General features: G+C 42.4%; 6 protein-coding genes across 18 annotated transcripts in view; 2 read left to right on the top strand and 4 right to left on the bottom strand.

The window, feature by feature from the left end:
• Nucleotides 1-11,682: 11,682 nt before the first annotated feature.
• Nucleotides 11,683-69,866, bottom strand: SLC20A2 (solute carrier family 20 member 2). Of its 7 annotated transcripts, none has more exons than XM_027893323.1 (12): nt 51,045-51,170; nt 50,879-50,962; nt 44,676-45,226; nt 39,225-39,365; nt 37,903-37,988; nt 35,921-36,017; nt 33,953-34,069; nt 33,019-33,222; nt 31,043-31,631; nt 19,807-19,992; nt 19,011-19,095; nt 11,683-13,389 (listed from the first exon to the last, which is right to left on the bottom strand). In XM_027893323.1, exons 3-12 carry the CDS (start codon nt 44,962-44,964, stop codon nt 13,225-13,227), a joined length of 1,959 nt encoding a protein of 652 aa, XP_027749124.1. In that variant the 5' UTR covers nt 44,965-45,226; nt 50,879-50,962; nt 51,045-51,170; the 3' UTR covers nt 11,683-13,224. The 7 variants fall into 7 exon arrangements, 6 of the variants coding, with proteins under 6 accessions (XP_027749124.1, XP_027749125.1, XP_027749123.1 ...); XR_003572320.1 differs by lacking the exon at nt 50,879-50,962 and adding an exon at nt 18,428-18,512 and having other exon boundaries at nt 13,282-13,389; nt 51,045-51,173; XM_027893328.1 differs by lacking the exon at nt 50,879-50,962 and adding an exon at nt 18,461-18,512 and having other exon boundaries at nt 13,284-13,389; nt 51,045-51,173.
• SMIM19 (small integral membrane protein 19) lies at nt 58,281-73,032 on the bottom strand. 2 transcript variants are annotated; one of them, XM_027893330.1, is made up of 3 exons: nt 72,843-73,032; nt 72,580-72,704; nt 58,281-59,816 (listed from the first exon to the last, which is right to left on the bottom strand). In XM_027893330.1, exons 1-3 carry the CDS (start codon nt 73,007-73,009, stop codon nt 59,764-59,766), a joined length of 345 nt encoding a protein of 114 aa, XP_027749131.1. In that variant the 5' UTR covers nt 73,010-73,032; the 3' UTR covers nt 58,281-59,763. The 2 variants fall into 2 exon arrangements, with proteins under 2 accessions (XP_027749131.1, XP_027749130.1); XM_027893329.1 differs by lacking the exon at nt 58,281-59,816 and adding an exon at nt 70,558-71,466.
• Nucleotides 73,033-79,302: 6,270 nt separating this feature from the next.
• On the bottom strand, nt 79,303-83,621 carry POMK (protein-O-mannose kinase). The gene is made up of 2 exons (XM_027893356.1): nt 83,042-83,621; nt 79,303-82,513 (listed from the first exon to the last, which is right to left on the bottom strand). The coding sequence occupies exons 1-2, from the start codon at nt 83,327-83,329 to the stop codon at nt 81,740-81,742; spliced, it is 1,062 nt and encodes a 353-aa protein (XP_027749157.1). The 5' UTR covers nt 83,330-83,621; the 3' UTR covers nt 79,303-81,739.
• Nucleotides 83,622-83,682: 61 nt separating this feature from the next.
• HGSNAT (heparan-alpha-glucosaminide N-acetyltransferase) lies at nt 83,683-96,036 on the top strand. The gene is made up of 17 exons (XM_027893320.1): nt 83,683-83,937; nt 84,211-84,350; nt 84,856-84,977; nt 85,930-85,999; nt 86,655-86,724; nt 87,831-87,937; nt 88,409-88,485; nt 89,117-89,147; nt 89,988-90,148; nt 90,527-90,636; nt 91,345-91,466; nt 91,828-91,954; nt 92,106-92,192; nt 93,347-93,424; nt 93,545-93,615; nt 93,738-93,850; nt 94,873-96,036. Exons 1-17 carry the CDS (start codon nt 83,683-83,685, stop codon nt 95,052-95,054), a joined length of 1,923 nt encoding a protein of 640 aa, XP_027749121.1. The 3' UTR covers nt 95,055-96,036.
• A 94-nt stretch (nt 96,037-96,130) lies between these two features.
• On the bottom strand, nt 96,131-116,525 carry INTS10 (integrator complex subunit 10). 4 transcript variants are annotated; one of them, XM_027893305.1, is made up of 18 exons: nt 116,360-116,525; nt 115,436-115,503; nt 115,068-115,171; nt 113,921-114,060; nt 113,351-113,432; nt 112,917-113,057; nt 112,350-112,521; nt 111,736-111,905; nt 108,036-108,169; nt 107,111-107,267; nt 106,389-106,471; nt 105,366-105,518; nt 104,135-104,243; nt 103,717-103,796; nt 103,092-103,254; nt 102,443-102,536; nt 98,415-98,492; nt 96,131-96,516 (listed from the first exon to the last, which is right to left on the bottom strand). In XM_027893305.1, exons 1-18 carry the CDS (start codon nt 116,486-116,488, stop codon nt 96,360-96,362), a joined length of 2,214 nt encoding a protein of 737 aa, XP_027749106.1. In that variant the 5' UTR covers nt 116,489-116,525; the 3' UTR covers nt 96,131-96,359. The 4 variants fall into 4 exon arrangements, with proteins under 4 accessions (XP_027749106.1, XP_027749107.1, XP_027749108.1 ...); XM_027893306.1 differs by having other exon boundaries at nt 107,111-107,264; XM_027893307.1 differs by lacking the exon at nt 98,415-98,492 and having other exon boundaries at nt 96,137-96,516.
• A 6,497-nt stretch (nt 116,526-123,022) lies between these two features.
• The window catches only part of CSGALNACT1 (chondroitin sulfate N-acetylgalactosaminyltransferase 1), a 44,654-nt gene continuing 43,742 nt past the window's right edge, over nt 123,023-123,934 (top strand). For 2 of the 3 annotated variants that reach the window (XM_027893338.1, XM_027893337.1), the window contains exons 1-2: nt 123,023-123,142; nt 123,550-123,690. The gene's annotated coding sequence lies outside the window, so the exon portion shown is untranslated. The remainder of the gene's footprint in view (nt 123,143-123,549; nt 123,691-123,934) is intronic. The other variant, XM_027893340.1, reaches the window with a different exon arrangement.

The raw sequence follows: 123,934 nt of genomic DNA, 5'->3' as shown, positions 1-123,934 counted from the left end.
GATTCTATGATACTGTGTATCATTCACAGAGATTATCTAACCACATCTTTGCTCCAACTTTGGTTGATTTAACTGAAAGATTCATTTCTGAGATAACACAGTTTATATTTGCTTAATACTATTCTCTGTTTCCAGATATCTGATTTATCCAGCTTGGAGGCAGGAGTAATAGTCCTGCAGAATAACCAAGCTGATATGGTCTGTGTTAGCCCCATTGCAGTGGAAGAAAGAAAGGAGTTAAGCGATTAGGCTCTAAAATTATTGCCTAATTCTGCCCTCTTGCATTTGATTTGCTCAATAAACTGTACATTGTAGCAATGTGCCCCCAGCACCCTGGGCTGGACACTCAATTACTTGTGACCATAAAAGCTGATAATCTCATGGCCAATGATGTGAGCAACACTTCCCTTTCCAGTGTTAACAGAAATTGCTCAACAGTTACAGCACCTTCCTCCCCTTCCACGTGCAGTTCAGCAGCACAAAGATGTCTTTCACAAGAGTCATGGCAGGAGGGAAACATTTTCAGCTCTGGCTAACAATTTAGAGCTAACCCAAGCCACCAGGAAAACCACAACTGCCATCACCTCAAAGGATTACTGTAGGCTTCTGCATTTGGACTAAATTACTCAAACCCAGTCAGTAAGGCAGTAATCCACAAAGCAACTGTCACAGGTGGCATTATTTGATGTATGTCATCATCCAGCAAGCCAAAAAATAGAGGCTTAGGGAAAAACACGGAGCCTGAATTCAGCTTTAAAGGAGGGGTAGCCCAAAGATTACAACTTTGGTTAAATTTTTCATATAACTTGGATTAATTCTTCCTTGCCTCTGTTGAAGACTTCATCTCCCCTTTTGTAAAGGTGAAAGGAAGGAAGGCATAAATAAAACAGGCCATTTAAGGGAACAGCAAAGCTAAGTGGGATGACATTGCCTCTTCGGAGTGCAGAGTTCCCTGGAAAACATACCACAGCAGTGCAGACCTGTGCTTAAGCCTGCTGGTAGGTGTGGTTAAAAAGTGTATGCATGCTCTGTTTAAAAACATATGCATACTGTCTTTGTGGCTGAAGAGAACAAATTGAAAAGATGTAATTTAAGAAATTTACATCCAAATATCAAACTTACCAGATAAGTTATCAGATGTCAGCATAGGATCAGTGGTCTCCCACGTGGCAGAGTTCATTACCACAAAGGCAGCATGTGGTATTATTTAATTTCCTTAGCTTACACCTAAGGACATGAAAAAGGGAAGAGGGTTGAAAACAGTAATTTTCTGGGGGAGACACGGAGTGATTGTGTTTGGTGGCTGAGATTTGTCTGAGATCGGGGGAGTCAGCGGGAGAGCTGGGAACTGAGCATGGCCCTATGGAGGCCCAGTCTCACTCTTCGCCATAATAGTTTCCCACCTCTCACTTTTGCCAAGAGGCCCACACTCCAGGCACTCATTTCAGAATCTGAAAATATCAGTAACCATTTGAACTCAGCTCAGTAACAGATTATTTGCCTTAGTTCCAGTAAGAAAAGCAAATTTTTCCACTGGTGTGGATTTTTCCTGACAATCCCATTAGAAACACCTGCTTGGGCTGCTGAGCCTGCTGGGCACACAAAGCCTGAACTCTGCCTGCCTGGGCAGCTGCCATCGGCAGGATGCCAGGAGATCTGCAGAAAGGTGGTCACTAGCATCCAACAGCACTTACATCCCAAGCAGTCCTCTCTTTCAGGTTGTTCAGTGGGAGTACCTAGAAATTATATTCAAGTGTTTTAGTGCACTAATGGAGAAATCATTATCTTTCACATGGGAGCCTCATGCAAATACACAGTCCTTGCTCAAAAAAAAAAAAAACCAAGCTTGAATTTCAAGATCCGCTATTAGGTAAAGCCATACACCCTCAAAGCACCAGCCAGTGGGATGTGACTGAAATAAATGAAGAAATGGTGCTGGGGAATATAGCATGAAGTAAAAAGAAGTCTGCCACAACCAACTGAAGAAACAGGTAATCTCTACTGCCTGATTAAATACAGCAGAAGTTCATTTGTCACACTTTTGTGCTTCGTTAAAAAGTCAATACAACTGTGGCTGCAGCACTGTGCATTGCACCATGTAACCTTTACAGGGAAGTCCAGATGCTGTGATAGAAATAGCACAGAGACCTTTCCAGAAGCTTGGGGGCTTCACCTAATTTGACATTTCTTCCTATAAAGGTGAAACTACTTGACACCATCTTTGTGAATCACAGCTGCCATCGCTGCTGCCTCCCAGCGAATGCTACGAAAGAGACAGCTGAGTAATGAGTGCGGCTGGGAGGATTTCTTTTTTGCTTTCAAAGTGAATCAGGCAGGACAAAAATTAAACACACCCTGAAATTTGCATTTCTATGGCTGTTTTGAAATGAGACACATGTTGCCAAGCCATTTCTAACAGATTACTTATTTCTTAGTGTTTGCTATTTAGTAACTGGAAAGGGCATCAAGTAATTTCCTGTTCCATGGAAAAATCTTTACCTCATTTCAAAGTTGTTCATAAAAATCCCAGGAATAAAAAACATATTTGTCCAAGCTCATATTTCATAAGGGCTGGTTTGGGGATTTTTTTTTTTTTCCAAAATACACTTTTCTGGCAGGGTTGTGCTGCTCAGTGACCTGTCTGTGTGGTACCTCGGTGCTGCAGGGAGGGAGGCAACACACTGCTTAAAGCCAGAGACTCCCAGTGGAGGGCAAGTGCCCTGACATGGCAGTGACCCACGAGTCTGGCACCAGCACTTAACCACCAGCCTCTGTGATTCCAATCTAACCTGCAGCAGAGAGGCCAAAAGAGAGGGAAGCTCCCCACTGAGTGCATGGGGATAGCTCCACCTAATTTCAAAACTTTTCACTATTTATACATATCAGCAAACAAAGAAATAAATGTTCATTGGCTATAAATTACATAATTCTCTTCATGAATTAGTATTCTTCTATTGGTTATCGATTTCTTGCTTCTTATGCTAATTAGCCCACATTTTCAGTTATTTTTGTTGTCTTTTTCCCAGATAGGGAAGATTTCAGTGCAGAATTGTCTTTGTTAGTTTTTTCTTTATCTCAGGGTTCTGCAAAATGCCTTTGTCTACCATAAATGCTGCATTCCTTGTGTCCAGTTTCAGCAATGTGTCTCTCTCACAGGCTTTGTTAACCTCCTTCTAGGTGTGAGATCACTGAAGCATATCAAAGTTGATTACAGTTGTTTTAGCAAAACTTAATAGTTTCAGGATTTTTTCCAAACAGTGTTCCCACAATAGCAGTTTATGACAAAAACTTGTTAAATGCTGGCTAGAGTGGCATATGACAGAGTGGAAAATTACACTGCTTATGATTAATTAAAATAATTGGAAAGGTTAATTAAAGCTTTTAATTAGAAAAGTTATTAGGAAAGTTATGCCATTTACTAAGCACTATACAGTACAAAACTAAGCATTTACAAATGCCGGGATCAAACAGTATTGTGCTATGGTTAAAAGAATTTTCCAGTATCTTCCCCCACTGCTGAATAAACTCCTTTTTAAAGAAATATAATTTGTTCAGTAACGTCAGGATGGGCTTTTTGCCTCCCTGGACCCTCCCCAGGAAAAGCCGGGGGGCGTCTGGACTGAGCCCAAACACAAGGAGCTGGGGCTCTGCTGCCAGCCCAGGAACAGCAGTGTGGTCCTGGTTCCAGGCCCCAGAGCACTGGGCTCTGTCTATTATTTCTGAGCACAACAACACAGGACTTGATCTCCTGTGTTCCAAGCCCCAGATTTGACCAAATGAATGTTTGGTGCCCCAAAAATGCAGCACTTTGTGCCTGTTTCTACATCCTCAAACCACAGGATTTAGCCTCAGTTTCTTGGCCTTTGAGTTGGTCAAATGAGCCTAGTTCCAAGCCCCCAAAAAACACATATCTGGGTGTCTCTTTCCAAGCCCAGCTATGCAGGACTTCAGTGGTGGTTTTCAAGCAGTAAAACACAGAGCTTCATCTCAGTTTTCAAAACCTTAAACTGCCCACAGGAGCCTAGTTTCAAATTCCCAAAACACAGGACTTCATTTTGGTTTTCAACCCCCCCCCCCCAATACAGTTCTTAACTGCTTCCAAGCCCTAAACCTGTTCAGTTTGGAAGCTGGAGAAGCCTTACACGTTGCAATAAAAAGCCTGAAAGGCTGATGAAAGGAAACGGTAAATTCAATTAAAACCTCATCTAAGCCAACTTCATCATTTTTAAAGCAGTGAAGAGAGGTGGGCAGTGTCCATCCTGCTCTGCTCTGGCACTGGGATTTCTGTTTCCTGCCTCCAACACTGCCTTCAGCTTCGATGACCCTTATTTGACGCAGCTCGATTTGCAGCAAACATCAGACTGACTAGTACATCTGTCTGTTCAGGCCCAAACATCACATTATCCACACTGGGGAGAATGGAAAAGCCCATTTAAGGCTTGCTTTTTAAAGAGGAAAGGACAAAGTCACCATTTCAAAGCACAGCCTCTGCTTTTCACGTGTTACTTTTTTCCAAGCCTCCAGATCGTGCCTTCACATACCAGCAGGTTTCCTTTTCTAACAACATTGGAAGCAAGGAGAGAGTAGCAGCAATTATAATAACAAATACTTTCAGACGTGCATTTATTTTTAATGAACAGATTGCTTCTTCCCTCCCTCCTTTCCTTGCTTTCCCATGTAAATGGTACACATGTCCTACTAAATCACCTTCCATTCTTCGCCATTGTCTTCCAATTAACTTTTCCCTGCCACTTGCACTTCCTTGGCAATTTAGAAAGTCTGCTGGCATGCACTATGTTTTACTTTGTTTTATGATACTAATACAAAAATGCCATTGTTTTTTTCCCCAGTCTTCTGGACTGCATATTACACACCATACAAATATGGTCCCTCACAGTGTTTGCAAAGCCTCATTTTTCCTCTAGCCATTCAACTCTTGGAAGCAACGCTCCTCTATTTGACATAGAGTGTATTGCCATGTCCTCCCCCCCCTGTGCTTTTGTCTCTCATTCCATATAAATACTCATGATAGAGAATAAAACATGTGGCTGTTTCAGCATCCCAGTATTACAGATACTCCCCAGGGAGTAAATGAGGGATCCCTTTATGCTCCTGTGAGGTTTTTGCCAGGAGAGGTTGGCTGTTGGTAAGAACACAAATACAGACATATCTCAAGCTGACATATCTGACCACGGAGAGCTGTACTGAGTGCAAGTCTCCACAATTAGTGAAAAACAGGAAAGCTGGATGTTTCACAGAGCTTTGGACAGCAAGAATGAGCTGCTTTGGGGAGAAGTTTAGGAAATAAAAAATTGTGGTCCTGGTTCAAACAGCTCTGTGCTGCTCACCATGGGTGCCTTACCAGCTCTTGAAGCATGTTTCCCTCGTACACACTCAAGTTACCTGGATGTAGCAGTTAAGCATTTCCTCATAGTAACTTCGGGTTTGATGCATTCAGGTTTGAGATACTGAGGGAGGTTGGTGATGGAAGCGGTGTAGGTCCCTCAGAAATCCCTGGCAAGGATTAGTTCTGTCAGGTGGTAATTTGATCCTTTGGCAGACTCTAAAAAGGTTAAACTTTTATATAAGCCTGTTCCAAAAGCCTCAAAGCCTGCTGAATTCATAGGCATTTGCCCCTGTATCTACATGCCCAATAACCCCAGCCATGGAGCTCTTTCCCACGTAGTGTTATGGTGGCATATCAGTAGTTGTCACTTGTTATTGACAGATAAAAAGGTGGCATTTTAGGGGACACTCAGTATCCTCTAATAGGCTTAAGCTAGAGCATCAGGTGTTTTGTCAGGTTCTTTCATTCTGTACCACCTGATGGCACACTTGCATTAGCACAGTACAGGCTGACGGCAGGACAAATCAACAAGCACATCATGTCCAAGGTTGTTCCACTTAAGTTTCTTCTGCATCATAAATGTACCTGCTTAATTGATTAAAGGTATGTAACATGGAATATTGAGTAGGAATAAACAGGGCATACAAAAGAATTACACCAAGAAAGCCCTGTATTTTGCAATTTTTCATCCCAGATAGTACCTGGATAATTCATTACTTTTTCATTTTTTCAGGAAGTTTGATAAGAAATTTGCCATTGCCTTATTGAGACTTTCTTCCAAGGATGAAAATTTTCCTTGCCCATTATTTTCTCTGTCAGAATGTTTGTAGCAGATTTGTCTATCGCATGTGTTACTAAACTGTAAATGGAAATGAATTTATGTCCTCTAAGTAATATAATTATCATCCAACTTCATATCAAAGCCCATTCTCCAGTGAGCTATAAGAGTATGAAGTGTTATCAAGGAATAGCTTGGGTTGGAAGGGACCTTAAAGATCATCTAAGTTGTCACATTTGCCGCTTATCTCTAGATGGTTATAAATATAACAGTGAATGCTGCAGATGGTGACAGACCACAGGTGGAAACAACTTGCTGGTCCACTGGATTTTATGACTCCGTGAAGAATGTATTAAAACATGTATTAGCTCTTTACATGCAGAATGATAATGGAAAATGTAAACAGCCAAGACCTGAACTTGAACGTTTCAGAGTGGGCGCTTCTGCAGTGTCGTAGGTAGGTAGCACCTGAGAGGTTTTGAAGCATTTCTCCATTACCCACTGAATTGCTTTGTAAGTGATAATGGTAGCTTCAGCAAAAATAGCTGCTAAACAAAGTCAGCAATAAAGCCCTACAGCCCTTTTCTCAGTTAAATTAAGTGGAAATTTAGTCTTTGAGTACTACTTCTGAACCTGGCTGAACAGAGTAAGAGCCACCACCTCGGTGGGTTGGAGGATAGTGAGGGCAGGAGAAAGACTGCTTGCTTGGCTCTGTGACTGCTGTCTGTATGTCTGCACCTGAAAAGTCAGAGGCCACCTCTGCCCTAGAGCTAATGTTGGCATGAGAATAAAAGTAACATATTGGAAGTTGAATGAATCTACTCTAATAGAGGCCACCTAAGCTGGTGAATTTTGAGGAAGGCCATTAGCATCTCTGTAGCCATCGTTTCTCTTCTGGTTTTGCATCAGCAGCCTCTGCCTCTGCCATTGTTTGTTTGTCTCAGCTGCAACCTCTTGATCCCTGAAGGCTATTTTGGTATTGTTAGTATGTCCTTTCCACCTCATTTATTTCTACCCTTTCTGTTTATCTTGGTACTGTGCTTTTTATGAACACCATCTGCAAACTTCTCACATTTGTGAACAGGTCTTACAAATTAGAACTGTTTGTCTCTATGCATTCCTGTGTGAAGGGGAACTGGAGTAATTTATTGTAACAAAGGAAGTATCTTTACGCTCATTTTTTGATGTAAACTACCCAAAATGAAAGAGTGAAGTAAACAAGCACAACGTCTTTGTCATAAACATTCAATGAATTCAGGAGATTTTCTTCAAATTATATCTAAGAGCATTTACTTAGGCATTTATAAAGGACAGGGAACTCTGCCTTAATGAAGATTATTTGTGATAAAGATGGGATAGGAAGGAGAGGTTTTTATGTAAGAAAGAAGCCTGCAAATTGATAAAGCCTATTAACCTCTTTCTGCAGTGCTGAGCAACAATAACCCAAGTAAGTAGAAAGATTTTTGCCAACCTTACTTAACATAGCTCTTGAACTGCAGTCTCAAAGATTCTGGACATAGATTTCTGTATCCAAATTGTTTACAGTGCTTAGAAAAAAAGTATCTGAAACTTTGGAAAGCAGGCAAACGCAGCACATGGCTGTGACCTAAGAAATCTGGGTGCATTCACCTTTGTCTACCACTCAAAGCTTGTTCACAGAACTGAATTTGTGCCTTTCTCCCCATGAAGTGACCAAGCTCTTCATGGTCCTTGGTATCCATGGTCCTCGGTATCCATGGTCCTCAAGGCCCTTTCTCCCTTTCGTAATTTCTTGTGCCAGTTCCCCATTGCTTTTGGTGTATTTTGAGCAGCACTTGACCCCAGTACTCTGACAGGCACTTTATCAGTGTAACAAAGCATCTCTGGCCTTGTGGGAAACAGAAGTAGTCGTCTGTCAGGAAGCAGTCAGGACTTACTACAGGTTGTCATGCAAAGCCAGAGGCTGAGAAGAGAGAACTTGTCAGCTTTACCTTGATAAGCCCGTGAGTGTGAAAGACATGCCACATGCAATTTCCATTACAGAGATCACCAGGATGCCACGAGAAGCGAGACTGAGTGGAAGAGTCAGGCATGCAAAAAATTATTCAGACCAGAAACCTTGGGCTGTTCCAGGTATGCCTGTTTTCCACAGGAATCAAAGGGATTCTCAGAATTGTCTTATCAAATCGAGAGAAGAACATCCATTACGAGTACATCAAGACAGCAAGGTAACATTTGCAGATTAATCTTCCTAGTTAGTGGAGTCAGCTTTCAGAGACAGAGAACCTCAGATTACAATGAGAGATCAGGAACAAGGATCCTATTCCTTAGCAGCAACTCAAATTCTGTAAGCTGCATGAGCCGCTCGCAGTATGGGAACTGGCAGGCACTGTGCAGTCCTGTGGGTTCAGGGGCTGGCTGTAGCTTTGCAATGAAGAGGACTGGCCATCAGCTGGACACCTATCACTCCTCTTCCTCTTTCTGAAGCACAGCAATGCATAATTGTTTACAGAAAATACGTGCACTGCAGCACCGTTGCCAAGCAGGAGCACATGTCACATCCTTGAATTTAGGGTTTATCGGATGAGAAGCCAACTTTCTGAATTTGGATATTTGGTGTCAGCTGGGACAGATGCAAGGAGCCATGCAACTCAGGCATTGTTTATGCTTGGTTTCCAGGCACCAACTTTGGTTTAAAGCTGATTATATTTAAGGAAGGAAATGAGCTTTTGTTGTTTGCATTCACTCTCTCACAAAAAAAGCTTCTGCACCTTAAAGCTGGTAAAAGCACAGCATATTTGTACAAGTTATAAACACTGTTTCACTTAGGAAAAATAATGCCCTTTTGAAAACTGCAATTAGTTGAACAAGTGACGCAATATGCATATAAAATCTATCAGACCAATGCTGCCTCTGGACAGAGTGTGTGCTCATCAATACAGTGCTAAAATAGCATCACTCCAGAAGTTCAGCAGCCTAGTTTTAAGAACTCAAGTCAAATAATAGTTACTTTTGCAAGTCAAGTAGAAAAAAGTCTGCTTGTGTCAATCAGTATGAAAATGTCATTTAATTCCATGCAACAATAAGAAATCTTTCTCCTAAGATCTCAGAAATCAGAATCCCGGACAGAGCACAGTTTGTGTTTTTGTTACATATAGTTCCTTTCTGTTCTGCTTTACTGCTTAGAAAATGAAGGCTTACAAACATTCACAATGGTAATAAAATCTTACTCCAGTCCAGACTTCTTTTTGGCAGCCAGGAGGTGGAATCAATGCTCCATCAGATCCATTAGCCCATATCATTAATGTAACTAAAGCAAGCTACACATAAGGAAGAACATGAAGCCAGAGGTACTTAAACTTTAAAACAAAAAAAAAACAAACCCACACTAAAAAAAGCCTGAAACCAAAACAAACCTATTTTTCTCATCAGTTGCCTTCTCTAGAGAAGCAACAGCGCAAGACACTCATTCAAGCAGTCTTCTTCCCTCCAAAAATACATATCTGTCCAAGTCCTTTCCACCATCATCTTGCAGTCCAGGGGCACCCAGGTCCCCAAGTTTGGGCTAGGAGCTCTCACAAAACAACCCAGGTTTCTCCACCACAAACTAAGGGCCTTGTGCCTTTGGGTTGCCCTGCCCCACACATTTCCCAGCTGCATTTTCTGAGCACTCACACCACTCATGGCCCTGCAAAGAGCATTCAGTGACCAACACCAGAACAAGCCTCCGTACCTGTGGCACGGGCAGACCTCCTGCCCCAAGGGGTGCTCAGCCAGTCTGACCAGTCACTAACACACAGGACACTTACCTTGGAAGTGGGACACCAGCAGCAGGGTGCTGGAAGAACAGCACTGCCCAGCTGGGGAGGACAAGCCAGGATGCACAGGTTTACTACGGCACAGCAGCTTCAGCAGCACGGGGCACAGTACCAAGCAGCATAAGCAGAGCAGAGCTGGTGGCAATAAGTCCCAGAATCAGCCCAGCAACCATTAGACATGCAAAGACAAAGCAAGTCTCAAGGCAAGCTAAGGAATCTGGCAGTGGGGTGAAGGCTGGAGGTCCCAGGAGAGGTTGATGAGTGTAATTAGAGCCTATTAACACCTTCACACACTGCCAACTGGCTCTCCTCAGGCTGATTTGAGTCAAGGATTTTACCATTTGTCCATGAGCTACTTTGTAGACACTTTGTTTTCTGAAATTCAGGCCCACATTTCCTCAGCTAAAAGCGTGTTTACTTGTAATGAATATTTTCATCAGGCTTCCGTTTCTCTTGCCTTCTGACCTGTTTCTTATGCTTACCTTTGCTGCAGCCCCCAGCAGCCTGTGCACACTTCTCCCCAGCCACAGCAAGGTCTGCCTGATGACAACCATGAAATCCCGTGTCCTGCCCAGGAGGGCTGCAGCCCTCATGACCATGAATCCTGGTGGGAAGACCTCTGCCAGGGGATGGGGCAGCCCTGTGAGGTGCAAAGCATCCCATGCCCCTGTCAAGATTCATCAGCATCTGCTTGGCTAAACAAAGCTCCGCTCTTGGACCCCACTGAGCCCCCACACTGCTGAAAAAACATAAACTCCTCACCATTTCTTGAGCTGAAAATAGACCTGACCATATTTTGATTTCTGCCTGAGCCCAGGGCATTTTAACTCTGCCTCCCCTGCACTGATTCTGCTTCTCTGGGGTGGCAAAGGACACCTACCTCCATGGTGTGGAGAAAGTCACTTTGGGTTTTCCCTCATCTCCCTCCAGATTAAAGGTTACTGTATCTGGGGCAGGCAGGGATATTTTGGAGATGCCTCCTTGCCAGCCGCTTCCCTCATAACACTTTTATTTTTAAATGTGTGTGTTGACAGACACCCAGCTGCATGTGCTGGGGGATTATCACATACCCCCAGAGCTGGCACAGCCCTCCACATGCTGTCCCTGTCTGGCAGGGCTGCAGCTGGGTCCCTGCCGCTGCAGGAAGAGAAGTGTGGTTTGTCTCTGTAGATAAAACAAGGTGGCAAAAGCTGCTGGGCCACTGGGCAGGCAAGTGTTTATGCAAGTGCTGAGATACGGCGAGTCCTTCCACCCTTCTCCACAGGTCCCAAATTGCCTGCATGCACTTACTGGCTACTCTGGTCACTCAGCCGCTGCCCACCAGTCCCACCCCATCTGCCAGCACTATTTATACCCAAGCTCTAGGGTTTCAGAGGGGTTGGAAACCGAGCACCACAGTGCCACGGTAATAGGGATGCTTATAGAGGCCCAGAAAGGAGGGTTAGAGTTAGGGAAGCAGCTGGAGGCAGTGAGTGCCCAGGGAATGCTTCCAAAGCAGCCCCTGAGCCCCCAGACCTTGCCGGGGAGACGCCTGTGAGCCAAGACTGGGCAGAGCAAGGGCTGGGCACTGGGGCCGCCCAGACAGCAGGAAGAAAAGGGGGGTTTTGTCAGTGTCAGTGCCACACAGAGCGTGGTTTAATCCCCACTGACCACAGCAGACAAAGAACAAGAGTCAGCGGATGCCAAGGAGTGGGTTTTGACTGCCTGGGGAGCCTTCCCATTTCGGCTGAGTAACACTTGAAAAACGCAAGAGGCAATTATAGGGGCTGTTTATCTTTTTATTATAAATTTAGTATGAATGACCAATGGAAAAGTCACAATGGAGTACCAAGAACATTTTATCAAAATTTTAGCAGCATTTAAACAGTAACAGATTCCCAGCCTCCTCCAGGCACCCCTTGCCCTTTGCCTCCCACCCACAAAACAGTAACCTTCACTCAAATGTGCTTTCCAAAGGCACACAGGGGACGCAGCTAGACATTTTCCCCCGAGCTGCCATGAAAAAAATCGCATCCCAAATGCTGGTTACCATACAACCTCCATGCACGCAGGGCCAGGCTCCCATCCCCTCCTTGCTGTCGGCAGCACAGCAAGAGGCTGGCTGGCTGTGGCACTGGATGGGACTTGCCATGGGGGAGGCAGCACCTGCTCACATCCTCCCCGTGTTTCTCACACTATGCCCTGCACGGATCAGCACTCCCGTGGGCGCCCACTACCTCCAACCACAAAACCAGGGCTAGGCCCGTTTCCTACCCGCTGCTGCCCTTCGCTTCTGTGCACGGGGGTGCCGTGCACGCCACGGTCCCGCTCCTGTACCTGAGAGTGTGTGCTCGTGGCTGGATGGACAGAGAAAGGGGAGACTGACGGTCTGCTCTCCCGCAGGAATTGATAGCAGGGCAACTGGGAGCTGAGACTTGGAAGGGGAAAGGTAGAAGGTGAGCAGTGAGATACTGAAGTATCAGCCCACAAAATGAAGTCAGTCTACTATCAGCTAAGGTGGAGAACCATGGTCTGCCTACTAAGTCACAAGAGCTAACTTTTTTGTGTGCGCTTCTTTTTTTTTTTTTTTTTTAAGTTACATTAAGACATGAACAGTACTATCCCAGCCTCACTGGCTGGAGCTTGGTGATAATGCTGAATTAGAGGTTGGGAAACACAACACACGCTCACACGCGTAGACAACAACATAATATTGGCAAGCTATTCCCCTGCTTCTTTGGTACTTCCTAAACTTTCTTATCCAAAATATATAAGGGAAATGCACCATTTAAAAGTTACCGTTGTAAGTATTTACACAGCCATAACCATCACGCTATGATACACAAAGATCAATATGATATGAACAAAGTTATTTTATGAAAAGCACTTCTGCACATTTTATTTTGTTCCAGTATCTTAATAGCTTTAAAAAATTCATGTGTTATGCAGTCCTGTACCTCGCTTCTTATATCAAATGGACAAGAAACATTTCCTAATCCATACTCTTCTTCAAAAGATTAAAAAATAGCCACCAAAATGATACACTATGTACAAATTTTACTAAATATTAAATTCTAGGTAATTATTTTCACCCCACTGATAATATAACTTAGGTATTGTTACCTACTATATGCATATATATTTCTGTAATATATAAGAAATGGCACCACATCACCATGTCACCAATATGACACATTGTTATGTACAGTAGATAAGAAGTTAGATATGGAAGATGGATCCTCTCCGACTGCTTCTTTCATGGGAACGCTTCTCCCCTCGGTAGTAGCTTGGCCATTTCCCCTTTTCCCAGCAGAGGAAGCTCTTCAGATGTAAGGCAAGATCCCGTACCTCAGCAGCGCCATCACCCCAGCACTGAACAAGCCAGCCACTGGCACAGTCACAAACCACGCCAGGAAGATGTTGCGGAAAAGGCGCCAGTCGACAGCTTTCTTGGAGCGGATCCAGCCAACGGCCACCACGGAGCCAACCTTGGAGGTGTGGGGAGGAGAGAGGGAGACAAGGTGTGAGGGGTAGGTCTGAGCGCCTGTAACATGCCCAGGGCCACACCAATGCCAGTCAGCTGATACCAAGCGATGCTCTGAGATAAAGGAGCCCCTGGGAATGACAGTGGCTGTTTGGCTGTGGTGGCAGGGGGTGACACTTCCAGGGTGCTTTAACCTTTACTTTTCAACTATCTATTTTTCCTGAGTCTTGGGGTCGGCCAAAGGCAGATAAATATGTTTGTAGGTTTTTCTCTGCCCTGCTAACTCCTGCACTGGCCATCAGTGGAACTGAGGCAGCCCTCCACCTGACTCAATCCATAGGGCAGAGGGCAAGTTTCCACCGAATCTGGCCAGATTGCAATTTAAATTATGAAAATACCAGGAAAGTTGTTTTTGGGGCTCCGCTAGAGAGCGTCGTATGGGGCAGGTCAGGAGAACGAGTATGGCTCCTGTCCCGCCTGCCTGCCCTCTTGCTGGTTTGGGATGTCCTTGCCTGTTCATCCAGCAGCTGCAGAACCTCTGCAGCTTACAGCCCGGCAGACAGAGCCGACTCAAAACAGCACATCTGTATTTCAGTACCATGGGCTATAAACAGGAGAGCAACGGCAAGGTAAGCAACTGAGCCCACCCTGTGACAGCAATGGTGACTTGGCAGGGGGCAGACAGACAGTGCAAGGTTAGATGCAGTACATCAAAATCATCAGCCCAAGCCCTCTGAGGAAAACCAGCCCTTACGGACCAGCTAGCCAAGCAAAGCCTCTAGAGCTAAAATCCTCCCTGCAGACAAAAACATCCATGATGCTTTCAGGCACACAAACTGCACAGACACCAAGGGGATGGTGGGGAAGTGGATGAACCACCAAAATACTCTTCAAAGGCATAGCTACCAGGGCAGTGGGGTTTTGTAGACAAAACACACAGCAGCATGGGCAAAGCTGCAACCTTTTCTTCCTTTGACTGTGTTTTCAGTTCATAAGGTCAGGTATAAACCCAGCATATTAGTTCTTAAGGAAAAAACTGGGCTGAAAAAAAAATTTTTTTCCGTGAAAAATTATACAGAAACTTCAGAAACTCTCTATTTTCTTTCTGCCCTGGAAGTGGCTTTCCATGCTGTTAGCAAAAACATGTGCAAGTCTATTCAAAGTGCATAGTAAAGCAACAAGAAATGTGGAAGAAATATCCTGTTTTGAAGGTAAGGAAACTCCAAGACACAGCTGAGCATGTGCTCCCTGAAGTGCCATCTCTGCCTACCCACTTATTTTCTTAATGGGAGTATCAGTCCCTGCCTATAGATCAAGAGATGGGCTGCTCCCCATGCACAGAGCCAGCAAAATGATAAATGCTGGGAGGACAGGGAATCAGGGAAAGACGGGATGGGAGATATCAAATCCACATCTTTTGTTAACAAAAGTTAGTTAGCTTCTAACTATTGCTTAATGTTTCTTCTTGGAGAACAGTTATTTGTGGAAGACCCTGTAACTCTAGGGTGCCTGAGATGGAACAAGGGAAAACTGAATCTGATTATCTATGACCAATAAGGCCTCTGTCTAAAGCTTGATCCAATAAGGCAATCGTTTGGATAATATTTCATCTGAATACTGCTTGGGTGGATAATATGCTATTCTGTGTTTAGGAGGTGCCCAGTGAAGAGGAACCCCACACTTCTGACTATATCAAAGAATTAATTCAAGGAAACAGCGTTTGGTTTTCCAGCAGCTCAGCTGTGAGGCTCAGCTTTCCATTTTGCATGTCCTTAGCATCCATCTGTCATGCTTGCAACAAGAAGCATTGCTTATTGAGCAAGCCTGTAGTCTACATACGCTAGTCTCCGAGTCCTTCCTGAAATTTAAAAGGTATCAGCAATGATGGCATTGGCAATCTGTTTCAAACATTGTTAAAGTTTAGTTTATTAATAGTGATTTTGATGGACTAGAGGTTAGGAGAGTAACTAAAACTTGGGTGTAGGCACACTACACCGCCTGCAGAATTTCAGATGATATCTACTTTGAGATTGGTTTGAAACCAGTGCAGTTTGCCTTCAGTATGCTCTGCTTAAAGCATTACAGAAATGCTTTTGGCTCTTGTTCCTGTGCAATGGTGTATCATAAGAACACACAGAACATGGTAATTCAATCATAGCAGCACAGAGAATATTTCTCAAAACCCCAAAATCATAATAGCAAAACGAGGCTGACAGTATGACCTCAGCAAAGTCACTTTTGTAACTCCTGCACTGCAATTTTATCTGTACATGAACACAATCTGTTACAGCTGAGAAATGTCTATTTATTTCTACATCTCAAATCTTAGAATAAATAACAGGTCCTATGTGTAACATTCCATGTGATCATTTGCCTACCTGGGCAATAGAAGGGCCAGGTATGCATTCACACCACACCAGCTTTTTGGTGCTAAATCCCAAGGGATGTTGAACTGGTGCAGACAGAGCAATGTGGCTACCACGTTCAGACTCACAAATTCCTTTGGAGGCTCATAAGATTAGGTCTTCCCTTCAGGCTTCCTTGACTTGGAGGCTTTCAGAGGGATTTTCTTCTCCCCTTTGACTGATGGCAAACATGAAGGTGCAGTTTGGGCTCTCAGCAGGCACTGAGCATGAAAAAGCTGCTTGGCTGTAGATTTAGGACAGGCACATCAAGCAGTGACTACCTCATGTAGATCAAACCCTCTGATTTAGGACCAAAGGCATCTCCTGTTCTAAGAGGGACTGACGAATCTTTCTCAGAAGCTAATGTTTCTCTTCCTGCTACCAACCTCCATTTTGCCACAACATCTGCTCCAAGACTTGAAAACTGCTGCTCAGAGCTTTCCTTCATACTTGGTCTCCATTTTTCGTTACAGACTATTGTTTCACCTCAAAAAGGTCTCAGTCCACCTCAGTTGTTTCATGCTGCTCCTTCTTTGCCATCGATTTATCTAGTTACTGCATGTTCAATTGACTGAAACCCCTTGGTAGGGCTCCCACTTTAGCAAATTCTATTTTGCAGTGGAGCAAAAACAAATATTGGGGAAAGGAATAATTTCCACTCCCTGATGCTTAAGGCTCAATATCAGGCAAACCTCGAACCCCCTTTCTTTTTGATTTGTAGGGCAAAATAATTTTTCTGCTGATTTTTAAGACAGCACTTTTGACTCAGTGCCTGACAGCACTTTCAGAGAGGCATTTTTACATGGAGCAAATGATATATAACAGTCCTTTTATTCCTTCCCTAGGCCCTCAAAGAAAACAAGGAATTAATCTGTTACAAGTGTTTGCTTTATCTTGTGTTGATCACTTAGGATCTTTCAACTCAGGATCTCATTTTGCTGAAACACTGAGTCAGTTACGATGACCTGACATCCTGGAACAGCCTAATCCTATTGCAAAGTGGATCTTCCCATTAAGAATGACCCACCTAGTGAGATACAGCAAACTACAGGGAGCAGACACGGACTAACCGCATCAATTGCTTTGATGAAAGTGTTTTTAAAGAAGAACTATTTTGCTCTACAGTTAGAAAAGCCCAAGCTTTTAACTGCATTGAGTAAATGAATACCTCCTCATGCCACCCCCTCATTAGCTTATGGCTTCCAAGACATTTTCTTTTTAAATTCAGCTTATTTGTCTGCACCAAAGTGCTTCTTCTCTTTTACAACAGTTGGCTAGAAGTGCTTCAGGCACACAACTGGGATAATCAAAGCTGTATTATTCTCCCTGGCAAATTCTTCATCATGCATTTGATATACCACTCAGCTTAAAGGGAGGTGGTTTCAGGCTAGCACTTTTAGAAGTGGATCACGTTGTTATTATTTTTCCCCTCCCTGCTTGATTCAGAGGAACCAGAGTTCGGTCAATGCCAGGAAATCTGAACAGCCTTTCAGAGCAGCTCAGTCTTGGCTGCTTCTCAAAGAAGCACCAGGGCAGAAGAAAGAAATGATTTTGCAATAGAGGAAGGCTTTCTGAAGAAATGGTTTTCACTAGAAAAGGCCAAATGAACCAACTTGGGGCATTTTGCAGGATGTGTGGATTTCATTGACTCTTTCACTGGAAACCAGGTCAATGTCACAGGCAAGGATGCCAGGCTTCTTGCCAGTCTGCCTGCCACGCCGTGGAGCAGTTAGCCCCGGAAACCTGCCTGCCCCAGACTCAGCCAGGGCTGGAAGGGCTCCAAGGTTTCCAGGGTGCAGCAGTGAATCCTACAGGATCTGTCTTTTTTTAGGGCTTGGTCTTGGTGGCATACCACGTGGACTTTGCCACTCTGGGGTCTCTGATTTTGGAGGGGCTTCCCCACATCCTGCCAGAGGGTGAGAGAAACAAACAACTCTGAGTGTCCAGAACTTGGCAGTCATGGGGAAGCAAAGGAATGAAAGATGGGATATTTGATTTGAGAATTTCTCAGGGAATAATTTTTAAATTCCCATTATGTTCTTCCAGCAGTGTGAATGTGCACATACTCCCTATGTCTACAAGCAATGTAAATGTCTTTTCACACAGCCTATCGTATGACACAGTGAAATTCTGCTCATTACCCAGCTGATATCTATACTTTGAAGTGGTCTTTTTTAGGAAAAAACAAGAAAGCCAAAAACCTTGTTCAAAGAACTAATTATAAGGGCCAGATTCTGTATTATAATGCACAAAAGTGAGGACAAGTTGGTTTAAAAGAAGAGAGACATTAAAATATTAGCTTAACGATGTAGCAGTGTTTTTCATACAGGTGGCTCTAAAGTACATGTAACTGGGTTCACACAAAATACAAATCTATGTTATTTTAATATGTCTATATTAGTTCAGTACAATCATGTAAGGGTGAAAAACGGTCCAGACTTTTGTGCAATTAGCTATAATGCTGACTTTGCTTTTAGCCGTAGCAGCTTTAAAAGTGAACCTCGTTATTTTGCGATCACATTCTGCACGGTGCACTACATAGTGAAGGCAATCTGCAACAATTGGTATCTCTTGTGTTTTGTTATGGTTTGTCCTAGTGATGTGATTTACTGATAGGATCACTGCAAACCCCAATACCTTGCAATGGGTGGAGCTTATTGGAATACCCACATTTGAGGCTACAAGTACCGTTAGCGCACACATTACTTCAATGCAAAATCCACTGTGAAGAAATAAAAAAAAAGACAGATGGAAAACCTGTAGTAAAAGAGTTATATGCAGGAAATCCCATGCCATGCACTTATCAAGAAAGTGAAGTATAAATGATGAATGGTGCGCAGCCTCTGAACAAGGGAGAAATGTTACCCGACCAGGTTCAAATGGCACCGTCAGAGGAAACCAGGTTCTTCCTTGCAATCATTTGCTTTAAAATTGATGCCATGTTTTTGTAAGTGCTGTTTTTCTTTACCAACAGCTATGGAGTTCACACTATGTCCAATTCCAGTGATTTTACCGTGACAACTCCAAAGCATTTTTTTGGAAGCCTGATTATTTTACAATGTCGCTGGCACGACTGAGATGCGCCGACGCACCTCTGCCTAACCATCCTCTGTCAGCGGCTGTTTTCCCCTTGCCATGCCATTATCCCTGGCTCGAGTGGCACAATTTTAAGATGAACAGTCCAGACTGCCTTGACTGCAGTCGCTGGGCAAAGGCATACCTTGCAGTGTGTAGTACTGACAGGAAGTCCAACATTGGAAGCTACCACAACTGTGAACGCCGAAGCCAACTCAATAGTGAATCCACTGCAGGAAGCATAAGAAAACACTTCACAATCACTCTTTGCATCAGCTTGGACTGATACCATGCAGCGTGCCAAAGTCTTACCCGTTTCTTCTTTCGACTGTCTTATCTCCAAGTGATTTTTGTCATACAAATAAGTTAAGAGAACAAGGAAGGGTTGAATAATGGGAACGGCACAGGCTAGTCATCTGCAGTAACCTGGCTGCACGGCTCATTGCGTCAGGGACTTTTACTCCTCAACGCTGCAGTGAATCATGCCTAATTAGTAATTCGGTTAAGCACCAGCAGAGGTCGAGTATGCATTAAGGATGAAAATTACTGTAATAAATACATATGGTTTTAATAGTCAGAAGCGCACTGGGAAAGCCACTGTAATCTTGCCATTTCCAAATGCACCTTCTGCCATATTAATTAGGTCATCAGCAGAAGACTGTTCACACAGACCTCTATGCCTCAAACACACTCAGTATTAGTTTACAGGGTTATCTTTTTTCCCTTTCACTCTTTCTTTTTCTCATTCTTTCTTTCTCTCCTCTTCCTTTTATTTCTTTCAAAGTTTTTAGAAGGATGGAGAAGTCAAAGCAAGGTTATCATTAAAATCAAAGCACAGCAGATCCAGCAAACTTCATTACAAACAAAATACTGGAGCAGCAATTCCTCAGACTGGTTCACACACCAAGTTCAAACAGCCGTAATGACACCTGTGGACCTACCTTGATGGTGTGATTGGAGTGAGGTCTTTACCCATGGTCTGGATAACTCTTCTACCCCAGACCCAGAGACCCACGCAGATCCCAACACCTCCATAAAACAGCAGCCAGATGGGAGTCGACGCTTCTTGCATTACACCACCTTGCTCGTAGATAAGCCAGAGAGCGACGAGGGGACCGATTGCATTGCTGGAGAAACAGAAGTACATCACCCGAGTTATAAAAATGCAGATAATTGCCTTGAAAGAAGTCTCTTATTTTCTGCATTATTTTAATTCACCGTGCATGCAGCGCTGCTCTGACTTGACCCAACAGGCAACACCCTTCCTCGCTTGGAAAGGCTAAGGCAGGCGACTCTCATCATGTTGCTTTTTCAGTTGTCACTTCATCACTGATAACTAGGGCGAATCCTGAAAGGAATTCCTCTTTTACAAATTGTTTCCTGAAATGTCAGTCAGGAGCACCTCATTATGTCTGTTCTGTGACAAAAATCATTATTTTCAGTGCTGCACTGAAACTATCTCAAAACTTACCAGTTCAAGAGCTTTCCATCTTTAAAATTCAAGTACCAAATTAGCTCTTTTTGTCAAAATAGAGAAAACGATGACTAAAATTACCACTACAGACAAGAATATAGAAATATAATCTAGTTTGACAGCCAGTAAAGTTTGGGATATGATCAGAGTGCAGCCAGGAAGGTGACTTAGGCCTCTTCAAACATGTCGTAGAGCTGGACTGGATCAGAGAGGACCCTTTGGTGACACAGATCTGGCATAAGGTCTTTTTTACTACTCTGCTGCTGCTATCTAGAAAAACACTGAAAGTCAGCCACACTGAAGTCCCCACTTCTAATGTGGGCCATCTGAAGTTGGTGACTGGAGTCTCCAGTGCCTGGAGTCATACTTTTGACATTGTTTATTCTAAAAAAGCATGAGAGTTAGAAGAAAAACTTGAAAGCTGGTACCCAGTTACTTTAGAGGCTAAAGTACTAAAATGCAGATAAGAATTTCAACAACCCTTTTTTGTTCAGCTTTTTTACTAAACTGAGTAGCTGCTTGCCTGGCTGAGCAGCATTTATCCGCTCCAAAAAAGCATATTTAGTGAAGCAGCACTACATTTATGTCTAAATAATCATGAAAAGAGCAGAGCAAACCTGACCGATGTCACTCAAAACACCTGAAAACCATCAGGAAGCACCGCTCCTTGTAAATCAATAAGGAAAGCAGGTCACAGTGAGTACTGCAGGCAGGACCGATGGCCATGCTCGCCCTGGAGCCAGGACCAGCTAAATTTAGTTCCTGGTTCCACTCCAAAACACACAGATGGAGTAAGGGCCAGTTTTAATGTCAAATGTTATGCAAACCAAGCCATCGTATCTGCCAGTTAATAATTTACTTGAATCCCATCTTTACCAAATACAAGGCGCTAGGGGCTGAGTGGTGATTGCCAAGAGATGAGGGTCCTCAGCATTGCAAAGCTCGGCACATCTAAGCAATACAAGACCTTCCTTCTTTCGTCTGATCCTTGGGAAATTCAGCTCTGAACCCTTGGAAGTGGTCCTGGAGCATAGTAACTAGGAAGGACTTTTCCCTTGTAAACACACATAACAACAATCAAGCTGCAAGGAAAATGAAAATATTTAAAAATGTTCTTTGATATAACAAAGAATGAATAATTCTTACAGATTTTGAGGAAGTTACTGAAAATAAATTAGTGGGCTACCATGGATGATAAAATCCAGAGGGTTTGAATACTCTGGGTAATACAGTGAAGAGCTAAATACACTTTAAATAAAGAGTGATTTCCATGAGCAAAAATACTTTAAAATTCTGATCTGTTACTGTGTCTGAGCAAGCATTTGATTTGTCAACTTTTTGCGAGAATGGAATCACAGTATGTAAAAAGTCCTTAGGGCCTAAATGCAAGAATTATTTTTCCTCCAAAGAAGAAGAGATTCTTGATCAAAACATTTCTAATATTTTTGAGCTGACCTGTAACTTCTTCTCTGGTGTTTTCAGGTGTGGATTAAGTTACTTGCACATTTAAATATCTTCTTGTGCACAGAAAAACAAAGGTAATGCAATGGACCTTCAACTGACGGGTACAGAAGGATGGATAAAGGCAAATAATAAAACACTGATCAGATGAATAAAGGGAAAACTGATCATCCCTTTTTTTACTGTGCTGTATGACATGGAAACAACCTCCCTGTTGAAAATAACAGGCACATTTGGAGCAAGCTCAGGCACTGATTCCTGACTGTTGTAAAGAGATTATGGATGGATATTTGTAAGTCCCAATGTAAATGGAAAGACAGAAAAGGCTTCAAAAACTGCAGCAGCAAACTATGCTCTTCTGTATCAAAATCCGGTTTTAATTATTTGCAAATGCTACACCTCTGTGAATCTAACTAAGCTTAATCTTTGAAGAAAAGGTTATTTTCTTATTTGTGGCAATGAAGAACAAGGCAAAACTCTGCTGGCTTATGCTCAGCCTCAGAGGATCTGAGTGGCTGATTCTGCCCAATAGATCAGAAGAGGTTACACTGATGCCCACAGAAGCAGCATTTCCGATACCTTCCCTGTAAGACAGTGAAAGCAGAAGAGCACTGGATCCATATATGTTTGGAAAGGCAAAAAGGTAAATAACCTCATTTCCATTTGTGGGTATCTGCATCACTGGTTATCTTTACCAGAAGGATATCTCTCCCTACAAATCATGTTCAATCTGACTTAAATGTTCACCTCCTAGGGACTGTGACATCTCCCAGCCTGAGCATCTGAAAGTGGCTACCAACAGCCACCAAAACCTCTCCAATCTAGCACCATCACGGCTCTCCAAGGGGCTCCTTCAGCTTCTAGATTTGTTCAGCAGGTCCAATCCCAGGGGCCTGTGGTATCACTGCTTCCTATGCCAGTGGAGAACAGCTCTAGAGGAAGCCGTCAGGCCTGTTCCACCACAAAACTGCCAAAAGCTCACAATGAATGGGTCTGAGTCAGGCACTGCAAAGACCACGATCTTGGTTCTGCACAGAAATAGGAGGCAAGCAGTCCCAACAGGACAATAAGAGTGAGTAAGAGAGAAACAACACACATTATAAAAAAAAAAAAAAAAAAGCACTGTTAGATAAGAGGTTTGCTTTGAGACCTTCTGCAGTTAAAGATGTCTCCTACAGCTTAGTGACTAACCAGGTGAACCACAAAGATGCTGGCTAGACTGGGATGTGGCTTTCACAGTATTTCCCACCAGTTCTATCTCATTTGACTCAAGACATAACTAGCAAGAAAGCAGACCTCAAATCTTCCATGCATTCGGCTAAGACTCAATTCACAAGTCTATTTTCAAGTGACTTTCTCTTATTCTCCCACGTAGGTTTTTACTTGCCTTAAGTAACTCTCCTTTGTGCTGGAGCTCCAAGTCTTATTCATGGTAGTTTAGAGGAGAAAAAAAAAAAAGCCTGAGATGGTCAGCCAGGGGCTCTGAACCCCTATCCATATCTATGTATACGTAAAACTGCTCTTAGGTTCCTGTGAAATGAAGTGCTTTAGAGTATGTTGCTGTATTATTTAGCTGTTGGATTTAAAAAGCAACACGAGCTGCTCCTGCCATGGTATTTCTTTAATTTTGTATGCCTAATACACACTTTTCCACTGAGCACAAAAGGATGGCCACTGCAAGCTAATTTTAGGATGAATTTATGAAACGTTATGGCGTAAGAAACCTACCTCCTGAGTCTACCTGTTGTAAAGTGTGCTTTCCACATCCAGCACTTTTCACCATCTCTGCTGGCCTCCACCAGCCGCGGTCACTCGCAGGGCACGGGACTTTGCAGCAGGGGCGGTGCATACAGGGGCTGACTGCCTTCCCCAGAGGTGCAATGCAGGATTAAATGCCATCTATAGTAATACTTGTACTTGCAGACGCGTGTCACAGTGGTTCAGCAAAGTGCTGCTTGGTGTTTCTGAAGTGCTGCCTGACCCCTATGATGATTTCTCTCTCTCGACTAACGTGAATTGGCACAACTTCTCTTCTTCTGCTCGCTTGTGCCAGTTGAGAATCTGTCACGCACCATTTATAAAACTGTTGTGAAAGATAGCATTTGACAGTGAATCTGAACTATAAATAAAGTTGGCTTCTCCTCTCCCCTGTGAGACAGATAGTATTACCAACAAAAAAAAAAAAAAATCCACACCCCACATTCAGCTATCATGAGACAGGCTTAGAAATGACAGTTTCCCATGCACGCACAAACACAAGTAGAAATTTTTAGGTACCTTTGGGTCACAAGTCCAAGCCCTTCTCTGGAGGAACAAGACTAAAACTTTTTTTAAAATTTTATTTTTATAAAAAAATTAGGGCTTTTTTTTCCCAGTAAGGGAAGGATGCCATCAGCTGAATGCTCTGTTGCCAAATCCCATCAAACTTGTCAAAATATTTTACGAAGTAGCAACATTGCTGCTACCTCGCTATTATCTGGGGGGGAAAAGTGAGCTGCTCAAAAAGAAAATCTAACTGTATTTGAAATCTACTCTCTGAATATGCTTTGTTAATCATCTACAGACTCCTTGATGACCATGCTTTGATGCTCTGCTACCTGAAAAAGGAGATTGTCCTTTAGCCACTTTTTCTAGTGGAGTGAAATAACCTTTTGAACTTTTTTTGAAAAGTACATTTTCACCAATTAAAACTGAATGACGACCAAAACAGCCGTTTAAGAAATCAGTATTAGGTGTCCAATATTACAAACAAAATTGCAAAATCTCCAGCCTTTTATCAATTTCTCAAGCCAGGATTTCACAAACTTTCCACTGGGAAAATCAGTGGGACGGATATTTCTGAATAGGCTGTAGTTACGCCATGAGACATCACCCAGTTGAGTAGGGGTGCAAGTAAGATATGCCTGTATGTAGCAAGAGAAAGAAAATACATCCTGAACTCCAGACATCTCAGATTATCAAGAGAATTTAATCCTAGCTCCAATAACCAGACAGTTCTGAAATAGTGCACATACCATAGCACAGGAAAAGTGTGCCACAGAAGTGCCCCTAGGAAGTGCAGGCTTTGGGCGCGTTAATGAGTCAGGGAGGATACATTTTTAATCCTGCAGCTCATTTCTGTGCAACCCAAATACTGCCCCTGAAACCCCAACTCCCTGGATCCTGGAGGGTTGGGTTCATCCACCCTCACACCCACCAGCATCAGCTTTTTGCCTGGCAAACCCACTCATGGGCCCTGCCCACAGCAGGATGGAGAGGGATTCCTGTGTCCACTAAAGCCCCGTTTCTTGCTGCTCTCCTCTGTCTTGCACAACAATAATGCCATGTACCTGCACAATTAAGGACTCAAGTGAAGATTTATATCTACCTGAGACACAGGCTGGACTCACAGGATGGACTTCTCTTAAAAAGGGAAGAAATCAGCTATCAGGCTGCTTTCACTAATCATAATTGACAGATTAGCTTCCTAAATATTCTAAGTGATCTCGACTGCAGCTCTCAAGGAGGAAATAAAAAATACTCAATTTGTAATCCAGTCTTATTATAGCTCCTTTAGACTCCTTATTTAGCCAGAAGGCTGAATCCCACTAAGCTGTGTGCAGTGAGATACTGGCAAGGTTCCAGCTCTTCCCTTCTTTAATCCCATTGCATTTACTTTAGGAACAGGGGAAAAAGGTGAATCCTATTGCTGTTTGTGTGCTCTGACCTAAAACTCCAGTGAAGTCTGTACAGAGGTGAGAGGAGTTTCCTCTGCCTGTATTTTGAGCAAGTAGGTATTTCCTAGTTTCACTCAAACTGCTTTGCTTAAACAATTAATTCCCTGGCTGGTAGCAGTTCAGCTTCCCTAAAACCAGTCAGACAACGTGTAGAAATACTTTAAATGTAGAAATGTTTAAAAAATACTAAACATTTTTTAACTATAGTTCTGAAATAGTTTTAAATCCCGTGGTCAGTAATGCAGTCTGTATCATTTAGCTTATGAGAGCCATTCTTTGTCAAATTTATGCCATAAATCTGTAAGGTATGGCCTGCAAACTCTAACACGAATGACCCCTTTATCCTAGTATCTAAGCATGAATACGCAAGGGTAGTCCTGAAGTCCTCCAAGTGAAATTTAATTAGAGCAGACACATTCAAACCATTTATGCAGCAGGAACTCAGGAAAACTGAGATCCCCCCCGTGCAACGTCTGCACGCAGGTTTCTCCTCCCTACAGCACATACCAGGCAAACCTCAGCACCGCCTGCACCTTGGCACGCACAGACAGGAGTGGGTGGCACAGGCCACGGTCACCGTGTTCAGCTGGAGCATCCTCCTGCCACCCTCACAGTGATAAATCAACCTTCCTCCACAGCCGGAATCCAAGAGCACAGGTAGATGCCTGCTCACACAAGTGAGGGCACGCAGCTCCTTCTGACATCCCCGGGGTTTCTCCCGTGACAGCAAGAATGATGGCCCGAGGGAGGGTGGGAGGGGACAGAAGAGGCTACCCATTTATAGGGGAAAGAATCTGTACGAGAAAAGGCTAAACACGTGCACGGACAGGTGTTCAGGAGCACAAGGCACAGGCTTTTTTCAGAGCATAAACAGCAGATTTTAATCAACAAACCTCACACTGACCTACAGCATCTTTCTGTGGGTCATCCTTTTGCAACCCATTTGATTGCAAAAAAAAAATCCTTATTCAAGGAATAACAAGCTAAAGAGATCGACTGAGTCAACAAAAGCGTCTTCCCATTTGCTAGGATGGGGCTGTGGGTCCAACGCACTGTTTGCTCATCGCTTTCTCATTCCCAACCCAGTAGCAAAGCAGCCACAGCCACTGCTGTGCTGAGCACCAGAGACAGCTATGGGGGTTAGCAGCCCTCTCCAGCCATGTCCAAAACAGCCTGCCTAACTGCCCTTGTTTTTGAGAACAAGTCAATTCAGACATACTTCCAGACTTTGAAACACAGCATAAACCCTACAATTTCAGCAACTCTCCTGTTATTTGTCATTATACAGGTAGGCTGCTGTGTCTGCAGTGCTGAGCCCCGGGCCATCACAATTCCTGCTGAACTAGCCTATATTAGAAAAACAAGCTCAGTCCAACTCAACCATAGGTGCATATAATCCCCGCCGGGCCAGCAAAGCCCAGCCTCCCGTCCTCTCTGGAAAGCTGGCTCTGAACAAGCATTTAGGAAGCTGGCAGTTCTCCTTGTGTCACGCTCCTGGCCCAGGTCTTTTTTCCATCCTGGCCTTTTTATTTTCCCATTGCCCTTGCAATGACCTGACATGCTCCCTTTGTGCTCGGGTGCTGAGCCAGTGAACCTGCTCACTTGGCACCTCTAATTAAGTTAAACAAAAACATTTTCTTCAGCAGTTCTGTCCCAACACATTTAGTCGGGATTTTAAATTCTTTAGATTTCATTCAGTCCATGTGCATGATGGTGTCACAAGGCTCTCGGCCCGGCTCAGCTAGTCCCAGCCCTGGAAGAGCTCCAGCACCCTTGACACAGCGCATATGAGCTTGGTGGCAGGGGGGCACGAGGGATGGTCTGAACAAAACAGTCACCCAAATAAGGAGTCACCATGACTCCCCGTTTCTTTTAACACACAGCTGCCCCGGCCAGGATCCCTGCTGATGTCAGCCTAAACATGAGCCCTGACTGCTACAAACATCAGTTCCTACAGCAAAGCTGGCTGGTATCATTACGATGTTAAAAAGCACCATCTTGGAAGAAACTGGGGTCTAACTCCCCCATGAGTTAGTTATGAGTTAGTTCTGCAGCTGAGGGCAAAATACTTATTTAACTCTTACAGGTCCATGGGCAATCCTGGACAATGAAACAAGAGAGATGTCCATGTGATGTTTCGTTCGGTAAAGTGCTGTCCAAACTATATGGGGCACTTCTGATCCATGAAGTTTTTCTGAGCTCCATCACAGTTTCAGTCTGTACTGTATGCCTCATGCTTAAATATACTCTAAAACAGGTCATTTGTTTGCCTCGCAAGTACCTGCAGTTTTTAAGTTTCATATTAGCTTCCTATTTTTCTCTCTTTGCTCCTCTTATTTGCTCCTGTCCCTTCAAGGAATACCAAAAAACAGCCTGATGGAAAATAAATGGAAAACATGGCACAAGAGTAAGTTCCAGGAGAGCAAAAGAAAATGTAGGAGACAAGTCCAAAGAAAAAGACGTGGACAGTGGAGGTGCTGCCCTAAATATGAGTGAGGAGCTTTAAATGCAGAGGAAAGCTGGATTTTAGTAACAGGATTCAAGGATGAGGAAGAAAAATAGAGAAGCAGCAACTAGAATGAGCAGAAGGGAAGCAAACAAAGGAGGGAGATGAAAAGAGAGCAGCCATCAGTGGATGGACTGCCAGGGCTTACTTTCTTACAGAAGTGTGAACAGAAAGCCGTGCTCCTAGCTAGATTCTAGTGCCTTATTTTTAAAACAATGTGTTGCCTTTCAAGCTCTGCAGACCTTCATGCAACATGTGGAGGAGCCAAGAGCCCAGTAAGAAGTCTTCTGCTCTGCTAGACGAAGACTGGAAAAATGTCTCTGCTACACAATCCACTGGATAGATATCTGCATCCCCTGAGTGCTTTATCTGCTATATCTTTTAGGCATAGAAAGGGGTCTTTAACTTTTATTGTTCAGCTGGAACTCAGAACAGTCACAAAGGATGTGTTCCTATCTAGTTCTACACCCATGACCATCTTCTTGCTTTTCTACCAGCTTTGACAAAATGAAGCCAACTTGTTCTTTAGTTTTGCAGTATATGAACTCAGGTTAAGAAGAGTTTTTTGAATAAATACCATTTAATAAAAACACATGTTTCCTGGCAAAATTGGTAGGATTACCAGCAGGAGTAGAGATCTGAAAAATACTAAAAAAATATGGATTTTCAGGAAAGGATACTGCCAAGGTAACAAGGCAGTCCAATTACAAAATTCTAGGGGAATTAGGCTGTAAGATGCAACAAAGAATAATGCACAGAGTCTGAACTTTGTTCTTCATCCTGGCCAGCTCCTGCCAACATCAAATCTGATTTCTGAACTGACTGCATCCTTACAGATCACTTCTACCAAACTCTGCTACCCCTGCCTCCTACAGAACAGGCAAGTGATGCTTTCATAAAGGTGTGAGTCCTTCAGGAGTATGTATAAGCATCACCTGCAGGGAATAAAGGAGCTGGGGCACCTACTGAGGTAGTCTGTGAACTTTCTGCAATGGTATTTCCCAGGGTACATTACAAGAAATATCATTGGTGTTTGTCCTTATTCCTATGTTCCCTTCAGCACGTGCTACTAGCCCCCACGGGTCTTTGCTCTTGGCCAGCGTGCTCAGAGCAGAGGTCCTTAACAACAGAGACCATTCAAGAGGAAAGAAAGTTGCACCTCTGATCCAGAGGATGAGGGGACCCTGGACTCCTTCCCGGAGTCAAACCCCTGTGGATACGAAGGGAGTACAAGAAGGCTCTTCAGAAAGCCCTATTCTGAATTCCCAGGACACTGGCTGGATGGGGAGGGAAGAAATATGTTTTTAAGCATTTTCAAGATGAGCAGTGACTTAAATTGGGTGGCTGACAAGAGCAACGAGCAATAACTGTTCTCCTTGCTGAGTTGGACAGCGTTTGCCCAAATGCCTAAGGAGGGCGATGAAAATCATGAACTCTTTAGAGTCCCATTACAAATGCTGAAACCAACACCGCCAGGGCACAGCTAACACAGAAAGGGTTCAGAGGGAAGGGGACTCAGTAGAGCCCCAGCTACAACCCAAATAAGGACAGCTGCTTCAACAAGCAGCTTGAGTGAATTTCTCAGGGGACCTTATCATGATACTGGAAAAAGTGCTTATTAAATACCAAATGGATCGCTCCAGGCCTAGGGAAGAGGCAGTCCAGCCAAATCCTTAAGGAAAAATATGCAGTGTTCCCAGGGACAGAGCAAAACCACCCAAATTGCTCTCCAGTCACAAACCATCAAGATGATGAGGTGCAACAGAGCCCTGCAGATGAAACAGTGCTACAGGCAGATGGGCAATATGAGTGCAGACGAGGAAGGTCAAAAATGCCTCATCCTGAGCCTACATCCTACAGTCAAAACTCTTGTACTTTGTGGAGTGAAACAGAGACAAACCTTCAAAATGAAAGAGGTTGGCAAATGAGTGAGTGAAGAGACACTATTTTGCAGGGATCTGACCAGATGATGGACGACAAAGAGGAGCAGATAAACATTTCTGAGATCAACTTCAAGACTGTCAGCTGCCTGAGTCAATATGAACAGGACAGAACAACTCCTGAAGGATGATGCTTTTCCTTTATTCCTGGGAAATGACACTAATGCTGAGAGATTTAAGGACAGGCACACTTAAGCCAAATGACTGAAGGATGAACTCACTGGCTTCTTCCAAACTCAAGGACAACTCAGTGGAGGTAGCACCTCTGGATAAAACTCCTGTCAGGGAACACTGCATACCAGAACTATGCTGGGAGACGCAAAGTTTATTAAATGACTGTTAAGAGATGAGCCACAGCCTGGTGTCCCCTCTCTGCCTGGGGCACAGACACATGCCCAGGGCTCCTTGGGGGTACTCCTTTTATTTTGGTAAGAGAATTTCAGCATCTGGAGAAGTTGTATGCACAGTTTATAAACTTCAGTAGGACTTTAATGTTTAAACTTTAAACTTTTTTTTAACTTTAACTTTCACTTAAAAGACTTTTTAGTGATACACTGCCTCTTATGGTCCTAGACTCCTGGAAAACCTCAAGCAAAAGATTCAGTTAAGTGAAGTCTGTAAGAGATGCAGCAAGCAAAATGAAGACATTCTTCACACATCTTTTCGCACTGTGACAAGAGATTAAATTCATCTAATGACGAAAATAGTCTAAAATCTCTTATTTGTTCAAGGTTTCTGATTTTGCAGTCCAAAGTTCCTGGTTTTTTTTACAGTGATTAGCATGTTGGAGGAAGTCTCAATGCTTCTAACACTGCCAAAATTAAACCGAAATTAAACTAATCACTAAATAATTATTTAGCAGTAAATAAAAAAGATTTTACCCTTGAGAAGAAAATAGACCGTGGACTAAGCAGCCTGAATTCTGGAAAGCACCTGAGACATCGGTGCCACATGCTTTGCAAAACACAGCCCTGATGATCATCTACCTGCAGAAATAAATGCGCTTTCCAACCAGCCAAGCTGGCCAACCTTGCTCCAAAGTATTTAAACCTTTAAACTGCAGAGATCTCATCCTCTTACCTGACATCATTACCTCCATGGGCAAAGGATCCAAAGCAGGCTGTTAAGATCTGGAGGAAGTGGAAGAGTAGATGGACCTGAGACGTGTCTTTCTCTTCCTTGTCCTCCTCCACAGGATCAACCGGGGGCCGGTTAGGTTCTGCAAGTTCGGAGGCCAACTTCATTTCCACCCCACCTTCCTCCGCCTCGATCTCTGCCTCAGCCACTGCGTTGCAATAGCTGGAGTAGCTGTCGTAGCGGACTCGCTTCTTGGAGTAGGAAACAGTGTCTCCCACTAACTTCTCACTGTCCTCTGGAGTTGACGTATCCGCTGCCTTAAAGGAGGAATGCACGGGCATGCCACAAATAGCAGCAGTGTAACAAGTATAACTGTTGTTGCGCCGTAACAGTTTGTAGTTGTTTTCTGGAGTGGGCCTTTCGTCGTTGGCCCTGTCCAGGTGTATTTTGTGGAGCAAGTCTTTGTATAAACCTGAGTCCTTGTGCACAGTGTGATAAACGTGGCCATCGCTCCTCACGTGGCCATCGAAGCTGAAGGTGCCATTGGAAACAGGTGATTTCACTGAGGTGTGCGTCACCGAAAACGCCCTTCCTAAAAAGGCACAGATTCAGAATTTTTATTTATATAAAATGCAATTCAAGAGCCCCACCCCTCCAACTTCGCAAGGAAATAATGCAGCCACCATCTGAGAATACAGCACAAAGAAGATCAATTCGCACTACATGCAGTGAATAAGCCAAGTTTCAATTCACTGCAAAACAAACTCTCTCCTCTTCTGTGCAAAAAGAGGTTTGTTCCAGTGTCGTGTCTCCCCAGACATGATGTATGACCTGCAGCAAGTCACTTGGGATCAGCTATTAGAAACGTGATACTTGATGGTTAAATGCTCAGCTTCTTTGAAAGACTAATTTCCATAAAATTTCTTTCTTGTAAAGCAAGCTCTATTTTTTCTGAGCTATTGAATAGGAATAATTAGGATTTCTGAGAGGTGGTTTACTGCTATTTCATACTGAAAATGATGTCACCTATGTTTAAGAGACATATGTTTAAGAGACATAGCTTTCAAATACATTTAAAAAAAAACAGCAAAAAATTAATGTTTTGCAGAAGTATTTCCTAAGCTATTGTAACATTTTCTAAATCTTATTTCTATGAACATGCTGATAATTATTCCCACTGCATACATTTAATGTTAGCATACGCTGGAGGACACACATCAAAACATATCACAGGCAATGCTTCTGAAGAAACGTTTTCATTTCCTGATTTCCTGGGCTAAGCAACGTTCAGAATTGGGTTTGCTTTTAAAGTGGAGGCACACACACTCAAGGGATCCACGTCATGACTTATTTGATTTTGCAAGAAACAGTTGAATATTTTAGACATTTATTAACCAAATTACAGGGTTGTGTAGATGTTAGCAAAGTGATATCAAAGTCAGCAGACCGCTAAGTGGAGGGGGGGTGATCCCACATGGGAGAACAAAAAGAGCTTTATGCACACAAGCCTACTTCTTATAAATGTATATTCAGAAAACAATGCAAGAGATTTTTCTAGTGGGCACGCTCCAAATGGTCATAGGTTTGTCAACTAAAGTCCAAATCTTTTTATCTCTTGTTGTAGTATGCTAATCATCTTTATGCTGAATTTAACCTTCATACATCAGCAATCTGTGTTCTCTGTATTTTTCCACTGCTTCAAAGGATGGAAACACCATTAAGGATACAAAGTAAAGCAAAGCAAAAAGGCGAGTAATTTTTTTTCCCGCTGTTTCTAAAACTGAAATACAGCCAAACAAAACGCAATTATGTCCTCTCTAGAAAATGTCACTTATAAATGAGCAACATGTGCTGAAAAAGGATTAGAGATGGAAATCCCAAACGCTAACTTACTATTTACAACAGAGACCTACTCGCAGTTAAGGAACCTCACTGAAACAAGAAAAAGACAAACCCTCTGTGTTGCCCTAGTTTCTTACCATACGGTACACGTGGATGGTTTCCATTTGCAATAGTATCTGATGCCCCAGCAGCTTCTGTTACTGAGCCAGTAAGGGGAATCGTGCTCTCATCAGATGCTTTGGCACCAGGAAGCTCTTTAAAGACTGGGGTTTCTTCATCTTGAATTTTATCAAGACTTTCATCTGATATCCTTGACAGTGCAGCATCTTTCTTTAACCGACCTAAGGAAATAACAGTACTGTAATTTTAAACCCAACCTGTACTACTTGTTACTTCATCTTCACTGCCGGCATCAACAGCATAGTTTAACGTGGATACAGTAATGTGGCCACATTTCATACATACGTTCTTTATTTATTTCTAATACTTACCTCTACTAAGTTCATGAGAGAAAATTCTAGAGCATCTTTGTTTTTTCCTGTAAAATTCACCGAAGCAGACAACTGAAGTAAAACACTGAACTGTTCACCTATTAGTGAAATCTGAAACTGCATTTTAAACACTTCATTTCTTGAAAGTAGCAAAGCAAACAAGCAAAAGTCTGTTAAGGTAAAAGCTATGATCAGCTTAACCCACTGTAAAGTTGAAGAACTCACTTAAAAATGATCATTCTACCAGGTTTTTCCTCTTTAACATTTCCTTACTAAAATATAAACGAGATTATATTTCGGGTTTTATTGTCCTGTTTCTATTTAGACTCTAGAAGCAGTGAGCACTGCAATGTATTGCCTAACAAGGTTTTGAATTTCTACCACTGCAGATTTTAAAGCAGATTACACAAATACACGAGGAATAGTTCAAGCACATCCTCCTACATGAGCAATAGTTTAAGGCGGGGACTGAATTAAGTCCTCTCAATGATTGGACTAGACATCTCAACGGCACTTCCACCTCTGAAATGTAATTTTACATGATTTTACATCACTCACATTTCATCAAACAACTACTTACTTTCTATTTTTCTCTTCATCCAGGGACACACAAAAATCCAGACTAAGACAGCAAATACTAGGGACACGCCAATCGATATTAGAGCAATGGCCCACATTGGAAGTATCAGTCCCAGTACTGTGAAGACAAAGAAATAAAACCTAAGAAAATCACAAATTAACATGACTTAATTATCCCAAGCAGTGGAAGAGCAGTCTGTTGCAGAAAAGTCAGTGTTCACAATGTATTCAAAACCAACATGAATGAGCGGGGGACTTTTAACGTGACCATTACTACAGTATTTAAAGGTCTAGTTGACACGACTAAACATTTGCAGGTTTAGTCTTCCAATTTCCTGTTACTCCACTATGACCTTATTTCCAAATAAGACAAGGGTAAGACCCCCACATCAGGGCTGCTAAAACAAGTTTGCAGTGATTTTATACATCAATGCATGTTAAACCGTGTTGTCCATTAGGGTAAGTATTTACCTGACCTTTGCTCTGGTTAATAAAGCCTAATGCTTAGCTTAAACTAAGCTATTATTTGCTTAGGATATTAGCTTAATGCCTCACTTGAGAGCTGAGGTTTCAGTCCTGCAATGCACAGCCCTGTAAATAACTCCTGTTCCTTCAAGTATTCCCCCAACAGAGCTCCTTGCACTTGTTCAGTGAAACGATCCAACCCTTAATGAGGAAAGAGCTTGGACTCTGATCTTTCAAACCCATATATAATTGACTATCTTGAAACCTATGTGATTAATTCATCCTTGGGAGTAAATGTTGCCAGGACAGAAGCCTTGGAGAGTAAGTATGTATTTCCCGAGTATCAAAAACAGAGTTCCACCTTTTTATTCACACACTTTATAGACTGCTAAGCTGAAACAGAAGGGACATTAAGATTCTTATTTTATTTATTTTGCTTAATGAGTCACTGCAGAGTGCCTGACCTACTTATGCAGTACAACTAATGAGGAAATATTGGTTATACAGTTGATTTACTGTGAAAAATCTTGCATATATAGCCAATTAGACTTAAGAAAAAGGAATAGTTATGTTACCCTCAAATTGGGGATGTCTTTTTAACAATTTCAGTAATGCTATGCTATGGAGTAGAGTCTACCAACTGCATTTATCTAGTACACCTAGTGCGTCAGGTTTTAGGGAAAACAAATTTTCATTCAAAAAACGTCACTTTCTAAGCCTACTGTCTTAATTAAGGGCCACGTCCAGTGGTCTACCTTCAACTGCTTGCTCGTTCATGGCTCCGGGGCAATAATCTAATCTAAAGATAACATTTAACGACCAGTCTTCAGCAAAGTAGTTGAGATCACTGAACATCTTTTTTCTGAACTCTTTTGCTACATGTTTAAATGTACGCTGCTTAAGTAAATTATAAAAATACAAATGCAAATACATAGCCATAAAACGTGTGAATATAAATATACAAACAAAAATATAAAATATATAAATTCAAATAACATAAAAATATGAATACAAGTATAAATAAAAATATGAATAAACACAAATGAGTGCACATAAAATACACAAATATACAACAGTGTAAATAAAGTCCTTCAACTTCATTTCCTTCCACTGAGTTGCAATGAAAACACAACACCAAAGAAAGAACATGCATTTAACGCAGAAACAGGCTTGGGTTTCTTATCATCAAAGGGAAATTAACTAAATTTAAATAACAGCCTCCATGCCAGACCTACCAGAACAGTGACTCTGCTGATGTCAGTGGAGCGACAGCATTACACTGAGTGCATCTTATGCCCTGCTCTGAACCTTTGCTCCTCTGCCCTTCCACTGCTCAAACAGAAGCATGTGGGGAAGGGAACGATTTAGTCTTGCCCTTGTTAACTCCTCAGAGAGGAGATAACCCTATGGTGTTGAGGGCTACCTGACAGCACACTGGCAGAGCACCCTTATGCACTGTGTGAAGCCTCCCTCCCGTGCCTCCTCCTGTGGATGGCTCACTCACCTGGTGCCCCTGTGTACATGATGGAAAACACGTTAATAGCTATGGTAGCAGCGTAAAACACTGGAAGTGCACGGAGACCGTTGGGCACAGGGTCTTCCTGCGTGGAAATCAAGGAGAAAAAGGAAACGTCAGTTGGATTTCACACCGGATTAATGTCAGCATGAACCACCATGAGGAATACATGTGCTCCCGAGTCAGTGCTTCTGGGGAAGCTTCACACTGTTAAAGGGAACCAGGGAGACAGGTTGGCTGCAGACCTGCCGAGTGACCTTATCTATTTTTGTCTCCAAGATGAGGAATCCCTTTCACTCAGCACGACTGAAGGGTGCCAAGCAGGAGAGAGCTTTGATGTTCCAGGGCAAGGCTGCAAGCATCGGTGCAATGCATCCACCTCAAAACCTTATTCCTAACCTCTCCGTTTTGACTGAGACAGCCTGGCACTTTCAACCAGCTATGAGAAATCTCTGAAATAGTAAGTGTCTGGCTGCATGGAACAAGTAACACACGTAAAGTGAGCACACAGTGTTTAGCATGCTGCCGTGCCTGCTGCCCACTGCAGCCTCGTGCCCTCAGCACTCACAAGGAAAGGCTCAGCTGACGGTGCAGCGGAAACGCAGTCTGTGAGCCACGGACAAAGCCTTTGTGAGGAGACTGCCTTGGCCTTTTGAGGGGCTCTGAGTGTTTGCAAAGAGCCTGGCAAAGCTGAGGGCTGGCTAATGTGGTTTTGGTTCTTGCTGCCATGAGCTATAAAAGGGAGCTGAGAAAAGGCTGCAGCCGCCCTGTGCTGTGCCCCGGTCCCAAAGCGTGATGCAGCATGAGCTGTATTTGCAGGGCCAGCTGCTATTCACAGACACCCCCAACAAGGGCATGAAGCCCTGTAACAGGCCACAGACTAGCCAGCTAGAAAGCTGCTCTTTTTTTATGCATGCACACAAGTCGCTACCTGCTTATGGCAGAAGCTCTACAGACCTTACTACTTTGTGAATGGCACAGATGGCAATAGAAATGCAATGTCCTTAACTTGAACTTTTTATGCCTCTTGAATGCTTAAACATGTGGTTTTAATACCAGAGTTCATATATTTTGATGATTAATTTCTTAAGTTGCTAGGTTTTGAATGCCATAGTGGAACCTTTCCTCAGCCTTTATGCAACTTGAATACTTTTTCATTCAAAGCTGAGTCTGATCAAACCTATCATCTGTTTTTATCACTGACATTTATTTAGATCAGAAATAAAGAATGATGAAGCTGAGGTTACAGGTGGTGCTATTATTAGCAAAAGAATTAATCCCTCGTCTATTTAAGTTCCTTGTATAACTGCTAATATAGTGTCCCTTATTTTAGGTCATTGTCATGCGCTACACTTCCCCATTTTAGCAAGCTGAATGGTGTGAGAGAAATGGAAAAAGCAGATAAAAGTGTTCTGATTTCCAGTTAATGCTGGGTGGCAAGTAAGTGATCTTTTGCACTGGAGGTACATGGACTGATGTTATCAGGTCACTAAAACCCATTGATTCAGGTTTCTTGAGAATCTATAAAATATGCAGATGCCCATCTCCTAATGTCTGATGTGCTGGAAAACCAAAGCTTAAAATTTCACAGCTATAAAATGCCAATTAGAGTATGTCCAAGAGAGAACTGTTCTGTTTCAGTAACAGTCAGAACAGCTATTGCGAGGCTAAGTCAATGCCAGCAAGCTTGTACTAACACAGAAGCGATCTCAATGTACCATCTTCTGACCAAACAGAACATACAACGTTAATAATCACACAGCACCTTCTAAGCCTCAAATACTTGTCAAATTACTTACTCTGAGCTTTCAGAATGGCTAAAAGCAAGTACAGTTCAAATGGCTATTAAAAAAATGACTGTGCTAAAAGCAAGCCACAAACTTTCAACTCTGGAAATGCCAGCACTCGAATGGGAGGTTAGAACACAACATTCATACTAAGCACTCGTTACAATAGGGAGATTTCTTTACCTTGTTTAAAATGAAGAATCTAATCAGCACAAAGAGGACTCCAGACATTAAGCCAGATAACAGTGGGGAAATAAACCAAGAGGCAACTGTGTTGAAGAAAAGAAAGAGGGAAACTTGAAATAAACAGTATTCTTTCATAATAGTTAAGTAAGTTGTTAATGAGCAATACATTTAAAACAGTTCTTGTACCACTGGAATGAATGTTCTGTATGTTTACTTACAACTGGTGCAACTCAGTGTCCACTGACACTCATTAAAGTCAAACTAAAGCTAGGCACCATTAGAAACATCAGCCAAAGCATCTCCTCATCATTTTGCAAGTTTAGCAATCAAATTCATCATAAAAATTTCTTGTAGTTTGAATCAGAGTAGACCAAGAAAGCCCTGTAATTTCCTAATCACCACAACCACAAGTGTTGCATGGGAGTGGAAAGCAACTGCATTTAGCAGGATGCCATGCTGCTCGCAGGGGGAAAAGTCTCAATTTCCAAAATGCCACAGAAGCACCAACTGCAACGTATAATGCGCGTAAATTTTTTTCAGGTCAGCGCTGAAAGTGTCCAGGACTGATTTAACTGAAGTAGGTGGCATAACTCCCACTGATTCCAATAAAACTGGATTAGGGCAGCACTCTGGAAATCTCATCCAGAGAGATTTATTGTTTGCAGCAAGGTTAACAGATTGATTCTGCTATCACTGCAAACTCTCTTTTACTTTCAATAGAATTGAAAAGAATACATGCATTGCTAAAGTTCAGATATATTACCATGTTTTCAGCATCAAAACCTTTTAACACAGGCTTTAGGCTGCACCTCGGGTTACAAGACTTCCAGAACAATAACAAAAAACTCAATCACATCCCTGCTTGGATGTACTGATCTTGGCAACGGGAGGCTGTGAGTTAAACATGTGCTGTATGCCCAGCTTCTGCCTCCCTGAAGGTGGTGGGTGGAGAAACATGACTGTGGGCATTCACATGATGGCATTCACATTGTTAGAGAGCAAGAACAGGGTAGTATGAGCTGCCACAAAAAGAATTAGAAGAGGAGGAGTGTCACCTTGAAGCATGTCTCTGAGGGACAATGTGTCCTCAGCCTGCCTCTGGGGAAGTGCAGCTTTTGTCTTACCCCTTTCTCCATTGCAGGCACACTGCAGCCCTTAATAAACATGGCATCAGTGCATCTTCTGAATGACACGGCTGGGGTGGAAAATAAGTTAACGAGGGAGTGCTATCAGCACAAAGCAGATTTCTGGGAGTGTTTTTTTGCAGGCAGCACACGCTGTTTCACATCCTGTCACACACAAAAGGAGACAGCACTTACCAATCTTGACAAGCTGCATCCACTGGACACCCTGTGTGCCAATTGCCACCAGAGAAAATCCAATAGTAGCACCTACAATGCAATGGGTCCCTGATATTGGGAGTTTCAAGAACGATGCAATTAGCTGCCAAACAGCAGAACCTGGAAAAAACCCAACCATATGGCATAAACAACAACAATAATTAACACAGAAAATTCTTTGCCACATACCCACATTCTTTTAAAAGTGCTGCCTACACTCCACATGCATAGCAGAGATCTTCTAAAGAGAGTTTTGTTCCTGTTCTGTCTCTAAAAGCAGATACTAAGACAGCTTAATAGCAGCTTTGAATGCTACATCTTACTTATGACTGTTTATGACTAGCAGCTCTTTATACACTTCACAACAGTTCTGCCTTTTTTTTTTTTTTTGAAGGCTTTCAGTATTTACAGCCTGTTGATTACATACACAAACTGATCCCAGTCTGCATCAAGCTTAGAAAACCTTATTCTTGGGAGCTGGACCTGGAAGCCTCCAAATGATCAGTGTGAGAAGGTATTCACCATTTCACTAGTAAACTACCCATGCTCCTAAATTTGGATACTACCAGAGAAAGACTCAAAATGTGGGGCAGAGAGGTTTTATGCCTCTTCTCAATTGTGCACAGCCATTCAGAGTCCTCTATAGGAAAAATGGACTGAGGAGGGAATAAGGACTCTCTCACTGCCTTCATTTGCAGCTCACTGTCACACTGGAGAAATTCAGAACTGCAGAAAGGTCTTAGTCATAGAGTAGCCAAAGATATCCTGGGCATAAGGAAATAACTAAGAGATGATGGTTAGTGGTCTATAAAGTAATGCAATGCCTGATGTCCCTACAGAGGTCCAGGAAGGATGGTGGTCAAGAGTGCAGGGAATTAAAAAAGTACCCCAAGCACCACTTTCAGTAGTTAGATCAGACCACATTTGGCCACCAAGCCCTTGAGCATGCAGCTCCATGCTTCAACCCACTTTCACTTTGCAAGGACCCAGGTTTCCCGCTCCTCTTGCAGTGGCACTAACCTCAGGACACCAAAATAATTTTGACAGTGACACAAGTGTTCTGTGGACCTCACCTAATATTAGAGAATTCTTAGAAAGATCTCTTCTTCATCTTAAGACTTGATGGCCTTAAGACTAAATCTTCACGTGTTAAGAGACACCAATGGCAGCAATCAGACTGCCATGAGAGATCCTGAATTTTCTAGATCATGACACCTCTCTTAACAGAGCTGCAGCAGACACAGGTGATAAAGCAAGCTCACTGAACATAGGCTGTTACCCAAAATTTCAGCCTCCATCCTCAATTCCAACACTAGAAGCTGGCTTGAAGGTCTTGAAACAGAGCCATCTGCAAATGGTGATTTGCTGGGATCATATGCAGCTACATTTGGAAGTCAACCAGTTTGTAAAACTGATCTCTCCTGGAGTACTATCGCAAAACAACTGTTACTTCTCTTGCCCTTTAATTTTTGGCTTATTTTCCCCTGTACTAAAATAAAAATAAATACACTTTGAAACCTTTGACATGAACTTAGAGATCAGCAAGTGGAAGTGAGGTGAAAGAGAAGTCAAATGGTTACATTTGTAAGGAGTCAAATAAACACACAGCCCAGCCATAGATATGTAATTACAAAATACTCATTCTGAAAAACAGGGAAATGCAACCAAGCCACAGCTGCACTGCAAATGTGTAGTGAGGGCTGGGGGTTTTTGTTGGTGGGGAAATAGAGGGATAATGGAACTTTTTCATGTTTAATCAACTTAATAGAATCATAGAATAGCAGAATGGTTTGGGTTGGAAGAGACCTTAACTGGATCATCCAGTTCCACCCCTCTGCGATGGACAGGGGCACCTTTCCACTAGGCAAGGTTGCTCAATTGAAAACAAACATGAGAGCAAGAGTCAAAATGGATGGTCTGAGAAGGACAGTGCATGATCTAAACAAGTTTAAGGAAGCATATTAAGGAACAGAAGAAAATACAAATCACGCCATAGCAGGACTTTCCTCCAGTGTTTGCAGTGCCTTAACTACCTACACCAAAGCTTTAACTCCTCTCTAACAGAGTAGAATAGAATAGAATAGAATAGAATAGAATAGAATAGAATAGAATAGAATAGAATAGAATAGAATAGAATAGAATAGAATAGAATCAGATGGGTTGGAAAGGACCTCTGAGATCATCAAGTCTAACCCTTGATCCTCTACCACCACAGTTACTAGACTATGGCACTAAGTGCCACATCCAGTCCTTCTTAAATACCTCCAGGGACGGACAATCCACGACCTCCCTAGGCAGCCCATTCCTATGCCTGATTACCCTCTCTAAAAAGAATTTCTTTCTAATATTTAACCTAAACCTCCCCTGGCAGAGCTTGAGACGATGCCCTGTTGTCTTACTGATAGCTGCCTGGGAGAAGAGACCAACTCCGCCTGGCTGCAACCTCCTTTCAGGTAGATGTAGGGAGTGATGAGGTCTCCCCTGAGCCTTCTCTTCTCCAGGCTAAACAACCCCAGCTCCCTCAGCCTCTCCTCATAGGACTTGTGTTCAAGTCCCTTCACCAGCCTGGTTGCTCTTCTCTGGACCTGCTCCAGCACATCAAATGTATGTTTCCAGTTTTTACCTTTGCAAAACTAACCTAGGAAGCAGGAGGCTCACTAGACCTGTCAGAGAGTCCCAAATTCAGACTCTTCATGCCTGCTGACACCATGCCTGCACACTCCTTCCTCTAACACCCCCTGAAGACAGAGGGCTGGCTGCAGATTGCCCTGACCAAGAGTCACCAGCACAAGCTTTTGGCTTAGGGCGTGTTTCACGCTCCCCTGCTGCTGAAGGTACCACATCTATGCTTCTGAGGCTCTGGTGCTGTGTGCCAGCCACAAGTCCCCATCAAATACCACGTCACCTGCAAGACTAGATTAGTACTTTGCTTTGCTAATCCTGGCTGGGATGTCCTCTCTGTTGGTGGCATCTCCTCAGCCGCACCAGCTGCTGACTTCTGCTCACACCAGGACCACTAGAACAACACTCAGACAAATCCTGACAATAACCTGACAGTTAGTTAATGCTAAGAAAGTACTACAATTTACTCCCAAAAGCAACAGTCCCTAACTTCTGGTCTGACTAATAAACAACATTTTAAAATGCTACGAATTATTACAAAATGCTACATTTTAAAATTTTAATCCCATTGCTCACTGCATCCTTCTCTCTTAGGAGAGAAGATTGTCCTGAAAATGACCATCTGCTGTTTGCTGCAAGCATCAAAGGATCTTCCATCAACATCTGGAAAGTGGATACAGTGACTCTTGGTCTCTCCCAGACTGTTGACTCATTTAATCTTCATTGAAATTCAGAAGCTAAATCCATTCGCAAAAACATGATCATGAGGCATGAGAGAACAGGGTGGGGGAAAATGCAGAGCAAAAACAGAAAGAGGAAAAGAAAACATCCAAGAAGGCTCAGAGAAAACACAGAAAAAATATCATACATCCAGAGAAAAGCTGGAAATGGATTTGAGAGGAAAAAAAAAATTGAAATCTGCATTTTGTAACTTGTGATTAATTCTGAGATTTAAAATGTGGAATTTCTTCTTAATGCCCTTACTGGAGGAAGGGAATGCAACTGGTCATGAAGTTCACACAGGCTTATGTAAATACGCATGCAAATAAGTTGTTTTCTTTGAGCTTCTGGCCAGTTGCCTCTGCAGGGGGTATCTGAGACTTAAAACTTTGCCCTGCCAGGATCAGGATGCCAGAAATAGACACAGAAAAGAAAAAGGACCCTTCTGTCAATGGGAATCGTGAGTATCAGGAACATGCAGGTCACTTACACTTCAGATGGTGAGCTATCTCCGTAAGCAGAGGGTCAAAGGATACAAATGGAACCCTGAGATAAGCTCACTTGGTCAGAGTACGTTGCTAATAATACCAAGGTTGTGAGTTTGGTCCCCATTATGGGCCATTCACTTTAAGAGTTGGACTTGATGATCCTTGTGGGTCCCTTCCAACCCAGAATATTCTGTGACTCTGTAAAAAAAACCCACCCTACATCCTGAGGGAAAGACCAGGAACCTGCAGCTGACCTTGCAAGATATCAAGAAAGAGGAACTGATGGGGGGTGCCCAAGAGCACTTACTGTGGTTTAAGGTGGCAATCTCACATTTAGGGAAGTGGCTGCGGTCCCAGCAGTGATTTCTCACTAACCAACCCCTCTTCCCTTGGGTAAGGAAAGGCGGCCAACCTCCAGGAGGCTCAGGAGCAGAAAAAGAATTAAGGGAACCTCCTCACAGTCAAGGACACAAAGCCACTTTTGACAACTACAGAAACTGTCACTCAATGTCCACTTTGATCCATTAAAATAAAAATAATAAAAAAGTCCTAATTTTTTCCCCAAGAAACAGGAAAATAACTACATGCAGTAGACCTCTGCACAGATTCACCTATCTCATGTGCAGGTCCTGCCTAAAACTGCGAGAAGGTTTGAGGAGGTAGGTGGAAATAATTTGCTTAAGGAAGCAAATTTTTAAGTGGAACATCCCTTTCAAACAGGATCCTGCGATGCTTGTACAAATCACGCCACCCTGTCATGGGATGCCACAAACCTGCCAGATTGAGGAAGCGGTGGTGGGATGGAAGGGCTGGCCCCTTGCCTGGGTTGCCTCTCCCACAGTGAAAGGGTTTCCTTCCTGCTGCCTCCTGCCCTTTAAAAGCAGGTTTGCTCCTTGAGGGAGTTCTCTAAAAGCTCACAAAGCCTCTTGGATATAAACAAAGAGTAAATACCGTGGCTTAATGTTACTTACCTCAGAATATGCTATTTGTTCTAAACGGAGATTTAGTTAACTACCACCAAAAGCAGGGGAACAGACTCTAAAGTACGCTGACCTGCTGTCGGTTTAGGTCAGAAAAATTAAAGAGATCTTAAATGTGTGATTATTTATCTTCACTGCTCCCTTAGTTTTGCCATGGGCAAGGGTGAAGTGTACAACTAATTGCAATCACTCAGCTAGACAATCAGGTTAAGTAAATGTGTTTGAATTTTCTGTAATTTTTTTTTTAGAACAATTCCTTCCTGTACATACTCACTTCAAACTGCTGTTTCTGTAGAATCTTCTGTACAGACACAAATGTTATGGTTACCATCAGAAAAATCTCCAAAAAATTTTTTTTCAGTATCCTATACATATATAGGATCCACTGTGTAAAACATTTCTTTTTGTCTATTAGATAAATGGATGAACCATTGAAAAATGTAAATTATTAGAAGCATTTAAAAAACATAGGAGACTTAAAGAGGAGTACAGGCCACTGCATTCATACAAAACCAGACGTGCAGGTCCAGAAGATGGGAAGACTTAATTAATAATGTTCACAACAAACAGGATGACAAACACACAACAAATGTTACTTGGAATAGGAAAGTGTTACTTACCAACCATTGCACTCACTTCTCCTGCCATCAGCAGTGGGACAGACTCGTTGTACAGGTTAACATCAATGATACCTTTCCGAATTGTTTCTCCTACTTTTGCTCCCAGTAATACTGAGCCAGTGGTTTCAAAAACTGAAGCCAAAATGCAAGCCTGGCGTAAAGTAACGACACCAGAGCCCACAGCCGTGCCGAAAGAATTTGCAACATCATTTGCACCAACCGAAAAAGCTAAAATAAAAGCAATGATAAAACCCACAATGACCATCCACAGGTACTCATCCATTGCCATCTTTCCCCAAACCGTAGATTAGCTTCCCCTTTGCAAATAGTTAATAGTCAGGGCTGGAGGGCACCACAACGGATTTGGAAAGCAGATTTCTTGTAAACAATGAGTTCTCTCTGGAAAGTGCTGGGTAGTGTTAGAATGTGAAGAAACTGCTAACTGCTGATTTTCAAACTACTATAAATACTGTTCATTTGGCTGCCTTCGGTCAGCAGTGAAACACATTCCATATTTTGCTCCCAAACCGGCACAACTGCGATGGTCTGTCCTGCAAAAGAGAAAAAAAAAAAAAAAAAGAAAGAAGAAAAAGAAAAGAAAATTAAAAAAAAAAAAAAAGGAATACTCAGCAGAGCCCATAACAATGCGTGTTTTCAGAAGTAAACAGATGACTTAAACCCACTAATGGGGTCCTACCTCAGCATGTGACTGCTCTAATCATAAAGCAATTCAGAAAAGATTCAAATTAGGTCACCTCCAAAGCAATATGTTTCTTGCTGTATCACTGACCAAGAAAATCTTTTGAGCAATTTAAAAGGATTTAGAAAGTTTGGGAGTTTTGTTTGTGTTGAATTTACCGACCAGAGCAATAAGCTCTCTTTCTAGCAGGAGGATTCTTCTTGGTTTTTTGTACCCAACGAACATAAGACATGTGGAGTGTACAGACCACACCAAATAGCCTGATTCCCAGCTGATATATATCACCTAGCTTCACTGATCTCAGCAGAGCTCTCAACATTTTATCAGGTGCAGCCATGGACACACTCCTTTGAAAATGATTTTATATATATATATATCTGTCTAGGAAACACCACTGAAAATACTCTGAAGAGCATTAATCTGTTGCTGTTATCATATCCCATACAGTAAGAATACCATTTTGTTACAGCTTTTTAGTCACTGAAACAGTGCAATAATGTCAATATTTCCATGTATCCCTACTGGCTCAGAGAAGTCTATAAAAAAAGCATAACTAAAACACTGAGCTCTCTGCTCTCTTCTACAGATACATATCAATTACTATTATTATATTCAAACCATTGTTAAAGATACCTTTTAGTATTTCTTTTGATAGCTTCAGATTTATGACTGTCTTTTGAATTAGTCTAGTCTGATAAAAGAGTAAGCTCTCTCAAACCAAAAAACTGACAAGGGGATTTAAAAAATAAAACCTTCACCACCCAAAAGATGGTTAAACAGAGTGATAAGGCCCACAGTGACATCAAAGATGGTCAAAAGCTAGAAGCAAATTTTCCCAAACCACCTGTCTCCTCCAAGGGCTAATTCTCTTCTCTTCACAGCCACCACAAAGACATCCAGTGGCAAGGGGTTAAATAAATGCAAATATGCATCAGCCAACTCTACATGTTCTAAGAAGCACCTCTAGAGATCAGGGGATCAGGGGATATCAGATTAAAAGCCCTGAGCCCACCTCCTGCTTGCTCAGTTTCCCCACCGTTGCTTCAATTTCATGAGGTATTCCCACATGCAGAGCTTCAAGATGATGCTTAATTTCTTTTGATGACCCAAATGCAATATAGGTCCTGCAGTAGCGAGGAGTAAGGGTCCTCTGAAATAATGGCAAAGTTAAAAATTAAAAGAGATTTGGCATATTCCTGAGATGCTGGATGCTTGAGAACAACAAACAGGAAAATAGCACATCAACACGTAAGTGTTTTCTTAAAAAACTCTTAAACTGATGTCAAGGATTGATACTTTCTCCACCTACACATATTCAGCAGAAAAGATGTCCCTGTTTCTTTTTCCAGGCTCCAAACTGGCTGAACAACTGTTGCTCCAGTCTTTTCCAGACATGGAGCAGACATAAATCCTTGAATGCCTTACACTCTAAAATAACATTTCAGAAGGTCTTGACGGCTAAAAACATTTGTATAAGGATTTTTATACAATGAGATAACATGAGAAAACAAAGCACCAAAGCACGTTTGCTGTTTGAAGACTTGTTGCCTTTTTATAATTCATGAGCACTCAGCCCATTGAGTGGAAAATGACTTGACAGAGACAGAAAAGGCTAAAGATATTTGGAAGAAACAATTATAGTCAGCACTTGTTTGCCTGTGAAGGAAGACAAAACCCCACTAAATGTGTTTATTAAAAAAATTCTATTATGCATATCAGATTTTTGCTAGGAGATGAAGTTCTGGAGTAGGGTCCTTCCTTGATCCTGGAGATTAATAATTAAATTCTTCATCCTGCGTGGATTTACACAGTACCTTCGCCAAGTTAGCCTCGGTGCCCCAGTTTTCCTGAAAATGGGCAAAGCTGACTGAGATCCATGCATGCATCCACAGACTCTGTGATTACATGAGACCCATTCCCTTTGGACAAGCAAGATGAAAGCACACCCATATTCCCAGTAGCGATCTGTCTTTTCTCTACTTATCAACCAACCTACCAATTTACTGTGGTGACTCAATTTCTGGGATAAGGAAGAGTAGGGGGATTGTGACATTCCCCCACCGCAACAGAGTTCATGGGACAGTGTTTGTCAAATCTGGCTCCTCCAGCCACAGCAAGTTCCTGCAGCTTCCAAAATAAACCACTAAGTCACAAGGTTGCCTTTATTAGATTCCCTGGGAAAGGGTGGGGAGAAATCCTCCAGATGGTCACAAAGAAATTAAGACTTCAAGTGTGTGTATGTGTGCTCCTAAAACACCTCGTGAAGGCCAAGGAGTATCCAAAAGTCAGTGGGGCTTTTGGCAAACAGCTCAGAGAGGCGGCTACATAAACTCCCTCCCTGTGAAATGGGATATATGGCCTCGAGAGAAAAGGATGTCTTAAGTAAGAAGTCACCCCTCCTGTCACTTTATCAAGGTGATGGTTCAAAATAGACCCTACTCCAAAACTTGGGAGCCTCAACCTGGTCTCCATTGCATTGGCACAAGGAACAGAGCACAGCAACAGACAAGCCTTGTTTTTAAGAAGATGAAAATCAAAAGGAAAATAGCAATAAACACACATTTGAAAATTAACATGTAGGCTGCCTTTGAATGGCTAGGTATTTCTACTTTCAAACTTAAAAAATGGTAAGAGATTTTAAAAGCTTATAAAGAAAGAAACAGAAAGAAAAAAAGATACATCCCTGAGAAAGTTTTCAGAAATGCAAAATATCCTGCAAAGTAGGCCGGTGACTAAATACAGACTAAATCTTGTACCATGCTTCTTTCTAAAGCTCAAAATACATCTGGCATGCTCAGACATGCTGAGCTATGCCCCTCATCACCTAATCTAACCGAAGAGCCTCTGGTATTTCATGTTTTTTCTGGGATGAAAAAGAAACTAGGATGGAAAAAACACCATGCAGTAGGGAACGGCAGATGATCTGCTCTATGTGTGACATCTGGAAGTCACTAGCCTCTTTCTCTCCTGTGCTCATCTATATTTCATCAGTGTACCCCTCTGCAGTGTAAATGCAATTCAACCTGACCTGCTAGATGATGGGAAACACTTCCATTTACCTGTGGGACCAATACCCCCTCTGCAGTCAGGTGCACTATGCTACTGCAGCAGACTCCAGGTGGAAAAGTTTGTTTTCCTATTTAGGCTTTGGATAACTCTTCCAGAGCCAGCCCAGCCTGTTCTGCAGTGGCTGTGCTGCAAATTCACATTTGGGCATTAGCAGGGCAGAGGAACTGTGTTAGGACTGGGGAGCTGCAGGACGTGAGGCTGGAGCATGCATCTCTGATGGCAATTAGAATGAAGGGAAACGTGAAGGAAGATGACATTTCAAGTTGTAAGAAGCTAATTCTGCATTAATACAAGACTTTTAGCTAATAGAGTTTTCTTATGATCCATAATCAGCATACCACACTTAAAAGGTCTGAGTCAAAGCTTTTTAAGTGGACTTGGAAACTTACAGAAATTGCATCTCAGTGAGAAAAATTCGATTTTTGGAAATGCTAAGCATGTCCCTCTGCCTCGCTGGCAGATGATCCAGACACCCACCCCCCCCCGACTGTATTTTGTTGCTAAACAGCCTGTTATAACTCTGTCAACACAGAATGCTATTTCTTCCCTAAGGGAGAGATGAGAAAAAAACCTAGGTAACAAAGCACCTTGATTCATGCACAATGACAAGTGAATCCTCAGGAAAAAGTTAGGATCTCATGGTAATCACAAGATCATTTTAGGACATGTTTATAGATGGACATTTACTAAGACAGCTCTTCTGGAAACTATTCATGGTACACTTCCGAGCCTAGACAAGATTTTAGTGAAAAAACTAATACTAAATTTGAAAATCAAAGATGACAGGGTGTTGGGATTTTTTGGGGGGTGGGAGTTTACTAAACAAATTGCTGCTAAAGAGAATGCAGAAGTATCCAACAGCAGGGATGAATGGATAAATAAAAGCTCTGGACTAAGTTCAAAGTCCTGGGAAGCAATCAGAGTGCATTACCCACCAGCAATCCAACTGTATGACATAAAGGAAACAAGCAGAGATCCCATAAATATTTTTTAATCTTCTCTTTGCAGGAAATTGGGGAAGAAACCTACTGCACTTGTGAAACATTGAAAGGTATGCAGCTCACACCATATATAAATCATGATGTATTGCAGCTCTTCTACTCTCAGAAGCTGCCCCACACTCCAGCTGAAAATTTTCCTCTGCTCTGGGCGGGACAGAGATTCTGCAAGGTCCCACTTTTAACTGATTTGTTTTTGTCCAAGTATGAGGAAAAATCAAAAGACAGTAACTAGTGCAGCATTTCTCGAGATAATTCTTACAACCTCCACTTTGCTTTACGACAAGGCAGACAAGGGAGGGTAATTCCTTTTCCCTTGCCGTGTTTAGAACAGCAGACGTTTCATGATCAACAGTGGCACTGAATCTGCATTGACAGGCAGGATCACTTCCAGTTACCAGTGGCTGAAAAGTCTGTCTAAAATGCTTACCAGACAGCAGCTTCTAGGAGGTTAGTCCATAGCTCTCTAATTTCTGTATGTTGTTCTTTATGTAAAACCAATCTGTCAGGCTGTACATAAACTCAGACCAGATCTGGCATTCCAGTCTATTGGTACTAAACACAGCACTGCTTAGAAACCAAACATGATTTATAACCAAAGCTACTAACCGTTCATATCAATAGTCTTTATCATTTCCAGTTCATTCTCGGGCCAGAAGGCTCACGAATTATTTACTGTAAATTACCAATGGTACATTCATGATATGAAAGGTGGTATTAATTCAAGTCGTTCAAGACTAAGAACATCCCTATATGGCTCTAAATTACATGCACAGGACTTGTCACAAGGCCAAGCATTATGCAAGTTTAATGCTTCAGTACACAAAAAGCACTCTCGACTTACTATAAAAAAAATCAATTACCATATCTGCAGAAGCAGGTTTTGTATCAATCAGTTCCTATTTTAACACATTCACAATGTGTTTAAGCATACTTCACACTACTACTTGATATGGAAACAAGACTGAAGTTGATAGCTTTCCAAGGATTCACATCCAGTTTAACATTGCAGAGAGGGACTGTCAGTGTCAGCTCCCAAAACTTTCAGAGGATGCTTCCTTTTCTTAGTCCCTATCAACCTTTGTTCCCACCACTGAAAGGTCAAAAATGCATATAAAATATTTAGTATGAGATTTTTTGCTGAAAACTTTCACTAAAAAGACAAAACAGCACTTTAAACAGCAATTCTACAGACAAGTAAGATAGGTAAAGTATCAACAAGTTCTTGTGCATTTGCAGATAAATATATTTTTTCTCTAACTAAAGGACAATTTGATCCTTCAGTGACAGAACAGAGTCTTTCTTATAAGCAAGTAGTTTTTATGATTCAACAGTGTAGATTTTCAAGACTCATTCAGAGAAAACAAGAAATTCATGGTTACAAAAAAAACATGTTTTACAAAAGAAAACCATGCAGAGAAGTCTTTAAAACTCACCCAGTATTTAAAAGCTGTTTCAAAAGAAAAGGAGCTAAGTTCTTCCAGCACCCTTCCCTCCTGATTGTAAATACAGGTTGAAGTCTAAAATAGACATCCTATCATTCAGCACAGTCACATCTGAACATGCAAATTTCCAGAGGGTAGAAAGAGGGCTATAACTTACACCAGGCAGTCCGGGGATAAAATTCACTCCGGCACAGGAGAGCACACAAGACAACACCGAGAAGCATCAATGCGAGTCCAGAGTCTTATTCAGTAGGTGAAAATCTGCCTCCTCTTAAGCAAAGAATTCTGCTGGGGGTGGGCACTGATAAAACACAACACTGCGTCACGACTGCACTAGTGAGACAAACCAATCCAATGAGGCTCATATTAAAAGCAACAAAACGTTCCCTTTTTTTTTTTTTTTTTTGCCCCCCCCCCAAGCATAGGCACAGACAAGAAAGGAAATCTCATTTTTGACCATCAGCTGAGCATTCTGGTGAGATCAGGTACTCTCTGAGGAGTCACAGATCTTCTCTTTGCAAGCACACTTAAATGCACTTTTAATTCAGGCACACGTGATGGTAGGATACATACGTCCAATTTGGGAATGATGCTGCATACTTGCTACTTTATCCATGTCAGTAGAGGTCTCGCAGGCTATGCAGTCTGCAGAAAGTTAAAGATGTGCACGAGTTTTGACTGGATCAATGCCTAAGCAAGCAACTTCACTTTCAACAGTTCAGCCTAAATTACCCAATCCAGATTCCTTCAACCACTTTTCTTTAAGTGGGAAACATTTTTGCATGTAAGTCAAGGCAAAACTAATGTTTGCCTGAAACCACCCAGCTTAGCTTTATATAAAATATTTGCTTTAAGACTATATAATGCAGTTAAGCTACCATATTCAGCAAAAAGGAATGTAAATCAAAACTGCATTGTCACTGCTAAACATCTGACAGACAAAAATTTATTTGGACACATTTCTGGTTTATAAATAAATTACGTTTTTAATTTATCTGCTAGGTTTTACTCCATTCTGAGTCACTCAAAGCCACAGAACGATATTCCAACATAATAAAACAAAATCTGTAAATTTTCTGCATCCTGCCCATTTGAGAAAAATCAAATCATCCATTTAGATTTGTAAACACAGACTTGGAAACATAGTCCTTTCCTCATTTTTTTTTTCAAGTTTGAATAAAGGATATTTCTTACAATAAGTCAGAAGTTTTTTGATTTGGTTAAATTCAGCTGCACATCTGCGGGGGTAATTCGGTAAAACTGAAAAGTGGTTTCTTAAGAAAACTAACATGTATTAGCAAGCCTACATCACCTTCTAAAAAGAATTAGGGCAAAACTCCAGCTAGAAATCTGCAATGCAGAAATAAAGTTAAAATTCCCCCCCCCCAAAAAAAAAAAAAAAGAATTGTAAGTATCAGGCCACGATGACTTTTAAGAAATGCTGACTCTTTATTTAAGGTTGATACCCAGCTACTATTAAGTCTGCAACATAGCTGCTACTTTTGGGGAAAACTACATCTCAAATCTGGTTGCAATGCCTTTCCTTTTACTTCTGTAATAGCAGGCAGACAGGCCTCCTAGTTTTAGAAAAGTGAGAGGCTGATACTTTCACACTGGCCTTCCCTTGTGGACAAAAGCAAGATATTTGAACAGCAAGAACATTAATCTTTTCCTGCAGATCTAAACATATCTTAATACCTTTTTTTGCTTTTCTATTTTTTAACAAGTAGCATCAATCAATTCAAGTGAGAGTGATAATAATTGTAAACACTAAGTCAGACTGTATTTATAGATTTGGATTCCAAAGTTTTAAGGAAGTGAATAAACAAACTCAAAATCTTCTCAGAGACCTTATTTAACTTTATGAAAAAAAAAATTTGCAAAATATTATTTCATGTTCTCGTTATAGCTGACAAATTCTTGATGTCTGCCTCAAATCCAAACAGTCCAAGTAAGCACTAAACCCATTCTAGTTCTCCTTAAAGGACCATCGACCCAGCTTAGAGTAACCACCGCCAGCGTGCAGATGTAGGTAAAGAGACGGTCGAGAGGATGTGCTATTTGAGAGGTATCTCTATCGACTTCAAAGCCCAGAAGCTGCCAGCCTGACCTGTGGGAATCATCTCAGACCCAGGAGGACTACAAACTGGAACCATTTGAGTGCCACTTCCCACGAGCCAGCCTGGCCACAACGGTGGTTTCTTGTTGACCTAAGCTTCAGAGCTCAGTCCACACGCAAAGCAAAGGATATAATAAACAGCACAGAGAAAAGGAAATGTCTTCAAAGCTTTTGTTCTGCTAAATCAGCATTGTGGACTTCAGGCATGGGAAAATTCAAGCCAAGATAGGTTGACCATTTAAAAGAGCTATAATTTGGGATACCACTAAAGAAGCAAGCAAAGGAAAATTTATAAGACCACAAAATAAATTGCGAGGATTGGTTTTTGGCAGTGGCAGCACCGGTTTGGTTCCCATCAAATCAAGTATCTGTAGAAATGACAAAGATCATATATTACAATCTCAATCAGATATGATAATTTGGTTTTAATTGTAAATTATTCTGGTAAATCAACAATTGATAGATCCCTGTTTCATTCAACAAAACTGTGCTGGGCAGACTTATATTATGGCTTAAATAATGTAATAGGACATGCCAATTTTAATAATTAATTTTAAACCCCCTTTGTTTTGTATTTCTGCATCACCTATTTTCTCAAAGATGCCCAGGTTCTCATTTCCCAGTGACCACTAAAACAAAATGAATTTGCAATTTAATGTAACTTTTATATTGAATATAACTGGCCTTTTTTGCCATTCAAGTCAGAAGGCTACATATTTGAGCGATAATATATTTATTTCGAAGTACACACATTTTGAGTAGAAGATAATGGGGAATGAATATAATTTTCTAACATAAAAACCTGTAAGAATTGGAACCCGAATGCCTGTAAACTGCACTTGTTCAGAAATAGAAAAGCAATAAACACCTAAAAGGTGTAGAATGTTGTTCCGGTTACATTGTGTCAGCTTAAATAATGTTACTGACCAGCCACATGAGCTTTTGAGCTTTTATATTCCTGCTGGTACTTTAAAATTGGGAGCCATAAGCAGCTGGAACTGGGGACCCCAACCCTGCCTGGGAACCCTTATTTCCCCTCCTCTACAAACAAAGAAAACAAAATCAATGAGGAGGGATGAAAATCGGTAGCAGATGGCTGCACAGGTATCACAAAGCATCTCAAAGAAAACCGGCTCTTGCAATACCCTCTTCTTTCTGCCACTGAAGGCCCCTGCGAAGCCCTCCACCACAGGGGGCTTGAAGCAGGACACCACATGCCGATCATCACCTGGAAATTAGCTCTGAGGCTGAGGTCCTTGAGGCTAACAGATTTAACACAGCTCTACCAAACACAGCAACTCTTCCGGGTGCTTTGGTAACTCCATGATGCCCAACAAATGCCAACAAAACTCTGAGTGTCTGCTCTGCAGAGAGGTGCAAACACAGTTCAAGTTGTAAAGCTCCAACCAATAAAAGTACATTTGCTTCTGCGTATCAGGTAGCAAGGTCCAACACATTCTATCAGGATAATCTCCAAAAGAGATGCATCCATGCTTCACTGAAAGAAAAACCATCTCAGGGACTGTCTGTAAAATTTAATGTGGTAGACATAAAAATTTAAAAGTCATTTCGCATTCAGGGATGGAGCAACTCCTCTGCTCTGAGGAGTCAAACCACTTGGATGGGCTTTCTTGATGGCTCTGAACTCTGTCACCCTGACATCCATACGTTGTTTTTTTTTTCCAGCAAGCCTGTGCGCTCTCAAAGACAATACTCCTGCTAGGGGACTTCCACTCCCAATGGTCGAGGTGAATTAGCAGTGCTTGCACAGGCATGCAGGGAGAGCTGCCATGTTACAGCATGTGACTGCTTGAGATCACACTCGTCTATTGAGTGAGCGAGCCCTGGGAAAATGAAGGGGAGGAACCCACAACTGGAATTGCTGGAGGCCAAGGCTGGCACAGTAAATGACACAGGCCCTGGGTCTTGTGTGGCCTGGGAGAGCCATGCTGACTCCAACCCCTGCCACAGCACAAGCCCATGTCAAGTCAGGAGGAGTTTGAAGGCAGCAAACCAATTCTGAAGGACAAGGCTTTGGCCAGCACTGATTCAAGCAGTGCTCCAGATAATTCAGGGAACTGGACCTGTGACTCTGGCTGATTGACCGGAGACTGAGTGTACCTGTGTCCATACTAAACCCAAGGAAAGGGGTGAACTCCTGCTCTGAGCCACCCTGGACTTAATCCATCACTTCCCCTCCCCAGCCCCCTACACAAAGAAAACATTTAGCATGGGCACTGTATTCTAAAAGCGATGGCTACTGCTGACAACTCAAGGAGCATTATCCTAAAATACTAACAGACTTGTACTGACTTTACACAGAACATAAAAAACTGCCCATGAAACACTCCTGTGGCAATTCGAAAATATGCATTTTGCAAATTCAGAGTCTTGTGCAGAGATGCCCTTGGTAAAAAGCCAGAGTGTGGTTGCCAAAAGTCAACAATGCAAATTTTTCAGATAAAGGAAACCTGACACCTCCAGCCCCTGATTGCCTGCCATTTCCATTTCGGTTTGGGTTTCAGAGAATAACCACTGTGGAGCCTTCTGTTTGAACCAGAAGAGATGGCTGGAGCTCCTCTGGGTCCAGCAACCCCCTCTCTTTGAACAGAGCTGGAGTGAGCAAGTAGCTATCAACATGCCAAACCACACTGGTTGGCTCTCACTGACAACCTTCAAAACTGGTGTGGCTAGCAGGACAGAAAACCAAGCACTGCTCAAATGAGCTAGTTGAATGTCAAAAGGAGAAAAGGACCACAGGTATAGCCAAAGAGAGGAGGGACGATGAGACACTCAGAGGTGTCGACCAGGGGTATGGGAGTAAGCGGAAGCAGATGAGGCCAATACACTGCAGCACTACAGTGTATTTTTTTTCGTATGAGGATTGGAGTAATAAAGATATGAAGGGGGAAACAGCAATGAAATCTGTGACCTTGGCTTCATTTCATAGGAACAGGAGCCAAATATCACACCAAGAGGCTGGTGACCATGCCTAATGCTGCCTGGAGACCATGTAAAGAATGGCATCTGACAACTAATAGGCCTGTTTCCCCCACAAAGTCCAGTAGCTGCTGATCTCTGTATTTCTGAGTTCACGTAATACTCCACACCTATCTCCTGGAGCCTTTGCTGCTAGAGACATGAGGAGCATGATGGTGAAGCAAAAACCTTGAGTTCTACCTACAAGGCAGCATTAATGTGCTGGTTGCTTCACTGTAGGTTGATGATACTTCTGAAGCAAACAAGCGGCCAAGACCTGTCACACTGACTCGGCATTAAATCACTGTCAATGCAGCATGCCAAAGAATGTCCCATAGCTGGGTACTTGGCTTAGCAAACACATCCAAGAGGACTTACTAAGGTTGCGTGAAGCAGGTCAAGAGAAGTCAGGTTTTATCTCTCTTGGAGAGATGGCTCTGTGTTTTATCTGGGCTTTTCCTAGCTGGGAAGGAAACCCAGTGGTCCAGTGCTGATGTCCAGGTGGAGCACAGATCTCCTAAAGGTATGGACAGGATAACAGGACATGTGGACTGATGAACATATTCATCTGCAGAAAGAGCTCAAACAGCTACAAGTCCTCTGCTTGACACAGAGGCTACAGGGAAGGGAAAGTTATTAAGGTCACACGATATATTTGAGCACATGGCACCAGCAAACAGCGCCAGTGCCCCGTGTGCCTCATCCTCTGAGAAGCATGTTTATAGCTAAGCCAGGATGATGACACTAACATGTCACAGCAGCCTGATGGTTGCCCAGAGGAGAAAAGATAGAATGGATGTTGCCGAGAGGTCAGGAATAGCAAAGGGGACTCTGTGAGGAACCCTCCCTTCTTCCCTTGCCTTCTGGTGTGAGAATCAGCGCTAGTCATGCCAGGCCCCTGCTATGCCCACCACAGCTTGAACTGGGACTTCTCCAGACCTATATGTTTCCCTTGCAGAAAATGGCCAACCCAACAACAGGAATGGCACAGCACTGACACAGACGTTTCCACTCCACATGAGAACCGAGAGAAGAGCCACACCACTTCAAGGAACGGTGCAAATTCTGGAAGTATCAGGAAAAAAAAATCAAGCAAAAAAGGAGAAAACAACATAAAAAAAAATTTAAGTCTTCTACAGCAGCCAAGCATGACAACTACATCAGAGTGCTCTGGAATATGGAAATACATGCAGAGCATACTTCTTGCAAGACCTGGAAGGGACTAAGGTCTACTTCTGTCATACTAATAAGGAAAATTTACTCACTGTTATACATAAAACAAATGAGCAAGCGGATCATCATGTAAATAAAGAACACTGAATACTCAGAAAAAATACAGAAAACATTTTTTTTAAAAAAGAAGTAATCAAGGAGTCTATAATTAATAAACAACTGGTCGTTTCTAGTCATCAAGACCTTCTGAAGCCACAGAAGTTGTTTTTTCTTCCAGCTCTTCTACACATAAATTAAAATAGGGGAGATTAATTATGTAATTTCTTCAACTATCAGTTCCTCAGCGTTGAATTAAGCACATATTTAATTAAATCAAATTAATAAAATTATGTGAGGAAAACAGTTGCTCTGAAACAGTGGAATACATTACTCCCCAAATGGGCTTAATATTTCAATCGACACTGTCTTCAAGCATTTAACCAGTTATCTCCCACAATTTGCTTTTTTCTGTAAAACTTCAGCAGACATGAACACCTTTCAATTGCTTCATTTAATACAAATAACTAAACAGATTACAATAAATTTGGTCTATATTACAAGTTTGTTTCTTTCAAATCCGAAGTACTGTATTTTTTAAAAAAGAATAATCCTTTCCAGTTTTAAAAATTTCTCAACCAAGCAAGAAGTATTTTCCTTTCTCTAAAATAATCCAGAACATGGACCATATTGTTCACTAATGTACATTCAATCTGGGATACGATGGCACATTAACCTAATGTGAAATTCAGGAGTGCAGAAAACCATTCTGTATCTAATTTAAACACAATCATCAGTTACTGGCAAATCTATTTAAAATATGAAAAAAATTTACAAACTGATCCACTGGCTACTCTAATCCTGGGATTCTACTCTGACTGAGATTCTCGAGGGTTTATTCAGATAATAGAGTAATTGCACAAACTCAGAGGCACAGTTCTCCATCAAGGAAGTCTTCCAAAAGAACATGCAAAACCCCACACTGAGTGTGCCTCGCAGGCAAGTACCAGGAAAGGAGTAATGCTGGAAGAAACACTACGTGAACACAGAGGCAGAGGTAACACGAAGAAAACAGAAATGTGCAGATTTACTTGTTCCAGTCAACAACAGTAGCTGAAGTTTATTGATTTCAGTTTCAGCAGCTAAAAATCCATAAAAACATTTTTATATGATACAGACAATACTATCCCATATTTAAATTTCTATCAAAGAAATAATATAGGCTAGGATTTTCTCACAGGCATTGTATTGTACTTATCAATTAGTAAATAAAACTTATTTTAAAATATAAATATTACTATGTGCAAATAGGTTTTGTATCCCATTGTGATCTAGCTGTTCAACTACATGGAAATATCTAAGTAAAAAGACTGAAAAAATATAACTGTTAGCTACAAAAATAGCTGGACACATTCTCAGCCACTGTCTCTCAGTTGTTCCCTTTATATCCAGTATAAAATTATTTCCAAGACACTAATCACATCTATTCGGAAGAAACTAAAATTATATGATTTCAAACTATTTTCATTAGAAAAACAGTTCTTTAACAACTGCTTTTACTCTTCTATCTAATTATATACTATTAGAGGCCAAATATTCAGGCAGTATACAAAAATAACCATAGCCTTTTTTTAAGGATAAAACACCAGATAGGCATTTGTAAGAAAAAAAAAGCTGCTCTTTGTCTCTACAAGCAATACTGTTCAATAAAGGAAAATATGCATAAATTTAAATTTTTAAATAACTACAATTAAGTCTGTTCACAGTATAGTTAAGTTGTTGGACTGCATGGATAGTATATCCTCGGAGATACTTCACGTAACAGCCAAGTTTAAAAAAACTACCTCTCCAAAAAAATCTCCCCTAACTCAATAGTAAGTAATCTGCATTTAAAACCCCACAGCCCTGACAAGAAATCTCGTCTAAAACATTTTTATGACCAACAGTCAAACAAAAAAGATTGAATTGATTAATATTCTATTCTGACATCTGTCTAAGGACAGCGTAAGAATAATACATTATAAGGTTAGTCAAATTAGAAGGCTAGCACTATCTTTTTTTTTCTTTTACCTATGCACCTGTAACACCTTTTATGCAAAGGTGGTTCATCAAATGCAAGCAAAACTCCTGACTTCCTATATCGTAATGGTCACGGTCATGGTCTGATCTTTTCCATATTCAGTGTATGTTTCTACAAAAAAAACAAAACTGATTTCAAGTACAAAGCAGCAGCTATCTAATCCACAAATAAAAGCTACAGTGATGTTCTGCTCTTCCTAAAACAAGCTTGAAGTCATGATTATATTAAAGACACAGATGGGAGGGGATTTTTCAGCTTCCAAACAGACATGCAAACAAAGTATTACAATCCAGGGGTGCAGGCAAATGAATAAGCAAGAAAACTACGTGACGTTTGTGCAGCGTCCTCTCAAATCCTGCAATCCCTTCTAGAAAGTCTGGGTCTACATCTCCCTCTTCTTTACTCATGTTCTTCTCGCATGGCTTGGTCTCAGAAACTTTCCATGCCTGTAACGGAAACTTGAGCCAACTTCTTAAATGTATGATTTCTTCATCTCCACTCATCATCCACTTCTGTTTCTGAGAAGCTCCTCATCATGACACCTGTATCTCAAGAAGCAAAACAGGAAACATCACAGGGATGAAGCAATGAAAGATGAATAATAATATGCCTCTGTGTCTTTAATAAAATCCCAACTTTCATTCAAGTTCCTTTTAGGAAATCAGAGTTCCTTTCACAAGTGCAAAGTTTACAAACCTAGTTTGGCAAAACACTGCATGCCAAAACTGGGGTAACCAATGGAACTGCCCAGTCTATACCTCCAATTCTGACATGATGAGCAGGAGAAATCCTGTACCAGCTAGTCTTACATACTGTGGAAAATATTATCAGGGGCCAAGCCTACAGAACTAGTCTGCGGCAGCCAGCTCAACTAAAAGAAACTGCTGACCCATCTGCTGACTTACCCACTACTGAAAACAATGCCAGTTATCTTTACCCAGGACCCACTTGTCCAAGTAAGTAGAGCTCTAGCCCACAACTGAGATGAAAAACAAACATGTAAGTAAGCCTCTCCTCCACTTTTCCCATTGCTCCTTAATCTACACAACTTCCACAGTATGTTTGCGTTTTTACACACTCATCAGGTACCAGAGAAGATGCTTTCTCAGCATTACAGCAGCTTAACTACGAGGTGACCAAGGCCAAAGGTATTTTCAATGTGTCATAAAACTTGGGATTTGGGGTGGAGGGCACTTGCCTACCTGTTTCTGCCACCCAAAACTTGGGATCAAATGGGCCCGAAGCCAAGAGCAGCACTGTTTAGAGTCTAACAACAAAAAGGCAGAGGGATCACTCATCTGCAAAATGGAGACACAGCCACCTTGCATCCAAATAAGCAGCCTAAACCACTTGCCTGACTTACAATTTTGCCTGAATGCTGAACAAGGGGGTGCAGGAAAAATTATTTCTGCAGCCTTTAGGGCAGATAAGCAGGCACCAAAACCATTCTGCCAGCCAGCTCTCTGCGAAACAGAGGCATGAAAGCAATTTTATCTCTCCCTTTTAGGGTTAAGGCCATCTTTAAATAAACATTAGCATCAAGATATCTTGGTAGGAGAAGCAGAGCAGACCCTACTTCTTATCAGCTACCATCTAAACTTCTCAGAATTCCACCTCCCATCTAAAATCCTCCTTTCTTCTGCAAAAGCACTTGACAACAGCATGCTCCAAAGACATGAGTCAGAAAGACAGTGAATCAGAAAAACAGTGTAGTCCTTCACCAACTCCTCCCTGTGAAACAACGGGTCATTTTGGCTCTCTTGCACTAGAAAAGAGGGAGAGTTGTAAGGACAGTGTCCCATCGGAGCACAAAAAGTCTTGGCTTCGGTTCTTGCACATTGCAACCACGAAGATAACTGACCTTGGACAGTCAAAGCAAGAAACCCTCTGACAGTGCTCTGGGTATTGAAGAAACAATAGCTTTTAAGTAACTGGACAGAAATGTATTTGCTATGCTGGTATTACATATCAAAGAAAAATACATATTCCCTCAATTCTGAACTCTTGAATAAGTCCTTACCCACAAAAGTGCTTAGAAGGCAAATAGTCCTGAAAGCTTGCACCTCGGTGACCATGAATGCAATTTAGACGCTATTGCCTACTCAGGAAAGGCAACTATCACCGATTTCAAGAGTTTACAAGCTTTCAAAAGCACAAAAGCTGAGGCAGCCACACTTGTCTTGCTGTCAGGACATCCAGAACATGCCCATATACCATCCAATTATTTTATCCCACAGGGATTCTTAATCTTTTATCCCAATCATCACTGTATACAAGAAACAGAAACCGTAATTTTACTGTTCCATAGTCTTCATAACTCCATATTCTCTCAGAGCAGTAGAAATAAACTGAGGATAAGTAATTCAATTTATTATTTACATCCTCACTCATCAATCAGATGTCTACAGTCAGCACACACACCATACAGATTACAAGGCATCCAGTCTGCTCACTGTTGCATGCAGAAAGAGAACTGCAGAAAAAGATTAATAATTTTTAAAAAGATCTGATGCTGACTGCCACCTGAAACAACCAAGGAATTTTCAGTTTTCTTTTGAAGAGACAATTTACTGTCAGGCTCGTACTTATAACTTTGATCTTCCTAGCAGCCAACACCAGCAGAGGCTCAGTAACAGAAACTGAAGCTTTGCAGTTCAGTAACAAAACACAGAAACCTCCCAGAATGTTAACTCAATTATAGTATTTTGGCAAGGAAGCCTTTCCCTTATACCTTGGGGAAAGTCTTAAGAGATTAAACAGTGCATGTTTTAAAGGCACACATGCCTCAATTATTTGGCATAACTGCTCATGCACCTAATTGCATTGAGAGAAAAAATATTCGATGGCAGCCTGCTCACAAGACTGAAATTGTTCCTTGTTTCTCAAGGAAACACTGTTTATATAACCACAGTGACTGTCCCATACACAGAAATGTAAATTTTAAGGCCAAATTCAACCTAATCTCATGCAAAAGGACAGAGATTTCACAGGTGCTCAATTCCTACAACAGACTTGCAAAATAAATAACCAAGGCAGACCCTGAGCAACGTCTGGTTCACAAACATCATGGAGAGAGCATGTTTTGACTAAATATACCCAAGGACTACAAGGCAGTGAGAAGCTGCTCAGGCACCGTGTACTGTTGGGAAATGAGGGATGCTAACAATACTGCTGTGTATTGGAAGGAAAGAAAGAAGGCAAGATGTTTAAGGCACCACAGTGCCATCAAAACCAAGAGAGCTACAGGAAAGGCTCATCTTCACTAGTGCAGCTACTCACAGAACTACTTTTGAATCTATGGAGCGACACCACAATGCCTTATGTGCCCATTACATCTTCCATCTCTAAGTGGGACATCTCAGCGGGCACCTCTCAGGATTCATTAGTGGCACTTGGACAACAATTGACCTGTTTCACCAGTGAGAAACTGGAAAAGTAGACATACACTGCACAGGTGGCCTCAGAAAACCATAAAAAAATATATGCTTCTCCAATCCTTTCCACAAGATCCTTCCCAGGCAGGATAAGCCAAGCACTGCCACAACAGGTCAGATTGCTGGTCCATCTGTTTGAGGATTCTGCCTCCTGTGATCAGGACCAGATGCTTCAAAAGGTAGAACAGCTCAGGTAGTGAACGATGATGTAATTCACCCAAAAGGGAAATTCCTTCCTGACCTCATCAATTAGCATGAAGGTTTATATGCTTAATTTATTTTTAATCCTATTTACTGCAACTCTGGACATTGTCTTTATATATATAAATGCCCAGGTCTGCTTGGAATCCAACTAAACTTTTGCCCTTGGTAATATTATGCGGTGTAATTATGCCCAGTTTCAAATGCACTGATTTTCAATTTCTTTTAAATATCCCTTTGTTCTTGCAGTATTGGAAATAGCACAGCTATTAACCACCCCTGTTGCCTTTCCAAGAGTTCCAGTCTGGCTTGCACCATAAACTTCCATGCCATGCTATGCTCTGTTACAGAGCAGGAGCATAATCTGAGGGCCTTTAAGGCAACAACTGAGCAACTTCTATCACGTATCTGGCAACATTTCTTTAACCTAAATTTCTGGGATCTGCAGGAAAGTTGGCAGTTCCATCAGGATTTCAGCAGGCCCTACCCTCTTCTAGATCTTGCAAGCTCAGTTTTCTCATGTTTTCCACTCAAGAGCTGCCACCCTTATAAGCAAACTGCTTTGGTCTGTGTTGTGCTCGTCGAACCCCACCCAAGATAAATTTAGTTATGAAAGAACAGAGAAGAAGCATACCATGCTTCTTGTCTTTTCCAGGTCTGTACAGGAACCTCTCTCCCTCTGAGCAAAGAACTGCCCTCTCATCTCCATGCCTGAATAAGGAATAACATGGTCCAACCACGCAACACCAATGCCATTTTGCTGTTGGCTGATGTTCTGTGGGCTGCAGGTTCCCCTGTGCAATTACTTTAGCCTGTGTTGTTACATTTTTCATTATGGATGAGCTTACGATATATTCACCATGATTATTATGCCAAGTATTTACTAAAGCTCCAGTGTGATTAATCACTGCTGTTTTCTGCTCATACAACATTTGCAAGATGCATCAAGGTATAAAGCCACACCTTCATTCAACAAAAGTTTGGTGGGGGAAAAAAAAAATGTATGCAAGCAGCAGACAAGAGAGGGAGACTCCAAAAGCAAACTTGAAGTTCAGGATCCTCTCATCTCCCCAAAACACAGTCCTGCTTTCAGTCATTACTTGGGCTGCATCTTCTTCTCCCAGTCCCTGGAGCTAAAACTTTGGACCCCAGGCCACACGTTCTTAATCTCAAAGTCTTTAGGAGAGAAAGGCTGGTATCTCGTGGGAAGATGGCCCCCCAAGGAGATGACAGACTTTTAACAGCATCTGTGAGAAATACCACACAGCCATCACTGTTCTACCACAAATGTGATTATGGGCTTGGAAATGGTGAATTACAGCAAGAGAATACTTCTTTGCCTCAACCAAAATGAAACTCACACCACTTCATCCCTCAGACAAGCAAGAAGACAAGAGAAAACGTCTGTTGCAGCTTATGGTCCATAAACAAACTGAGCTCTTTAACGATCAAAACAGAACCAAGAGAACTGGTAATATGCACCACTTTGCCAACAGTTACCTCATTAATACAAACACATGCAACTTTTTTTGTCTATTTGAGTATCATAGACTGATTAGTCAATAAAATGACAGGTCTCAAAACGGCAGTCAAATTGTCCCACTGAGTACTTCTCAAGGACCTCTCCATGCAAATTTAATAGTTACAGCAGTCTTAAAAGCTCTGCTTCAGAGCTATGATCTTGACACCTTCTAAGAGGCCATAAACGCTTTCCTGCTCTTCTGTCTCACATGTGTAAAGACAAAATCCTGAGCTGGGTACTTATACAACGCTATTAGGCAATGCTGAAATAGTGGTCCAAGCCACAAGTTTCAGAGCACTGCCATACCAGCATCTCTGGGACCTCTGATCAGCTATCAAGTGGTTTGCCTTTGGCATTTCAGAATGTGCTGAGGTTGAAAGAGAAGACAGTAATGATACAGAACAATTCTCCCATCAGCAGTGGCAAAAGTAATCTCAGAGGCATGGAGTGCAATGCTTTCACCGCTTTTGGGTTGTTAGTGACTATGAAGTCAAGAAGATGTGATATTTTCTGTTTGTCACACACAGAAACAGAGTTTGGGTAAGAAAATTTTTTTAACGGACTCAACTAAGGCATTTTTGGTTGCTAGAACTGTTGTGATAAAATTAGCTTTAAATAAATGTGCAATAAAAGCAGTACATTCTTTGCCTAAGAAAAAAATCCACTGGTCATTTACAGATCATATGAACTCAGTTATTCAGTTGAGCTAAAAACATCAATTATTCCAAGCCTTATCTGACTGTAGATTTGGATATGTTTAACAATGGCACTGCCGCATATCAAAATGCATGACCAGCCACAGCCCCTTACCAAAGCAAGGAAAAGTTCCTGCAAACAATGGTTGCTCCCATTTAACAAAACAGTCAGGAAGAAAAGAGGCAAGACTGAAAAATCTGCACCTCTGCCTCTATCCTTCAGATCTTCCCTCTGAAAAGAAAAAGCTAGTCTTCCTCTTCTTTTAGGCCACCCTTCCTTCCATATTACAGCACAAAGAAATGGGTTGCCTTCAACTATCACTCCTTGATGTCAACCAACTAAAGCTACAGAAGAGTATATTCTTACTTTTTTTTTTTTTTCTCTCCTGCAAGCTTTTCATCAATCAGTAAAAGGATTCGCCCAGTTGGCTCTATTGCTTTTCGGAGTGTACACCACGATCCAAGCAACAGCAAAACAGTCCCTCAAGCATACCTAGTACTCTGCGCTGGGTAAAGTTCACAGCAGCTGTTTTGAGTCCCAGAAAGACATCTGAGAGAAGCACCATAAATAACGACATCACATGGAGTCTCCCATTGCACAACCCACATACATCTTTCCTGCTCGGGAATTTATGCCTCACACTCTTCACTGTCAGTCAAGAGCACGTTACAAACTATGTTTCCAATATGATCAAGAGGATACTTTGGAAAGTAATACAGCCCTCCTGTTGGCCAAGTCTTCTCAAAATACTCCTCCTACTCCATTACAAAAAAGACAAATGCGTCCATAATCTTACCAAAACCACGGTCTTTCTCAAGAGCAAGCTATAGACCCACATGTGCCTTTTAAACATCATGGATGTCCAAAACCAGTTCCAGCAAGTCTGACAGCCTGGAAGAAACTGAAGGGGGCGACTCCTTTGCAGACTAAGGATCTAGGTTCTTCTTCAGATATGCTAATGTAAAGTATTTTCTCGGACTCCAATTTCAATAAATGCCAAATCTGAATGGTTCCTTTTTAGGAATAATTTATTTTACTGCTAGATTAAAATTAAACCAAATTCTCCTAAAAAATCTCATTCCTAGGCCTCTGCAAGGAGAGAATCATTTTTTAAAGCAGTGTCTAGCTGTAACTGAGAAAGAAAATATATAGTTATTTCATAAAAATGAGATTATTTTTTTTCTTTTTCTGGAATTCTGCCACAAATTGCCTTCGAGGGCTTGGTTCACAAATTCCAAATTCAGTTTATTGTTTTTCTTATTAAGAACTAACTCCTTTTAGCAGTTTTGTTAATCTTGGAGTTTGAAGTTATTTTTATTACAGTAACGCCCAGAGTTTAGATACTCCACAAAAAGATCAGGAATTATTTTTATTAAAGTAACACCCAAAGCTTAGACATTCCTTGCAAAAATGAGGCAAAGCATCTTCATTCTTAAAAAGGTTCTTAGTCTTTTCAATGCTAACACAGATTTCACAGATACAACTGAGAACTGAGAAGTTTCATCAGCCATTTTTAATCAGAGAATTGTGAAAAAAGTTATGAAAGTAGGGTTTTTCTTGCTGAAAAAAAATCCTTAGACTTTTGCTCTTCACAAAATGCGTGCTTTTTTTCTTCCTTGCTTCTTGCCCTCTGTTATGGAAGAATTAGCACTGATTTCCACTCCCTGATGTCAGATTTCTCATGAGACATTTCTGCTGCTTTTGGAGTGTTCTGCCAGCAGTCAGTATAGTCAGTATCTCTGGTCACACTCAGTATCTGTCCCTAAGCCAGCATGGAGTCCCACCGACCACTTGGCAATGACAATTTCTGATGGAGCTTGTCAGACTACAAAAAATTGATTTGTCGCCCTTAACTCTTACGTCACAACAGAAAGGGGGCTGCAATGTAAAAGGATCTTACCTCCATTCTCAGGGGCCTGAGGCACTGAAACCTTCTGTTCTTCACTGGCAGCTCTGTCTCAAGGACAAAATCGAGTGCTGCCTTTTCGTTTGAGTGACTACGTTAATAAATAACACCCAGGTTCCTTACCATGACTAAAACACAGTTTAAGCATTTGGAGGGGAAAAGGAACACCTTTTGATCACTACTTCCGATTTGGAGCACAAGCAACCAAGACTGAAGACTCCACTTTGTCAGCAAGCCTCATCCAAACGCTGCTGCTCTTTAGGCATAGCAGGTCGAAGACATCATGGATTTAATTACACGTTTTCTAACAAGGTGCTACTTCCCCATTGAAAACTGTCATTACGTGCCTTCTTCAATCTCTTTAATGCAGAAACCAGGGCTGGGGCAAAATCTTTTCAATTCCTCAGAATGAGACGTTGAGTTGCAACATACCCACCTTTCTCTGTGCAGCGTGTATAATTTCAGCTTGCTCAATAGCAGCGGCACTCCTGAATTCAGGAGGACTTTAAAAGGAGCGATTATGCTCACGGAAGTAAGCTAACATGAATAAACTGCCCAGGCAACAGGGAGACATTCCAGAGCCCTGTGCTGTCACCAGGCTTTTGGCCAACGCTGCTTAATCATATATGCAAAACATAAGTTACATAAAGATTCACCACAGGTTAGAATATTCTCAATGAATAATGTTGCACTGCGCCAAGGGAGCTTCCCCTGCAAAACGTCCTTAGACAAAAGCACTGGGATCTTCTCCCCATTTTCAGAGCTTCTACTGACATCAGCAGTACAAGCAGTACAGCAAAGGCTTCCTCCATGGGTCTTCCCAATGGATCAGGCACTTTCGGAAGGGAAGTCTGAGTGCAAGTTTAGGACCACTCAAGCATCATGCTGCTAAGATTCCTAACTCTTATGGCTGGCTATAAGGCACCACGGCAGCTGTTGCAGGCTACGCTCCTATCTGGGCTCGGCCGGCACATACCAGCTCATACTATCCGGGCATGGAGCGCTGGACTGAAACTCCAAATGCCCACGGCATGGAGGAAGGTATTTTCACTACAAGGCCCACAGAGTTTACGACGTCTTCAGCCTTAAACACAGACACACTCATAGCTTAAATGTTTAAGACGCTCTCGAGCCTCATCACAGAATTTATACAGCTCTGTCTGAAAAGCTTTGATCTTCTGTGCAGCACTGAGCACAAACCCTAGCCAGCCACATTTTGGTTATGAGGATAGAGATGACTTTTCCACCACTTAACAGAAGATTATAGTTTTCATGTAAGATTACAGTGTCATGGTTGTAACTCCATCTGAAGGCTGCATTTACAAAGATCTGACCGTTCAGCAGCCCACATGAAGACAATAGAGAGGTCAGATTCTTAAAAACATAAGTGAGAACAACTTGTTAACATTTTTTTGCAAAAATATAGATGTAAAGTTTTAACTGCTTAGAAAGTCTTCCCTCACATGCTTCATGTGATCAGACATTACTAAATCTATATATGATAATAGCTTTTTAAGTTGGATTGGGTAAGATAGAAAGACTTACCCTTGTACAGCATTCTCAAAAAAACCCCACAGCTGAAGATAACTTTGGCACCATTTTTTTTAAGGTCACAAACTTTCCTCATCCAAGACATCTAATAATTCTGTATGAACAAAGTTCCACAAGACCTTAAGAATCCGCTCCAGTGCATGTCTACAAGCCTGACTACTAAGAATGGATTAAAAAAAAAAAAAAAAAAAAAAAAAAAAAAAAGAAAAAAAAGGTCTGCTGTCTCTCTATCTGTCTTTGATTTTAGACACTGATTTTTAACTACACACAGGATTATGGCTTAATGGGTAAAAATCACTGCAGAAATTTGATGTAAAATTTCAAAAGCTGACTGCACCTTCCATCCCAATGCATACTTGCACCGTAAAACTGATATATAAAACCCCTGCAGAAGAGTGTTTAGTTTCACTGGGACAGAACTTCAACGGCTGCACTTGCCAGGAAAACAAACCACAACCTGCCCTTCGCTCATGGCTCAAGCAGCGTTCTTCGAACACCCTGGCACACACAAAAGGCAGGGGACCTGGAAAAGCTTTTGCTTTTGTTGCTCCTCCTTAAAAGCCTTTCATCTGGACAAGCAGTTTTGCGAGATGCTCGCGCCACTACCTCAGGTCCACTGAATACAAACGAAGCTGCACGGCCGCTCCAGATTTCTAAGCGCTTCGCGGTTGCTTCCAGCTCCGCTGAGAGGCAAACCGTAAAATTATATAGTCTGCATTCAGCCTGGAAGGCGGCAGGGCTGGGTAAACTGGAAGGCACGAGTCCGTTCTGACACGCCGCTTCACTGGAGCGACCGGAGCCGCACGGGGTGTGCGCGGCGGGCAACGGCCCCGCCGGAGATGCGCCATCGGAAAGCCTTCGTTCCCTGCCTGCCCGCCCGGGTGGGAAGGAGGGAGGGACGGAGGGCTCAGCTCTCCGGACAGCCACGGTCCCCCGCGCCGGGACATCATCGCTACGGCGCCCGCGGGGCGATCCCGACCACGAGGCGTGCGGCGAGCGCTCCCGCGGGGAATGCCAGGGAGAGCCCGCCCGGCCCGGTGGCGGCTCGCAGCCCGCCCTAGCTGGGGTGAAGAACGACCCGGACACCCCCTTTCCCCGCCCCTGACCGCGCTTTCTCCTCGGGCGGCCCCTTCCCGCCTCGCCCCGGTCCCGGTGAGGCGCCCCCTCCCCTCCCCTCGGCGCGGACGGGGCGCGGCGGGGACGGCGAGGGCGGCGCGGCCCCACTCACCGCCCGGCGGGCGCCTCCGGCCTCTGAGCAGCGGCGGCAGCGGCGGCGGCGGCACCGGCGGCAGCACCAGCGGCGGCAGATGCAGCTGCAGCAGCCGGCGCGTCCCGGAGACGGAAGTGCGGGAGGAAGTGAGGTCGCGCGGGGAGGATACGGCGGCGCTTCCGGGGGGGCGGATGGATGAATGGATGGGGACGAGGGCAGAGCGCGTCCGGGAGCTGTGTGTGTGCGCCCCGTAAGCACCGCCGAGGGACGGGGGAAGGAGTGTGGAGCCGGCTCTTCGCACGCAGGAAGGACACGGCGCCGGCAGCCCCGGGGGCTCCCGCGTCCTCCCCGCTCCCCTTGGCCGCCTCCCCGTCCCCGCGGAGCCACGCCGGTGCTGTTTGCCGTGGTGGTTCGCGAGGAAGGTGTCACAGTGGGCCATCCCTCACCCAAGCGAGCCTTCTCGTGGGGCACACCCCGCCGAGCCGTCTGCCGCTGTCAGTTCGGCCCAGTTCATGTTTTACAGTCCCTACAGACACGAAAGTACAGATAATTTCAGTCTAGTAAGATTCGGTGCACAAAGCCAAGTTTCCTCTTATCCAAATGGAACCTCAGTGCTGCCTACCACTGCTTCAACACTTAATATTTATTTCAGCATGGAATAGGAAAAAAACCCCTCTGGACATACACTCCCAACTCTGTGCTGTTTGTTCACCACTCGGCCAAGTCAAGTAACGTAACCTTAGGAATTACAGCACGATACATCTTCAAGTAGTTTTCACAATTAGATGCTTTTATTAAGAAGTCATTTCTGCAGTATTCTTTAAATTAACCGATTTTGTGATTTATCTAGAAAGAAAAACTAACTGCAGAGTGAAGTGTCTTCTGGATAAGCTGTGACCTGTTTATACAGATTTTTATAGACAAACTCATTCTTTAAAACAATTTGACTAAATTAAGCTAATCATCTTTGCTATTAACATTATTAGTAGTGGCTTTAAGAGTCACCTAGACGTGTAGTTCTCTGTGTACTTCTCCAAGTTTCTCCAGGAAAGGTTCACAGTATTGCATACGCAACCCCCAAATAAACAGAGAGCAGAATCTTTCTGCACTACCACCAGTGACACTCGGGGCTCTCAAAGCTGTTCACCTTCAGGCAGTAAGGCCATAGGGTCTTCTCACTTACTGACTGCATTCAGCAAATTCAACAATCCATTAACAAGGAACACAAGGGTTTCCAGGAAGATAGATACTGCCTTGCTTTCTCTAGGGTGCTGTTGTCAGAGAAGCTAGGTGCTGATTTCCATGGTGCTAGCAGAGAGACAAATAATTTAAAAAACGCTGGTAAGACTACACTTCTCTACCCTCAGAGGTTTCTCTGAGCAGGTCTGCCCTGTTTTGGGTACTTTCACGCTGAATTTTTCAGTAGGCACTCAGTTTACCTCATGAGGACTCAAGAGAAAAGCTACTAAGAACAAAGTTTTAGGAAGAGTCCCTTTCCCCCTTGCCTTCACATACGTATCAATCAAAAGGCATTGAATATAGCTCCACACTGACTCTTATAATCAGCACTGGATACATATCCTGAGTTCCTATAATTGTGGGCTTCATTCCACTGAGAGCTGTACGCTTTCAGTCTGTTTTGGTGGCTGTTGCTGCTGTTCATACTTCCTTGCTGAAAAAAAGAAACACCAATCAACACCGATTATATAATTTATTTTATACATGTATATATGTGTTTATGCATGTGTAGATATCTGTAAATATATGCGTATAAATATGACAACAGAAATCAGAAAACACAGTTTCACTACAGCCACACATGGGGAACTTTCAGTCTCCGCATGGAACTTCTCTCCTTTAGTGTTTGGCCTTGAAAGCGCTGAACAGTAGGGTCATAGCAAAATGTCAGTAAATAAACGGCAGGGAACTATGATTCCATTCAGGTCCTTTCATTAGAATAAATAAAATTAAAGGCTATGGCTTTAGAAGTACTATTACAGATGATCTGAACGACTCATTAGTCACACGGTTGATCTCCACATTGGTCATCTCCTCCACAATACACAGGCCACAAGCTAAAAATTACACCGACTTCAAAATTAAACCGGTTATCAAGGCAAAGGGAGGTGAAAGAGTTGTGTGCAGTGGTATAAGCACCATCAACAAACGACAGCAGGCATCCCTACACAGGAAGAACATCCTATCTTGTTCCTACAGAATGCAATGGTTGAGTCTAAGAATCTTTACCTCAATCTTTGCATTTAAAAGGTAGTTTCAGCTCATTAAGTATTTTTTCCCATATTCCCTCTAGTTATGCATATACGGCAGATATAAAGGAAGGTCATGTGTTTCTCTGAATTGGGCCTCTGGAATAAGAGGGGCAAGGGGCTCTTTCCTGCCTCCATCCTGACCTTCAACATTAGGTGTGGCAACACTTGTTGGTACAGTATAATTCTCATTTATTTTCAATTTATGTGGTTGATTCCACAGTCCCCTCGACACTTACAAATTCATCCACATTTTGACAACATTCTGACATTGCCAGCTCTTTCAAAGTTAAACATGGGATTCGTTTCGACATTTGTATTAAGAGAACTGCACAGCCACTCTCTCCCTCCACACTTCCTCACACCTCCTCAGTCCTCGCAGCCCTGGTTGCTGCAGAACTCCTGCCCACACGGTGCTGCTCCGCCGCCCGCATCGCAGACTGGAGGCCAGCCCTGTAGGAACGGACCCCAACAGCGCCCACAGACCCGGGGGGAGCCCCCTCTCCCCTCCGACTTACCGATGGAGTACATCTCCAGCTGCTGCCGCAGGCGGATCTTCTTCATGCTGTCGTAGAAGTTGGGCTCGTGCGGCGTCTCGGCAGCCGGGGGCAGGGTGAAGATGCGCATAATCCTCCTCTTGTTCCTGCGACGGGGATGGGGGAGGGGGGGAGGGGGGCAAGGTGGTGAGACCTGTGCCGTTTCCACGTGGGGCCGGAGCGGCCGCTCCTCCCGCAGGGACCCCCGCCCCGCCCCGCCCCGCCCCGCCCGGGCCTCCCCTCACCGCCGCGCGTAGACGAGCAGGGCGAGGCTGGCCAGCACCACCAGCAGGTACACGTTGGTGGCCTCGTTCCATGCCTCGTGCACCGAGTAGTCGATGGCGCCGCCGTCGCCCAGCGCCGCCGAGGAGCCGCCGCCGCCCGCACCCCCGGCCCCCGCCACGGCCGCCATAGGGGAGCGCGGCCGGCAGGGGCGGCCCCGCCCCCGCCACGGGAAGTGACGTCGGGCCGGTGCGAGGCGCCATCACGGCTGGGGGGGGGGGGGAATGCCGAGAGGCGCCGTGATGCTAATTAATGCTAATTGATACTAATTAGTGCTAATCATTAACTGTGTGACTGGCAGGCGGTGAACATCAGTTTACCTCTGTTTGCCAAAACTGTATGAACAATAAAAAGGTTTTGGTAGTTGGCGCGCCTGATTTGTGGGATGTCACCAAGCACCTGGGCTTGTGCGACTCTGAAATAAATCACGGAATCTCAGGATTCATTAGGTTGGAAAAGACCTCTGAGATCGTCGAGTCCAGCCTATGACCACTATGTCAGCTAGACCATGGCACTAACACGTTCAGTCTTTCCTTATACACCTCCAGTGACGGTGACTCCACCACCTCCCTGGGCAGCCCATTCCAATGTCTGATCACCCTTTTCTGTGCAGAAATTCCTCCTAATATCCAACCCAAACCTCTCCTGGTGCAGCTTGATACTGTGTCCTCTCATCCTGTCACTGGTTACCCGGGAGAAGAGGCCAACCCCCATCTGGCTACAATCTCCTTTCAAGCAGTTGTAGAGAGAATGATCAATGTCTTTCTCGAGTGTGTAATTATCTGTTTGTTGCACACCAGGTAAAGAATCCAATTTTTCTGTACTGTTCATGAGGCCCTGGGGCACTTCCCCACACTTTCATTCCCACTCCCAGCTACCAGACCCCTGGGGATAGGACACACAGAGGGGTCCACTTCTTTCCCAGGGATGTGGGCCCAGGGGATATAAGAAGTCCTTTTTCTTTTGCAGTGCCAGTGTTCGAAGAGAAAGGCACAGGCACATTGGGGAGCCAGGAGAACTGTGAATTCAGCAGCTCTGGGAGCCTCGCAGGCATGGAGTCACCTGCCTGGGCTGGCGCTCGTGCAGCAGCAGTGGAACGGTGGGATGTAGTTCTGTAGTGCGTGGTGCAGAGAGAAGAAGAGGTTCAGATTGTCACGGGTTCTAGATTTTCACATAGGAACTAAATTTGGCAGTTTAGGTTGTCAAAATAGAAACAGAACTTTCTAAAAGCTCTTGCTTTTTTCTTTTTTCTTTCCCTACCAAAGTGGGAGTTGCTAGATATTCAGATGCTGGAGCAACATAGCTTACTCCTATGCTCCATATGCTCCTGATGCCTAAAAGCAGAATTCTAGGATTATGCTTTGGCAGAGCAAGCATTTCAGTTTAGAAGCTTGAAAAGTTGTCTGAACTGCTCAATGAGATGCAGGTAAACTAGGCTGGTTCTAACATACACATACACAAAAACTTCCCCCCCACCCCCCACTGCCTGATGTGGCATATTTTGAGCTACGTGAGAGGCTAGGTATGCTGTTCTCTATGCCCTTCTCCTTCTTTCTATCCACCTCTGCCCAGATAGTTCCTCTTGCCATATCTTCCTTCAGATACTAGAAATATCACAATGTAGAATTAGGGATATGGTTCATCTTCATGTGCTTTATGCATATTTGGGATATGTGCTCATGTTGCAATTATTTGTTTTCAAGCTTTATAAGAAAATAAGGGGGAAAAAAAACAACTATTTTTCGTCCATGACATATCTAACCTATGTCAAACATTCAGAATTACACTTTCTGTGCCCAGGAAATGCCCTGACCCCTTACTGTGTGGAAGGGGTCAAGACACTTCTTTTGGATGGCACTTGCTTCACAGATATCTAACCAGCCTGGGGAAACTGTTCTTTGGGGAGCCATGTTCTCAGTGCAAGGTGTGCCAAGTCTTCCTCTTTCCATGGTACGGAAAATAATTTTTAATAAATAAAAATAAATTTAAAGAGGCCTCAGATCAGGACATAAAAGGATATGAGTGAAAATGACAATATAAAGAATAAAACCCTAAGGCACTGTTGTCATGAGAAAAGTTCCTTGCCACACATGATGTGGGAAAGAAGGATAGAACAGCAATTAGACATAATTCTAGGTCATTAAGTTGGGATGGCACCCATGCACAGAACTGTGGAAACCACTAAGAGAAAGAAAAAGAAGTCATTTATGCAACATGAAAAAAGACAGTTAATTAAGCATGGCTTCACAGGGACCTTAAACAGTTTCTTGTGAAGTTGAGGCTTTTTGTTTGCTTTTTTTAGTATGTCGAACTTTTCTGCTAACAGGCCTGAAAGTATTACACATCTTTGGAAGAAAAGTGGAAAGAACAAACATAAGTAACTTGGGGAGTCTTTATATTTCATTACTATCTCTAGACCTCGGTTGAGATCAGGCTCCCTTAGATGGGGTGTAGAGAAGCTGTATTTAAGCTGTAACTAAAAGCACTTTTTGTATTAACCCTACAGCTTGTTCTGGGCAACCCAGGAAGGGGCTGGAAAACCTCAGGACTCTGCACGCAGCTTACCATCCAGAGGAAACCAAGGCCTGCATCCATAAAGCATGACTTCAGGTCCTGTGATTTTCTCCACAGCCTCCAGCACACAAAAACAGACTTTACCTCATTCAGAAGGTGACTTATTCATTTGATTTCATTAAATGCCTGATTTAAGTCTCAGATAATCCACCCGCCCCCAGCCTAGAAGACAGGCATAGACAGATTTTCTTCTCCCACATACCCCTATGAATTTAGCAAATGTGAATCAGGGGGTAGGACAGGATTAGACTGAGGAGCACATCTGGTGCTGAACTGTGTGTCAGCCTTGCAAGCCTGAGAAAAAGGGGTAATATTCCACTTACTGGCCTGTAGAAATAGGAGTTCTGGGAGTGCAGGCCTTTTGCATGACTTCCTTGAGGAATCTGGTTCAAATAGCAAAGTTGGTTGACTCTTAAGCTATGTGTTATTTTGTCCTGGTACACTTATTTTCTCTTATAGCTCGGGCTTTTGTTTCAGTCTTGGGCTCCTAAAGCACGTTCAGAAATGGGAATGCAAGCTGCCATTGAATTTGGTCAGAGAAGAGTCAGGCATTGCAGTTGCCATTATGTGTACAAGAAATGGTGTGACCTGTCCATGCAGATCATGTACCATATTTATCTGTAGCTTGGATGATATGGGATAGGCTAACCAATGCTTGTGTATGCTGCTAATGTGTAAAGACATAAGCTGTTTTATATTTTCTTATACTAAAGCTGCTTGTAGGGAAAGGACTGTCATTTTGTGCTGTGCTTTTATAGCATCTGACCTCCAGGATCCTAGTCTGTGACCAAAGCATATAGGCACCAAAGTAATTATAACAATAATATAAATGGCATTGGCATAAGCTAAACTTAGTTAATGGACCCCCAGACTTAGTTGCTAGATTTTCATCATTACAAGCAAATAAGCCTGGGGATTTTCAGCTGAGAGTTAGACTAACCCCCTGCCCCTTCCCCCCTACCCCTCAGAAACGAGCTCTTGGGGAGAAAAACACATAAAAATGACAACTTTTACAAAAGTGGGAACTTTGTTCATTCCACTAAGAAATCCAGAGTGCACTTGATAAAAGAACCTACTTTGGTCTCATAACTTTATCAAGAGAATTGCTGAAAAAGGTCTTCCAGCTCTTCAGGGAAAGAATTCGCTTTTCAAAAGTCATTAGCATCCAGCAACTACTATATATTTGACTGAAAGCTACTGAATGTTACCAGTTATGAAAATCCAGTTACTTCATCTCCAAAATGTGAGTGCTGGAACAGTAAGCTTGATCTTTTGAAAATTATGGCTGAAGAATCTTTGTGTGTCTATATATAGATATATAATTTTTAATGGATTTTGAGTTACCCATAGCTAAACAGAATCAGAAATTGCTGAGACATAAATATCACTGTAATGTAAATATATTCATCATTTAATCCTGATAAATACTGGATTATAGACTTCTGAACAGAGACTGATAATTATTGGAAATCATGTGGTCATCTCAAGTATACAGTACCTCAATTAAAAAAAAAAACCACAAAATCCTTTTTCCTTTTTAAAAGCACCATCTAGCATATAATTTATTTGGTTGGACTCTACAAATATACACATTATATCATGCTAGAAGAACTTGAGAACCACTTTTTTCTTGTTCCCAGGGTCTCCTGACTGTTGGTAAGACATTACAGTATAATGATAGAATCAGTTTACAGTTGCAAATTCTGCCAAATAGCTCACAAATTATATTTGGCAAACAGCATTGCCTCTGTTTCACAAAGATAATGATCTGATGTTTTGTTTATGTGGCACCAAAGGAAAATATTATTTTAGAGCTTGTGACAGAATTTCAAAAAGTTTGTGTGGTATTCTAAACTTCTGCTACAGTTAAAAGTAACCACTCTATTAAATGCAGAGTAACACAGACTTTCAAAGTATCCTTCCAAAAAGAAAAAAATAAATGAATCAAACAAATGTTCAATTAAATATGTTGTGTCCATTTTATTTCCTTAGCGTTTACCCAGACCTGTATAGTGGCTGGTGTGGATATTCATGCACTACTTTTTACCTGTGATGGTGTCAAACATATGGATGAGTTGCTGTGTAGGCTGCTCACCTTTACAGGATTCAGTGTTATAGGAGTGCTTTTAAGATGAAGTCTGAAACCCACTGCACAAAATGGGAACTGCTACATCAGACTTGATCCCCATGGAAGCGTGCAGCCAGCAGGCGGTTTGGAAAGGGAAACAGAATAACCTTGACAGTGCTGTTCTTTGGATGACTGAGAAGAAAGAGAAAGGAGCAGTGGTTTTGAACTGAATGTGTGACTCTGCTCTGAGACAGGTGGTTTCCATTCTGTAACCTGTAACCTACTTGGAAAGGGCTAAACTTTATTGGTAAATCCACTGGGAATTTGTTTCTGGCAACAGCATTGGACCAAGAATAGAGCATACCATACCAGCAGTGGGTCCAGGTGCCCTGACACAGTTGTCACCTGTAGCCAGACTGTCAGCAGGCTCAGCTAGCATGCCCTAGGTCTCCCTGTCTCCTCCACTGCTGGCACAGCAGGGTCCCAGGAGAGTTCAGTCCAGGAACTAGGTGCTACTTCTTTAGTCTGGGAGGTGGTTTCTGCTTTGATTCTTTGTCTAGCAGCTGGTTGGATGGGTGTGGGAAGGATGTGCTGTGGGATTGCTGCAGGGATGGCAGAGGAGGCATTGTCCAAAAGGAAAGGGCAAGGTGGTTACAGACACTGAGCTCAGCAAAAGGGTTGTCCTGTCCTTGGAAAGGTGCCAGACCCAGGGCCTTTATCTTGGTGATGGCAGCAAACAAAAGCCCTGGAACAACTGGGATCATATCTACCTTCACGCTGACCACCTAGGGTGGTTAGGGAAACCTCCTCTGGAGTTTTCTGAAGGAGATAAGCACCAGTAGCTCTCCTTCTCCTTGTGCGTCCTTGTGCAGCTTCTTTGACTGGACTTTTGGGATAGAAGAACAGAGATACAAAAGGAAACATCTTTTGTGGGAAGGTCAGGGAATGTGGGACCCTTGATCTGAGCTTGAGATAAGAGCCATCAGCTGTTGTTGGGGTTAGGCAGAGCTGTGGCAGTGGTCTTAGCACGGGAGGTCATATCCACTGGCCTGGAGCTGGCTGGGGAGTGGATGAGGAGAGAAGGGCTTGCAGGCTTCCAGCTGTGAACAGGCCTCTTCCTGCCCTTTGTCTTTAGATGTTTTCCACTAGACATTCAAGAGCTGCTTGTACTGAGGCAGTGAAGTCCCTAAATACTTATCAAAGGCTGTCATTGGTGGTAAAAACTGGAATGCCCAGAAAAGAGAATTGGAAAGAGGGGAGACAACAGCATGTAGGCTGTTCTGCCTTTTTCCCTCTCCATGAGGCCTTGCCTCTTCTCTTTAAAAGAAAAGCAGCTGTAATTGTGGGAAGGACTGGATTTATGCAATCTTGAGATTGCATGAGGGATTAGCAGGGAAGAACAGAAAGATGCATAGGGTACAAATGTCTGATTTTATGGAAAGACTGGAAGGAAGTGACATGCAAACAGTAAAGTACACAAATACTATGAGCAAGTTAAAGGGGAGGTGGTAACCCCTTCAACTGGCAGTTGTGGTTCTTATAACAGCCCTTATGTCTATCTGTCTTGTTACTTTAAACTCACTAATGCAAACACAATGAGATCTGTATGGACGTTTGCTAGGAAAATACTGGCTTCAAGGGCACATTCTGGCTATGTTTAGGCATGGGGGGCTGCAACTGCTAATAACTAAAGCTAAACTGACCTTCATGCTGCCATCTAGTGTTTCCTCATAGACAGAAATAACATCCAGAAAACGAAACTGCAGCTCCATAATGCTGTATTCAGAACAAATGTAATTTATACCTGATGAAATACAATGCTGGACACCACACAGGCTGAAAGAGAGGGAATGGGGAAGAGACATGTGGAGAAGCCACTTTTCAGGGGGAATGTTTAGGGAGACACCTTTTCTTAAAACATTTGTAATTATTTCATCCAGGAACAGAGAGAGTCATCTCCACAGCAAGACGACTATTCAGAACAAGAATCTGTCCTCACTTTTTTCACTCTGTGAAACCAATATGGCTGTTTGCAAGGTGTAACAGTACACAACAGAGAAAGAATTCCAACAAAAGCTTGTCTTAACTGAGGGAGACCAGCATAAGAAGCTTGGCAGGTTCTTCTTATCTGTCCTTACTACTCTCATAAACAAACAATTGGGATGTTTATTCACAGTCATCAGATGCTGATTTTCCTTTCAAGTGTACGTGACAGCTAACAAAAGGTAAGAAGTTATTGTGGGGGGAACATGCAAAAGATTTGACGCTTGGCCCTTCAAACCTTGGTCTCTGGCTTTGAGAAGCTGTAACAGGACACTTTTCCAGCTGTTGCACATCATGGATTCATGCTGGAACTGTAGAACTCTAGCCTTAATAGTAACAACTCAAGAGTTCATGGGCTAGATGATGCATTTACAACAGATATAGCATTCTTTTTCCCCAGGCTTCTTTTAGGTGTTTTGAGTCGAAGTTCAAAACAAATCTGAAGCATCCAAAATCCCTACTCTCTTCTGAAGACCCTGTCTTCTGAGATTTGCCTCCTGACAACCGGAGCAGGAAAGCTGCGAGGAAAGACTGCACAAGTGAAAAAGGGCAAAAGTCAGCTAATTTAAGAAAACAGACTGTCCAGAGGGAAAGCCATAATCAGCAGCCTTTAAAGGGCTCCCGATGGCATTGTGTGATATCAGGTATAAATTTACTAATTTGCAGGAAAGTTTTCCCATTTTTAATAAAATTTTGGTACTGGGATTTGAACATTATATATATGAACTGACTGCATGTTCTTAGTGCAGTTATAACATGGCTTGTTTAGGTGAAGAGAAACAGCAGCACAGAAAAGAACAGAACCAAAGTCTTCAGCAGAAAGGACCATGTACTTCTCTGCTTACAAATCACATCTCAAGTCAAAACATGCAAGTTGTCTCAGGCCCTTAGGTCTTTAAAAGACCTCGTCCACAGCACAGGAATTCTTCAGGTGTGCAATGGTAGAGTCCAAATTTCTCAGTCACACTATTCCTGTTTTTCATCAAGAGAACAACTGCCTCCCAGATCTCAGTCCCATCAAACTGAGCCTACTGCTGGATTAAGGCATCATTATTCTTCCTCTCCAGCTTTTGGTACCAGGCTGTGACACCCATGTAGGTACCACAAGCTTTTTCCTGACACACCGAACAAGGCTGCTTTTTAGCAGTCTTTCTTTATGCTCAGTGGGCTTTGAATTCAGATCAAGTAGAGTTGTATGCTCTGAATACAGGGCTTTTCTTTTCCAAGTCTCCTTGTGTTTAATGCTCATTGCTGTGGAAGGAAGTTACATTCTCTTTCAGTTCCTTCTTCTCCTCCCTTCCATCGAGTCATGATGACACTCAGCAAGGATAAGTGAATGAAAAAAAAGATACGCTTCAGCTCTTTTCCAAAGTGTTAAGGATTTCTGTGGATTAAAAAAGAGGAAGAGACTCCTATTTTACAGCTTCATCTCTAAAGAGCCCATCTGAGAATACCATGGGACAAAGGCTTGAAAATCAAGAGCATGTGTCTGTAAGTAGACCCTTCAGGATCTGCATCATCTGCTTGCTTACAAAAGTAGCCACATGCTTGCTGGTGTGGGATACAGGGCCCACACAGCAATGGCCATCTGGCTCCAAAAACAACCTATTTCCCTTCCAGCACAGAGAGACCATCACTGGGTTTCTGGCACTGGGGCTTACCAAAATCTGAAGTGAACTGGGATACTCCTTTCTGAGTGACCACTGTTTTTACTCCATGGGAAAGTGCATGAGGGCTTTGTGGATACAAATGGGCCAAAGCCACAGGAATTAGCACAAAGCTTGTGGGGGGCATGCCATGGTCTCTGCTCTCCAGTCCTCTGCCAACCAGCTGAGGTGGACCAATTTTTTTTTTGTATTCTTTTTCTGTAATTTTCAAGATATTTTTTGTGTAAATGTTGCAAAAGAGTACTTATTATTTCTTAAGGAACAAATTTCCCCTGTACCCACACAATTTCATTTCTCTCTCTCCTCTTTTTCCAATAATAGATTAAACATACCAATGGAAAGCTTGCAGAGCTCTAGGATTGGGTGGATTTATTTTTTTTTTTAATCAAAAGGTACAAGTTCAGTTGTTCTTTTCTTCTGAGTTCTGGGGACAGAGGCTTTGCCCTTCAGGTAAGCTACATAAATAGGATGGACATCAACTTCAGTCTGTTGTTTGCCTCATGATTCACTATAGCATTTCCCTAGTACCAGGCATGGCTGCCTCCCGAATAAGCAGAGTTAAAACCTTCCTGTAGGTGTCTAAGACCTCTCGGGCAGAAGGTCGTTCCACCGGGTCCTTCTTCTTACATGCTGCATGGATGTCAAACAAATGCAGTCGTACAATGTCACTTCCTTCAACATGGCCCAACAAAAAGTTGGAGACATCTGGGATTTTCCAGATGTCTGTTTTCTCATCATAGGGAGGCATGAGGTCATCTTCAAATGGCACATCTTCTCCATAGGGCCAACGCTGCTCAGGAGCTACAAACTCACCCTGGAGCTCCCGATGACCGCACTTCACCAGCCTGCCAGCACTCCTGTTCACAAGAGGCAATGCGTCCAAATCATTCACCAGGATGTGAAAGTCACTTGTCAGGAGATACTGAGAGAGGACCTTGTCCAGATCATTCGAGTCGCACATCACCAAGGTGCCCAGAGGGCTGCTGTGCAGGTAATGAATGACACTCACGTAGTCTATAGCAAGCATCAACCTGTGATGCCAGGTGTTCATGCTCTTGTATTTGGGAATGTGTAGAGTTTCATTCAGGCCCCTCAGGGAGCCAAGAGGATGGTACTCAGTGAGGATTGTGAACTGCTGCTCACAGTAGCCAAGCAGTCGGACGACATGCTTGCTCTGAAGTGCTTTCAGCATCTTCAGTCCATGGAGAAAGTCCTCCTTCAGCTCTGAGTTGGTGAGCTGTGAAAGGACCACTTTGTTTTCCTTCCACTCAGAAAGAAAGACCTGAGAACACACAAGAGACATGTAAGACACGTGGAGAGCCTTCTTCTATGAACTGCTACCTGTTGCTGCTGACCTCTGACTGTGATGTTTAGTCACAACTGCAAATTGCAGTCACCAGACACACAGTCAGCCTTAGGCAGGGCCATGTACCTGTCACAGCAAGCCCTTACAGATGTGATAATTACATCACGATTTCCAAAGTTTTCTTTGAAATGGGCAATGCCCGCAAGTTATTTCATACCACCCAAACAGACAGTCTTACTCTGCCATGATTGCATCATGCTCCAGGAGCGCTTCACTGTTCTTTGATTTTGCTTGTGTAACCGGATGTCATTTGGTATCAGAAAGGTGGCCCAGGTCATACTCTCCTACCTGTTCTGTTCACCTTATCAGTATGCCATATGCTCCTGGATGTCTGCAGTAATTAGCTGCTGTAAGGATAGTCATAACAGCACTAACGGGCACTAATTAGCCAAAAAACTGCGAAAGCCCGTTATCTAGGAGAGAAGAAAGGAAAACTGAACTCACCTTTTTCACAGCACCTTCACCAACACACTTGAGTTTCCTGACTTCCCTATTTATGGCTTCGCAGGAAAGCCACGGGGAACAATTTTTCACTGATCCCAGTTTGAAGTGCCCAAAAGGGCAGAGGCTGGGGTCCGTTTCGGTGTGTCCCAGAGAGCTGTAAAACTTGTTGAGGTAGAGGTAGAGAAGGACATTAAGGAGCAGGACGGCCACAAGCAGTAACGCCAGCGAGATGGACGACACCTCTCTGGGAAGAAACTCTCTCCTAACGAAATGCGGTTTCTTTTCCATGGCCTTGCCCTCTGCATTCTCCGTGAAAGACGGAGGCTAAGCAGGACCCTCTCCCCAGCCCGTGGATAGACGCCTGTGGAGCTTTCTCAGCGCCGGCTGCCCAGCCGCCCCGCAGACACCGCCGCCCCGAGCCTGCAGCCTGCGAAGAGAGCCCACGCGTGGCGGCGGGACGTGCTAAAGGCGGCTTCGAGCTCGACGCTCGCCCCACTGTCCATCCTCCCGGTTTCCCAGGCGGGCGGGCCCGAGCCGCCGGCCGGCCCGGGCAGGGACGCGTGACCCCGGAAAGCCCGGAGAAGCGCGGCCGTGCGGGGCGGTGGCGGTGGCGGCACCGCCCCGGGGCGGAGCGCAGCGCGATGGCGGCGGCGGCGGGGCTGGCGGCCGCGGTGGCGGCGGCGCTGGGCGCGCTGCTCATGGCGCCGGGCCTCACGGAGCCGCCCGGGCACGGCTCGCCCGAGGGCAGCGCGCCCGGGCCCCGCGCCGGGGCGGTGGCGGCGGCGATGTCAGAGCGGCGGCCGCCGGGGCGGATGGACCAGGCTCTGCTGCTCGTCCGCAACGAGCTGCCCGCTCCGGGCCTGCGCCTCGCCGCCCGCTCCGGCTCCTGCCACCAGGTGAGGGGCTGTGCCGGGCGTGGGTCACCCCCGGGCCACCGCTCATGACAGCCCGGCCCTCGGCGGGGCTGATCGGCCTCTCCGGCGTCTCCCCGTGGCCTCGTCAGGTCGCTTCGCTTCGGTTTTACCTGCGAGCAGGACGCGGGGTATTCCCGCAGCAGGAGCTGCTCTAGCCCCGTGACAGCTTTCCTTGTTTTTGCCACCATGCGAGGCAGGATCCCCTTGCACTCTCCTTTGGCGCTAATTAGCTCCCTTCACCCTCTTCTTCCACAGTGCTTGTATCAGTTCCTGGCGTTTGTCCCACCAAGCAACGGGAGCCTGACAAAACCGGGCACGGCGTCGGTAATGGTTGATACCCAGCATCCACTCACCCTGATGCTCAACAGCTCTGTGGGTGACAGAGAGCTCTGCAAGTACGTGGCCCAGCCCCAGGGAATACATGGATAACTCTATGCCTTTTTTTTTTTTTTTTTTTTCTCCTTGGAGACATGTGCCTGTTAATTGCCTGCTCACACACACCCTTTTTCCCAACTGTTTAGACCTAGAGTTCAGTCTTCACTCCACTGCTGGAAGGAACTGTGGCATACATTGTAATTGTGCTGGAAGGGTCTAGGTGCAAGCAGGAGCCAGAATGGTGTTCACTGAGGCAGCATGTGCAAACACCTGATTTCTCTTGCAGGGAGTTTGTAGTTCAAGAAGACAAATAATGGCAGTGCATATGTGGTAAAGAATTGGTGTTGGGCTATGGGAGGGTAATGCTTAGCAAAGACAAGGTCCTTGCCTAGATCATGCTGTTAGTCCAAGGTTTTATCTTTCCTTTCCTATAGCATGCAGTCTTACAGCCCCCCTAAATGCTGCTGTGGTACCTGCATGTAGTGGTGGTGGCTCAGCAAGTTTAATTTTCTTTATCCTTTGCAGGATTCAGTATCATTTTGGAGAGTTTGGCAATTATTCCCTTGTGGTAAAGGCCCTAACTGCAAACACTGAAACTGTTTCTTGTGACCTAATCATCAATGAAGGCCCTATCAACAGCTATTTCCGTATGTAATGCTCTGTTTTCCTCTTTAATTCTACCACTTGCATGTCTCCCAGAAGAACCAGCTTCCTGAGAAGCCTGTGCAGCCACTCATGCTGTGCTGAAGAGTTGTCATGGGCTTGCCCCTCTTCTTTCTCAACATCTTACCTCCTTATGTTTTTTACACCCATCTTGAGGCCCTGACCAGGATCAGGCTTCCTCATGTGATATATCGTATGCCCACAACCTTTTTGCTGCAGGGATTAGTCCAAAAAAATCAGTGGGTATGTGTCCAGAGGGAGATATTTTCATAGCTAGTTTGTTTCCCTGCGTGTACACAGAATTTTCTCTCTTCTTCCCTCTTGTCTTGCTTCTCAAAAAATTGGAAACAATTCCCACATGGTTTGGATTTTTGTTTGTTGTTGCGGTTTTAATTTTAAACCTGACGTTTACCTTTTTTTTGTTCATCTCTTTTTTTCCAGGACTGTTTCAAACTCTTGACTACATCTCTTCCATTCTTTTCCATTACATTACTTTTTTTTTCAGTCCTTCCAGTGTCCCAGCTGTAAAGAAAAACTCTCCATGCTTGCAAACTTGGTATACTGCCCACTCCCCTGTCGCCTCCATGCGAGGCTGTTTTAAAATCTCTAGTTTTATTCTTCAGGATATATGGCACATCAGCTCTTCTCTCACTATTGCCTTGTGATGCAATGCAGTTTTATTTTTGCCTTTTTTATGCCAACATGTGTAGTCCCTTTGAAACTAGCCTGCTTTTGTGTTGAGTTGTTCTGGGGGCTTGTTGTGGGTTTTTTTCCCCTCTGGAACTCGGGCTGGGGATGTGTATTGCATGGAGAAGGTGGTGTGATGATTGGTGGGTTGGGATTTTTGTCACGTTTGTATCATGCTTGGCCCAGCCCAGGTTGCTGAATGGTTTTGTTAGATCATTTATAAAGTTGTGTTCTTCTCTTTCTGTGTAGCTATTCTCTTTGCTTTCCTGGTTTACATGGGGATCCTTGCTGTCCTGATTGTTGGGCGCCTTTTTATGAAGTAAGTGAACAGAAATTCCTCCTCACACGTGAAGTGGGGCTGCCAGTTTAAAAACACACGAGATAGTCTGGTAATAGACTCTTGAGAGTCATACTTGTAGCCTTGCTTGCAGATCATCAGATCCTATTATCAGGTTGCCATGGGCAAGTTACGCTGTGCAGTAATAAACGCACATTTCCATAATAATAAATGTGATTTCACTTGAGGGATACCTTGAAGCCTTGTTAGCTTGTGTGCAGAGCAGTTTCTGCAGAGCAGCTGATGTCCACTGTAAACTCATGCACACTCTGCCTCACCCTCCTGTGACTTGCTCCTGGGTCTAGCCTCGAATCAGTAATCAAAGTCAGTGGGACCTAAGTGTGTGTAGCATATGCAACCTTCCACCCTGTGTACTTAATGGCATGACTCATCCTTGCCTGTAAGCAACCCAAGAATAAAACCCCCAAGCCTGAGCTTGTCAATGTAATTACACAGCTGGACTTAACTGAGATCCTAGGTACTGGCTGAATGTCAATACCTGTGTGAGCTGTAAAAACAGAAACAGGGACTGTCCCAACTTTGGTTTATGATACTAAATAGTTCCTATTAAAATGAAATTGATTGAATAAAGTACTTCTTGTTTTGTTTTGTGTTTTAAACTGTTACTAATTTTCAGAATTGATCCAGTCAGAAACTGGGTTTACAAGAAACTGAACCCCAGAGAAACTGATCGTCTGATTAATTCCGTGAGTGACCGCAATATCTTTAGTTTGCATTCTACAGTGTTTTCATCTCTGAGGAACACACACTATTTGGACATCTGGGGACTTGTTTGTTACTAATCATCTTCCCCTTTTGTGTGTTCCCCTTAGCAAATCTTGTATTGATGTCAGAGGCAATTTTATTTCAATGAAAAGTGTTAGAATGGGTTTCCATGCAAATTTAGTGGATTCCCTGTAGACCTCTCCCAAGTTTTGAACATAGAGCTTTGTGCCCTCTTTAGTTCCCTTGAAGCAAACATGTTGGTGAAAATACTGGCACCTTCTGACACAGACACTGTAAGGAAAGGGAAGAAATGACAGCCTTCATGTCTGCTTCCTGCACAGCAGGAATTTTAGCAAAAAACTGAAGCCTAAACTTCTCTGGTAGAAAAAGTTTAGATGCCCCTAGAGCTGGCATTTCTGTGTGAACACCATTCTGTACTAGAATGTAGATAGTTCATCACAGTCTGGACTTCACATCTAGGCCAAACCTACTCCAAACCCATCTAGAATAAAAAGACTTGGAAGCAGAGCTCTGCAGCAATTCTTGTAGTTGTTCATCTCTATAGCTGTGATACAGTGGTCTGCTTCTTTATGCTATCACTGAGGCTGATCAGAGTAGTTTAGGAAACTCAGTTGCAAAGAAGCCACTCCTGCATTAAAAAGGATTCATTTTCTGCTAGTTTAGCTCTCAAAACAGTCTCACTGTGGTGTCAGACAAGTTGGCATGGGATGGATCGTTTTTGAGGGTCAGCAACTGGATTTGCTCAGCTCTGTTGTAAAGCAGTACTCACAGTGATGGCAAATTCTCTGGCTGATTTGGACTGGACCCAACTCTCATGAGTCTCAAGAACACGCTCTTTTTACTGAACTGTTTGTTTCTGCCTGGTCAAAGGTGGAGTATGGAGCATCTGCAATAATTGCAAATGGTGGAGCCAGGAAGAGGTTATTAGTAGCAAGTGGGGAAACAAAAGGAAGACGGGGAGAATAAAGACAGAGTATGTGAAAATTTGCAATTTGCTGACCTCTGTTCCTTAGGCAGCTGGTGCAGCTGCTGACTTGCTCTTCATATGTCTGGTTTGTTCCCGAAGGAGCTTGGATCCCCAAACACAACGGACTCCATTAACTGTGATCCTGCCCCGCATTCGTGGAGCACAGCCTCTCGGCAGCGGCTGCATTCCCTTGACACGTTCCGAGGGTGAGCATAAGATCTTGCTCAAAAGCAGCTGTTCCAGGAGCAATGAGATTTTTCCAGTGGTGGCTTGACAGTGTGTGGAAATACATAGCAGATGGACAGTTCAAGGTGGTCTGTTTTACTTGGAAGTTAATCAAGGTTTTAATTCTCAGACTTTCCAAAACACTTTGCAGTTGATCTAGTTTGATGAAACATGAAAGTTGTGGTAGGGCATGGAAAGGAACAACATGTGTTCAGTGTGAAAATGCTATGTGAAGGAGCTTACCTCGGTTCGCTGCCACCCGTGATCTTTGAAACACTTCTTCCTGCTTGGTAAAGCTGGAAACCTTGTTGGGAACCTTGGAAATCTTTCTTTAAAGATAAAATAAACCAGATATCACAGTTAGAAATGTTTTAGTGGGGGTAAACAGTAACTTTGTGTTCACATATATGGATTTCATTGACATGCAATACTTGTTTTTCGTGTCTTTTTAGGATCTCTCTTGTAATTATGGTGTTTGTTAACTATGGAGGAGGAAAATACTGGTTCTTCAAACATGAGAGTTGGAATGGTAAAGTACAATTGAGACACTTAATCTGGGCTTTCACTGCAGCAGTGTCTAGAAATGGTTAGCATTGCAGCTGCTGCAGGAGCTGTTGCTCAGCTGAAGGCTGGGATGTGGTGCCAGTTTGCCTCTGCAGGGTGTCTGGCCTGTCAGGTTAATGGGCAAAGCAGTGTATGGTCCTGTTCATCACACAGTAACAGGATGGCTTCACATCACAATCTGTGTGTAACCTTCTCATTTGTGACACAGGTTCATATCTTTAGCTCTTCTATGTTAAATGGCTGGCCACAGTCAAGCTGATGTTGCTCAATGCTGTAAAAACATAATGCCTTGACTGACAAGGTGATAGGGAAGGAGATGGGCATTGTGGTGCCACAGTGGAGAACAGCAAGAATCCCATCCTTGAAATCTTTTCCAAGGCACAGCAATCAGTTCTGACCCTATTCTTGAAGAGTGGTAAAAAGCGGTTAGGCAAGATGATTAGCTCTTTATAAGTTTTGTTTATAGCATGTTTTAGATTTGGAGACATCAAGTAATTGCAAGCAGCCTGCAATTCCTCTAGAAACTCAACAATAGTATTGTTAAAATTTAGGGAGGGTTCCAGGTAAATAATGTGCTCCTTCGTATTTCTCTGTAGGATTAACTGTGGCTGATCTGGTGTTTCCATGGTAAGTTTTCCTGAAGAATATTTCTTGTATGAAGTGATTCTTTATATTAAGGGTTGCAAGCAGAACACTGTGTGCACCTTGCCTCCAAGTAGAAAGGTATTTGGAGGGTTGAATTTGTCTTGAATCTGCCCCTCCAGGTAACAACAAAATCCTTATGAACCAGTAGAAAGTAGAAGAGCTAAGTTTCCTTCCACACAATGTCATTAGGAGGCCCAGGGTTACCCTGGCAGTGGAAGTGCAGTGTCCCTGAGAAGCTCATTGCCATGCATCTGTGTTGAAGGCAGGCAATCTGGCAAGATTCAAAGCTGGACTGGTGTGTGTCTGTAGATAAGACAGCCAAGTACATTTTGGATTAAGCTAATATTTCTATAACCAGAGAACAATCTTATGGGGAAGCAGTTATCCCATCTACCCCTAGCATGCTTCTCCACACTGATTGTGGTTACTTTTGGAGGTGGGAGCCAGACTTGGACTGTAAACCTAATCTAGAAGGGAGGACTGGGTCAGTTCTGAATCTGAATCATAGATTTGCAGCTTGTGTTTTACTGTTCTGAAGATGCTAATTTAATTCTGAGTAATGGAATTTTTTGGTAGCACATGAATTGCTGGAAAAAGACCAGAATGCAATTACAACCCTGCCTCAACTGACCACTGAAAAAGGTGGAAGGGTCCGATAATGCAAGCTCAGTAGTCTGGGAACAGAGGAAATAGAAATGTCCAATTTCACTCAGTGAAATTTTGTTGGGCCAGTGCAGGCTGCTTTGTTAGTTCTAGTGTTTGCTGTCAAAAAGTGTTATGAGACATCAGTCAGCTCCGTTTTCCATCTGCTCTGTTCTCCAGGTTTGTGTTCATCATGGGGACATCAATAGCATTGTCACTGAGCTCCATGCTGAGGTGGGGAAGTTCCAAGTGGAAGGTGCTCAGGAAGATCCTCTGGAGGAGTTTTTTGCTGATCCTGCTGGGAATCATAGTTGTGAATCCCAATTACTGCCTTAAACCCTGTGAGTGGAACTAGCTCTTTTCCTCACGTTTCTGCAACTGCTATTTCTGCCTCCTTGGCTGGGCTGTTGCAAAAACAGTGTCAGCCTTGCTGCAGTGATCAGCTTTATGGGGGCAGTTTGATGGTATCCTGTAGAGTGCAGTTGAGTTCTGCACTGATGCAGTTCTCTCTCTTGGGCTCCTGTGCCAGTCCCTGTTATCATCTTAGTAGTGACTTTCCCAGGATTATGATTTACAGAAAGTTGGGGTGGCAGGGTGGAGGTGTCCCTTGTTACCTGCAGGTGCAGTGTGTCTCAGCTCTCCCTGGAGAAAGGAGAGCTTTCATCTTTATAGAAGAGCCTACGTCTCCTCCTCTTTCACATTGCTTGCATGTTTTCCAGTGTCCTGGGATAGTCTGCGTATTCCTGGGGTACTCCAGAGGCTGGGATTCACATACCTGGTTGTTGCTGCTCTTGAACTTCTGTTTACAAGAGCTGAGAGTGGGACCTGGGTGAGTTATGTGAGGAGATAGTAACTGATATAGGAGTAGGGTTTGGGAACCTTTCCTCTTGTTTGGGCACAAAGAACACGAGAAATGGTAAGAAAACATGTTAGAATTTTACCTGATGTGTTATGCAGTGAGACCTGGTAAAAATTTTGGGGAACATGCACCCTTCAGTGTCCCAGTCTGCATTTTATCCCATCTAGCTTTGCCGTATATGAGGATATCACCAATCCATTCAGATGGTGCTTAGAAGCAGGCGTTCCAAGGTACTTTTGATGAATTTCCGTTGCCAAAGGGAGCCCAGGGACAGGCATCTCTATGCTCAATCCTGTGGTCTGTGTTTTGTCCAGCTAATTTGGCAGCGTTTTTTCACAGCAGGGGAAAGTAATACTGCTTTTTGGCCTGTTGAGAGTCTGTTTTCCCAAAAGGCTTTTGTTCTACTCATGAATCAAAATTCTTTTTGACATTTTCCAAGTTAAAAAACATTAGGGGCTTTTGTTTTGGTTTGCTTCTTCCATCCTCTCTGCCTTCCCCAAGTAACTAAGTGTCTGGAAATCATTTTTGAAAATGAAAGGTCTATTGGTAGAACCCAATTTTGTAATGACAGCAGCTCCCTCTTGTATCTGGGGGACTGCCTGCCAGGAAGTACAGGTTGTCCCCAAGGGCATGGTTCTTACTTGCCAGCTAATACTCCCTTTCCTCCATCTCATGCAGGAAGCACCGTATCCTGCTCTGCAGGACATTCTCCCCTACTGGCCACAGTGGATTTTCATTCTGATGTTAGAAGTGATTTGGCTCTGCCTGACTTTCTTGTTACCAGTGCCAGATTGTCCTAGGTAAGACTGTGCACTTGGACTACTTTCTGTGGGGCATCAGATAGTTTTTATTCTACCGAGTAGAAAGTACATTTTATTACCCGGGGGAAGGAGAGCTTTTAGGCCAGCAGCATTAAAGGAAGCATTCATCACGTGAAAAAACTTGCTTTACTTTGGTACTAAAGTAGCAGGTGTTACAAAAATGATGTCGTTCCTCCTTTCTATCTAAAGGAGAGGATTAAAATCTCCCTGAGGTCTGTGTACAGCAATATATGATAATTGCAATGCCATCGACATGTGCTCTAGCTGGGGAAAACATCAAGCATTTAGTGTCCTGGACTGGTGGCATGGAGCATACCAACACTGTGTGCCTCTGTCGTAGGGGCTATCTTGGTCCTGGGGGCATTGGAGACTTTGGAAAGTATCCCAACTGCACTGGAGGAGCAGCTGGTTACATTGATCGTTTGCTTCTTGGAGAAAAGCATATTTATCAGCATCCCTCTTCAAGTGTAAGTAGCTTTTTTTGGTTTGCAGTTTGAAGCCACAGGCAAGCACTGAACATACCTGTCAGGAGGGGCTTGGGAATGATATGTGCAAGGGCATTTAAGAGAAAGGAGATTGGTTTTTCAGGTGCCGTGTAACAACTGTTTTCTCTCTAAGGTGACTTACCAAACAACGATGCCATACGATCCTGAAGGGATCCTGGGGACCATAAATAGCATTGTTATGGCATTTTTGGGACTGCAGGTACCTCTTTTCTTTCTGGCTGCATGCAATAGTGGGAAAACTTGAAGGAAGCTTGGAAGTGGGGAGGCAACGGGGTTTCTTTACTTATGGCCAAGACTGGTTCTAACAAAATTTTTTCTGGAGCAATGCTTTCAGGATGACTTAGCCTGAGGTGAGTGTCAGAGAAGTGGAACCTAACATGGCAGTAACTTGCATTAGATACACCTAAACTTTCTCTCAGTTTTTGTAATGGACGGACACAAGAAGTTTTCAAAATATCCACCTGGAAACTTCGTTTAAGATTGCGCTTATGCTGGGAGTAGGCTAGCTCTGCATGTCGGATAATAAGGCCAAGAGATGCATAGATTTCACAGCTCCATTTTAAGCAGTTTAAATGTTGAGACTGTATTTGCTCCCCATTGCTAATTTTCTGCTTGATGTGCAGTGTTAGCTGTCTTGCATAGGTGCTGTGAGTGTGCTCACCTTACCTGACTTGAGGGATGCAGGGATTCACATTGGTGTTACCAACACCAAAAGCTCACAGCTCACCACTGTGTTTGAAATGCAAAACCACGATGCTTTTTGATGCAGTTCTAGTTAGTCACTGCTGGCTTTTCTGACTGTGTAGCAGCTGTGAACCAAACTGAAACTCTCATGCTGGGAAAAGGAATGTTTCCACATGTAGCATAGGGTAAAAACTGATTGGGAGTATCTGTGGGGCAGAGCTTGGAACAGAAGTGTGGCACTGAGTCAGTAGGACACCTTTCTTAATGGTGTATGAAAAGGAGCGTGTGCTCTGAGCAGGTCAGGCTGAGACGTGGCGCAGTGGAGAAGCTGTTGGGGCTGGCTGTAGTGTTCCTTCATGCAACCTGCTAAGGGAGATGGAGCTCAAGTTACATTGTGTTGACCTAATAAAGGTGCTTGTCCCCTTCCTCAGTGTTAACATAGTAGGGAAGGGAGAAGAGGTGCACCTCTAATGCTGATTGGGTGCATTTATTTATTTTCCCCTTCTGTGTCCATTCTTTGCCTCTTCTGAGCCTTTCAGCCATTTGGCTGATATAAATCCTATTAGTGTTATCTGTCTTTGCTCAGGTAGCTGGTGGCAAATATATCTGGCTCTTGAAATGTAGCTACATTAAAGGACATTAGTTAATTTTTTTAATTCTTTTTATAAGGCGGGAAAAATTACCTTGTTCTACAAAGACCAGCACAAACAAATTATGAGTCGGTTCATCGTATGGAGCATATTACTGGTAAGTCTGATGGTTATGTAGCTCTTTAACAGACATGTATTGTATTTAATGCAGTGCAAAGTTAGTTATTCTTAAAGATGTTGCAATGGTTATATCAACTTCAGCAACTTTCTATTTCAGGGAATTATTTCTGCTATCTTGACAAAATGTTCTAAAGAAGAAGGGTTTATTCCCATAAACAAGAACTTATGGTAAGCAAAGAGATACAACTTCTAGTATGATTTTGTTAAAGTACTACTTTACCTTCTGTATATTGAGATCGGTATCACATAGTTCTTTAAATATTAATCTTTCCACCTGAAAATATTTGTAGGTCGATATCGTATGTGACAACCACAGGCTGTTTTGCTTTCATCCTCTTACTGCTGATATATTACCTTGTGGATGTCAAGAAACTGTGGTCGGGTGCTCCATTTTTCTACCCAGGTCAGTAAAATCACAGCAGGGAAACATCTTCCTTCCAGTTCTTTCTGCGCTGATACTATCCTTTTGCTTTCTGTGCTTCCCTTGTCTTTAAAAGAGCAGAGATTTAGAATGAAGTAACCTACAGGATTCCAGAATGATTAACCTGAGTGGAACATTTGCACAGAACTGGGATGCTTGAGCCCAGATATTTAGGAGAGGGACAGTCAGTTCTTTAAACAAGGCCTGGAAGCTGCTATTGGTATTGCCTAATGACAGTTCTCAGTTTGGTCTCGAGTTAAGGTTCCCGTGAACAGCTGCCTAGTACCAAGCAAAATACCACAGTTGTTCATAACTGGTTTTGGAAAGGACTGCTGAGACTTGTGTAACTTTAATGGGAAACTCAAAGGCCTGTCAACAGGGTAATACCACTTCTGAAGATGTGGAAAATGAAATCCCCTGGGCAGCTGTGTAGGTTCTGTCTCTGTGATTTCAGATAAGCATGCCTCCCAAAGTATCCCACTGTGGTTTTAACCACACTGGGCACACAACAAACATGAGCACAGAAAGCAAACCCACACCAGAGGGGACCTTTCAGCAGCTTTGGTGTCTGGTGTCTGGACAGGAAAATGGGTAGGGTGACAGCATGGTATTGTACCTCCTACCAGAAATCCCAGAGCTTTGAAGGGCAGTCAGCATTTGTTTGTAAAGGCAACAGATCTGACCAGATAGGTTGGCACTCGTCCTCCCTGAAGACAATAACTGTTATTATTCTCCTTATTAATATAATTGCAGGATACTGATTTGGTTGTGTTTTCAATTTAGCACAAAGGTTGTTTGTATTTCTTTTCAATAAACGTTTCGGGGGAGAGAATCCTCAGGCTGTATTTGAAAACACACAGATGTAGCATCTTCAGGGCAAGTAACATTAGCTGGTATTGTCTCCGTGCCACTCTGTTTTATAAGCCTGGCACTCCTCTGCCTGCTTGCTCTGAAGCAAACTCTTACCTGCTCTTTCAGATGGTATGATCTGTGCTTCCTTTCAGGAATGAACTCAATCCTGGTCTACATTGGACACGAAGTGTTTGAAGACTATTTCCCTTTTAAGTGGAAGATGCAAGACAGTCAATCCCACGCAGAGCATCTGACTCAAAACCTCACAGCGACAACTCTTTGGGTCTTAATATCATATTTACTTTACAGGAGAAGGATATTCTGGAAAATCTGATAGAGGTGGTCAAAGTGTAGCAGGCCTAGACTCTGATAAGGCAAGTGGATTATCCTGAAATATGGTGGATTATCCTGAAATACTGCCACTCATGCTAGGCTGTATAACTAAAAAGGGATACTAGTTCACGTTTACAGTGCCACGGAAGTCGTCATCAAGACTTTTATGTGACTAAAGGGACAGTATTTTCCTATTTAGCAAAACCTTACTAGTCTGCAGTTGCTCTCTGTTTCCTGTCTTTTGTAAATATTTTACTGATTTCCTTCCTTTGTATAGAGAAACTGAACATACGGTTGGGCAGTCTAAGAGAGCCTGATGGTGTTCACAAAAGGAACTGCAAGGGATCTGGGTGGTGACTCAGGGGTTATCAGAATGGGCCTGTGGTAACAGTCCTTGCACCTGACACAGAATCTCCTGACTCAGGTGGTCTGGGGTTTGTTTATATCCTTGGCACCTGTCACATGTCTGTGGCCCTCTGGCCACGGGCACACATTTAACTTGGCCGCTGGCTCCGCTCAGGAGCACTGGCAGCATCCTCAGCCCTGCACTTGGGTTGGTGGTGCAGTAAATGTCTGGGAAAGCTCTGTGTAACAGCATGTTGTGGAAAGTGGTGCCCTCAGCTGATCATGCTTCATTATATTCTTCCAGTTTGGCCTTGGACCAAAACCTTAGGTTTAGGATCCTGCTGAAGCCTGCTGCCTAAAATCTCTTCTACTGGCTTATTAATCAGCAGGCTGCTTCTACAGGTCTGCAGCCCATCTGTGCATGTTCTGGGCCTTTGTGTTACGGTACCTCTAGCATGGATGAGGTCCGAGTTTCATGTGCTACACTCTAGGAGTGCAGAAAGGCCATTTCCTATTGACTTTGTATAATCACTTGGATATTGCCCCATTTCAGTCAAAGCAATTCTCTTTCTACATGGATTTACTTAAGGGACCTGAATCTGAAAACCAAACTAGTGCTAATAAAAAACCTGAAATACTTTCCTATGTTCTCTGTGTTATCTATAAAGATGGAAAGAACTGACAGACACCTTAGTATTATGCTATGGAAAAAGGCAAAACAAATAGTCTGTAACAGAAGACTTCTTAAACAAAGTTTTATTTATAAAGTTTGATCTACCCACATAAAAAAACTAAGCAGTGAACAAACACTAAGTGGTGTTTGTGTACTGCAGAACCTGTAACTCATAGGGAACTTCTTTGACTCCTGAACAAGTGATTTTCCACTGCCATGCTGCTTCTTCATACAATTAAGAGCCTTCCTCTGTCTCCACAAAAGACATGGCATCATGATCCAGTCCATTCAAGCAAGAGTTTGAAGCAGCAGTATTTTCTCATTAATGCAGAACCTATGCAAGACCACCATGAGATTTTCCCCACAGCGCGAGACCTGGCGCTCCATGGCCAGGCGGAAATCTTCCTTCACTCCTTTAGTTATACCCCGGGTAACTGTATGATGCCTTAAGCCATGAAGGAAAGAGAGACAGACAAAATAAAATAATCATTATTTAGTGGACTTACTGTATATTTACTGTCCATATCTGAGTTTACATAATGAGAGTCAAATAGCCCGTGCTATGCTACTTTTTAAAAATCATGTGTTTAGTAGCTTACAATTGGCTTAACATTTGGAAGTTCCATTAAAAGTCTATGTTCTCACTGCTTTTACTACGACTGTTAGGGAGGAAATAATGTTGCTCTTTTGGCTTACAGGAAAATCTGTTCTCTCAACTGGGCAAGTACAGAATTCTCTTTGCTTGGGGAAAGGAATATTTTTTTTCTCTCTACTTTTGCTTCCCAGTCTGCTTCTTCCTTGGAATCACTTCTTTAAATGACGGGGGTTGAAAGAAGAGTGACAAGATGAACTTGCTTTGTCTGGAGGAAGGGTGCCGCCATAAAGAGCAGAGGGCATCTTCTACCAGTATCAAAGTGCAGGAAGGAGCTATATAATCCTCTGGGCACTGATAACGCTTTGACTAATGAAAGGCATAGTGAACACTTCCTAAAACCCAAATCAAGACAGGCTGTGAGTCTGCATCAGTAGAAGCCAGCTCTTATGGAGATTCGAGACACCAGGCCGGGATTACAGTTATCCTGAGCAGAAGTTCAGGACTTGTTTTCAAACAGAACAAAGCTGTTTTCAAACAGAACAAAACTGAGCAAGCTGAAGCAGTGCTGGCTGGGGAAACTCAAGGGATATTGCCCTATTAAGGGCTGTTCTTGTGAACAGCTCTTTGTCCTTACACTGGCCTCTAGCACTCAACACCTAAATCTTGTCCTTAAAACAATCTCCTGCAACACCAAAGCACTACACTTCACTTGCACTGGTCCAGAACTGGATAAGTAAGATCAACATTTTATAACATCTACCTGCAAGCTCTACTTGGGAAATAAAGATATGCCCTGGAAAGAGAGCCCTAACACTACTAAAGGAGAAGCATAAATTAATTTAGAGAGAAAAGCATAATGCTAATGCTGAGACAAGTCCTGAGTCATGGGTAAGAAGGGAAGAGCTGGTCCAAACCCAGCAAGCATACTGAAAGATAAAATAAAAAATAAAGGGTGAGGGCATCTATGCAAATCGAGAGGTGCTGGAAATGAGAAAGGGAAAAATCTTGGAATTATCCTCACCAACAATACCACCCAACTTCCACGTAAAAAATCAAGCCTGGCATTTAAGAGACTTCTCTGCCAAAACAGTAGAGACCTCTGCAACACGTGGAAAAGACAAAGAGGAGACTATCCTGGAGCCTATGGGGCAATTCCTTAATGATCTAGGTTAAGAGAAGCAAAAACACAGTGAAAACACTCCAGCATATTCAGAGGTTATGGGATAAGCCCTGTTTTCAGTCTTTACTGTTTTAAACATTGCTGGCAGCTGAGTGCTGCTATGGTCAGATACAACCTAAAGGAGAATATGCAACCTACAGCTACTGAGTGAGCCAGCGGCACTTTGGAAGATGTGTCATGTTATAGCTGGAAAACAGAAAACAGAATTCAGAACAACCTAAATAGGGAAAAGTAGCTACAAATGGATCCAGTAACCAGCACCTTGAGAAGGAAGGGTTATACTATTGCTAATATGTGACTGAACAGCAGCATAATTTTGGAGGATTTCTACATTATTGTTTAAATTCAACAGTGATTATTAAATTGAAAGGACACGGATACTGGCAACTTATGGGAAAAAGAAAAATAAATGTTATAATAGAACAACATGGTTTGCCAGGCAATGTAGGCACAAATGAAGGGAAAAAAAAAAGATAAATATTAAGTAACAAATCGCTGAAAACCATGGGCAGTAAAACATGTTGACAAAACACAGCACACTTATGAGCGGGGTTTTTCCACTTGGTACCTGTCAGCAGTCTGTATGCTGGGCTGTAGCACAGGTATGAATTCCTGCTGCAGTAACCCCATGGGAGGGCTAGAAGTCCTTTAAAAAACAGCAAATAGCAGCATTCAAACACCCACACACCAACTCCCCCTCCGGTGCAAAACAACTCTCCAGAAAAAGGAGCAACAAAAAACTAGGGTGAGCTCACATAGCAATATGATCACCGAGCAGCCAAAGGGGTGCAGGACCCTAACAGCATCAAACATGCAAATATCCCCAGATTTCACTGCAAGGCTGTTCTGCAACTGTGGTCTAAATACATACACATATTTTTGGAGTTACACTGGGAAAAAGGACAGCAGCAGGTGCAAAAACAATACACAGTTGTACTAGGATGAACTGTCATAGCTCTTCCCAGGAAGCATGTCAGCCAGAAAAGATTTAATCAGAGGAGCACTGCAGGTACCACAGCTTCCCTCCAGAGCTGGCAAGAGCATGTCAGCAATCTGGGAGAGCCCACAGCTTGGAGCAAAGGGGTTTGCTGCTGAGCCCAAGCCGAGTGCATGCACAGTGGGTATCGGCCAAGTTGAGTACATGACGGCGTTTGTTAAAGGTTGCCTAAGTATCTTTTCATTAGCCCACAGATGGCCTTTTTCACCTTTACAAATCCAAACTGCATTAAAAAAAATGGCTGTTAGAGGATGGCACAATGTCAGAGCACAAATGCCTGCTCAGAGACACCTCGTATTTATGACCAGCCACATAAACTGACCCCCAAAAGGTGTCTCAGCTGAAAGACAACTGTTTGTCTTCTCCCAGAAGTTTTTATCTCTGTGTGTTATCTATAACAATTAACATGTTCAACCTAGAGCAAATCCAGTGCTCCACCTAAGGAAAAGAGAAATGAGAAATTTGGTATATAGTGGACAGGTCTAGTTTCTTAACCTAAGTCTCTCAAAATGTCACCGAAGTCTTATTAAGCACCTGAGTACTGAGTGCATCGTTCACCCCCACAGATGCTAAGAAGGAAGCAGAGAAGCAAAACTGACACTTAGATACCTGTAATACTGAGTTAGGTGCTTACCTTCAGATCTCACAAGTGGGCATTTTGGTTATATCTATAACTTATTAATAGATGTGCACTGGAAAGGTATGCTTATAAAAGTCAAATGAAGATGGGACATTTAACACTCTAATATGGCTACAATAACCTGAAATAAAATAGTCACAAAAATTATTCAATAAAATGAGATAATTTTTCAAGAGTTCTTGGGATGAATGAGTTCAGTACTTGCAAAAATGGACATGGGGAACAGATAATACAAAGGACCAGCAAGATGTTATTGGTCCCAGAGTGGCAGATGTTTGCAAAAGGGATTCTGTGCAACTTCGTCTTCACTAGTGTTTAAAAGATCTGCAGTCAGAACTATACGTACCCATTTGCACAATCAGAATAAAAATTACTTTTCCAAGATACTTTGTTTCATTTCAAACCAACTGAGCTTTTCTTTCTCTGTCCCCAAGGACAGATGTGATGGGAATGGAGTAGAGGCAGAACACTCAGCTTTCAGATCAAGTTTATGCAGTTTGATAGGCTACAATTAGATTAATTAGAGTAAGTTTTATCAAAGAGGGAAGCAAGGTAATAAGCAGCAATTTCCTGCATATTGTTCCTTTCTTCTTTAACCTCACCAGCTAACACTGCCACTACTGACATGTATAATCAGTAAAACTATGAAACTTGACTCATCTAGAAGGGAGTTCAAAAGCACTTAGTGGTGCTCAATTCAAAGGTCTTTGAACAAATCTTGTTGACACTACAAACAGAACGAGCTGGCTATATCACCAGTTAAACCCAAAGCCATGGACCTTTCTATTCCCACAAGCAAAAAGGGAAGCATACAAGCTGTATATGTATTTTGCAGAACCCAACTCTAAGTCTGCAGGCTACCAAGATCTTACTTCAGCTTTTGAAAATCACACTGCAGTTTGCTCTGCTGGTTTCAGAAAAATTAATATAATTTCCTATGAAGTATAAAGTACTTAGAAAAAAGTACAGGAAGAAGAATGTGGAATTCAACTGGGAAGAAAATGTCCTATAAGCCATAAAAAAAAACCCTGGTCCCTGCAAAAGACATATAATATCTGAAATACGTTTCCCATTAACTGAGATGCAGGATTGCTACATTTATGCTGAGCAAAGATCAGACAAAGGAACAACTGCCTCCTGTCTGGCCTGTGGCAGCAAACTCAGTCTTTCTGAGCACGACCGAACAGCATCTGAGCTGCCTCTGCTAGTTCTTGGGAGGATGGTGCAGCAGCTCATCCAACTAGACCCTGTGACAGTTTTGAAAGATGTAAGCAGTCTGTTGATACTGAGCCTACCAACCATGTCCCACGAAAGAGGGCTATGCTGGCACACTTTATTGAAAACCCCAGCTCGGGGAGGCTGTGAGCTAACCATGGCTGCTGAGGTCAGCCCTGTTGGGTGACACCATCCCTGGGTCTCACAGCCAGTACAGCTTAAAAAACATCTGCGGTACCAGGGGATAGACGTCATCTCCGATCAGTGGCCTACGCCCTGAACTATCCCTTCCATCAGCTCTCCGACGAAGTGCTTCCAGTCCTACCCAACTGACCCAATGAAAGACACTATAAACAGCTTTTCCAGCTGGACAGGGTATTTGTTTTGGCTCAATAAGCACAAAGAAATGGACCTCCCTTCTACAAGCATTTCCATCATTCAGGAAACATAACACCGATCAAATGGAGGTCAAAGAGAGGTTCTGTCTTGCTAGAAACTTCTCGCTACCTACTTCCTGACCGGTGGGGTCAGAACAGAAAGTAACAGCTACCACGCCAATCCAAACAGAGCCGAGAGAAACAGCGCAGAACTACTGCAAAGAAATGGAGAGAGCAGGTGAGAAGTTACCAAGCGGAGTCTTCAGTGCTAAGCCCTCTTATTGACAAAGCTTATTACTTAACATGACACGTGGTGCAGCATATCCTGATGCTTGTTTCCACACAGCGGGTTACAAGCAGTGAGATATAGCAAAGGTAAGAGTTTGAAAATCTAGAGCTTAGAAGAGAAAATTCTCTGTCACATAAGTAAGCATTTGAATTTCTACTTTTTCATTTCTTTAATTACACCTAGCATCTCATTTTTATGTTGGTTACCTAGAACTTTGGAAGATCTGTTTACTAATCCAAGTTTGGATCCTGTTGTCCGATGTTAGGCTCCCATTTTGAAAACTTCAGCCCATATCTAGTTAATGAATAGCCAGAATACACTGACCTAAAGTGGAATTTCAACAAACTTTAGCAGTCCCCCTCTTATGAAGCAAAACATCATATTCTCATAAGCAACCAGGATGTTCCAAAACATTCTGCCACTAAAACCCTGCAGCAGATAGTTCCAAGTCAAGACTGAACAAGTAGGAACACCTAGGAAGTTAATCCAAATTCCTGATTTCCTTCAGCACCTCATAATAAGCTAACCAGAATAAGCTTGTTCAGTACATGGCAAGGGATGACCTGCTAGTCCTAACAGAAAGGTTATTAGAGTGTAGCTGGAGTGTCATTTAGTTTATGTTTTATACCAAAGTTTTTCATAATTCCGTGGTCTTTCATAACTTTGTTTACAAGGAATAGTGATTTCTGTTCAGTATTACTGTTCAGCCAAATTAGTAACAACACCTTGCACTCAGGCCCAGTTATTTAAAGAATTCCTGTAAAGTGCAAGTGTCTGGTTGAAAGAGCACTACTGTAATAACTTTGTTATGAATCATTCTACAGCAAACACAACACTCAAAAACGAAGTTCTGTAAAAGCAGAAGTTTAAAGCTGAAGAATCCCCAAAAAGGAATTCACAGAATTCAGCAGCAGAGTCAGAAAAAGAAACTCAGGGCCTTATTTGAACTCCTTAAATTTAAGCTCAAAGACATGAAAAACTATCCAGAAGATAACATGAAAGCAAAGACAACCAGAACATACTCCCTTTTTTTTTTTTTTTTTTCCAAAGAAAACAGTAAATGCTTTTTTATCCTTACTTGATCAACATTGCTTGATTTGGCAGCAGTTCCAGATGAATTTTCCCTCCTTCCTGTGTTCTTAAATAAGCAAATTCCTCCAACATATCAATATCTGAGGAAAACGTTAAAGATTTGAGTAGAGAAACAATGATAGAGAACGTTCACTCTTATCCCTCACATCTGAAGCCACACTGCTGAAAGGACAGTCAAACTGAACAGCTATGGAAATACTCATTCTTAAAAGTGACAAAGAAGATCACAGGCATGTGTTCCTAATCCTCCACAAATTCATGAGAAATGGCTTTTTAAAGTGCAAAAACATGAGGTAATTTGTTTTCTTCATTGCTTCATATCCCCAGTCAGAGGTAAATTCTTCAAATTCCCTGATTGTTTTTACTTCCTTTTTCTGCATTGCAGGTTATGCTGCTGTTTTTCTGAATGGAAGTGCAATGGCAATGCACTCAAGAGTACCCTCAAGTGCCAGAACAGGTGACAGGAAGCACATTTACAGTCCATTGTGCACTTGACCTTTTGTAAGAAGCCTTCACGATATGGAAACAAATACAGAATATGATTCAGGGAAAGAGCTACTACTGAAATTATCCGACAGTTTTTTCAGTGCTACAGCACAAGATGTGAAAGACATTCTTGGTCAGAGAAAGGATACTTGTGACATAGTTGAAAAAATTCTCGTACTGGAAGTTTCCTTGTTGGCAGATTTTGTTGATGGCTTTCAGGAACAAGTTCTCACCCCTTGGCCACTCATGCTGAAGCAGAACAACTACGTGGCCCAGCGCCATGTCATCTCTGCTGTCCGTGAAAGCTCTGAGCTTCAGGGAAAAAACAGCATTGAGACAATCAGGAAACACATGCTGCTTTTATAAATATATGGGATTCATCTCACCTACATCTGTGCAAATATAGAAGTTCTTTAAAAGAATATATTAAGGCAGAATGAAATACACTTCTAAAGTAGGTTGGAAATTTCCAGCTAAAATATCAACTTCTCTCCACTGACCTATACAAAGAGAAGTCTGAACAGAGACAAAAATTTTGATATCAATTCTATCTCCTCTGCTGAAAACTAAAGAGAACAAGCCCTACCCCATCAACACTCCACTACCCCCTCCAAAAAAAGCTCGTTCACCAACCCATTTAGGTGAGAAGGACTTGAACCCTTCACACTTAGTCACAGCGGTGGGATAAGGCCATGCAGCTTCAGGAACCCAGATACATAAACCAGGCCTTAGTGACAAGAAGGAACTCGAAGCCCCAGTTTGACCTTATCTTACCTTGAAACAAGCTAACAACAGATGAAGGCAGTAAGGCATGATAGCTCTGCTGGTACACGGCCAAAGCTTCAAATCAGACCCTGCAACAGAACAGTTCTTTAGGGATCTCGTGATTATCTAAGTTTGAAAGAAACTGGAATGGAGCAAAACAAATCTACTATTGCCAAGCTTTGAAGGTAAATTAGGAATGGTTCAAAAAGTGAACTTAAACCTTGAACTTTTTTTTTTTTAATTTCTCTTTTCCTGTGGTAGGAGTTTGTCACCAACACATTTTAAGAGGTACCAGCATGAAAACCACAATACAAAACCAAGAAGGGATAAAAAACTTCCTGTTTTCATAAAACAAAATGAGAATAATTACATACTGAACCAGAACACATGAACTGACACTGAGTTTAGGGTAGTAGCAACTTCATACCTTTCCTGAATTTAGACTTGACTTTAGGTTGCTCCTCTTGCACTTTACCTCCTTCTTGTATTGGAAGTAAAATATAACACATGAGGTCGAGCACTTTTTCACATGTTTGCTACAAAAAGAAGGGATATGATAATGCTAAATTTAAAGTTCTTAAAATTCAGGTATGTTAATAACTATTAAAAATTTCAGACACCATTAAATAAAAAAAAAATCACAAAATCTCTGCTAGAACTTGAATGGCCTTAATACACAGCATAGTTTGGCTAAGCAAAAAGACTGAGCTGTCCTTTAACAATCTCTGAGAGCCTACATATATAATTTTACTCGTGAAAAAATATGTATTGCCATTCTTCATTTCAAGGGTGTAAGATCAAAAACTGCAATCAAAACCTATTTTATTTTGAAGGATTAAGTTTTCAAATGTATTCTTAGAATAGTTTTGTAAAGCTTGTTGTGTTCATGGTAAAAATAGAAAGGAAAATGGCAATCTGACAACATGACAGAAATTCAATGAATTTTTAATGCTATTTTCTAGAGACAGTAAGAGGTCTGTGGGGATATATGATCACATTTTCGGTGAAAAAGCACTAAACTGGAAGGGACAAAAGCACTTGTCCAGTAACACAGGATGACGTCAGATCCTAAGAGACACAGCCTTTATTATCAGTGCTGACACTGACTGACCTCAGACCACCATGCACAGCTGTAATATTAAAAACAAAAAACACATATTGCAAAAGTAAAGCAAGTTCAGAGGTCAGGCCAGATAATATTGTCCTGGAGTCGCTTATACTGTCTGTTGATAACTCACTCTTTCCTAAGATGATTTTAGAAGTTTCTTTACATTTTCTTTCCCCATAAAGACTATACCTAAGAATTTTCCCTCAATTTTAAGAACCGATTCAATAAAGTTAAAGAATTCAAATTTAAGGGTACATTTACAGACAACTCAAACACTTGTAGCTATGGAAAACTGTAACTAAACCCTCAAATCTTAATTACCAAATAGACCTATATAGATATATATACATATATATGTAAAAGAGAGTTGCTAATGGACAGTCAGTTAATATGGCAGGAAGTGTAATTCTCCCTGTGAAGCACAGATTTTTCAGTAGACTGTGGCTTATGTTTGATACCCTCTTGAAAGCAGGAAAATTCAAAGGAAGAAGGCAAATGGGAACCACAGGGCCAGATGATGAAGGACCAGTGTGTGGAATGCTGTACATACCCGATATTCTCCAAGGGCAAAGTGGCATGACGCTAACTGGATTAGTGCCCTCTGATTTTCTAGAGATCCTTGTCCCGTAATTTGCTGTGGAGAATGAGAGCCCTGAAGAGCTGCCAAGTGATGGAGGCTGCTGATTGCTTTTTTGTACTGCCCCTTTAAAAAAGGATATAAAACCCCACTGTTACAGTCTTCTGTATACAATAGGTGGAAAAATAGAACTAAAAATTCCCTTACAGAAAGTTTTCAAAACACAGTGTCCAAGTAACAAGTCTTCAAAATTTTAACCTAGCCTCCCACTCTCCAGTGATGGGCTGTGTACAGGAGTGTGGATCAATCATTTGCAAGGCAGTGAGAAGATAAACAGAATTCTGCTTTAAAAAGCCAGCTTACAAAATCATATTTGTGACTGAATCAAATAATCATAGTCTTGAGTTAATAGTTTCTATATTTAGACTAATAAAGTTTGAAATAGATCTTGTTCAGGTAACAAATACAGGCAAAAATGAAAGACCCCCAGAGGGAAAATAAAGAACAAGCTTTCTTCTTTAGGTGGTATTGGAATGACCACAGTCAGCATAATTTTTGAGGAGAATGATAAATATTAACTGAGACATATTCAAATCTTTTGCTGTTTGAAAATTCTTCTAATTGTGTTCCAATATACTGCACTGACAGACTACTAAAATGCACTTTTCTTCCATAACACTACATATATCTATCTATCTATATCTATATATATATAATATATATAAATCCACTGGTCAAAATGCCTGCAGAGAAGTCTTTTCCATATGCCAAAACTAGCTGGACTTAAACAACAGCTATTGGGACAGGAATACCCAAAGCAGGGTACCTAGCTTGCAGTACAAACGGTGTAGCTCTATCCCCACAAGGGTCATATTTTAAGGCATAAAATCAGTACACATCATAAGCAGTCAAATTTGCAAACAAAACAGTTACTTACTAGAAGGAAGAGCAACACAATCGTGTTGTTTTTCCTCGTTTATACTGTAATTTTTTTACCTGGTAGATGATCATGTCCGTAAGAAAGATTCTTAACCAAAGCCAGGTCTCTGTCTTCCATGACAAACAAATTCTGGTGAACTCTGAGTAAGTGGTTAGAGAAGAGAAAGTAAAAGAGATAATAAAGTATTTCATAGCTTTGGGTTAAAAATCAATTATGTATATAAAAAAGCTCAATTTAAACATGGAAACCCCCCCCCCCCCACTAAAACAGTAAGAGTATGAAATCCTTCAAATACAGAATACTCTCTTCCTATACACTCAGATTTTGATTACACTTCTCTTCACAGTGTCCAACAAACCTAAAAGCAGCTAGGTGGTACTATTTCCCTGCTTTTTAGAAGAGAAATTTTTTTTCAAGATTATCACACCAGATACTATCAGAAAGGAAGAAACAGAGTAAACACACATCTTCTTAAGCATAAACTAAGGCAGTCATTAGCAGCACATCCTCACTCAGCATTATCAGCTCTACTACCAACCAACCAACAGAAGTGGAGGTGAATGAATAAAGAATGAAATGAAATACAGGAATAAAATATTCCGAAACACAGTAACTGATAAAGCTCCTTTCTGGAACTTTTATCAAAAATACTCAGGACCCAAAGTAATTTCGACTTTAAGGATTCATAATTGACAGGAATTCCATTTTAAAAACAGTAAAATTACTTCTATGCAGAGCAGTGAAGCCTAAATGCAACTCTGCCTGCAGTTAGCCTTACCTTTGTCAAGTGATTCCAGAGAATAGAGCAGCTCCCAGCTCTCTCTTGCCAGTTTGAAGCTCTCTAATACTTCGATGGAGTTTGCAAGATCTGCCTTGTTTACTGTAATATGGCGACTTCGTGCCTTCCCAGAGGGATCCTCATCATCTGAGCTCTGCTTAAAAGTCATTATAAAACAAAAGGATTAACTTCTTAATTTATACTTATTTCAAAGGACTCTAAAACCACAGAAGTTCCACTAAACACAATAAAACAATTCTGTCTTAGAGATACCAAGGTCCTAGTTTAAGTGATTTTTTGCTTAGCTTCTTTTAACATTAGACCAATCTGTTTTGCTACCAAGAAACTCAGTGGCACACTGTGATAGGCAGTATCCCGAGCAAACTTATTCTCTTAAACATGCTGTACTATCACTGAGCTTCAGACAGATTATCTGTTAAAGTACATACACACTTTACACTTTATCACTCAGTTTAAGTCTACAATGACATAATGCAAAGGAAATTCTTGTACAAGCGTGTACTACCAGCAGAGAATAGTGGGGTTTTACATTAAAGCAATATTTTTTCATACATTAAAATATATGGACAGTTCCAGTCATGAAAAGTCAATTACTCTGGAAGTTTAGCTGTAGAACATCTGACTGGTAAAGCTACCTTCCAAACAGTTTCTGCAACCTCTGCTGAATTCCTTCAAGTTATAGCATTCACAGTAGTACATATGTCTACAGCAATTGCTGCAAAAATTGTTTTATTCTTGCTGGCTTTAGAAAAAAAAAATCTGTTTGAAAATTATGGTCATGAACAGCTATTCCAGCTTAGCTCTAAAAATATGTCTATTACATCTATGTCAAAACCACTATTGTCTAAATTCCAGTACCAATACCGCTCTTGTTATGAATTAAAAAGTCTAAAATTAAAGTTACCATTGTTTTTTCTCTTCCTTCAGCAAGTTTTCTCTTTTTGTGTATGTGTTTGTTACGATCAATATCTGTATCGCCATAGACGTTGGATACATCCTCGAGAAGAACCAGTGGGGTTTGGTTTGGAGCATTTGGACCTGGATTTAAAGACACATTAATTCACAACTACTCTAAACTGATCTGAAAGGACTCATGCCTACAGCAAGCTGGTTTTGTTTCCTTCACAAGTAATGACTATAATACTAGAGAAAACAAACTGAAATAAAGTCACTTAAGTGGCATAAGCTCAAACCATGCTGACAAAGCTATGGTTTCCTCAAAGCAGCCTTACGGTAAAGGTCAGAATGTGTTACCAGACATCATGAGTTTGCTCGAGAGCTTCAGAATATGTTTGAATCCTTGTCCTATGGAGTTGTCACAAGACATACTCAGGCAGCAGGTGTTCTCCCATCAAGCATTATTTGCTTTTATATAAGTATAATAATTCAATAGATGAATGGCGCAAATGGCTCTGAAGGTAACCGCCGCAAACACGGCAAAGCACAGCAATATTCTCAAAACATTCTCATGAGAAACCAAAGCAATATGCTGACAGGCACTGATGCCTGGAAAAAGTGAGTACATTTTATGACAAGATTTCCCTGGTAGGATCATTCAGTGTCAGCTTTGATCCCAGTGATTTCAGTAAACAGAATTAAGCCTTTAATTGACTGCCAGAGCTCATCTTCACTCTCCAAAGTCTCTAGAGAAGCCCCAGTTCGAAACACAGAAGACAATTTTTACTTTCACTGGTGTCACAGAACACCCGGTGGGATCTGATAGCTGTTATTTCAAACCCCAGTGCTCAGGTTTCATTAACTATAATAGGAAAAAATATTTCTTAATCTCAAACAACATTGGTACACAATCACTGCTGAGACAGCTTTCCGTCCAAAAACATTTCCTCCTTTTGCACAATCAAGTTGTATATAGATGTGCAAAGCTCAGACAAAAAGAAATATAAAGGAAGGGGAAAATCCATTAATCTCTTTTCTCTTTCTGAAATCTCTGCCCCATAAGACAGTAGGGCAGAAAAGTATTTTCAGTTTGTGCATTTCTTCTGTATCTATTTGCAGAAAGATGCCAGGCTAAAGCCTCATTCATAATTGCAAAGAACTATTTTGAGAGTTTAGAAGGACAATCTACATTTATTTCATCTACTGACATAAAAGAACCTATATTAAGCTTTCCCATCTACTCAAAAGTGATGTGCAAGGAGTCCTCTACAACAGAAGTTAATGTCAGAAGAAACAACCAACCTGGCATACTTAACAAATAAGGTTATCTCCTTTGACTAGTTCCAAACTAAACACCACCATCGAAATGTCCCCTACACAAAGGCTACAACACATTGAAATCACCTCTCCTGTACCATCATGTATTCCACTGTATCGGAATCTAACCCGTGCAAACTGAAAATAGAGCCAAGCCATAATGCAGAAAATGGCATCCATGAGAAACACATATGAAAGTACCACAACTGGGATGCTGGAAGAGTTTCCTCACTAGGACCTCGAGAGCTGCCTACTTCTAACCCCCGAGGTGAAAAAAATTGATTTTTTGTTTATTCACACCAATTTAAATTAATGCTAGCTAAGTGCTCTGCTTTCCAAGAAGTGTACTCTTCTAACGAAGAGAATGAATTCTCTAAATGAAAACAAAACCTAATCTTACCCTTGACTGGGGCTGCAGACCCTCTCTTACAGTACTGAAAGTTACACAGTCATACCAAGTGCAGTGTGGTGTTTTTCTGTCTATCCAGGCTCTAGCATCTAAGCTTATAGAGTTTTTAATTGTTTTGTAGCAGAGAGTGTTTTACATAAACCCCTAAAAGCATCAGCCCAAACAGCAACTGCTGCCAAGCCTGCAGGCAGCCTGAAAGTTAGGAGAGGTGTGAATTGCCTCATTCATTTCTCAAGTCTCCAGCAAAGCAGATATGAATTATGTAAGAGAAATGCATTGAAAAGTTTTCCCTCCAGAGGTTTCTCGCAAATCCAGGCATATGAGAAGAAATCTCAGAGCTACAGATTAAGGAGGGGACAGCATTTTTCCCCACCACTATGCTTCCAAAATATGCAGGATTCAACATTTCTACAGCAAACCCTCCAAAGAGAAGGAGGAAAAGTTTTAATGATAGAAAGATTAAGAAAGGCACTAAATACCACTGGACTTTGATGCTAAAGCAGAAATGAATACAAGATGTCTTGGAAATACTTTTCTGATGTCAGGAAATTACAGAGGGTACCACAAACACTGCACCAAAGGGACTGCACTTTGCTACCTCAAAATACTTTCTTTTTTTGGTAGTTCAGTCTTAAAATCCTAGCTTTGAAATACTCAATTGTGCAACTTAAAAAGGAACATTTTCACTAGTTCTTTACTTCATTTCTTCCTCAACTCAGAATCAAGCAGCTTTAACTACATGCACAGTTGAAGCATCTCCCCACTCCACCATTACTCTTCTTTCCTCCGGACAGAACAAAAAACTCAACTCCATTAGTTCCTGTATTTGTTAAAGCGACTACATGTTCTTTGCATACAGGTTACCATGTCATTTGTCCTCTGAGCTTAGCTATCTACTGACACTGTTCAACTGATTACTCAACATTCTGCACAGCTGCTTAAAACCCATCATTTGCACTGACTGTTTCCTCAGCCAAATGATCATTTGCTCCATGCAGAAAATGTGATGAAACTTATGATCGCAACATATGGAATTAAAATTATAATTTTATCATGAATCCATAATTGTAGTGTTAATAGGTACTAATTACCTACAGTGACAATTGCTATCATTCCAAGAAATTCCCTGTCAGTGAATGAAAAAGTAGGAAATGCACATTATTAAGAGCTGAAAATTCCTCTTTGTGATGCTGTTTATTTCAGTAAACTCTAACAAACTGGAGAGTAAAGAACTTCCTGCAGCTTCTGGGCCACCCCTGAAAAGTCCAATCAATCCCTGAAGAAACAATTCAAGGTGTTCCAAGAAATCTGGTATGTCCCACGTGCAAATTTGAGTGGGTAGGAAAATACACAGGTAACATTCATATGCTAAATGTTCAATTGACAAATTAATAACAAAATAGGATTAATGTGTAGAGCACACCTTAAAGATTATGCTTAAACTACACAAAGAAAGCCAAGTTAGAAGCTTGTTACTTTCAGGAAATCTTTTCCTATTCAGCTTTTATTTGCTTTATTATAAATTTGTTGTGTGTTCCCAATGCAAAAATATCTTCAGTTATCTAACGGAAGCCTTTTGTAGAATGTTTTGATGGAAGAAAAGCAGGGAAACATCAGCTTCAGAGAAAAAAAATCAGAGGAGAAAATGAGAGAAACATGATGCTGATGGAAGAGTAGGAATCAACCCTTGAAATGTTTCTCATCATGTCTGGTCTGTTACTTTTCTCCCTGCTAGACAACTGCTGCTGGCCAAGGTTGAAACCACAATAGTTGCACTGATCTTCGGTCTGATCCACTACAGCAGTTGTTATGAAATACTTCTCCTGGCAAGATTAATGGCTTCAGAGAATTATAACAATACCCATGTCAATTTAACTTTGTAAGATGACCATTTCAAAAGACTAATGAGAAAAGATCTCACAGACATCAGCAATGAAATCACAAAGCACTCGTTACAGAAGTTGAAACATTAGAAACTAACCTTGAAAGAGCGATGGTTGGATGTTGCTGACATACTGAAACGCATTTTTAAAGAAGACCAACATAGTGGAATACACTACTTGATTCTTATATTTAGCGTGGGCATCACTATCAAAGTTACTGATGTATCTGCAGAGATCTTTCATTCGATGCAAAATATCACCAAAACTTCTGAGGGGAAGGAGGCAAAAAGAATTCAGGATGCTACACAGACTCCGAAACTAAACGAAAGAATGCACAGTGAGTATCAAAATCTTAATGTTTTGGCTGAGGACACCCCCCCACCTCAAGTCAGTGGAAGCTGAGAACACATGCTAGTGAAATTTCCCTGAACATGTACCATGTTTCTCTTTGCTGAGGCACATAAGGAAGGACACCGCACAGTACTGTAGTTCTTATACATGACTTTCATCATGAAAAATTGACTTGAGAGATTAATTTGAAAGTGCTGTCGGGAGCCATGTTTCTGCTTTACATTGTACAGTCTTGAAAAGAAAAGCTGCTGTGAATTTACACAAAATTCTCATATTAAAATCCTCTTCAATGCACCTCCTTCAGAACTAAAAAGCCAATTCTCCTTGAGAAGAAATACCTGGAAAAGTACACTTTTCTTACCTTCTTCCCTTATCCATTTGCCATTCACACCTCATTCCCACCACAGACAATATTTTAAATAGCCTCTCCCAAGGATCTGTAATCTGCGATGACTTCTCTGTGAGACCATCTATTACGTATTTCTGAGAGCTGCGCTTGCTTGGAGACATAATATCAGAGGAATCTTGTGAACCTAGGAAAACCAGCACATTTTTATCTTCATAAGGAAATCAAACAAACTGATCAACTTTAAAGAAGAAGATGTAAAAATTATGTCAGAGCTTTTAGGGTAACCATTCTTTACTGAGAAGGCCAACAGGGAGCAGTAGGCATTTCTGCCTCCTCATACAGCAGAGCTGATAGGCTGGCTAAGGATATCTTTAACATTTCATCCTACCTCTCAGTAGATATGTTGAAGCACCATGGGGTATTTTGGAATCAAACAACTAAGAAAAACCAAATTCTACTATTAATCACTGTCTACATGTTACATTACATAAAAATAATGCATTTTTTATTTACGGACGTCACTTTAGTAATACTAAAATACATTCTAAGAAAGTTTAATTTATCTAAAAATATTCTTACCTTGATATTGGCTTTCTGTCTGGGTGGATCTAGTTACATAGTTAATGTAAAATTCCGCTGCTTTATTCAGATATTTATATAACAAGCTGGCAGGAAGTCGTACATCAGGATTATTAATTATCAGAGGAAGAACATCACAAACTAAAACAGAAAACAAACCAAAAAATTCTTTAGGTTTGTGGAGCTTTTTGTTCTCTTTGTCCTAGGTAGGGTTTCTCAACCAGTAATGTGAGCCTCTATCTCTGGTTGACCATACACCACCAAGAACCTCACACGACTGACTGCAATACCAATTTGTACTATATGGTCAGCCTGGACTAACGTGGCCTGAGCCTATTCTGACTAAAGCAGTTTTCCAATCTTGAAAGCAGTTTTGCTGATCTCAAAATCCTGCCATACTAAAAAGTAAAACAAGAACATCAGTATTTTCTTACCAAATAATTTTCTAAAACAGTTCACTGGAGATTCTTGGTCTTCAATACTTTCAGCATCTAACAATGTTTCTCCAAGGCCTACCTGTGTGAGCAGAGGTGAAAATCAAACACTGGACCAGTGGTTTTAGAAACTTTTTGAAGTGCAATTCAGTGGGGTTGAACAGTAAGTCAGTGGGTGCATGAGTAGAATATGCAAGTTCCAAAAGTATAGTTAAACTATCCATAATAACAATGAAAAGCAATGCCAGAAGACAGCAAGACAAGAACAAGAGAAAAACTGTGCCATGTGACTACATTAGTAAAGACATGCACAGACAGGTGAGAGGAATACATGACTGATATTCTTTCATTTACAAACCAAAGGATTGTTTTATTGTCTTCCATTTGTTTTCTGCCTAATTCCTTGCTGGTGGTAACCTCACAATAAAGCAATCTGAGCTATTAGCCACAATTACACATGAATAAAAAGACTCACCCCCTCCCCAAGCAAAGGAAAACACATTTCAGCAATATCTCAAGAAGTGGAGTGCCAGCATCCTCAACAGTTACTATGAGCTTCTCTTCTCTTACCCCGTGTTGCACCACAGTCTCTGGGAAACGTCGCAGAAGCAGTAGTAGCATTTCTGCCCTTTCTAGTGTGTTAAAGCACTGCTCTGTTGCCTTCAGTAACATTTCACACTGGACCCGACCAGGAAGGGTCTCAAATAATCCTTAAGAAAAAAAAAAAAAAAAAAAAAAAATTTAGCTTGCTGTGTCTGCATTGTAAAGCTGAGTGAAAAAGGGTAAAAGATGAGTCAACAGCACCTTGCCATGCAGCGCAAAAGGCATTTCCTTATGCTTTTCTCTGTTTTTAATACACATGACCTAAAAAAAAAAGAGTCTGTTTCTTTCAAAGAAGACCAAATTAATATTTATCTGTGTTTATTCGGGTGCAGAGAACTTGAATTAACAGGTAAGACTGCTAATGAGCAGAGTGCTCCAAATCCTAATACTTAAGTATTCAACATTTCAAGATGCTTTTCCAAGACTGTTCATTTATTTTTTACTTACATTCCATTTCTACAATTAATATTTTAATTATTAAAATTTAGTTTTTCCCAATTTAAACTTACAATGAGACACCAAAAGGAAATTATTATATTCTCCCTGTATGTTTTATGTATTTACTCTGAAAAATAAATACACCCCATGAAAAATCAAATGTTTTCCTAACTGGAATAGCATGTATGCAGACTTAAACACTGCTTATCCTTAGGGCTTCTGAAGCACGTATTCAAACAGCAGGTTATAACTTTTCAGGCATAAATCTTGCTTTCAAAACTGCCTGTGGTTGCCAGCAGTGAGTGCCAAGCCCTTCTGGTCACCATTCATTTTCATAACCCTCACTTCATACGTACAAATTCACCCCATCTTTATGATCATTCACTGCTCTCTGCAATCTGTGAGATGACAAGTTGTAAGTCCCATTCCACTTATTTCCTCTTCAATCTCTTTTCTAATTGCTTGCTGTTTTGGCAGACTCAGTCTACCCATATCAGGGACAAAGGGACAAAGCAATCAGCCTGTCAAACCCCTTTATTTTTCCTAAGCCTAACACACCAAACGAAGTCTCTAGGGACAAGCTGAGAAAAAAACCCCTGCAGCCCATAAGCAAAGTTAAAAAGACTGACATCACTGGCCATGTAACCAGAGGGTTCCTTCAGGATAGAATTCTTACCTCTTAAAAACTGTGTCTGCTTGTCCTGTGAGTCATTCCTTAGTGCTGATGTAATAACGCTGATCTCCCTCCATACAGCAGGTTGGTCTGGAAAATTCACAAACCTGTAACAAAAGTTTGAGGCAAGGAATGCACAGTGACCTCAAAATCTGCTTCCAAGGCAAAACCTTTCCACAAAAGTACGTGCGTGGTCAAAACAGAAAATAAAACCTTCCCTTTTACTGTCTATTTTTAATTAATTTGAATTTTTCTGCTTAATTTATCCACACGGATTTTCAAGAACATTCCCACCGTATTTTTGGAAGGTCTGACAATTTATAGAAATGAGCACCTGGCATAATTGTAGGGCTCCAGCTCTGATTACTTACATGTCATAGAGCAGCCTGCCTGCAGACGTTGTCCTTTCAGCATTCCTCTCGATAGTGTACATCTCATACTGCAGGAGGCAAGGACAGAACATTACCTTTCCTGAATACTTTATGAATCAGATTAGTCCTTCCACTCTAAAAAATCTGTCCTCAATTTGGCACAGCACTCTGAGTAACAGAAAGCTAAAGGACTGCAACATTTGCTGGAGAAATTAGGAAGCGAGTTTAGACTACCTAATCACACATTAATTTAGGCATAAACTTCTGTATGATAACATACTTAATATTAAAATTATTAACATTAACAACCTTCCAACATCTGAAAGAGGCCTACGGGGAAGCCAGAGAGGGACTCTTTGTCAGCAACCATAATGACAGGTAAGGGGTACAAGGAGTAATGGGTACAAAATCAAAGAGGGGAAATTTACGCTAGATATTAGGAAGCAATTCTTTACTGTGAGAGTGGTGAGACCCTGGGACAGGGTGCCCTGGGAGCCTGTGGATGCCCCAACATTGGAAGTGTTCAAGGCTAGCTTGGATGAGCCTCGCAGCAACCTGGTCTAGTGGAAGGTGTCCCTGCCCACGGCAGGGGGCTGGGATTAGATGATCTTTAAGGTCCTTTCCAACCCTTAACATTCTATGGCTCTACGAATATGCTGGCTTGATCTTTGCAAAAATAGAAAACTTAAAAATCAGGGTTTGCAGCCAGTCAAATGCAACGCGAAGACCCCGAGCTGTTACAAAAGCAATAAGTAGGAGAGGTATTTTAAATTTTTTAATTATTATTATTAGCTACGTCACCGCGGCAACCAACGGCCCCGCCCCCGCCCCCATTGGCCGAGCCGCCTGTCAATCAGGCAGCGCCCGCAACGAGGCCGCGCGGCGCCCCCGGTTCCGAGCGGGCGAGACACCGGCGGCGCTCACCTGGATGTTGAAGTCACCGGGATAGAGGCTCCGCGCCGTGATGAGCCAGGCCTTGGCCGCCCACAGGTCCGCCGGCACCAGCTCCCGGGCCCGCTTCACCAGGAACTCGCAGTCCCCCTGCGCCGACATCTTGCGCCCAAGGCCGCTGGGCGCTGCGCATGCGTTCCGAAGCGCCCCGAGGCCGGATCGCCCTCTCTTCCGCCCTGCCCTGTCGAGGCGCGTTGCTGAGGGGGCGCGCGCTTGCCGCCATCTTGGAAGCGGGCAGGCGACGTCCCGGCCCACTGGGCTGGACACAGTGACGGGAGGGAGGTGCGAGGACCTGGAGGGTGGGAGGAGGCTGAGGAACGCCAGCGGGCCAGGAAGCGTGGGATCTGGGAGGCCTTGTATAGGGAGGCACGAAGGACTAGTGTTTTTTCATGAAGCTCAGGGATATAGTTTGTGTTTCAAAGTGACCATGAGGAATTTTGGAAGCAAAGGTGGAAGGGGCCTTCTGCCCTTCAGCCTTTGGCAGCCAGTGTGGTCGCTGGTAGGAGATTGACCGAGCTGCCATCAGGAAACCTGAATTTTGGCCCCACGTGCCATGTCTACAAAGAGTTAAATCACTGATGTCAGCTGCAATGGAGCACTGCCCTCCTTCATCTGGTGTTGCTGCAAATCAAAGCCCATTTTAAAAGTCCAGGGTGCTACTGCCTGGGCTCATGCTCCTCAAAGATTCTTACAGTCCAGTACCAAGGTCACCACTGGCAGATGCCAAGAAAAGCAAGACCTTTCACCACAGGAATGCACCTAGCTTTCAGCAGCTTAGAACTGAGACGTGCTTGTTTCCTTTTAGTTTTCGGTGTTAGGATGCTTGATTGCAAACTAAGCCCTTTCTGTTACTTAGTTCGTAATTAAATGTCTGTTTCTTTCCTCGTCACTTTGTTTGTTTGCTCCTTTCAAGCAGGCTCTTTCTTTTGTCACAACAACCCTTACAGACTTAACACTTCAGGACTTTCACTGATCAAATCCATAAATATACACATGCAAGAGTTGGCGTAATAATCCGATTAACAAATAGTTTCAACAGACTTGTAACTTCTGTTATAGATAAAAAAGGTCCCTGTTTTCCTGCTGAGGTGACTGTGGTTTATTTTTGCCTTGCTCTTTCTCAGTTATGGCACAAGGCTCACATATGCCTCTCATTCTGCTGCAGATGAAAACATGTTCTCACAATGTTAGCCTGCCACAGATTTTCAGCTGTAGAGTCCTTGTGAGGACTGGGAATGTTGCTTCTCAGCTCCTCCTCTCCATTCTGTTGTCAATTTCTCCTCTTTCCGTGCTCTTTTGGTGGGAATCTGATTTGATTTCACCCTGTGGCCATGATGTTGGCCATGCCCAGGGGAGAGCCACTGTGTGAGAATAGAAAATCAGCAGATTTCAGCAAGAGGTGTGCTTGGAAAGGCTCTGCCCTCTGAGGGAAGAGGCTGAGTGCAGACTAAAGTTGAATTGTTGTGATTCCATGCCCTGTTTTGACTTCCTGCTGTTGTACTAACAAATACTAATTAGGGATCCTTGACAAACTAAGGCAGTAAGAACTACTGCACAAGTGCCTTACAGAAAGCACCCGACCCTGTCTGTCACAGCAGTGCACACGGGCTGCTGCGGGGTTCTGTTCATTGCCCCTTTTCTCAGGGCCCTCACCATACACTTTGGAGTTGCACTTTGAAGGAGCACAAAGTACGTAATTGCATTTCCATTCAGAGAGGTGGCAAAGCCACAGCAGAAAGTCAGCTGTCCCTCATAAAACAGGCACCTCCTCTTCCTTTCCTGCCCTTGCTATCAAATCTATAGACTGCTGTAGGATGACACAGGTCCTTAAAAAATGGCTTCACAGCCCTGCAATTCCTTGCAAGTGCAGCAGTGCTAATCACTGGCTGGTGTGTGTAGGTCTGTTTCAAGCTCTTCCCTATGTGCTTGTGCAGATGCACGTAGACAAATTTGATTTAAAAAAAAAATAATAAAATTAAGAGTTTTACATTGTGGGACTGAATATTGTAACAAAGTTGTGCATTCTGTCTCCAGAAACTGCCTAGCAAGGATTGAAGGGCTGTTTGGGATTCCCCATATGCTGCGTATGAGACCAGGATTAGGATGCTGCAAGAGTGAAATGGATGGCAGGGCGTTACCAAAAGTTACTTTTGAAAATGAATGGATGCTCGAGGAGTCCCCTGAAAAATTGCTGGTGCAGAATCATCCCTAAGACACCAGCTAGGCAGAGGGATGACAGTTTTTGAACCAGTTTCACAAGGTGTCCTGAAAGCAAGATGTAGGCAAAGGGGAATACCTCCAGTGAATTAGGAACACCTTTTTTTTCTTTTTTTTTTTTTCCTTTTTTTTTTTTTTTTTTTTTTTTTTTTTTTTTTTTTTTTTTTTTTTTTTTTTTTTTTTTTTTTTTTTTTTTTTTTTTTTTTTAATATTTTTTCCTTATATGTGTGACTGTGTTAGCTGGACACTTGGGATTTTTTTTTTTTATTATTATTTCTCTTGAAACTGTGAATAATCTATTTTTTTTCAAACCAGGTACTCTGCTGCTTCTTGCAGAGATTTTGAATCCCTGCTTCTGTATTTATTTCTTCAGCTCCATGTGTTTGCCGGTCCACTGAGCCCCTTCAGGAAAGGAGGAGCTGAGAGTCCAGTTTTGCATCATACAAACAGTGTAACTTGACACAAGGGAAGAAGTCTGAAGAGGGCATAAACAAAGATAGGAACCACCTGAGGACTGTTCAGGCTTGGAAGATGTTAGACATAACAGAGGACTGACATTAAGGATACCCAACCCCTGGACTTAGGAACTGTTTGCTCTGTGATCCTCTCACAGATACAAGACAGGCAGCAGGATCAGAATTGCAGGGGACTGGGGCAAGTGATGTCAGTGAGCAAGCAGGAAACACCACTGATGTTTCACTTGTGAGTGGGAGGAAGGGGAGCACTGTTGTTCTGTGATTTTTGAGAATATGGGCACTGTGTCCCTATTAGCTGACATAGGGGTAGTATTTGAAGGCGCCTGGAAAATAAACTATAGTTTTTAGCTAAGCCAAGCTCTGTTTGGAGCTGTTGCCACACTAAACTTCAACCACTGATATGCCAATGGCGCTGCATGCTCATCTCCCATTCCAGGGGCCAAGCCTGTAGGTGGTGGTGGGGCTGTGCTAGTTCTGTCAGGGTCTGAAGCTTCTTCTCCACTTAAAGTGGCTTTCTTGAATTCTTGCCCAGATCGCGCTGTTTTGATTTCCACAGTGCAAGGTATGCTGAAGGTCCCAACGTTTTAGCCAGACAACTGGAAGTGCACACGGCCTCCTTCCTGCAGGAATAGAGGACTCAGCTGAAATGCCTACATAAGCCTTGTTTCTCAGGAAGAGGCTTTGTAGCCTTCTGTAGCAGGAAATAGGCAGCACTGACCTCAAGGCAGTTGAGTCATCCGACCCTGTGAACGTTGAATTTTCCCTGGGAAGTTTGTCCTGTTTCTTGAGGAAGGCCTGTGAGTAACAGCGATAACATGGATGGTGGATGCAGATGGTGTGGCTGACGCAGCACAGGGACAGAGACGCACGAGGTGCGCTAAGGCTGAGCTGCAGACCTTGGTGGTAGCGCTCCAAAGTGCTTCCACACCACTGCTGAGGGGCTCTGTGAGCCAAGAGAACGCCCAGAAGGTGTTAGTTTGGCACTTAGCAGCAGTGGAGGGTTTTAAATGTCATTCACCATCTTTTAGGTTTCTGGATCAGTATAATCCCAGCAGATACCATCCATTCTGTGTTGGCTTTCCTGACTTGGCCCCATAGGATGTTGTCACTTACACGGAACTAGTGAATTAACAACAAACCCTATGGGCAGGTAGGTTGGGTTTGTGGTATGGAAAAAAGCCATCTGTAATGTGGAGGTGCAAAGGTTTGGACAACTGCTGTACTGCATGGTATGGGCTTGAATCGATAGCCATTCCTTAGGCCTGGACACCAGGAGTTGCTGGCTGGCATGGGGGGCAAGGACACTACTCTCTTTTCTAAGGCGTTGCATAATACTGAACAGAATCAATGTTCTTAATATCTTAGGAGGGAGGCCTTTGAGAGGAGAAACTGTGTTGAGCTTGCAGTGTGGTGGGGTCTACACAAAAACCAGTGATCATGCTGAAGGGTTTGTTGTTTTGTGGGTTTTTTTTTAACCAATTCTGTGCTCTTTGCTTTGTGCAGAGCTATTTCTACGACTGAAATAAGTCGTCTGGGCTGTCAGTCACTGAGAATTTGAGGTTGAGACCAAGTGTCTTCTTTGTCCCTTGCACCTGAAAGACAGTAGAATGAGATTGGATGACTGGGTGACAGATAGGAAGGGAAAAACAAAAGGAGACTGGGGATCCAAGGGTGGAACATCAGGGGATGTGTGAAACAACACAGCCCTCTCCACAGAGTGGTAACTATTAATGACCTCGTAGGTGGCAATGTCGATGCAAATGCTTATGTTTCACCAGATCTGGTAGCTTCTCATGAAATGGTGGAATGGAGATCTTTCGCTCTGGAGTTGTGTATAGTCTTGACAGTTGAATCCAAATTCTGGCTTCAAAACGCTGGAGTTGGCCACTATCCACTTAATTTCTGTGGATATAATTTCTAATAGCCTGAGGTAACTTTTGATAATTGACCTCATATTTACAGAATCAAAATAGTTTAGGTTGAAAGGGACATCAGGAGATCATCTGGTCCAACCACCTGCTCAAAGTGGAAATAACTGTTGTTTTATGATACTAAGATAAACCAGAAATCCATTTCAAGAAAAGGGCAAATGTTACCAGTTTCCTTCAGCCAGCAGTTTGATGGTGATGAGTGTTGGGGAGTCAGCATTTATAGGGGAAAATGTTTAGGTAGTCTTATGAGCAGGTATTATTATTATGGCGTGTTAAAGTACTTGCCTAGCTTTTAGGTCAGGGAAACTGAACCATATTGTAATTATCTTCCACACAGCACAGGCAGAATTATTAATCACTGTACTCTAAGATGGCCAAAGCTACAATCATATGGCTCCAGTGACACTACAGCTGGGGCTTTGGACACATTGAGTTGTGTGGTGGGTGTTGTGAGAGCTTAATCGAGCAGCATACTGCTTGGTGCACAAATAGGGCCGTGCATTAAGTTTACAGGTTAAAAGCTTAGAAAATGCTGTCTTTCACTTCTTGCAGAAGCTTACTCTGCCGTTTATGAAAGCACTTTTTAGGAGAGAAATTCATTTTCACCTGGAAGGATTTCAAGAGAAGTTGTTAAAGAAGTAATTTTTCCATATAGAAGTTTGCTAAGTAGAGAAAGAGCATGAATAGGGAGAATTTAACTCCTGGATATACTTCCTTTCGTTCTGCTGCCTTCCCACATATTCAAGCTCATAATGTCCTCGTGGCAACTCTGAAATACATATTAATAGAAAAGAAATTCTAAATTAACCGGCTGCATATGCTTGTCCCCACTTTTAATTCCACAGTCACGTTGTAAAGTGCATTCCACGGTTTGTGTTTTCCCTTTTTTATTGCTGTCTCTTACAAATCCCATTCTCCCTTGCAAGTTCTTTCTGTGCACAAGTCACAGGCATTCATCGCCTTGTCACTTGGAGTGGCACTCAGCTCAAAAAATGTTGCTATCTGCAACCTCCTTTTGTGGAAGCCATCGTAGGTCCGTCTGTAGGCGGTGAAGCCCAGAAGACAATTCAGGGGACCAAACACAGGTTGGAGTAGGTTGAACTGTGCTCTGAATGCCTTTGCTTGGGTCTGCATGGCTTGTAAAGGGGATGCAGGGGGACGCAGGGTGGTGTCCTCACCTGCAGAGATCTGTGTGGTAATTTCCTATATGAGGTGATTAATGTGGCTTTATGAATGTTTAACCAAGTTGCTCAGTGTCCTTACTCCATTCACAGTAGCTGGTTCAGCCCCTAAAGATCTTCAGTCATGGAGCCATCATTCCCAGGAGGGACAGTTGACTCATCCCATGTAGCTGCAGTCTCTGGTGGCTATCCAAGCTCTCTGCACTAAACACAAAGCTAGTCAGCAGCATGTGATTACTGATTTCCTTTAATCAGTGAGTGCTGCTTGGACTACAATGTCTCAGTGGAATTGCATTAGAGGTTTCCTCTGTAAGTACTGTGCATTTCAAAATTGCTTTCCAACAGCATACTGAACGGTCTAAGCAGGGAACTGAGTTTTAGCAAGCAGTCAGTCATCAATAGCATCCTGCTCTTAAGCCGAGGTAATGATCGCTTCTTTAAACGTGCCTGCATTTTCCCCAAGAGCACGTGGGTCTGATCCTGGAATGCAGGTGCGTATATGTGCTCAACTACCCTCATCATGTGCAGCCAAACCAGTTGAACGGCATGTTTATAGAAACTGTCCTTAAAGAGCGATTGCCTCTTGAAGGAGCACAGCTCATATAAGAGGAGTGGGACTGTCTCCAGCCAGCCCTGGGAGACGATGCTGAGAGCATATTGAAAAGCTGTCTTCAGCAAAAGCTTGCCAGTTTAACAACTCTGTTCACTGTTCCTATTGCACAGTGGGCTCTTTGACGCAACAGAAAGAGCTGCTTTTTTTTTTTTTTTTTTTTTTTTTTTTTTGCTTCCTCTTAAATCCGCCTGGCCAATTTAAAGCTTGTGGATATTTCTTCCCCCTCGGGGAAAGCTTATGTGAGGATTTTCTTTTTTAACAGTTCATTCCGTTAAACCATTTTTTTTCTTGTTTGCTGTTAGAAAATGTTGGAGCTGAACACAAGGCTTTCATTGCAGGTCAGTGATTGAACTCTTGACCAAAGCATTTAACATTTGAGTGTCGCTTTAGCAAGCACTGTAGTTTGGGAGGAAAAAGCAAGTTAACAAGGTTGTATCGTGTGAACCCATGTGTGGCTACTACTGGAATACGAATTTTTTCAGATCTCCAGTGATGGAGTCCTGTGCAGATGAATTTATAATCTTTCTTTTGTAGACAAATATACCAAATTAATATTTTAGTGAGAATTGAGGTGATGTCATAGTTATATCTATATTATTTAGTTCCTGAATGCCTCTACTCCCTCAAAATGCAATAAATCTTACAGTGAATTTCAAATATTCAGGTTTTGCCTTTTTATTTTGCAAGGATTGTCTTTTTGACTTTTAATTTTTTTTTTTAACTTCTTTTCTGCACACTTTACTAGGAAGCATGTTATTCTTGGGCACATTCTGTCTGCAGGAAAGATAGTTATTTGCTATTTTTTCTTGCTTCTTAGACTGCTGTCAAGAGAACTAAGAAAGGATGTAGGCATATTGTTAATGTCTCTCTTCAAGCTGTATTTGAGGTAAGGCAATTTTCTATCCTTATCTCTGAAATTAGAATATGAAGTAAATGCAGTATTTCTTTCCTTTATAGTTACTAAGATTATCCTGTTGCTATCTGTTTATCTTATTGCTAAAGGTTGTACATACTTGTCACAAAGCTCTTCCTTGTCTATGTGATACTTAAAATCCTATATTTTTATTTCAACAATATCTACTACATATCTTCATCTTAAATGTTTCATTTTTGTAATTGCTTTGTTTTTC

Source organism: Empidonax traillii, unplaced genomic scaffold (assembly GCF_003031625.1).
Source record: "Empidonax traillii isolate 1590-97213 ecotype Southwest subspecies unplaced genomic scaffold, ASM303162v1 scaffold386:size1297806, whole genome shotgun sequence".
In the NCBI taxonomy this organism is placed as follows: Eukaryota; Metazoa; Chordata; class Aves; order Passeriformes; family Tyrannidae; genus Empidonax; species Empidonax traillii.
Note: the sequence above shows the minus strand (reverse complement) of the source record. Positions and strands in the feature narration are given on the sequence as shown.

What these genes read in the sequence shown, in the direction of transcription:
- SLC20A2 (XM_027893324.1), bottom strand. Translation starts at nt 44,964, where the DNA reads ATGGCAATGGATGAGTACCTGTGGATGGTCATTGTGGGTTTTATCATT. An exon ending in ACTCCAATCACACCATCAAG is followed by an intron (nt 19,096 to 19,806) that starts GTAGGTCCACAG and finishes TGCTTCCTGCAG; the next exon opens with TGGATTCACTATTGAGTTGG. An exon ending in TCAGTACTACACACTGCAAG is followed by an intron (nt 13,390 to 19,010) that starts GTATGCCTTTGC and finishes CACACCTCCAAG; the next exon opens with GTTGGCTCCGTGGTGGCCGT.
- SMIM19 (XM_027893329.1), bottom strand. Translation starts at nt 73,009, where the DNA reads ATGGCGGCCGTGGCGGGGGCCGGGGGTGCGGGCGGCGGCGGCTCCTCG. An exon ending in CTGCTCGTCTACGCGCGGCG is followed by an intron (nt 72,705 to 72,842) that starts GTGAGGGGAGGC and finishes TCCCCGTCGCAG; the next exon opens with GAACAAGAGGAGGATTATGC. An exon ending in GCTGGAGATGTACTCCATCG is followed by an intron (nt 71,467 to 72,579) that starts GTAAGTCGGAGG and finishes TCTTTTTTTCAG; the next exon opens with CAAGGAAGTATGAACAGCAG.
- POMK (XM_027893356.1), bottom strand. Translation starts at nt 83,329, where the DNA reads ATGGAAAAGAAACCGCATTTCGTTAGGAGAGAGTTTCTTCCCAGAGAG. An exon ending in GTGAAGGTGCTGTGAAAAAG is followed by an intron (nt 82,514 to 83,041) that starts GTGAGTTCAGTT and finishes GTGTGTTCTCAG; the next exon opens with GTCTTTCTTTCTGAGTGGAA.
- HGSNAT (XM_027893320.1), top strand. Translation starts at nt 83,683, where the DNA reads ATGGCGGCGGCGGCGGGGCTGGCGGCCGCGGTGGCGGCGGCGCTGGGC. An exon ending in CCCTATCAACAGCTATTTCC is followed by an intron (nt 84,978 to 85,929) that starts GTATGTAATGCT and finishes CTTTCTGTGTAG; the next exon opens with CTATTCTCTTTGCTTTCCTG. An exon ending in CAATTACTGCCTTAAACCCT is followed by an intron (nt 90,149 to 90,526) that starts GTGAGTGGAACT and finishes CATGTTTTCCAG; the next exon opens with TGTCCTGGGATAGTCTGCGT.
- INTS10 (XM_027893305.1), bottom strand. Translation starts at nt 116,488, where the DNA reads ATGTCGGCGCAGGGGGACTGCGAGTTCCTGGTGAAGCGGGCCCGGGAG. An exon ending in CCGGTGACTTCAACATCCAG is followed by an intron (nt 115,504 to 116,359) that starts GTGAGCGCCGCC and finishes TGCCTCCTGCAG; the next exon opens with TATGAGATGTACACTATCGA. An exon ending in CAAATGGATAAGGGAAGAAG is followed by an intron (nt 111,906 to 112,349) that starts GTAAGAAAAGTG and finishes CCTTCCCCTCAG; the next exon opens with AAGTTTTGGTGATATTTTGC.